Genomic DNA, 111,168 nt, shown 5'->3' on the forward strand with positions numbered 1-111,168 from the left:
GTATTTTTCCTAATCTCAGCAATATAATGAATGCGTGATGAACTGTGTGCCTCCCATTTGCCCAGAGGTGTTCTTGTATCCCCTGTGCCTTCCTGTCTTTCTCTCTCTGTTTAAATCTGATTAACTGAATAAAAACAACAGCAAATGAAAGGTTCCTTCCCAGATAATCAAAAGCCAATGTTACGTCTGAGGTCACTTGCATTGCAAGGCAGAGTGGATGCTCCTCCTGCCTAGTACCATCTAGGACTTTACTGGACTCTCAGTTTAAATCTTTTCTCCCAGATGAAGACTCCCTCTGCATCTCGAGCTGTGGATTTTGGGAAATGTGTGGCTTAAGCATGTGCACAAGCAAGCTGTAATCCCAGTGACTACTGGGAGAGGAGCGCCTCCATTCCTCTTGAGCATGCAGCAGCCACACATTCCCTATGCAGACCAGACCATGAGCCCTCTGTGGGTCACATCAGGCCTGCCCTCCCAACCAGGAATGGCTGGGGGGATGCAGATCTCTGGGGCAGCCTGGTGTGGCTGCAGCAGGGCTGTGTGCAATCCCATGTAGGCTGCCAGGGGGAATGGGCTCTCTGGGCAGTCTGGTGTGTGGTGCAGGGTGCTGGGGACCCTGCCCTGCTTCCTCTGTGCTAAGGCAGCCCCAGTGTCAGCCTCCATACTGCCACCCTCACAGCTCTATCCCCCACAGGACAGCTTCTCTGCTTCTCCTACCCACCTGGCCTCTCTTGCAGTAATTTGTAACATAGACTTGGGTGGCATCAGCAGCAGCTGTGGGCTCTGACATCTTTGTTAACAGGCAGGTATCGGGGGGATGCCGGCACAGCCATGCCAGCAGCTCCCTGGACTTGAAGGGGCCTGCTCTGGCCTGCACTGAGCACCCTTCTGGTGTGGTGCCATGGCAATGTGCACAGTAATGACAAGCAGCCCCGCAGCTTTAGGGGACTGTAGCAGTTTGCTGCTGTCACATGAGGGTGCACTGGCAAGGTGCAGCCGCTTCTGGGTAAAAGCTGCAGGGACCGAGGGCTGCAGCACTCTCTGCAGTGAGCCTGTTTCCTGGGCGCAGCTGGCCAGAGTCCCCTGGGTGACTGCACCAGTTTACTGAGGTGTCATCACCTTCACCCACATGCTGTGCCCGTTGGTTTGCTTTATTTGCTGGGGTCAGGCTCTTGGCATAGCTGCAGCATGGCATGTGGACAGGGCTGGGGGTGCAGCAGTGTCACTATATGCTACTAGGATGGAAACAAACAAATGGGAAAAATTACCCTTTTCTGTCCAGGGAGCTGCAAAACAAGCAGAATTAGTTCACCAGTAAGTTGGTTCTTTGCCCAGTACTAAACAGAGTCTGGGAGGGCTCAGTTAAGTCTGGTAGTGGCAACAGCTCTACCTGTCACCTCAGAGCACACAGCTACAGTCACCTCACCCTGGTGCTGCAGCAGAGAGGCTTATACACCACAGACCCAGACAAGGAAACTGCTGCTCCTGGCTGGGGCAAACAGCTATTGCTGCATCAGTACTGGTGTACTCTCTGACCAAAAACTAACAAACAAAAAAAAACCAACAACCCACCAGCCAAACCTCCTCAAACAGTTAAGAGAGAACATTGCATCTTTAAAAATTCCCCACAGACCTCTAAAACAATCTCTACTCTCAGAGGCACAGCCTCAGCTTAATCACTACCAGGCAACAGGGAAATATCTTAAATTATTTGATGGCAGAGGTTCACAAAACTTCCAAGTATGAACAGTCTTCCCCACCCCGGCTCAACTCTTCTGGCATGGCCCCTTAAGGACTGCTGCACAGATAACTTGTCCTGTCTGAGTTGCAGGCACGTAAAAATAAATATTTCGGGGTCAAATACTTGACCCCCCCAAAAAAGTGTATTTATTTAGCACTGCCTAAATTGACACTTATTTTTTGTAATATTTAAAAAAACAACCAAGTTTTTTTGAATGCCTTGCAAGCTTTAGAAGGTTGTGACCCTTGGTTTGACAAACACCACTTCATAGAAGGGAAGCATTTAACTCACAGGTGCCCACAGCCTCCAGACCAGCCACAGCAGGGAAGATCTGAACACGGTGATGTGCAGAGCTGGTCCATGTCACTGCACAAGTGACAGGCACAGCCCACAATGGCCAGGTCAGGCTGCAGCCAGAGACTACATGGACAAACTGAATAAACCTTCATCAGCACTTGCACCAAGCTGTTTTGCTGATACCTTTGCTTTTGCCCAAGAAGCCAGATGGTCGCAACACCTACACTAGTCCCCAACACCTATACCTACAGAGATTCCCTCTGGCCATGCAGCTCCCTCAGCTCAAACAGCCCAAATCTGCTCCAGGAGCCCTATACCCACCCACCCATGGAACACAGCTTCCCCTGTCCCTACTCTCCCAAGGGCCAGGCAAGCAGATGCAGCCTGGAGATGAAAAAAAGCCAGCCAGAAAGACATACTGTTTGAAGGAACAGTTGTTTTTTTCTTTTCTTTTTTTTTAATAAAGTGTACAAAGTCATGAAATACCTTACATGAGGCACTGTGACAGCTGTTACAGAGAGATTTGAGCTCCCCCGTGGGCTTCATGGTGAAACACCAACAAGATCTGGGTGAAAACGACAGACCCCTGGTCCTGCCCAGCCAGTGCCCATGACGGTCCTCCCCACCTTCGCACACCACGGCATCCCACAAGCGTTCAACACAAACAACGGACTCTGAGCCGAGCAACCTGTCTGAGCGGCATGCATACAAAAGGGAAGAGGAAAAACACAACCCATCCCAACCCACAACAACAATAACAGAATTTTAAGGCTATGCATAAAACAAAATGAAGCAACATCTTTAAAGCTAGGTAGCAAGTAGCATTTGTGAAACATAAGGCTTGAGGCTTATTGATTCTTCAGAACAGGTTTATTTGCTTTTCCTTCTTAAACACCAATGTACCATTTTCTTCCTTTGCTTGTACAGGGATTACTTCCTTCTCAGCATGGAGGTTTAGCTCAGGGAGGTTATATTGGAGCGGCCTCCCGGGGGCGCAACAATGCGCTTGCTGGCGGAGCGAACACCTTCATCAATCTGGGTACCTGGCAGAGGGCAAGAAAGAACAAAGGGAAGAGGGAAAGTGAAGTTGAGAGGATTTTCTTCACAGGATTCAGCCACCAGTAAGGCTGGGGTCTTCCTGAAGGGCTCCTGGCAGCCTGCAGCAACCTGCTCTGCCTCCAACTCCAGCAGGACCCTGACAGCAGTGGCCTGAACGTCTCTGTAGACACTCCTCCAAGAGCAGACCCATGTGGCAGGAGCAGGGTGCTGCAATGACTGCCATGGCTGCAGTCTGCCCCCCACCTCTTCAGCCCCCACCCACCGCAGGGGCACTACATTTTGCCAGCCCAGCCACTGCAGTGCTCACCTGACAGACTGAACCCCGACTGATGGAGGTTCCTGATGGGGGGTGTCTGCCGCGTGGGAGACCCCCTGGTTGACCCTGCAGGGGTGCCCCCCTTGGGGGTGGCGGTCAGGTCAAACACAGGTCCATCATACATGCCTCGGGGCACAGCATGCATCTCCGCCATCTGTTACAGGAGAGAAGTGAGACAGTGAGGCTGCTATGCTCCCTGTGAGTGTCCTGTGAGCCCACTGACACCACCAATGTCCTGCACAGAGCCCTGGTTTCCTGGTACAACTGAAGAGGCCACTCACACTACCAGTCCCGTGCCCCTCTGTCCTACGTGCCCAAGACCTCCATGCAGCATGGAGGTGGCTCAACCCCACTGCTCACATCCTGCACGACAGCCTCCAAAAGCATGCAGAGGCTCTGGGCGACAGGCAGCCCCTTGGCACGGGTTTATGCTGTGTGGCTGGGGAAGAAGGCCATTTTGTCCAGTCTCCTTTTTAACTCAGCATTTCCCTTCACACTCCTGCTGCAGCAGGAAAGCAACAAGGGAGCTGCTGGACAAGCATCACCCACTGCTGACCCAGCCGAGTGTCCTGCCTCCGGTGGGGGCACACTACCAGCAACAAGCCTTAGCTATCCCAACTGTATGTTCGACATACAAAGGGCAATTCAGGTTAACAGTGTAACAGCTCCGTCTGCTGACAGCCCCATCTCCTTACCTTCCTCCTGGCCTTGATGCGCTTGTAAACATAGTCAGGGAAAGGGCTGCTGGGCAGGAAGCGTCCAGTCCCCTGGGTCACGTGCAGGTTGCCATCCTCCAGCATGATCTTCCCCTGGCATATGACAACCAGCGGGGCCCCACGCAGCTCCATCCCTTCAAAGATGTTGTATTCAGCTGCCTGCAGCAACCAGGGATGATGGTCAGGAGGAACATGAGCACTGCCTGCCCTGAGGGCTGCTTAGTCCCCACACACCACTGCTGAAGTCACCCAGGCAGGGAGAAGACACCTGTAACAGCCTTCCCTGCGCCACAGGCCTCCTGTCCTTCACTAGGTCCATGAGACCAAGGATCCACCACTGCTCCCACTGTGAACCAGGACCTACAGCTTTGAAGCTGGCTGCAAGCAAGGACTGCAGCAACAGAGGAGGGCAGAACCAGGTCTGTGAACAAAGCATGCCGGCAAAGCCAGGAAAAAATTGGACCCAGAAGAGGAACCCAGATCAGGAGAAAGGCGTCTTTACACCTGCATGTGCCAGGTGCAGGGGAAAAGCAAGGCAGCTGGGTGAGAAGGGTCTTGCGAGCAGAGCCTGGGGCTCACAGGCATCCCACCCTGCTGTCAGAGCTGCATCAGCCATATGATATGACCCATTGCCCATCACTGAGCTGGGACTCAGTCCCTGAATCTACCAGCAGGACAGCACTGAGCTCCCAGAAGTGAGATCACCTGCACACAGCACTGCCCACATGGCCCCCTTGGCACCCCCACCCACAAGCAGAGAGCTTACAGACTGGTGGGTTTTTGCCGTGACGATCTTCACTGCGTCAGGATCCCAAATGACCAGGTCACTGTCTGAGCCCACAGCTATTCTCCCTTTCCGTGGGTACAGGTTGAAGATTTTTGCAGCATTAGTGCTTGTCACGGCCACAAACTGGTTTTCATCCATCTTCCCTGTGGCCTGCTCAGACACAAAGAGAACAAAGCACTCATTTGGGGAAGGGAAGAGGAAGAGCCCAGGTCTGGTATCAGACAGACCAAAAGCTAGAGGTATATTCACAGACCCTGGTCATTGACCCTGAGCTTGTGGCAGCTGCCTCTCCTGGTCTGGCTTATTTCAATTTACAGACAGGAGAAATGCCACTGGGTGCCCAGCTCTGCTGGGACAAGGACACAGGGGACCAAGGTGCCTGATGAGCCCGCCCGCTCCTCCCCAGGTGTGGCTCTTACCACTGCCTTGTCCCAGATGACAGACATCCGTTCTTCTATGCCGTTGGTCCCCTCTGGGATTGCCGTGAAGTTGTCTTTTCCAACTGCTTTCTGTGCAGTGCTGAACGTACAGTGAGCACTTCCCGAAACCTGCAGGTCACCACTGGGGTGGTGGTAACAAGAGCATCCTGAGCCATTTTGTGTTCAGACAATATCGGAGACATGAGGGACAAGGATTTCCTCAGTGCAAAGGTAGCCCGAGCTCAGCTCTCTGTTACTCTGCATCCCTGTTCCTGTGACCCTTCAGCCTGGAGACCTCCACCAACTCAGCCCTGTGGTGGCCGAGTCCCCTGGGCTACAGAGGCAAGAGAGCTTGGCCACACCATGCTGCCTGCCTGGGGCATGGACAGCATCCTGCCCACAAACACACAGCCCAGTGGAGGGAAATGTCATGGGAAACAAGGGGGGGCCTCTGTGCCAAGCCAAAAGATGCCCTTCCACACCAAACTCTTATCATTCACACCAAAACAGAAGGATAAAACATCCCAGCGTGAGTTAGAACAACTACTGGCAGTTTGTTGGGTCTGCTTGGGAGAGCAGTCCTTGTGCTATGGAGGCAGGAAGGAGCCTCTCTCCAGCCAAAGACTGTCACCGCAGCTGGCCATTTGTTGCATCCTAGCATCCAGCTCCCTCAGGAAGGACCTCGTCCTGCCCCTGCCAAGGGGCCACTGCTGCATCTGGCAGAGCAGCTGCAGGAGTGTGAGTGCACAGCTCTGAGCCAGCATGCTGCTGCCGCTCACTCTCTGCCTGCCGACCCAGCCAAGGAGCCCACCCCAGCCAGGTATCTGGGCTCTGGCCTGTGATGTTTTGTCCAGCAGGAGCTCAACAACAGCAGCTCTCAGCACCATGTGAGCTACACAAGGAGCAGCAGCCAGCAGCACCAACTGAAAAGGTGTAAGCAGGCTGGCCCACACTGTGGCATCCCTACCACGCCACTGCCACAAAAGCAAATGCCCCTGCAGCCAGATGGGAATCTGATGGCAGGGTTAGCAGAGCCAGGACTCCCAGAAACTGCTCTTGGGACTCTCAGAAAAGCCACATTGCAGGCACTGCCCAGTGCTGCTACCCAGACACCCTCTGCCTGGGAATCCATCCATCCTGAGCTGTCCAGTGACAGCAGAGGGCAGGAACAGGCAGAGCCAGCCGCCGCCAGGCAGGGCAGGGCGAGGGGCTGGAAGTCATCCAGCTGCTGTGGGGAGCCGGGGACACAAGGCTGCTGGAAGCCATCGCTGCCAGGAAAAAGGAAGCGGGTCCCAGGCCAGCGCCTGGAGCAACCATGCAAGACAGGCCACGAGTGCCAGGCTCCTGGACCTGAACCCGGGAGGGCACTGACACAGTGGCTCTGTACAGGGCCACAAATCAGTCCTAATCCACCGGTAATCTCCACCTTCCTCTGATAATTTCTGCCATATGTCTGACTGACTGCACGGACTGACGACACAACATGCTTCCTAATCTCCACCAGCTTTGTGCTGGTGGAAGAAAACAAGCCTCCCTGCCCAGCTGGAGCTTCTGCAGCTGCTTTTTCTGCCACAGCCTCAAAGGAAACAGCTTGGGAAAGGCACTGGGACAGTGTGGGACAGACCTATGTGGGCTGCAGGGACTCAGAGGTGCTTCTGCCTCTCCTTTGAAGGCTGGGGTAAAATTGTTATTGAAGTGGAAGGAAAGCACTAACAAGGCAGTTCAGGAGCTAGGCTCACTTTTCCCTGCCAGCCCCTGATACCTGCACCTATTTCATACATCCAGACTAAGCAGAAACACATGACCACCTACTGACCACAACAAAATACAGGGTGAGCTGGATGTCCAGATCCCAAACGCATGGCCACTTCTGCCAGCCACAGCATCTCCACACACACACACCTAGCAATGCCCCCACACTGTGGCACACAAACCTGGCCTATGCTAGCATGCTCTTCTGCTCTGACACCTATTCCTGACCCATCATCCCTTGCTCATCTCATCACAGATGTTTCCAGCATTACCTCAAAGGTCATTTCCATTTACAGCCCCCTCAGTGTCAGCCATCCCCAGCTAACACAGACCAGTGCCACATGCACCACTCAGCCAGCAAACACAAGCGAGCCGGGCTCGCAGCTCACATGTGGCGCATGGGTACAGCCAGCAATGAGATCTGTGTCCCTGGCTGCAGTGCGTGCCTTTCCAGTGAGAGGATGGAGGATAGCTCTGAGAGAAAGGTCACAGCAAATTGCTGAAGTGCTTCTATTGTTTGCTCTCTATTTTCAACAGATCCCTTCCCCACTCCCTGCCTTTGGGGTAAAAACAAAAAAACCATCTACCATCCCTGTCAGATGCACATGAGCTGCCCTTAAAGACCTTGTGCTCGTGCACCTTGCAGGCAGTGCTACTGCTTATCTGTACAGGTGTGGAAAAAAAGTCAGCTTTGTATTCAGCACAGTGGGTCCCCATCAGCCTGTGCCACCTGTACCCCTCAGACTTTCTCTTGCACAGCTGTAGCCCAGGCAGCTGCTTACACTGTTCCCACACTGGCTGCTCCAGCTTGGTCAATGCTGTTGTTGACACCTGTTACCTGGACCTCATTTCTTTGCCTTTTTCAGGGTGTTTAAAGCAGTTCATGACTGCCTGCTGTTTTGTTTCGTTTTCCTCATTACTGATGTTAAGACTGTGGTGCCTCCCCTGTCCCCCAGTGCTCAGGGATAAGCCACCATGGCTCCAAGGCAGAGCCATTTCATCAGGCAGGTCATTAAATACCTAGGGTGAAGTGGTTTGGGGTGGATGAACATCTAGACTACCCAAATACTCCACGGCCTCTGCCCTGTCGATTTGAGGCCAAGGCACACTGCCTCCCACTCAGTGTCACTGGTGGAGCCGCAGGTTCAGGCACAGCCAGCCCAGCCTCTGTTGCTCACCTGGCCAGGAGGGAGTTGATGTAGTCAGGGGTTGTGGGGTCTGGGCTCAGCGGGGGAGAGACCACAAACGCTGCAGCCTTGGCCCAGTTCTTGCTCCAGTAGTGTGTCCCGTCAGTCCCCAGACTGGCTGTGATGGGCTCACCAAACACCACGTTGCCTGGAAAAGGGGGCAGAGAGGACACAGTGTAGAGGACCCATGGCAGTTTGATCCCCACTGCTTGTTGTGAATTCAGGCACTGGGTCAGATGCGAGGGACCACTAGGCCTGTGGTGCATTAGAAGCCCACCCTGCATGCCATTGCTGCTGACATGACCACCATCCCAGCCCTCTGGCTCTGGCTACAGAGCCTGATGATGGTACAAGCCTAGAGGGCATGTGGCGTAGGAAGACAAGGCCTCAGAGCTGCATTCTCCAAAATAAATTCAGACCCACCAAGGACACTGGCAATGTGCCCCCGCTGCCAATGGCTGCCTTCATGCTGGGAGGCCGTGGCTGGGCTGGCAGGAAGAAATGCCCCTGAGCCTGGCAGATAGCTGCTGCCAGCCCTCGCTGTGAGTAGGGGCACAGTTCACTGAGTCCAGGTGGAACGTGACGCCTGAGTCCCTGCACTTCAGCACTGCTGCAGGGCCAGTGCTGCCAACGAGGCTGGGGCTGTACCCAGCATCTCCGACTGCGTGCATGTGGATGGGGTGAATGTCCCCACAGAGACCTTCACAGAAAGCTTGGGTCTGTCCTAACCCGTGCCCACACCGTGGTGTTGCATGACAATGCCACGGAAGGTGGCTCCAAGTGGCCTGGTGCAGCATCCCCATGGCCCTTCACAAGTTAGGGTATACCCCTGAACTTCCCCAGCAGAAGGGGAAGCTCTGGGCTGCTTGAGGCATAGGTGCAGGTCTGAGCCCAATAGCCAGGACGCAGAGACACCGAACCCAGCCACACAAGACCCCAGCAACAACAGCAAGGCTGTGCGCAGCACCAGCAGCTGCTCACCCTTTTTTCTGGCTTGCGAGATGAGGTCAGCAGCACTTTTGCTCATCACTTTCGTCACATAGAGAGGGCAGTTGGTCTGGCTGGCAATGGTGATGGCCCGGAAGACAGCTTCTGCTTCCAGCTGGAAGAGAGAACAGCGCAGCTGCAGAGGAGCACAGGCAGGTGAGGAGGGGCATGCTGTCAGGCCCTCTCACCCTGGCTCCCCAGCTGCAGACTAACTGCAGGGGAAGCGTGGAGTTGGGCCCACCATTTGTCCATTTGTTCCGTTGCATGGTTCCAGATCTGCCAACAGCTGGAGAAGCCCAGGGCCAGCCACCGCCCATGCCTGGCAGCACAGCTCAGGCTTGTGCAGGCTGACACAGGTCTGTCCCTTGGAGCACTCACTGCTGCGGCACTTGGTTTAACTGGACACCACTGCCCTGCTGGTGGCCAGGGTGCTGCGGGCTGTGCCTTGGCAGGCTGCTCCCATCAGGGTCTGGCTGTCCCGTAAGCCAGCTGCTGGCCATTCCAGACAGCTGGGCTTTGCTGGCCTGCTGCTAGAGCAGGCTGCATTTCCACAATGAGGGATATCTTTGGACTATTACATCAGCCCTTACTCAGCCAGAGCCCAGCTCCAGACGTTCTCTGAGTATTTGCTCTGCAGCTTGGCTTCAAGCTTCAGCATGATAAAGTTCAAAACAGAAGCCTTAAAAAGACAACGTACCAATCAGCCAAGCCTCAGGGGAGGCAGGGACTGTGCAGTTGCTGCCTGCAGGCCAGCAGCTGCTTAAGCCATCTCAGTGCTCCCAGCAGCAGGTTAAATGAGCCACTGCACCAGACATGCACACATGCGTACCTCACTTACTTCTGCAGGCCTGTCCATGGCACTGTCCATCAGCACAGTGAAGAGTTTTTCTCTTCTGCTTAAAGACCTTTTAGAGGATTTTTACCAGTGCACTTACAGGCTTCAATGGGTTTTAACACAAAGAGAGGAGCAAACAGAGCAATCACTGAATGCCCTTCAGAATGGGTCACAGTTTAGAGCAGCAGCACACAGCACTACCAAATGACCAGCACCACCTGGTAGAAGAGCATATCTTTAACTCCCACTGAGGTCCCTCCAGAACAGACCCTTGGAGTTGTGGGCCACCCTCCCACTGCCCTGACATCAACTGGCAAGCTTTGTTGGAGGGTAGCCGGTCACTTGCATTCCACCTAACGTTTTCCCAGGTCAAGGGTGTTCTGGAAGAGGTACACTCACAGAATCACAGAATTGTCTAGGCTGGAAGAGACCACAAGATCATCGAGTCCAACCAAAATCATTGAGTCCAACCAACACTGTTTCTTTTCAAAGGTAACGACATCTGGATTTGGCTGGACAGACTGTATCTACAGCTTTCTTGCACTGTTCCCAGTTGCCTTATGCTTTAATGGTGTTTCAAGATCAAACACTTAACAATGCTTTATCATCTTTGGACGAGAAGAACCGCAGTGCAGCCTTACGATAATAGGACAGTTCTCAAATGCTGGCAGAACCACAGCATCCCGTAATTGCAGGTTAGCTTGCCAGCTAGTGGCAACGGGTCTAAAGCCAGAAAAATAAATGTCAGTTTACACAAAGAGACTCTGATCTACTGTATTCTATATTGAGTCTTTTCTCTGTACAGGGAAATGCTTTACTGTCTCATACTTAAAAGACAGTAAGCATTGCATTACACTAGGCTGTATCTGTCATTACCAGCCATAATACAGTCAACTTCTTATACTGTTTATTTAAGCCAATTGATTTTACTTCAGCAGACCCTGAAATACAAATCCATCCCTGTTCTCCTCTACTCAGCTTTGCTGTTGTACCAAATTCTTACTGTTTTCTTCTTTTGTGTGCCATAGAAAGGTAAAAGCAGCTCTCGGCAGGGACCTATCTCAAGAAAATTTATCTAAATTTAGACTCAACTCAGATTAATAGACCAAACAGAAAAATACCTCATAAACTAAAATTAGAAATGATCTAATTAGTGTCTTGACAATGACTTGTAACCAGGATATTCCCCCTTTCTTCCCCTCCCACACCTTTCACCAATGGCTTTGTCTGTCTGATTTCAAAACTCATGTTAGACCCTAAGCAGAGATTAGGCAGAAGAAGCTGGAATCTGTCTGTGCTCAGAGACATGAACAATGACATTCCAGGGGGACTAAAGCTCACTGTTCAATTCTTTGCAGGTTTCTTACACTCTGGAATCAGCTATACAAAAGAAATGCCCCCAAACCACCCCCTGGTGCTGCCACAGTCATACAGTTTTGTTGTTTGTTTGTTTGTTTAGTTCATCTCTGGATGACTTGGAAGCCCTTGTTTCTTCTAGGAAACTCCAACAAGACTGAGATATGTTTGTCACAAAACCACGCCTTGCTCTTTCATAAACCACTGATTACCCAGACAGTATTGCCTGTACTAGTGAACATATAATATATGGGGGGGAGTAGACATACACACACACACACATTTGGCCCTGCTACACTATGCCCTGCTACGGTTTGTGAGGAAAGCTCTTCAGTGCACTGAGGCTGGTACCCTCCTGCACCTTACCTCCTCTGGTCTGCTCAGCACATGGCCCTCGGGTCCGGTTATTCCCATCTCCAACATCCTGGCCTGTTCCTAGAACATGGAAAGGACAGAGGGATGTTGCCAGGCTCTGAACCTGCCCCCCAAGAAAAGCAGACCCCTCCCAATGGCTGTGCCCTCAGGCTGACACCAACTGACATCCTGAGGATGGATGCAGGCAGGAGGCAGCTGCAGGGAGGATAGGGACGAGGAGCACTCAGAGTCATGTGGACGCTGGCTGAAACCTCTGTGACAAAACAAGCACAGCATTGAGGAAAAAGCACACAGAACTCGCCAGCTCCACAAACAGCAGCCAATACGTTTCCAGGCCCTCTTCCCACCACTCCACACTTTCCATTCTGAAATGCAAGTAGTCTGTTGAGAAAAATCATTAAAAGGCAACACAATTCCAAAATTCTCTTCCCAAGGTTACCATTTCCTCATTCTCTCCACTGACAAAGCTGCAAAAGCTCTGCAGTAACAAATTCCCCAAATAGCTGGTGATCCTTTTAAATCCTGATATTTTCTGGAGAAGTTCTGTCTATTCCAAATTTCATTTAGGGAGAAAAAGAGTGGCTGGTATCTGCTTTCAACTCATCTGTCAGCTTGTATTTCCAGCTCTGCAAGAAACTACCTGTTTAAGAAAACTTTGGCCAGTGCATTTTTTTTTTCTTTTAAATGACACAAATATTTTCACTGACCTTCAGTCTCATTGAACAAAAACATCAAAAAGTTTGGCTGTATCTGATAAGCCATAAAATAATTCGAGCTTTTATCATCTTTAGAAAAGAAGATGATAACGCTTGCTGTAACAAAAGAATAATATGCTTCTAAACATGTCCTCCTGACTCCATGGGTTATCTACCTTTCCTTTGAAATGGATTTTTACCTAATATTGCTTGTCAGAAACAAAACACAGATACACCACGAACCATTTTTTCTGTGTTGACATGCAATTCAATGTCCTGAAAGACTATGCTGGAAGGTTTTGCAACCTCTTTATTGCAGTTCCCACCAGATACTTCACAGCAGAAAACTTTGCTAAAACCTTTGATATCACTGCTGAGTTGCAACGAGATAACCTTGCAAAAGATGCCCATGCAGCTTTAGTGTCATATTGCAAATACCCCATATCAAATCAGCCTGGAAGAGACTTTCAGTCCCTGCACACCAGAAGAGTAGTTACCTGTGCAATTATATCTCCATTTTCAGCATGAACTTGAGCTATGGCACCCAGCTCTCCCAGGCAGCTGAATATCTCATACAGCTGAAACAGAAACAAGAAAAAGTGATTACAAAAAAGGCACATTATCCTGGCTTGCGCACAACCTTAAAGCTCCCTGCACTGTGCCCTTCAGCACAAAGCTGCAGCAGGGACAGGGTCAGAACAGGCTGGAGGATCTGGTGTCAGCCACACAAAGACCATGGCCATGACAGGCAGTTCCTTCAGGAAGCCACCTGCCCCCAGCTGATGCTCCCTGTAATACCCCGTACACCCCTCTGCCTGCCATCCTCAAAGCAGGAGCATGGCCAATATGCAGCACATGGTGGCTCACAGCTGCACAGCAGGGGTGCTGCCAAGGCTCACACCTCTGAAGGCAGCAGGGATAAGCAGAGAGGAGCTTGCAAGCCCCTGTAAAGCAGGGTGGACGGCATCTCACCTTAGGCCCCAGAGCTAAGATTACACAGCACTGCTGCCATCTTCACACTCAGCAGTCCAATCACACACAACCAAAGCCATAAATGAGGTCCTACCTCAGTGTTTGACATCTGGTACAAGTCCTTGTAGGCCATATAAACCATGAAGGAGTTGACTCCTAGGGGAAAAGCAGAGAAGAGAATGCTGAGGAAGGAGCCAACAGCTCCCCCTCCCCAGACACACCCCGAGCACATGAGAATAATTCAGACCTGGATGGATGGAGAGACCCCTGGCAGAAACAGGGAGCAGGCAGGAGGGTGTCTGCTTTGGTTGGCTGCCCCTGGCAGCTTATTTGCAGGATGCTGACTCCTGCTCAGGGCCACGCAAGATCCCAGCAGACGCTCAACAGCCAGAGGATCAAGGACAGCACATCCACCACCTGCCCCTTCCACCAGGACCCCTGCACCCAGCCAGCAGCAAGGAGGAAAGGGCAGCAAACCTTTCTCCTGAACCATGGTGTGCAGCTCCTGCCGGACACGTTCGCTCCAGCGAGGGATGTCCACATGCAGTGCGTAGTCGCAGCAGGCCTTCCCATCTGCCCACTCACGCCACTTCTCAAATGCCTCCACCAGGCTGGACTCGGGCTCCGGCACCACGTGGTCCACTGCAGGGGGACAGGGGAGCTGTGAACAAGGGCTTCTCCAGCTGCGTGCCCCTGACGTGCACCCCACTGCAGCTCTGCATGCTGCAGGGCATCTCCACCATCCCAGATCCGTCTCCTTGGCTCTGAGGCAGGACAGCACCTAAGAGGCCCTCATCACCTCCATGACTTCCCTAGTCTCTTCCCAGTGCATTTATTGGTTGGAAAATGCACACAGCCTTTACTTAACAGCCTCTGGCAAAAGATCAGGGGCTTTTACAGGCTTCTGCTGAGAAATCAGCTGAAAGCTGCAGGGTTTTGTCCCTCCTCACCCTCACTTCAACCCCATTAACACATGGTCTCCTGACACCCTGCAACACTAATGCACCTTTTACTGCCCACCACACCACCTCATACCCTACCACAGTGCACTTTACACAGCTGATTTTTTTTGGTCCATGGGGGAAGGTGAACTGGTGTGGGGATGGCAAAAAAAACAATCCTTTACTAGAAGGATCAACAATTGCTCCTGCACCCCATGGAACCCTGCAGTACACACAGCTGTGGCTGCTGCACAGCAGTAAAGCCTGGATCTGCAAGCACTGCACACCCTTGGCACTCTTCAGGGAAGGATCTCAGAATCCCCTTTCCTTTTTTGTTAGCACTGTTTATTTCTGAGCAGTGCACGATGCCAGGACATTGCTCTGTTCCTCTGCTCAGCGTCATCTGAGCATCACGCTGCCCTATTTTTATTTAGCTGGGGAAAAGAAGTTATGCCGTTACTCCTTTTTGAGGTTCTCAGGGGCAGCAGTGGCTGCAGACGCTGGAGCACTGCAGAACACAGGATCTGAAGCTCTGCAGAGGGTCCTGTGCACATCTCCTTTCCCAGCACCTTCAGTACCACTAATGGTCCTACAGCTTCATCTTGCTCCTCGCCCTCTAGTCTTAACCAGACATCACAGAAAAGATGAGCACACTGTCATGGATCTTTAAAACAAAGAAGACTACGAAAAGCATACAGGAAAAAAAATAACTGGGCAACTTTTCAAGAGTGCAAGAACAACCAAAAATTCTTAAGACTGAGGAGTTTCATTTGGATTGGAGTTTTATTGCAAATGCCTTCCCCAGCTCAGAACAGGAGCATGTCCAAAACGCACTGCAAAAAAGCGCTTGACTGGGGACATGGGTGAGGGCTAACAACAGCTAGTCCATGTTTGCACTGCTATCCTGATGTGTACACTCTGCCTCCCCTGAAGGCTGCACTCTCAATAAGTGAAAAAAATTTGTCCGTTCATTGCTCAGACCCTCCATGAGAGCTCAGAAGCTCTATTGTGCCACACCCTACTGTTTACTGCTAACCAGCACTCAAGCAGAAGAGAGCTGATGCTCTGAGAGGTTTCACATTTTAATACCCAAAGGCATGTTTCATCCATTGGTCAGGAAAATTCATTTTCTGGGCCCACCCTCTTTACTTCAGCCAGATGAAAAGATACCAGGGCTCTGCTCCATCCAGACCTGCACCACCACAAGTTACTGGTAGCAAAAGCTGGAGTGCACTGTTGGCTGCACTTCCTGTTCCAATTGCTTTTCCATTAGAGGTGCCAGGCAGGCAGGGAGAAATGCAGGCTAGCCTGGCAAGGAAAGCAAGCATCCTTGAGTGAGTCTCTGCGAGATCATCAGTGCTGAGATGGCTGCCCAGTCTCTGCCACTAAACCTGCAAGTTTCTGAGCTCCCAGAGGGGCTCCCATCCTCAGCCCTCCCCCCTGTTTTTACAAGTATCAGATGTGTTTATGTTCCCAGTTACCTCTTCCAGAGAATGAGAATGACATCAACTTGACACCAACTGTTGAGAATCTTTCTCCTTCCTCCAGATTTTTCCCTAAATCCTCCCTGCCAGTTGTCATCTGTACATTCTTCCTGCCCTAAAGAGGAACTTCAACATAACCCTCTTTGACTGTACCCTCCTGCATGACTTCCTAAAGTCATTTTAAAAAAATGAAAAAATCTTCAGAAGATATGGAAACCAACATCAAACAGATCGCATGCAGAGTCACAGTACTGAATGTATCAGTACTTTGCTCTCAAAAGCCCAAGCCTGCCAGGTGCTGTTTTGCACGAGACCTGCCTTCTGCACTCACTGATCATTGTAGTTCCACCAGCCAGGGCTGCTTTCGTCCCTTGGAAGAAATCATCCACTGCTGTCATCCCCTTGTAGGGCATCTGCAGGCGAGTGTGGACATCAATTCCTCCAGGGATCACCATCTTCCCATTGGCTTCTATGGTTTTGACCCCTCCAGGGACAATCAGATTGTCTCCAATCTGCCTGATGAGACCACATCAAGATGGTGAGGCACACACAAAAGAAAACCAGCCACAACACAACCGGTTGACAAGCCAGGTGGGGAGCAGCCAGGCCACCCCCTTGACCTGATAGAAACGCCCCACTCATTCCCAGGAACTGGGGGTGAAACCACCTCACTGAGCAGAGAATCCCAGGATTGTCTGGCCCACCTAAACTGAGATTTGCGCAGTCCAGGGAAGGCTGCCATCTGTCCGCCCGCTGTAGTGGTGGCTATGTTGACACCTGCTGTCCAGGGCAGGCACTGGCTCGGGGAGGCCAGAAGCACGGTTTGATGGGCATGATGCGGACCTCTGCAGTGGACACCAGCCCTGCGTCCAGTAAGCAGTACCCCTAATCTCTCCTCTCCCCTGTCCTTCCGCCCACCCTAAGTAAGGCTCAAGTCTGAGGCTTACTTACAAAGAAAGATGATTTCTCAGCATAATGCCACAGCTGCTAGGCCAGCTCAGGGCTCAGCAGGGTCTGGCAATGCTGCTCCCACTTCAAAGTCCTGTAGGTGAAGGACAGCCCCCTCCCCTGGGTACGCACTGCAGTGGGCTGCAGCGCCACAATCTGACAGCCCAGCCTGGCTGCACCAGATTCACGCTCCTCCCAAGGAGCATGGCAGGAGTCCTCCCTCCACGGGACCTTCCTACTCGCCTGCTGTCCTCCCACCCTCTGAAGGATGCTAACAATAGGGCCATGCCGCAGTGAAGGCAGCTAGACCCCAAGTACTTAGAATCATAGAATCAGAGAATATCCCTAGTTGGAAAGGGCCTGTAAGGATCAAGTCCAACTCCTGGCACCACACAGGTGTACCCAAAAATTCAGACCATATGACTAAGTGTGCAGTCCAAACACTTCATAAACTCTGACAGGCTTGGTGCCACAACTGCATCCCCAGGGAGCCTGTTCCAGTGCATGACCACCCTCTCGGTGAAGAACCTCTTCCTGATGTCCAGCCTGAACCTCCCCTGTTGCAGCTTGAAAAAACTTCCTCTGAAAACAGCAAACCTAAAAGGCTCCAGCATAATCTTCTCATAGCTTAAAGCACCCTTATTGATAGTTCTCTGGAGGGCAATCAACATCCTCCTCTCTGGACACACCAGCTCTCCTGCAGGACAGGTCACCTGAATCTCCCTTTACTCAGCCTCTGCCCCCTCAATCCCTTTATCTGCCCATATGTAGCACTTCAAATCTCTTCTTTCAGAAATCCTATTTTCATCAAGCCTTCTTCAGTCTTCCCTGATAAATCAATATAGAAGACAAGTTGGTTTGCTTGCAATTCCTGAAAATCTCAGGTAGGTAGTACATGGGCTGCAGCACAGTGGTGTCCTCAGTAGTGCTAACGAATGGGATCTTGGGTAGGGTCACTCATGCTAATACTGTTGAAACAAGGCAAAACAGGAGTCAAAGACAAATGTTTCTCCTGGTTCAGTTAGGTACAGCTTTGTTGTACAATGGACACTATGTCTCAAAGCCACCAGCCCAGCTGCAATTCAGTATAAACCTGCCAAGCATCATATATGTGCCCATACACACTGTGGAGAGCTGAGCCTCTAATCAAAGTGAACTGTAAAGTTTCACCAGCCAGCAAGCAGGGTGCAGACCACATCCATGAAAAAACAACAACCATCCAACCTGAAGCTAATTTAAGGGGAGATGGAAATAATATGCTATGGAAGTCCCATACTTACTTTATGAGACCATCTTCCATATAAATGTCAGCATAGAACGACTGGTCATCGTTAACTATTCTCCCTCCTTTAATGAGGAGACGATCACTCTGTGAAGGGAAAAATACAGCAGTAGTCAGTAGCAGGTGATGCATGCGTTTCTCAGCGTTGGTACAGTGCCTTTCTTGGGTGCTCTTCTACTGCATCACACAGCTCACCCCAACAGCAGAAACTGCAGAAAGTTCACATCTGCACCGACACTTGAAAATACAGGACAAGCACAAGGACTGAAAAAAATCAAACTCATGGGGCTGTTTCTGAGGGGAATAGGTGCTGCCAGGAACACCGCTGAGGTGGAATGAGTATAAAGGAGAGGCACTGGGGACATAGCAAATGTGCTTCCACAGAATATACAGGAAAAAGTCAAGAGCCTCTTGCACCAGGTCATTACACAAATAGTTCCAGAGGAAGCACAAGTCACATATCAGTATTTAGACGAAGTTTGTTACCGAGAGCTTTCCTACATCCTTAAATATGATCCAAATACTGTGCAAAATACATTTCACTGAAGATGATAATTTATGTCTCTCTCATCTGTTAACACCTTGCAAAGATCACTGGCAGAACAGGCAGCCCTGAAGATGATGCATTTGTTGTTGGACCTGTCCCTTCCCTGCAATGCTCATGGTGGTCCTTCCAAGGTGTTTCACAATGTCACAGGAGGCAATGAACTCTATTCCCATCTCATCACTTACCATCTCTTCTCTTCTCCTTTCTATTGACATAAATGGCCAGAAACCTCCAAAGGAGCACAGACAGGGAGTAGAAGAGCACCCAGAACAGAACTGCTCTTGTGCCCCTTCCTGCATTTGTTTTTGGGCCTGGACAACCCAGCACACACTATGGGGAGAGAACAGACACTGTCACATGGGAAACAGATCCCAACCTGAGGAATCTGAGGTCCATCTTCTGCCTTCACCTGCACCAGTCTTAACACGAGCTGCATGTGGTACAAAGGCAAACAACCTGATCTCACACATGGCTACCATGCATTCAGATGACATGAGCTGGTTTTGCTGTTCCAGAGGATATGCAGGCTCCATTAACTGTTTAATACACCTCCAACCGCCCTCTGCCTTTCAAGCTCCCCCCCCACATTCCCCTCAGCTCCCTCCAGCACCTGTAGCCCAGGTTTCAGAGAGTGAGTAGGTCCCGTCCTTCCCATGGTGCCAGCCTGGACTGCAGCTGCTGGCAACCCTTCGCAGGGCTCCCATGCAGGCGCATCCTGGGGGGTTCCCACACAGTTAATTCCTCTAGAGGGAGCTGGGCTTGCTGCTCTTCATCTCCTGCCCCAAGGCGATTTCTGGAAATATCACCGGGCCGTGGTCATGTGCAGCCAGAGAATTCCCTCACACCCTTGCGTCTCACATCAGCCAAAGCTCCAGGCCCACGTGCCTTATACAGCAACTCATTCATACAGGTCAAGACAAAGAAACTGTGTGGGGAAGGGAGCACATGGCACAATGCACTTGCCTGGCTGCAGCTTGGTGCTGGGCAGGGCAGCAGGCTCAGTCACCCCATCAGCACTGACAGCCTGCAGTGTCCCGAGGTCCCCTTCCAGCACAGCTGAAGGCACAACAGGACCCATATCCACCAGGTATGGTGGCACCAGGCTGGAGCTGTGCCCCATTCTCTCCTGCCCACAGTCCTTCCCCAGCAGCAGACCAGGCTCTGCTCCCCTCTCTCCTGAACGCAGCTGGCACACAGGTCCAGCAGAGGTTTGCATGGAGCTGGTTGCAGACCTCCCAGCACAGCTTCCAGCAGCCACGCGCAACAAATCACTGCTGGCACAGGCAGACACTACCTTGATTTGTGACACTGGGATCGTGGGCACACTTTGCTTGCATCTTCCACCCTTGGGTCCAGTAGAGGTAGCAGCCCAGCTGGGCATGCTGGCCTGGGAGTGCCATGTCTTGGAGCCAGCTCTCAGCCTGCTGCCCCTCTCCCCAGCAGCACACCTCAGATGATGCCCAGGTTTGGGGCTCAGGGCTCTGGACCCAAACAATGCTGCTCACGAACCACTGATTCTCCTCCTCCCTGGCACAGGGCACTTTTGTATCTGTATAAATGTCATCTAAGTAACAGTACTGTCGTTTTAAGTTCAGAAAACCCAAAAGGAGTGAAATGGGACAACAGCCACTCCTTATAGCCTGTCAGTCACAGTGGAAAACAGCTAAGCTGTGGCTTCTAGGGATGCAAATGATCAATATTTAAGTAACACTATAAAAAAATGCAGATAGCAATAGTCAAGCAACAGTATCAGGCATAAGCTACAGAAGAATCAAGGCTATCATGAGAAACAAAGGGAGGAAAATTCTCATTTTATATTCCAGTCAACTGTATGTAAAGTTTCTCCCATACGTCCAGTTCCCTATGCCCTGGCAGATCATACTTGGCTTCACCTAGCCTGCTCAAGGAGACAATAAAAGATTCAACCTGTCCAGATCCAATAACACAAGTAGACCATGGTATGTCTTGCCTACCCCCTTCGCACCTTCCAACTTGCCTTTCTGAGGGCCCTGGAGTTCAATTTCACTAGAGCCAAGAGCGCCAGCAAACACTGATGCTGACCACTTCTCCCTGCACATAGACCAGAGAAAGCAAAGGGACACAAGCACTAATGGTGTGAGGAGTAGGAGACTGAAATACTTGACAATTGCTGAATAAAGTGTTAATATGAAGTCAGAAAATATGCCTTCATTCAAATACAAATGGTCACTTTGTGGCAGACATGAAGGGCTGCTCAGTGCTAATTCGGTTAGTACACAAATAAAACTGCTAGGCTCATTACGGCTGGAGCACGAACAAGGCCTTCATTCAGGGGACTGGGCTCTGTCTCAGTGCCCACCCCACGCCTGGCTACCAGACCATCCCCGTGAGAACAGGAGAGACATGGGCTGCACCAGCGCCCACCCATTAACCATGAGGAAAAAATACAACACAGTGAAAAAAGGAAAATCCCAATGACAACCCATCTACAGGCTCGGGCATCATTCAGGGGTACACCCAGATGTGAAGAGGCGGGGGGAGTGGAAAGGAAGAGGATGAAACAGTTAAGAGGAAACAAGGCTGACTTAACAGACAGGCTTCTGCAGCACGCGTATCCAGAGCAGCCTCAGATCACAATTAGCACACTGTTCCCCTGCCAGAGCTCGCCTGTGCTTCTCCACACCCACCGTGTCCCCTGCCAGCCTGTGTCAGGCTGTGCCACCAGCCATTGTTAGCAGACGCGAAGCTCTGCCTGTGCAGGGAGCAGGCAGGCGCCACGGCAGCTCCTCTCCTCCAGGCCTGGCAGCGGCATGGAGCCACGCGTACCCCCACGGCCCCCGCCCAGCCCCTGGCTGCAGATGGCAAGGGGAAGCCCGATTCCTTGCCAGGGCCACACGCCGGGGTGGCGCCATGGCTGCAAGTGGTTCCTGAGCGCAGCTGCAGGCAGCTCTGCCCAGCTGCTGGCACAAGGCTGCTGCTTGTCTACCTGGCCTATGCCACTGCACGTCTCAGCCAGTCTCTGGGCAGCTGGCGGCAGCCCTCGGGTCACAGGAGCAGTGCCTGTCACGAGCCTCCACTCCTGCAGGCACAGGCACCTCCCTACAGCTCAGCCTGGAAGCATCCTTCCAGCACAGCATTGCATGGCTCAGTGGGATCACCTCTGGTACCCAACACCTCTGCTGGTCAGCCCTTTGTGCTGGACACTCTGTCCCTTCACCTGTTGGCATTTGGAATCAGTGCTAAGAAGCTTACAAAACCATTACCCATTCCCTCTTGCCCACACTCTGCTCCTTATGCTCTTAAGCATCACCTGGTCATCTGAGATCCCAAAGTATCAGGGGTCTCTTAGCATCTCTTCTTGGTGTGAGGTTGCAGCAGGAAAGGGAGGCAGCTGCTTCCAGCAGGATGCTGGATCCAGCCAAGAATAGTGTTTACCTTGTTGACAAAGCACAGGGGTGTAATTAGGGTAACACAGAAGCAGGTGTGTGGCTTTACTGCTCTTTCCCTTGAAAAAGAATAGACACTAATTGCTGTGGTGTGTCACCAGCGGCTGGATGTCTCCTTATTAAGGGACCACACCAGAGTGTGGAAAAGCCCCAGGCTGGAATAGCAAGGCCAGCAGAACTGCTAACTGCACATGTTCTTCCCCATGACGTGGGCTGGTAACGAATACCACAGCAATGGCTGGCAGTTTACCAAACTCTGCCCAGTAAGTAAGGCTTTTCTCCCCACTTGCACCTGACACAAGATGCTAGCCATCCCTGTACAGACCTCACTGTTTCCAGAAGCATCACAGAGATGCCATCTGTGGGCTGTGACAGGGTAGCTGAAAGGGACAGGCATGGCCCACACCATGAGAAGATATGGGAACTCCAGTCTACCTGGGATGGAAAAGATTTTTGTGACCAAAGCACAAAGACCAGGACATTTTATTTCAACCAGCAGCTCCCTTAATAGCTATTTTGTGAAAGCAGGGCATTTACTCATTTTGGTTTTCCACTTCTCTTTCTGCGGGAATGTTCACATCTTGTGACCAGCAGGAAAGGAGAGAAAGAGAGGAAGTATCTTGATTATATCTTGTAAAGCAAAACAAAACAATTTATTTTATTATTTTTTTTTTAAAAGGAGCTAATAAAGAATCTCTCAACAGACACACAAAGTTCAGGGTGACTTCTCTCCTGAGCTGGGTATCCCAGCACCAGTACACTTCTGGAAAGTAACATCACATTTAGTGGTCTCTGATGCACTGTGCACTGCCAAAGGCCCAGTGAAGAGCAACACCCTACCACGCTGATGAAGCAGTCACTTGTAAAAACAAAAAGATTCAATAACCCTCCCCTCCCACCTCCTCATGTTTGCTCCACACCACAACCAACAGATTTGCCCATATTTCCAAATCTTTCTTCATGGCTACAGTCTTGTCTGTCATTCTGCCACATGTTACTTTTGACCAGGCTTTTCCAGTTCTGTTTGGGAATAATTCCACACTAATTTGCCCCACAAAAACACATGCACCCTTCACTTGAGCTTCTGGCTTCTGCACTAAAATGGCTCTCCTAGAAAAGATCAGAAATTGCAAACAGATCCACCGGGCAAACTCTTGTTTTCTACAGATCACTGTCAGAAACTATCTGCTAATTCTGACGGCAATGCTGTTGAGTATGAGAGGAAATAAGAGGGGAGTGTTTGTGCATCACCAGAATTATGCTAGACAGTTCAAACAATAGCTGTCAGGAAGTAAAACCATTCAGATTTCCAATGCCTTCACAAAAGCCAAACCTGTGTGTTTGTGGGGCGAGAGATATGGTGAAAGCACTACTACTCCCTTCACTTGCAGGCTCAGCCACTGCCTCAGTGCTATCAGATTTGAGACTGATGGGTGAGTTACCTGCTAGCATTCCTCTGTGTACCTTCATACTCCTGACCTCTCAACTGTGATGCTTTGAAGGTCTTTGAGATATCTTCTATCCTAATGGCACAATGCAGTGTCCAAAATTTCTCTTCTAACAAGCACAGCTTAGCTGACTGTCATCCCCAAAGGTTGCTGTGTGTCTTGACAGGCAAGAATAGACTCTGGGGTGGAAATCTCAGGAGGAGGAACAAACAATCGACACAATGCCCAGGGGAGGGATAACCTGCAGAAGGAGACTGCAGAGGCTTACTTCAAGGGAAGCCAACATAGCTGAGATTTTCTTTCTGCCGTACTATTAAATGAGAGAAGACCACCCAAACACAGACTCCACTTCATTGCTTCCCCTGGATCTCAAAGCATGTGTTCAGGAATATATGGCTATTTGACCAGAATTTTAGAATTTCCACCACCCCAACCAGAACATGATGATGCTGCAAAGCAGGGCAAGCAAGTCCTGGGGGGCCCTCGCCAAGCTGCAGAAGTCACAGGAGAGAACCACCTGTGGTGTCAGCTCCAAAAATGCCACTCACCAGCAACATTTTAAGTGTCAGTAGGCTGAGGGAAGGATTTAACAGGAAAAGAAAAAAAAAAAAAAAGGCAACTTGTGAGACTTTGTTACCACTGAGGTGAGAAAGTCCCTGATGGTGTCCAGAGGAGCAGGAACAAGTCCCCCATATCTGTAAATTGTATCACAAAGGTCCTTGCTGAAAAAGCCCCAGAGAATGGGGGAAATCCCACCTCCAGCAATAATGTTCTTGTAACTGGTCTAGGGATACTGAAAAGCCAAGATTTGTAAAGAGGTAATATTGCTTATTAAAGCAATTGGGTTGAGAATCTGGGTTGACAAAAGAATTTCTTTTTATAGTGGTTAATGACCTTTGTGCTTCTTTGGGAGTAATTTGTTCACATCTGTACATTAAAAAGCACGATGAAGCTTGACTGCTTTGTCTTTTCTTTTTCTTCAAGAGGCCAAAGCTGTCCTCAGGAGGAAAAACAAGAGCCATATGAAGTCAGCAGAAAGCCATCAAAAAGATGAAAGACCTGATTGCTTTCCCAGAAAAAAAAATAAATCCCCATGCAGCCTCCTCCAGGGAGGGCCAGGATGAAAGCAGATGCACCCCACGAAGGAAGGTGCGAGCTGGATCAGAGCATGAAAACCCTAGAGAGATCGGCACAGAGAGGCACCCGTGGGACCCCCGTGCAGCTGGCCTCCCTGCAGCTTCAAAGAAAACATGTCAGCCAGCCTTTCTTCTCGCTGAGGTGGCACGAACGGGCTGTGATCGCGGTAGGTGTGGTCCCCTGCACTACTGCGCCAGCAATGGGGACCGCTGCACCTGATGCAGCAAGAAAGAGATCATCTCGGATCCAGCGCAGCGCCTCCGCATCCAGAGCGCACCTCGCAGAGCACGGATAAAGAGCACAGCAGACGGGCTGCAACCCCGCCCCGGCGGCTTTCTGCTCGCCGCCCGCCCCACCTGCGCTCCCGCTGCGCGCTGCTGGGGACAATGGGAACCCGCGCGGGACCCCGGCCCCGGCCCCGGCCCCGGCCCCGGCCCCCTCCCGGCGGGCCCCGGCCGCGCTGCCCACGGGGAGCGCCCGCCCGCAGCGCCCGCACCCCCGGCCGACGCCTCCGCGGCCGCTGCCCCCCCCGGGAGGGAGCCCCGCGGAACGCGACGGGGCCGCGAGCCCGGGCCGGGCGCCGCTCCCAGCCGCTGTCACGGCTCGGCGAGAGGCGGCCCCGGGGCGGCCGTCGGGCTGGACCCGCGGGCGCTGCGCGGGGAGCGCCGGGCGCCCCCGCCGCCGGCACCGGGCGCGGCTCCGCCGAGCGCGGACACCTGCGCGGGCGGCGGCTCTTTGTCTGCGCGCCGCCGCTCCGGCCCGCAGCGCCGGGCACCGGCCCGGCCCCGCACCGCTCCCGCCGCCCGCGCCCCCGGCCCCGGCCCCGGCCGCACAAAGGGGAGCCGGGCACCGGCGGCGCCGCCGCGCCCGGCCCGCGGGCACGCACCGTGATGCGCGGGATGTTCTTCTTGCCCTGGTACGACATGGCGCTGCCCGGCCCGCCGCCGCCTGCGCTGCCCTCCGCCCGGCTCCGCACAAAGGCGAGCCCGCGCCGCGCCCGCCGTGCCCGCCGCCACCGGGGACCGGAGCCCGCCCCGCCCCGCCCCGCCCCGCCCGCCCCGCGCCGCCCCGCCCGCCGCCGCCAGGGGGCGCCCCGGGCCCGGCCCCGCTCGCCCGCCGCGGCTCAGTGGCTCCGGGCAGCGCCCGCCGCCCCCCGTCCCCCGCCGCCCGGGGCAGCTCCGGGGCACGGCCGCCGAGGACGAGCAGCGCGGCCGCCCTGAGTGGGGCCGGCTCCGTGCCTGGGTCGAGCCTGGACAGCAGCCGAGGGCGCTGGCCACCAACGGCGCTGCCCACGAGCTAAAAATTGTCAAGGTGATAATAGTAAATTAAAGAGGTTTGTAAAAGAGCAGGTTATTTGGTAGTGTCAGCGTGCATCTGGATCACCTTGGAGTTTCCTTCAAAAGCACAAGTATTGGAAACAAAAATACAACGCAGTGCACACCTGACTCTGACAACCTCGTGCCCCATGTAAACACTACCAGTGTCGGCAGCACAAATGGCCTCTGTGTTTCCTCAAATGTGATCTTGCTGAAGCTCTCAGAAAGTTTGAATGGATGCACACGTCTGCTAAGTCCAAAAAACTTTCACCGCCTTCAGGTGAGTCAGCAGCTTTCAATAATTTACTTATCACTGCCAGGAGAACCGAGGCATCTGCAAAATTGCATGGGCTGCATGGCCCAGCTGGCCCACTGCCTCCTGCATCCCGCCCCACAGCTGGAGCAGCCCAGCAGTCAGCGGGAAGCAGTCTGCAGGTGGCAGAAAGGGCATGGGGGAGCAGGACTGGACTGGTGGCTCTTTGACCAAGGAGGGGGTGGGTAGGAGACACAGTACCAGACTGCAGTGCTCCTGCCACAACGCTGTGATGCACCCAGAATTGGTCCTGGACTTTGGGGAGATTGGACCAGCTAGGCCTGGCATGTGAGAAAGGTGCTTGACCCTCATTGCCAAACCTCCTGAAACTTCACTCACCTATTTTCTAGAAAGTTTAAGGGTATCCCCATGCTCTGTAGTACCATGTTATTTGGTGTGGTGTCAGTAACAAAAAAAGCAGCAGTTAATTAGATAAATGACTACGCAGATATATGCTACTGACTTGAGTTTTCAGTTTCAGGAGCTGAACTTGCATCAGCCCCCTGAATGCTGGCCAGACATGGTGATTTCAGAGCCTTCCTCTGAAGAGATGTGCTTTCCTCCTCGTTGCTGTGTGATACTTGCATAAATATATAGCGTGTTTTACACTGCTGGGGGCCCAAAACTTTCAACACTGAAAAAGATTTCTTTTTCATAGGGCCTCTTCAAGGTGCACTCAGCAAGGTGTTACTCACATGCTTCAAAACATCCTCAATAACAGGCAGAGCCGTTTGGAAAGTTATTTCAAAATGGCAATACTCTTACAGCTCATACCCTCCTGAGAAAAACCTGCAGAGATAACACACAGTTAGATGTTAATGTATGGCCACAGTGGGTGATAGGAGCATGGCAATGAACACCAGTAGTGTGAGCAGAAGAACAGGAATGTGCTGCTGCAAGGACTTTGTCTTTGAAATGGAACCAACTCTGACCATGGCCTATCAATGCTCAGCTGTTGACTCAAGACATGTCTGTAAAGACCAGGATGCTGCTGACCCAGCTCTAGTGCAAAGGATGAAAGTAGGTCCCACCAGTCTTACATTGATGTGATCAATGGTGCTTTTACAGACAGACACAACTGAGGTACAGTGAATATAACCAGTGGTGGAATAAATCAGGGCTCAAGTGTCATAATGTTAAGCAGATGTGTCAGGGTGGCTCATCCCCGTGCAGTCTCCTTTCTCCTGTATGTATTCTTTGCATAAAATCATCCCCTACTCCCTCCTAACAGTCAAGTTTTCAGAGTCTGATCTACCTTGGGGCACAGTGAATCCAAGAGATGGGAACGCATCTGATGAGCTCTCTCTAGGTGGAACCTCTGGCAGGATGTGTTGTCTCAAGAGGCTGGTCAGGCACTCCTATTCCAGCACACCGGGAACTTCCACCACACACAACCCTTTTTCTTGTGTGTGAGTGTGTGTGTCTGTCTGTCTGTGTGTCTGCGTAGTCCTGGAGGAAGGGGGTGGCTGACCCAGACCTGTGGCTCTCTCCACACTCTGTCCTCTCCCCATCTCTGGAGTCACCCTTACTCCTGTGGGGGTGTCCGGCTCCATGCAATGAGTGCTCACAGGATGACCATACTATCGGTGCTGTTGGCTGCAGCTCTCCCATTCTCTGACGTTCAACTTGAAAGTCAGAGTGAGAAGAAACTGGGAAGAAAGCCCACTGGCTCTGTTACTGAAAAGTACTTACAGCCATACTGGCTTTCCCACCATCTACACGATCTCCCAGAGGCAACATGGAGCTCTGCAGCCTTTCAAACTTCCACTCAGGAGCAGACACGAATGGGAAGGAATCTGAGGCTCAGCTGTTCATGCTGGACACACATGAGGTCTGCCAAGAGGCAGCAGGAGACTGCTTCCATGTTGTACAAGGCAGGTGGGGGGCCGTGACACAAGTTTTTCCACAGTGGAACAACTCTGCTTAGTTTTATCCTGGCTAGGATATACATTGGGGCTTTGGCAGTGGAAACAAGGAGAAAAAATAACAGATGTATGGCCTGAAACAAACTAAATTTCCAGGTCAGGACTTGATGTTTTCAAGGAACTGTCATGTTAAAAGCACTGGGTATTACTGCCATTCCACCCCAGCTGGATTACCATGGTTTCAATCACATGTCCAAACTGACATTAGGTAAAGCAATTGTTCAAGTCAGAATTTATCTGCAGTCTTATTAAGGATTAGCAGAAGCCAGAGTAATTTCAGGACTGTTCTTTTCTTTCTCCTTTGGACTGAGGCTACCAGTGATGCCATCCACAAAACCCTCATGAACCAGCTCCAGAGCCTGGCAGACATGTTGCTTCACAGAACATACTTGAGGCTCCAGAAAAGCTGAAGTCCCTGAAAGGGGCTGCCCTTGAACATCAAGAGCCCATAGCAACTCCAGTGTGCCCACGGCAAACACCGAGACAACATCCCTCTTAAAACAGCAGTTCCCAGCCTGTGGACAACCAGAGGTCTGTGGACTACCCTACGCTCTTCACAGGCAGCAATTAAGAACAGGCCTAATGCTACTTAGTTTAGCCAATTTGACAGGACTCCTAACTTGCACCCAAGCTGAACTGAAACAGGGCCAGAGACAGAGGGAAGGTAGGTGACCCTGACGCAGCCTTCACTGAGGGCTTTTGCTCCAAGTTGCAGCTGAGAGGCCCGGCAGTCTGCAGGCTTGGTGAGTGACCAGATGCCTCGCTTCCCCCAAGTACACTCGGACAGCTGGTGCTCAGAGGCACAGCAAGACTGAGCTCCAGAGCGCACGCCCTGCCCTGCCTGCTCTGAGGCTGCCGCAGGCAGGCAGGGGACTCCAGGCTGCTGCTCCCAGGGACAGAGCTCATTCCCACCAACAGTGAGCAACTTCCCCACAGACCAGTTAAATGAACACCTACCGAACCACATTTCAGCTGGAAAAACCAGCCAGGCTTAAGATAAATAGTCAAAAAAAAAAAAAAAAAAAAAAAAGAGAGAGAGAGAAGAGAAAGGGAAATAAGTGAATAATAATTTTAAAAGTACTTTGAATTTCTGTTCTATTTCTATTCTATTCTAGATGGTGACAAAACTACATTTCAAATAATGACAGTAGGACCTAACTGCTGCCTTCAAAAGTGACAAACCTCTGGAAACAGTCACTTTATGACTAACTCCCTGAGAAAAATGAGCACTAAATCCTTCAGGTGCCCAGCCACCCCGCGAGCAAGTCTGCCTTCTTCAGCCCCCAGCTCTGACACTCACTCAAACAGGACACTGCTGCTTTCACAAATGTCCCCGAGGATTCTCACAGCCCCAACAGGGCTGCAAGGCCTCTGAGAGCTGAACAAAGGCCCAAACTGCAAGAGACAGACCCATCCCTGCATCACAGCAACAGAGCCATGCACCCCTGAGCAGGCAGGCATGCAGAGGAGACATCAAGGCAAGGGTGAGCTAGTTCTTCTCTTTGCCAGAAACAAATGAAGTTGAAATCAAACATGTCAAATGGAATATGCTAATATGTGTACATGAGTGACTGCTGCTTTAAGGCCAATTAATTCAGTTACAGCCTAATCCTGCAGAACACTGAACTGGGTGGCTCAGCAAGTGCTCTTCCTCTCCTGGGGAGATCAGTGAGCCATGCAAGGGAGAGGCTGGGCAAGGGCTGGCAGCCCAGAGGATAGCTCAAAGGCTGTGGGATGGGGACGCTGTCCTCATCACTCTGCCCAGTGCCACCACCAGCATTAGCAGCACCTTGCCTGCTCCAGTTCCCCCTTTAGAAACATAGCAGCAATGCACAGAGCATAGCAGAGCAGTGTGTACACCTTGGTTTTACGACAGACTATGAACATTAATGTATTAGCATTAACACAACCACAGCCTCCCAGGACTTGGCAGCCAAAGCTGCTCCCCTGGTCCCTTCCCACACCTCTGCACAGGATGAGCCACCAGGGCCCGGAGAGGAGGAGGCAGCTCTCAAACTCATCTCAGAAATGACACAAGGGAAAAAGGGAGGGGACAGAAACCTAAGAGCAAGAAAGTGGCACTGGATTTGCCAGACACAATCAAATGCAGCAGCAAAAACTGAATTTGTAAATGATCCTGGAGGATACAAGTGCTTGAAACTTGAAAGTGTGTTCCTGATTAAAGCAACAATAGGATGAAGAATAAGAAACGGCAGAGCATACAGCCACACCTGCAGGAAAAAATGTGGGGTGCCCAGATACAGGTTTGATTCCTAGCCAGAAAAATTGCTTTTCTCCTTGCATGGTCTCGTATCCCTGGCAAGGATGCCCGGAGCCAGTCCGCTTAGGCCTGGCGAGGGTGCTCCTTCCACAGGATGTCACCAGAGAGCAGGGCCAGCCCCTTGGGGACCCCCCAGCCCCGGCACTGCAGCCTCTGACCCATGCCTGGTGCAATGCAGCTGGGACGGTCCTGGCTTCACCTGCACTGCTCCATGCCCTCTGACAGCTCCATCCCCACAGCTGCAGACATGGGACACAGCTTATTTGACACTGAGCATGGACAGGATCTGTCCAGCAATGCTACAGTGGCCAGGCTCCTGTCGGGCCCCGGACAGGTGACACCAAAGCTCATCTCTGGCCAAATGCTAATGCTGAGCCTGGAGGGATATCGCCCCACTGCACGCTTTGCTCTCTCCACAGGGCGAACTCTGGCTACACAAGAGCATCTGGATTTCCACTGAAATGACTCAACTCCCTCTGAGTACAGAGGAGCCAGACCAAGCCCGTGACACAGAGGCACAGAGGTGATGTCTTCCCCTTCACATGCAGTGCAAGGAACAGAAAGAAGGTCTGGGGGTTCTGCTCAGCCTCACCCCTGTTCTCCCCTCAGCTGAATGGAAACACCCGTTGCTGGATCCAAACCCACTTGCTCTAAAATGGTATTCAGCTGGTCCCAGCAGATCGATGAGAACAGTGCTGCTGGCTCCAACCCACCACCAGGAGCCAGCCCAGCAGAGCCAGCCAAGGCACTGCAATATTTTCCAGCTCCTCAGCCTTGTCTCCAGGAAGTTGCCTGCATGTTTGGTTTTTGTTTCTTCCTCCTGTTTCCTCTGGCCATCATGGAAACTACTCCCCTGCAGAAAAATCAACTTTCTCCACCTCTTTGCAGAGGTAACAATGGAGGGGGTCTACATAGGGAAACCTTGATCCTGAGGTTAAGCATCAGAGCAAATGCAGCTCTAGCTGGTCTCTACTATGGTTTTCCTCGGGATTAGGGCGGACTGTCAGTGACCAGCTTTGCGCTCACTCAGACCACTTCTGCAGAGAAGGCCACACAGAGGAAATAACTTTTCTGGGTCTCACAGTGTTCGTTTCCATCACAAATGGGGCTTATTTCCTGCCCCAGTCCTGGAAGTGTTCGAGACAAGGTTGAAGGGACTTTGTGTAACCTGATCTAGCATGGTAGTTGGAATTAGATTATCTTTAAGGTCTCTTCCAACCCAAATCATTCTATGATTCTATTTTGTGCTTCTGTAATTCCAAAACCTCCTTGTTTTCATGCCACTTGCAATGGCCAGTCTGCCAAATGGAAGCCAGGAATGAAAGGGCAGGCATGAGCTGTGCAGGACAGGGAGGAGCTCATGTCTGGAGAGGCCATGATAAACACCCGTGGGCCCTGGACCTCAATAGCTTCAACGCGGGCCTGGGTGGCCCAGCAGCCTTGGGCAGCCTGCATCCCACTCCTATGCTGAGCTGGATTATTACAGAACCACAAAAACGGCAAACCCATTAAAAAAGTATGAAAGAAAATCAGCCGGTGCCACCAGCACATACAACATAATCAAACACAGCTCCTGCTTGGTTTCTTTCTGATATGACACCCATTAGTGTTTAAGCCTTGCTATGAAGATTGCCACTAGTGGTGGCCAGAGTGGTACAAGAACGCACTTGGGGCTCCCTCAGCACTTCAGTCCCTGAGGTTGCATCCCCCCAGCTTGGCTGCTCACAGGCAAGACAACCCAACATCGGTTACAGAATCTACCATCTCCCATACAAACAACCAAGGCAGGAGGTCACACACTGTTGGGCTTTCTGCATTCAGTGGAAAAGGCATGGACTGACTGTCCCAGGATGATCTGGTGAAAAACCAAAAGGCTCAGTGTCTGCAAACTCACACAGAGTACCACCTCTTGCAGGAATCTCTCATCCACGCTCAGGTTCAGGATGACAACTGGAGGTCTTGGTATCTGGGGAGATGAACTAATAATATTTGCCTACAGGATATTTTCTTCAGACTTAATGGTTCAATAAATTCTGTCAAATTAGGCATTAGCTGGTACCATTCCAGTGGCTTTCTCATGATTCCTAAACCAACCTGAAGGACTGTGTTCCTCTGATTTGTTTTTCATTTTTTCTTTCACCACGTAAGAGTGGCACCAACTCCTTGGGCAAAGCACTTAAGATTTAATACTCCAATAACCTGCAAAACTACTAACTTTGCTTTGATATCCAACATCTGCAAATCCCAAGAACTACTGCAGGTTTCCACAGGCCGCATTTCTTCTCCATCCCCTTCCTCATGTTCTGCAAGCTGTGACTCCTGAGCAGGTTTCCTTGTCCCCAGCTCATGCAGCTAGGACACCTCCCGAGCAGAACTCACCCCTGGCCCGGTCCTGCCCAGCCAACACTGCCCGCACCCCCCTCACATTGCATGGGACAGGGCTGCCAGGGCACATGGGAGACAACACCATGCACCTACATTTTGCAGTCCCGTACTCTGGAACTCTCACCTTACCAAACACCCTTCTTCCCAGATTGTTCTGACCTGCTGGAAGTACTGACTTCTTAGACAAATAGAAAAGGAAAAGCTAATTCAGGATGGAGCCAAGGAATCTGCTATGGTCAAACCACAACACTTCAATTTAAACCCACTGATGCTTGTGTTTGACACTTACAACTGCATGGATACAACATGCTTGAAGGGATTTCCAACACAGCAAAAAAAACTTCAAATGAGAAAGCAGTGAGTTTTGCTTTGTGAATCTCAAAATGTTTAGCTACATTTCATAATTTTTTCATTGTTTTACTTTTTTTCTAAAATGTGCATTGCAAAAACAATTGCATGCAACTTTGCAATGACAACCATAAATACCCATGTGGCTCATCCAGAATTTGTTTGGCTCCCAAAATCTGGTTACTGATGAAATGCTACCAGCTGGGATGCTCACACTGTGTGACCACCCCCTGGCACTGCTACAGTGAGGTGCTGTGTGAGGAAGCCACACGCTTCTTCCAGCTTCTACTTGGAGCCCCAGACCTGCAGACGTCCTGCAGAAGGCTGCAGGAAGACATGTTTTAGAAGGACTTGTGATAGGGCCCCCAGCCACATGGGGCAGAGGCAAAGCATCATTGTCCCCTCCCCTGTAGTTGAGCAGATTCTTGTGTCACCATCACCCAAGAAGGGGCTCAGGATCTGTCACAAGCACAAATATGTGGGAATCAGCCCTTCGTTTCTGCATCTCACCCTACAGCTAGCAGCTGGGCAGGGACACAGACCCTTGTACTATGCTGGGCTGGCACCATCCAGAAGCACTTCACTGGAAAGATGCAAAGTTACTGAATCACCGATGTCACCTCCTGCTGCAGGTGTTTTTCCTGTGGCATCCCCACCAGAGCAATAAGCGGGCCCACTGCTGGTCTGTGGTCAGTGGAGGAACAATCTCAGCTACTCTGGAGGCTATGCATGAGAACAGACTTTTCCTCGTGCAGGATCAGGAAATGTTGCATGTGCACATCTTGCTATGGTTTCTGTCGACCTTGGAGACCATATATGCAGTATTAAAAGAAGCATCATCTCTCTTATCTACTGGAATGAGCCATCGCTAGAACATGTTGCCTACTGTGACATTCATGGCCTGCATGGTGATTCCCCATTGCCTCCATAAAATGTGACAGAGCTAGGACCTATTACTGGTTGTCAAATGTGGGGGCAATAATACTGGCTCTGCATTTTAAACATTATTTTGTGCTATCAGTTTGCAAAGGTAAAGAGCATGCTAAACTGTATCACTGATATAGAAATAAACTCCTTTCCCAGCACATAATGCCTTCTACACCGATAGGCCAGGATCCCTCTATATCCATGCAAAGCTCTGACCACATACAGGACAGCTTAACAAACTTTGTAGTTTTGTGTAAGTGCAGGCAAGCACCTGTATCCTGTCATTAACAGCCAAAGAAATGACCAGTTATTGTTCTGCAGGCAACAGCTTTCTTAAAAAAATATATATATACAAGATTTTTTTTTTTCAATAAAAATGAGCTTATTTAGCATAAAACCCCAGGAATTACAATATAAGTTTTACTCTTGTATTTGCATTGTTTGAACTAGTCCAGTGCCTGGGTTTGTTCCTATATTCTACAGAAATACCAGAAATAACAAAAACCTTTCCTCAGCTCTCTGTTGAAGGGGGTGGCATGGAAGCTATGAATCAATGCCATCAAAGTGCTTTATGATCACTTGCATAAATGCAAGATTTTAAATGGTGCTAAAAGGACGTGCACAACTGCAATTTCTAGATCACACTAAGTTCACTAGTAAGGAAAAGACTGCTGTTGGCTTGGAGTTTCTGCCATAAATTACTGGTAATGGAAACAAAAAGCTGAATGCTGAAGTCATAGCAAATTTTACGAGTGTCAGAAAAAGAAAAAATAAGAGAGAACAGAGTTAGCTCAAGCTTCCTTCTCCATTTGAGGCAGAGCCCTCTGTCATCCCAAGGTTTAGCACAAACAATCTGAGTGGTGTCACACAACTGGATGGAACGGGGCCTGCATGGTGCTGGCCACCTGCGGGAAGAAGCCAATAGCTGGTGGGAGGGTCCCCAGGGCCCACTCAGCGCGTGGCGCCTCGCCCCACTGCCTTCAGCTACAGCCCAGCCCAATCCCTCGCAGCCTGGCTGACAGCGCAGCCTCAGCCCGCACTGAAGCTGCAATCCCCTGTTTGTGGGACCACGGCCAGTTGCCGTGGAAATGACTACTTCACTGCAGAACCACGCAGCAGGATGGGACAAGAAGTCTGGGGTAAGCATAACAAGCCAAGCACTCCTTGCCTGTGTTACTGAACAGAAGGATGGAAGAGCAGGGATCTCGTACAGCTGAGCCCCGAGGAGGTCCATTAAGGAGGCTACCACAGGATTCTGCTTTACTGTCTTCCTAGGCACCAAGCACAGAGGAGACCCTGTGCCTGTAAAGCTCGCTCCTCTACTCCTCAAAGCCACACTGCTTCTGCAGATGCCCAGCGGAGCACAGAGGAGCCCTGCAGGCTGTATTTACACATTACCAGCCCCCTGTGAATGCCCCCACCACAGGAATTCAGAGGGTGCTGCCTGTGAGCCACACAAAACTCTCTCTGACTTCACTATAGTAAAATATGTGATGTAATCTGCAAGTCCAGAAAGCTGTGCAGGCATAAGCAGCCCCCACAGCCACAGCCCCGACCCCAGCTGCCTCTGACTCTCTGGCCTGAAAGAGCGGTCACTGGGTAATGACCCCCAAATCAACTGGCAAAGCTCAGACTCCCACTGATGAAGCAAAGGCAAGGCACCTAACTGCTCTTAAACATACACCGTGCAGTAGCGCAGCAATATTACTTCACTGTGCCTGAATCCACAGCTCTGTTTTTGACCTTCCAATACACTTTGCAATAAAGTGAAGTGAGGCTGAAACATCTAGCTGGCCCTGTATTATGCTGACAGGTTGTATGACGTTACATATTATCACACGGCAGTTATACATTGCAGTTATCTTCCTGCAGAGATAGTGGTGCTTTAATTATAATTAATGCCATTAAAAAAGAAGTGGCGTGTTGGTATGTTATATTTCCAAGAATTTGTTCATTGAAAAACTAGGATATAAAACTCTATCTGCTGCTTTCTGCAGAGGCAAGTCCTTTATTCTCAGCTTTCCTAGTAAATAGTTACTTGGCCAAGGGTAGGTCACTTAACCTTTCTCTCTGTTTCTTAATCTGTCAAATTATTCAAAGAAGTTTGATTTCAATTTGTCTTGACAAAGGAGCTTTTGTGTGCTCTGAATCTGCAAAAAGCTCAATGCAAGCAAACTCTTTGTGGTTGTACAGACACATTAACCTGCCATAGTGTGGCTCAGTATGCAAGATGGGTGTTTCCCATCAGGACTGTTGTACTCTGGGACACTCTTGAACTTGAAAGTTGTAGTAAAAAGTCATATGATTCCTTCTGGTCATGTAGTCACGAGCATTTATATGTGAAGCTTCCCACCTTCTCAGGCACTAAGTGCAGATTAAAAGGGTTTGATTGCTGATGCTTATCAGGCAAAAGGCCTCAGAGGAAGAAATCTAGGAGTAGAAAACATTGGGAAGAGAGGAGTTGTTGAGGGAAAACCTCAGCTACAAAACTCTGGAGACAAGGGTCTAGACAAGACCTTAAAAGGGAACAACACTTCCAAGTTATTGGTACAGCTAATACAGAGAAGCTCTGAGCAAAGCCTGCAGACAGGCTGTCACAAGTTTCCTTTTCTTTTCCAACAAACAGCAGCTTAACGTTACTTCAGTGTTCAATTCTGCAGCTGCTATTTGAACCATACAGACAAGGTCAGTGCTGACAGGAATAGTGTTAATTTTCTTCCCATTTCAGTAAAATGGACTGTAAAAGGAGCAAAGCTCAACAGCAGGGACCAAATATTGTGCCAATAAGAAACCAAAAAGCAGAGAGTAAAGAAATGTGCAAGGAAGAAACCTCAAAGCAACCAATTGCCTAGCTAGAAGCTCTTACAGCAGCCAGCAGACCTTGAGGACCGCCTGATGTATTTCCCAAAAGCCATAACAGGCCAAGTCATTGCACTTCACTGCTTCTGCTCCCACCAGGCTCCAGCTGGTGGGTTTAGTCCTTAAGATCATAAGTGTTTGCATTTTGTCAAAATTTGTACCCTGGATACAAGCTGAGGTTTCCGCAGAACCCTGAGATCACCGCATCATTTCTTCAGGCTAAGCTGCAAGGTTGCTATTTAGTTTAGTGATTTTTGCTTCCATTTTTTAAAATGGGCTTTATTTATTTGCCCTGTTCACCCTTGAAAAACATTGCCCTTATGCTTACTATTTACTGAAAAGTTTAGCCTCAGATTTACTCACTGACCCACAGGCCAGCAAGTGCCTTATAGGTAAATGAGTAACAGACTCTCCGAAATCCCAACTGAAGCATTTCTTCAGCGTTATTAATTTAATGATCTTCCTGCCAAACTCACATGGGTGCGTATGGGATCAGCACAAAAAAAAGCAAGCAATCTCAATCTCTGGCTGAAGAATATATGCTGCTGAGCTAGGAGAGTATTTATTTATTACTTTGAGATTGGTATGAGTTTAGGAACTTTGTGCCTGATGCACACCACCTTCGCTGGTGTCAGTTGCAGACCAACATGATGTCCCCAGCCTCAGATACGGTACTTCTGATTTGTGTCAATGAAGATCAGGATCTGGCAGGGGTTACTCCAAAGAGTAACAAGTCCAAAATCCCGTCTTTGGGGGAGGAAGGGGAAGATGTCCTTCAATTCAGGTTTATGAAGAGCAAACATAGTAAAAAGAGTCAGCTATTCTAATGCTTAGCTTTACCATTCTTGGTAATGGGGTGTGGATCTTTTGATTCTATTTCCAAAAATCGCTGACATGGCACATCGCAGGCAGGAGCTCTGCGAACTGGAAGATGACAGCAAAGCCTTCTTTTTCCTTCTTTCCCTCCTTTAAGGAAGTGCAGGAGGACAGTGTGGAGCCTCCTGGTTAACCAGAACTAGCAGGGGAAAAAAAAAAAAAAAAAAAAAAACACATCCTGAGCTGCAGCTGCAGCCCGCGCTGCCTGCAGCTCCTCCAAGCAACAGACTTCGCTGCAAGTTTCTGTTCGTCACGACGGCGCCCAGCGGCTGCCCCCTCCTCCTGCTCCGCCCGGAGCCGCCGAGCCCCGCGGGCCCGCGTCTCCCGCGCTGGGCTCCGGAGCCACCGGGCGCAGCCCCGCGCAGGAGAGCGGCGGCAGCTCCGCGCCCCGCTCCGCCGCCGAGCCCAGCCCCGCCGCCCCGGGACGAGCTCCGCCGGCGCCGCCCCGCGCCCCCGCCGCGGCCGGCCGGGCCCGGCCCTCACCTTGTCGTCGTCGGGGCACAGGTTCTGGAGCCGCTCCTTGTCCGAGGCGGCGCGGACCTCGTCGGGGTCGGGGTCGGGGCCGGGGTCGGCGCCGGGGCCGGGGCCGGCGCCGGGGCCGGGGTCGGGGCCGGGGCTGGCGGCGGGCGGCGGGGCGCGGCGCTGCCCGACGCGCAGCGCGCCGAAGTCCAGGGTCTTGCTCTCGAAGGCGCCCTCGACGCTGCAGAAGAGCCCGCCGCGCTTCTGCCGGGGCGCCGCCGCCGCGCCCGGCCGCGCCAGGTACACCGGCAGCTCCTCGCCGCCGCGCCGCCCGCCCGCCGCCATGCCCGCCCGCCGCGCCGCCGGGAAGGGGCCGGGGCCGGGGCCGGGGCCGCTGGGCGGGGGCTCCTCGGCGGGGCGGCCCCGCGCGGCGCGGAGAGGGGCGCGGGGCGGGGAGCGGGGCGGCCCGAGGGGCAGGCGCTGGGGGCGGCTCGGCGGGCCCGCTCACCGGCGGCTCCCTTCCTTTCGCGCTCCGCTGCTCGGAGCGGCGCCGGCCGCGGGGAGCGGCGCGGAGCGGGGCCGTCGGGAGCCGCGGGAGCGGCGCTGGTGGCCCCGGCACGGCTCCGCCTGGAGGGGGCTCGCCGGGAGCCGGGCGCTGAGCGGGCGGCGGTGGCGCGGCAGGTGACAGCGGGGCACGTGCGGCCGCGGACCCTGAGCGGCTCGTCCCGACCCCCGCTTCTGGCCGCTGCCCCGGGACGGGTCCGGGCGCTCAAGCGCAGCGGTGGTGCGGCAGCCACCCCCCGGGGCTGCAGCGCTGAGATATGCCCGGCCGCACCTCCAGCCTCTGCGCAGGGACAGAGCTGGGACTCACATCTGGGCAGGCACAGAACCATCGCGCTGCTGGTTCTGCTAGCACGGTTCGCTGGGGCTTGCTCTCAGCAAATTGGCATGTGCAGAAGTGCACCCGCAGCAGAATCGGCACGCTCAGGAGGTTTTGGCTTTACAGATAATTGGGAGCTGCCTGCAACCTGGCTTTCATACGCACAAGGCAGTGTGTCATTCCACTCGGGGCCACAGCCACAGCACAGGCACATTGTCAGTCACGTTACAGATACACGCAAGAAATATGAAATGCACAAACTGACAGAGGATGTAACTGTTCACACATGTGCATGCATGCTGTCATGCGAACATAATCAGCATGTAAGCTGCGTGTTAGCTAATTTAAGCTTTGAGAACTCCATTATAACTTAATTTCAAAGGTATAGGAGGCCTGAAAGACAGGAGCCAGGGCTGAGTCTTAAATATGCTAATCGGTGTTTAACAGAGTAGCAGCCTGTGAAATCCATCACACAGCAGCAAAACTAGAGTTTTGACTTTAAATTCCTTTTCCAAGTACTTATTTCTTTACACAGAACATTTGTCCATTGTACCTGGGCTCAACATCCTGCCAAGTAATTTCTCACACCCCATGTTTGTGTTATGAGATGGTGTCGATTATGTTTTTTTTTTTTCCAGCCTTTTTTTATGAAAGCAAAGCAGTGCCATTGTCTCTGCCAGTCCTCCAAGGACTGGTGGTTCTCACTTCTGGAAAAATTTCCAGGGAGCCTGACCTATCATGGAAAACAATGACCCTGTGATTATGTCTGGAGAGGGAGTTTGTGGGCACTGTCTGACAGAGGCTTAAAGTTATGTGGGAGGAAATGGTTTGGGATTGTTTCCTTCCTTTTGCACTCTGTGAAGCAGTCTGCTTTTGTTACTGGATATGTACCAATGTAATTGACTCTGTCCCTTTTTTCTCCACCTAAGTGGAACAATCTACAACACCTCAAATTTTTGACTAATTATTCAGGTCTGAAGGGTTAGGAGAAAAGAGGATGCACTAAATATAAACACTAATATAAACAGTGTGTCAGTAACCTTGGCTGAGTTACTTTATCAGAATTGTATGTCTTCCACAGCAGACTACTGGTCAGTATCTACTCTTAATCACCCTGAAGTAACATCAGAGAGGGTTAAACTTCATTGTTCTTGTGATATTATAGAACTTTAACATGCAACAGCTCCAGGTTTGCAACTCAATGAAATTTACCCTCAGGACTTTGATCCTGGCCAGAGCCCTGTGCTCACCCACCAAGGCCAGAGAAAAGCTCCATGCTGCTACCACGTCCAGGTGCAGCAGCGGTGCTTGGCAGCTAAGGAAGGAAGCTTCCCTTCAGATAACCAGAATGAGTTTGCTTCATAGTTTCCTCTACTATAGAATAGGCTCTCTGGGCAAACACTCTCTCAGACACTTACCAGGGAGATAGCCAGTGCTGCACACAAAATAGCTGCCCACCAGTTCTCTTCCTAAGTGAGGAATGAATGAATTTGTCCTCTTCCTGCTGCAAGCTGGGTCCTCTGAGCATAAGGTGATAACTGTTAGCCAATTTCTGCCTCATCAAGGCAGAATTCAAGACATCTTCTTCCAGAGCCTGCGGAGAGCACACTTCAGGCACCAAGCAGACCCCTGTCCTCTCATTGCCAAGTAACAGATCCTGAGGAATAACCCTTTTACAGCACAAAACATGTGTTCCTCAGCCACAGGCTGCCTGATTGCTTTGTGCACTGACCCTGAGGAAGGTATTGTGAACCCCTTGTTTTGGCTGGGGCCTCTCCATATGGTTATGTAGCTTTATGGGGAATTAAAATTCCTTGGAACAGGGCCTGGCCTTTGTCTGGTTCTACAAATGTGCAAAAGTTTCAGCATTGTACTTTAATAGCAGTATTTATTTAAATCCTGGTCCTTGTGTTTATCTTTCCTAGTGCTTTGCTGCATAAATGGTGCATTGAAGTTATTTGCACTGGTGAAGAAGTATGGGGGCTGTTCTTAGAAGTGGAGGCTTTAAAATCTGACCTTTAATGGAAATTACTGACTGTAAAAGAGGCAATTCTTGGGTTTAATTTTCTGTCTATGGCACTTTTTTAGATCAAATTGCCATTCACTTTTAAGTGAATTTTTAGATTCTTTGTTGTCAGGTGTTTTAAGGCCTTTTGTTCAAGATTACTATGAAAACTGAGGTTTGGGTTCAGTATGTGTTCAGTGCAATAGCCTTGCATATGAGCCCATTAGAATGCATTATTTATATTTCTGTATTTGTATGTTTTCAGATCAGATTTGAGGCTTAATTATACAATGACAAAACATCTGTTCCCTGTAATTAAGCATGATTTCTTTTCTTTAAATCACATGTTTATACGCTGACAAAAATGTTTTTCATTCAAGCAGTCATGAGTGGTGTGTCTTCAAATCCTGCTGGGAAATCTGATCTCCTCTTGTCTGTGCAAAGTGGATGGGAGATACAGATCAGGGAGGTGATTCCACGACAAGGCTGCCTTCCCGGACTGAGCCCGAGGAGGATGGAGATGGCAGGCATTTGAACTCACGTGCATGGGGACCTACTAGAACTGATGCATCAGCCCCACAGAGTATCTCCCTGGCTTAATGACTGCATTCATTTCTTGACCACAGAACGAGTACCTGTCCCTCATGTTAGCAGTCCGACTGAGCCTGTCAGATAGGCATTGCTGGTCATACCTCAGAAGAAAACAAATAGGTTAGTATTCTGATTTAGCAAACAGAGTTTATTTTAAGGGAAATTACATCTTGTGATGTCAAGTTTCTAATTTATGTCCGACTAGACTGTGTCTTTCTATCTGAGTAAGAGCTGTTTTTATTAAGCAGCACTCAGAAATGGAAATCAGTCGTGTCACAGGGTGAACTGTACTAGTTATGAATGGGGGACTGGTAGAGCCTTCTTAGAAATGTTCTTTAGGCAAATCCCTTTCTGCAAAAGGATTAGATAATGTAATGGGACATAATCACCCTGTCTGGGGTGGGCATTTTCTCATTCTGTACACTCAGAACCTTTGTTGGTTTCCTTTGTTGCTCCTCTCATCTGCTGCCAGAGCACCAGCTGGGTTTCCTGTTAGTATCTGTGCCGGGGAATCATGGGCTCCAGTGATGACTGCCCAATCTGCTGAGCAACCAGCAAGAGGCACAGCATGCGATGCAACTTTCACAGGCATTTTCCCAATGAGGCTGGCCACTTAGTGAGTGTCATCTTTTAAATGTTTGGAGAGGAATTTAAATTGCCCACTGAATCAGTGAGCAAACAGCCAAGGTATTAACAGAGAAGCCATATTAGGTCATCTTGCCTACCACTGCCAAGACACAGTTACTCTTTGCTGAGTATTTTCTGGTGATTTTGCTGATTCATCGTCAGTTTGTCAGGCTGGCAGGCAGTTTCTTAATCGGATAAACTCTGCACCCTCTGTTGGCAAACTTCTGTGTTGGTTCCAGTTTCCCAGACGCACTACAGAACATGATTCTGTCTATAGTAAAAACAGAAAGAAACTTAAAAGAAGTGAGGAATATCCCAACTTGTGGCTTCTTGCTCATGTAACATTGCCTGTGCCACTGGGAACTGCTCAATACCCCCAGGGGGTTAAGATCGCGCACCTTGTTTCTCACTACCAAGGTGAAGATCATTGGCCTTGCTTTTGATTTAGACTGCTATTGAAGCAGAATTGCAGTGCTAAATACCACAGCTAGATTTTATCAAGCAGTGGATAATTTCAGGATCATGGCAAATATCTGGAGTTCTTTATCAGGTCATTCTTACAGGCATCTATTAATGCTGAAGGCCTCTCTTTTGCATAACCATGCAAAATAGTGATACTTTCCACTGATATGGAAAGCCATTAGCAGATGTGTGTAAGAGAAGCAACAGGCTTGCTGTGCAGATGTGCACGGGCAGCCTCAATGTTGCTGATCTGTTCCTTGGGCATCTGAGCACCAGAGAGGGTCCAGATATGCTCACAGGAGACGAGCTGACTTTGCACTAATTAGATGACTTCTAGTACTTTCTAGCATTGTATGTCAGCAGCCCTTCCACCAGCCCAGGACATAAGCATCTTAACTGTATAAATACTGCAGGAAACAGGCTGTGGCTGAAAGAACCCCCAGTCTGCTTGGATTTCAGTCCATCCATAAAGTCCATCTGCCATCAACTTTGGAGGAAAAACATACTCAGTAAACTGGAGTGACTAATGCCTTGCAGGCATTAAAAGAACTGTGCTTGCTGTGGGCTCAACTACTTGTTAATTTTCACTAATACAGATGAAAAATAACTAGGCTGGGAAAGGGTTGTTATCTAATGATGTGGAAAGCTAAACTGTGCTGACTTGTTTTCATGGGCCTTATTGTGCCAAGAGAGTTGAGCCTGCTGCTGGCTGTCTAGTAGCAGTCCTGGCTCAGTGTTAGCCGTAGGTGAGGCATTAGCAATAGCTGAGCCAAGCTTTACTGGCTAAGGAGAACAAGAGTTGGATCTAGCACTGCTTTCAGCCTCTGCTCTTTCCCCGATGAGTCAAGAATTTACTGGAATAAACGGTAACTGGAAACGTGACTAACCAGTGATGTAGAGCACTTGCAGAAGGCAGTCTTACCAGGTAGCTTGTTCCAGTGTGACCAACAGGCAGGATTCAGTCCTCTGAGGTGCAGAATGAGGGTGCTGGCAAGCCTTTACCCTCCTGCATGGCCAGAGGCATTCATGCTGCTGGGTAGATGGGGACATGTCAGGCAGCCTGGCTTGGCCGTGCAAGGACCCTTGCGGCAACAGGAACGTCACTGTCACATACTCTCCGTGGGAGGTGGCAAGGTAGACTGGGTGCTGAAAGCTCAGGATTGGGGTGTCAGGCTCACAAGATTCATCTGAACCCTGAGGCAAAACCCCTGTCTGCTCAGATAGCAATCCATTTGGTTTCTGGGATTTTCAGCACCGCTGTAGCCTTACAGGGTGAACTTGCTTGCGTTGCTTGTTGTATCACCTCAGACATCACAGTGGGCTCACAAACCCATAGCCTCACATGGGAGGCATTGAAACTGCTTGTGGTGCAACATATGGATAACCATTTCTATGGACAGATCACTGTTGCTGTTTTCTGAGAGGCTGGAAATTCCACTTCTGCCTCCAGCTCTCCCACACAGATGCTCGTCTCCTGTCGGGGCTCTAGCATGTTTGGAAGGGTTGATAACAGCTGCTTTTGTATCTTTCTGTATTCCCTTCATAGTCTCTGCTCACCACCACTTGGGTTATAAGCCTCTTTTTCCCTCAGTGGTGCAAAATGTGTGATAAATGAAAAACGAGATTCAGGTCCTGCAAATTAGCTGCAGAGGTACTGAGGTGACACATGCTGAGCAAGGACAAAACTACAAAGGTCAGAATGCTGCTAGTCCAGAGAAAGTCTGAAATTATTACTGTTTCTTTCCAAACCACACCAGGGAACCATGTACTAACCAGTAAAGGTTTGTCTTCCATCTGCTTGCAAGCAGAAGCAGGGAGAGTAATCATAACAGAAATTTATCCTTGTTGGCCTGAGAATGAACCTAAGTCCTGGCTGAAGTCTCAGTTGAAGGAAGACACTGCAGGAGAGGGGTGTCCCAATGAAAAAAAAAAAAAAGTTTTGTAGATTTTATTTAAACTAAAACAGTGTCTCTGGAAATTTTATGCATGAAGTGAAAAAGAGCCCAAATGCAAAGATCCATGTTAGGTACTTACACCCCAGACATGTCACCTTCTAATCAGCTGAATGTGCTTTAAAGCTTTCTAAAGCACGTGTTTTTTTCAGGTAAGCAGACAGCTCTGTGGATGAACAATAATCTACAGTTGCTTTCAGTTTTAATATACTTACGTGTTTCTAACCAGGTCAGTAACAGCCAAAATACGTCGTGAAAATAATTTGCATTCATTTAATTAGCACATTTCATCTGACAGTTGCAGAGTTCTAGGAGTCCAATAAGAGCCTCCAGCACAGACAGCAATCAGTGACAGCAATGCAGAAAAACCTTGTGGGAATCTTCTTCTCCTGGGCACACAGCTCTTGCACACCTGCTGCTCCCCACCCTTGGCATGCAGCTCACAGGGACACTGCAGTGGGACATGTGGGCTGTCCACGCACTGTTTGATTCGTGTGTTTGGTAACCCATGTAACAGACAGCACTGCTGAACTTGGCGTTCACCTCTCATGATAACCAACAAGAGGAGCTGTTCGTTGTAAGACAGTTGTTGGGCACTGTGTGAGCAAGTGTGCTGATCATCTCCTCTGCCTCTGCCCTTTACCACTTGGTTGGCAGGGCAATAGAACCCTAATTCTAAAGTGCTTTGCATCCAGTGAAACTGCACTTTTCACTGCAACTTCACATAAGACTCTGCTTATACCCATAAAGGGATATGGGAAAGATAAATACTAGGGACTCTAAGCAGGTTTTGTTTCTAAGATGTGATTAGACAATCACATACTGTTCTGTGGTTTGGTTTTCCACTCCAGTGTATTACATGCTTGCACTGTTTAGACAGCAAAGAAGCAAAGATATGATGGGATTATGGTTCTGAGGCCTCCTGCTGCAGAGGGGTAATGGCTTGCAACAGAGCACTCATGCCTTCATTATGCATCTGGTAGGCACAGTCAGGTCAGAGTAGCATGACAGAAGTGTCTGAGATAGCTGTCTTTGTTCACAGGCACTTTGCCAGTGGTCTGAGTTGTCTAATAGACATGCTGTCTGCCTTGCAGAGGTAGCTGTTCTTGCAATCTGCCACATGCAGCAAAGAAGTGCCAGGTCTAATCTGATCCGTCTGTGGCTCCATTCCTCTCACACTGCTTTTGCATAAAGGGTTGCTGACAAGACCCACATGAGGCACTTGTCTGTTGTCTTTGTGGTGGAGTCAAGATGAAAGGGGATACTGACATTTCTCTTTGGGACTGACTTACAAAGGTCATTTGTGCTAAAATTTACCCATCCACATTTTACTTCCATTTCTACTTAGTACTGCTTCCTGTCAAAAGTATCCAGAATTATGATAGTTTCATCTTGCTGTGTTCATCTTAGCTAGAAGAGTTGGTTTTATCAAATTCTTATCTTAACACACCTGGTGTAAAGCTGGATTAACTGGAACATACATCATTGGAGATACGTTTGTGCAGAAATCAGACTCAGGCTTGCTACGGTTTATAACAGAGCTTAAAAAAAAATTGCTTTTTTTTTTTGTCATAATGTTGGCAAACAAAAGATGTCTAACTCCATTAGTCAGGCATATCAACCAGGTCTCTGAGATGCCCTAAGAAGAGATGGGCAAGAAATTAACAGTCTCAAAGCACTTTAAGAACCTTCTTGAAGCTGATACTATACCATCATCTGCTGGGAAAAAAAAAAAAAAAAAAAAAAAAAGGCAAGTTCCACTGCATATGAAGAACAAAGATAGTATGGCAGTAAAGAAAAGAGTCTCAGCAGCTTCAGCACCAGCAAGCCACACCTCCATCTTATGTAGTTACATTAGTAATTGTGTTCAGTCTGTATTCACTGTCCCCCATAATTTCCCTTTGAAATTATTGCCACATTATCTGACAACCATTAAGGACTAGTGGGCTATTCCTTCAATAGAGATAGTGAAATAGATAAAAACAGTTAATGTCCAACTATGTTGCTTGCTAATTATGTCCAAGAGAAAAAAAGCAAGCAGAGCTTATGGCAGAAAAAGTTCTGTATTACTAAAATCCATCATCAGGACACATCTTGCCCTTCACTTCTTTACACATGGTCTTGGAATGAGTTGTTCCCTGAACTCACTTTCAGCTACTCACGTGAAACCTAAGACTCTGTCAGAATGCCAGAACCCAAACTCAGCTGCATTGAATGTACCTAGAAAAAGTCATCTGAGAAAGGCAGACTTAGTCAAAAGTAAATCCTGCCACATTCAGGTCAATGTCAGGCCCACGATGCACTCAGGGGGTGGGGAAGAAGAACAGACTGTGCCAGTTTCAGACCACCCCTGGTAGATTCCTGTTTCCCAGGGAAATCCTTGTATCTGAATAGGTGATCCTTCCATCTGAACTGTGACGTGCAAAGCTGCTAAGGGTCTAGTCCACTGGTCTGTAAAAAAGGTCTCTGCAGTTAACCTCAAAACAAGCAGGATGTGCATGTAGGGTTATGCTCCCAGGTTCAAGCACTAAGGTTTTTTAGCAACTTTTGCTTTAGGGGCCAAAAAGGAGACAATATACTATTCCCCAATATGCTATAACTTTTGCTGTTTTCTACTTAATATATTGTTCTTTTCTTTCTCTGTGATGACAATAGGCACTTAAGTATCAAATTGCCCCTGGATGGCTGCACATCTAGGATTAAATTTGGGACCCCATGTCAGAAGCTGGAAGTGGAAGCCCCAGGTATTTCATCCTCATTTCAGGATGCTGTTATGTCTCTGGGTCTGGTTTGGCATTGCTTTCCTCTGCAGAAAGAAGTGCAAAGTGTAGGCAGCAGAGGAAGATAGTCCATTCCAGCCTTTGCCAGTGTTTAACTGCCAGCTGAAAGGGTGAGGCAATAAAAATCTTGCTACCTAATCTCTTAACAATTTTGGAAGAATAGGTTGGATGGGGTGGGGTATTATGTGGGCTCACAGGATCACCATGTATCACATACACTAAATCAACATCAATTTTTTGTCTTTATATTACATGTTCACACCCTCCTTTGTTCAGTGTGAAGATTTTCCTAGTTTCCTGCTTGGTTCTTTCATCTCATCTGCTTTTACTTCTAAACCAATGGCTTGTGAGTATCATACCAAAGTCATATTGCAGTGAAAGGAATCAGAAAGACTTACCACACCACAGGCTCATTCCTGCTTAATAGTAACTTGTGCACCACAGCATACCATTGTGCTGAGTGTCATCACCAGAATATTACTAAATACGAAAAATAAAGAGCAAAGAGAGAGATGAATAGATAAAGATACAGATGCTTTCTTGCTGGGAGAAAGAAAGAGAGGTTGGAACACAGGGTCCAAATTGCAGCGTTTTGATGTGGGCCCTTACAAAAGTATGGGCAAGATATGAATGCCAAGTGGTTGTGCACTTTCAGAACAGAGTGAGGTGTCTTGGAATGGAAAATTGTAAAAGGTGACATTTCCCTAGAAAAGCATATGAATGTTGTATCTGTTCATGATAAACCTTGAACTTCTGAGTTTGAAATCAATCTGCACCCCAGATGTGCTAATGCCTTAACTGCAGCATAGCTTTCCTGCATCCCACAAAACACAAAATATTTTAGGAATTTCATACCTGTTACTGCCAAATGTACCATTCTTCTGAGTCTGTAAACCAAGAAGCTAAAGTCCTTTTCATTTTCCCTATATCTTCCCATTACTACAGATTGCTCTAAGTGGAAAGTGTGGGTAAGAACATGGCAAGTTACTTTTGCAGGGTCGTCTTTCTGCTTCACTGTGTTTTTCTTTTACCTTTCCACTATTTCTGATGTGTATGTTCTGACATGGAAGTGAGGATGTGAGCTTGTCAAGCAAATATGTGCAGATACTCACACAGCTTATGAACAATGTCCATGGTGTGTTCTTACAGGTTTAGATTAAGTGACTGTCAGTATTAAAATATGCAAATTCTTCATTCAATGCCTAAGCTAACTGATAAGAACCTAAGTAACAGATACCATGATGAACTCTGGAAGTTTCTGAGTGCTCTGTTGAGAACGTAAAAATAGAGGCTTTTCTTTCTTGCCAGGCTGGAATGCTCAAATTCTTTTCACAGCCCATATCAGTTAAGCTATTGGAACTGTACTGACTGGTTTACCTGGAGCTTAAGAATAAACTTTGACAAACTAGTCAATTTCAAAGTTCTCTGTTTCATATACAAAGGAATCCAAACCATTGTGGCTTGTTGTCTTTTTGTTTTAATACTTGGTATATATTGTCATTCCTAAGAGCTTGTTCAAAATGTCCCGGAAGGTTCTTATCTCCTTCATTAAATCCACATTCTCTGAAGTTACAGGAAAAACATTATACAGATACTTTCAAACTATGTCTAAAAACAACACTGTTGTTTAAGTGTGTGTTGGTTCTGGATGAAGAGATGTAGGAGAGTGCTTTCTGAACAGCAATTCTGGAACTTGGAATAGGTCAGGAGTACATGAACTCCACCTCAAATAGCTACCCACTGCTTTTCTCTGGCTTGTCCTATAAACATGTAATATGTATGTTTCAGCCCTGCTTAGGAATGTGTGATTTTTCTGTACTTCCTTTGTTTAAAACTACAGTTTGTTTACTTACACTTGCACAGTAATTGTTTCTAGCTCAGCAGCATTTTTCTTTGAGGCTTGCAAAGCACTTTCCATGATGATGAGGAATGGTCCAGAAAGGTCCATATTTCCCCTGCTAGCAAGAGGGCCCCTATGGCAGAAACAGAAGATGTGGATTGCCAGGGATATTGTAGGAGTCATCAAGGTATACCACAGCTGAGAACAGTTGCTGGGAATGTGGCAAAGAAGGCCATATAACATGAGAATGAAGAGAGAGAGATAATTACAAGATACTAGGGTTCTCATCCTGAAAACACATTACACATTTTAGACTGAGGATTAATGCTCTTTATGTAGTTAAGAATGTTTCCATGCTTTTAAGTTAAAGATAGTATCACAGCTTGCAAATTCAGGACCCAAGATGACTGCAGCCAGTGCTACCTGTCTGAATGTTGGATTTGGCTGGGTTTCATTCATAAAAATCTTTTTTTAGGTACGTAATGAAAATGGACTGATTTTCCTGTGTGCTGAGTATTTCCAAATCTGCCAACTTCCCTTCTCCTTTTGCAGTGTATGCTCGCCATTAATCTTGAAAAAAAAAAATCTAGTTGTATTTTATTCATGCCTGGACATAAGTTCAGATCTCTAACTTGGAAGCTGCTGTTGAAAAATGTTGTCTATTGCCAGCTAATTTTCTGGAAGGGCAGCGAATTCCCCACTGAGAGGGAAAGGCCCTACTTTCAGAATTCCCTTATCTGTCTCCAGGAAGTGAAGCTCATTATGTTTCCTCCAGACCTTGAAAAGCAGATTAATAATCTTGTTTTATAATGTATGCTTTCAGTCAGGTTAACATTACTGAACTTCTAGGATAGTTGAAAACATACAAAGAATGTACAAGCAAGAGACTTTAAATTCCAGAAGCTTACTCATTCAAATCTTTCAATGCACATAACCTAATTAGAGTTATTATAAGAATATAGGAATTAATGAGTCACTACTTTATGATTATCGCTGAATTTATACTCCAGTTTGTTCATACAGGAAATAGTCTGCAAAAGACCTGAGCCTCTAAAGCATCTGGGAGTTAGCAACCACTAAGGAGCAGACATGTAGCTCAGCCAAAGAGACACTAACACGTGAGCACAGTTTCAGTAGAGCCTGAATAAAGATTGCAGCAATAAAGCACACCAAGAGTTTCTGCTGCCTTTTTAGCGATGGAGAGAAGCATCTTCCCCTCCAAGAAGTGATGACAGAAGGCCTCAGCCAGTTCTGTGTTTGGGAGTAGATGCTGGATATTTTAATTGAAACATTTCAGAGCTGCACTGGTTCATGCAAAGCACTGCAAGTTCTCCACATAAGAGGACTTTCTCTGGAACAGATGTCTTTTGTGGGTGGGTACCAGTCTGCTCATGTGCAGTTTGAAGGCATTCTGGAGCACTTAGATCACCACTGTGTGGCTGGCTGACTGCAGGAAGGAGACTGGTGTCTAACAGTGGTCATGAACTCCCTCCCTCTATTGCTGGATGACCCAAGTGTCATCTGTATAGCAAACCATAGCTAATGTACTTAGAGGGGCAAAATCAGAGAGCAGAGAGAGCTTTATGTGTCCTTGACATAAAGCATGGTCTGTCCCATTCAATGGTGAGACTGCTCACATTAATCGATGTTTTTGTCTCTTCTGAATAGAGAGGGCTTTTCTTTAGCTACTTCTAATACTATGTCACACTTCTTTACGATACATATTGAGATACATATTTAGAAAATTGCTAGGAAACCAATTCCAGTCACAATTTTAGTGACTTTTTCAGTTTGCAAACTAATGTCAGATTTCCAGCATTTCAGTCAACATCTTACAATTTCTAAAGCTGAGAATGGGAGAGTTTTGCCTCTCACAGTTTTTGCAGTCAGTCTTCACATTTCTGCTGTATTTTTCATCAAAAAGTGTGAGGGTTTTGTTTGTTTGTTTGTTTTTAAATCAGATCAGCTCAAGATTTCTTTCGCATTCATGGTTGTATTTCAAAATGGGTACAGGAGGTGAGCATATTTTTCCTGTACCATTATTGGTATTAATTTGTAAAATCACAGATTTCCTATCACATTTTTTGCACTCAAATACAAAACTGATACTGATAGACACAGGCCCCTCCAACCTGGGCCTTCATTCCTGGCTTCACCACTGTCAGGGTCAGGCAGGATTACGTCACCTTTTTGCTTTCTGCCTGCTTTCTCTGGACTCCTAAGCTAGGCTGCTTTCTGTTATATCCCTGCAAATCAGGGGTAACAACACTCATTTAAGCCGTTACTTCTGGTTTAAGCAAAATTGAAATACCATCTTGATAATAATTTGTTCTGCATGCTTCCTGAAAACCAATAACATCAAAATATTCAGTTGACATTAGATGTTCAGGGCCTGAGGGGAGGTTGATCACCAGGTAATATTATTGTCCTGGGAAATACTCCAGCGTCTGCCTGTTGGTAAGCACTCATGCTGGTACAGTTACGTTCTGCTTGAGTTTATGCTGAAGGTTTCCCTCACTCTCCCCACTCTTTGCCACCACTTGCCACCTCCCCCCAAAATTCACCCTGGCCATCACCAGGGGGGCAGCGCCTCAGGCTGTGCTTGTGGCTCTGCTCTCCTGACCAGAGTGGCAAGCACTGGGACATGCTGCCACTCAGGGTTAGCATGCTGTTTGTGGCAGTTGCTGTGGCAATGGTGAAATGCTAAACAGGATGGTGTGAAGAGTCAGCTGTGTCTCTGGACTTAATAATATGATTTCATGTAAGACATCAAACAAGAATGCAGTAACTCAGCAAATCTGCTTTATGCGTCTAAAGGAAACCAGATGAAGCTAAGCCTTTTTTAAAATACCCAGATTCCTTCCGCAAGTCACCTTGTTTCATAAATATTCATTCTCCCCGAGTCCTCTGAGGATCAGAATCTAATAATTGTGCATATTTGCGTGATTTTTTAGTTTAGGCTTGGCATGAGAGCTCTGGATGTCTTTTATTCACAGAGCAAAAACCACCTTATGAGCAGAATGAGATTCACTTACAAAGTCTCAGCTTTTAACCCAGCCTGCCACAATAATTCCTTGGTAGCTTCAGCATGCAATAATCTTCACGCATTTATTTGGTGGTATAGGGCCATGTCCACCTTGAATAGTGTACTCTTGTAGATCTCATGATTGCTGGCTTTCACTTCAGCAGGTTACTGGACCTCAAATTCCCATTTCATATAGCCAAGCAAATGCTGAAATATATTTATATTAAAACTTAAATATGCATCTTAGTTCACCGTGTTCTTTTGTATTTACTTTCCTTCAGCAGAGAGGAGGATATCATTTATTAATTCATTAATATTAAGATGTGTATTAATACAGTGATTATAAACCTGAATCACCCCAGACTTTTGCCTAAACATTTCCTGATTTTAGAATTGATAATTATGTGAATTTTCATTTGTGAACTGTAAAGTATGACAAAACAGTCACATAGTTTGAAATTTGAACTTTCTTTTGGCTTTCTCTTTCTTTTCTTTTTAGGAAAGGATTATTTGGTGAAGATGCTCATGGACTTATTGAACAATACAGATAGATGTTCACCTGTACAAAACCCACCTATATGAAACACAGCAGTGTTTTTCAGTTGAACTGATATTTATAAATCATTCTGCTATCTGTAGTGAGGGGACAATGTGTACCTCCTTACAGTGGACAGATGATAACTCCCTGTATTATCAGTCAGGATGAGATCTGCATTAATGTAAGCAACAAAATTACAATTTCATAATTCCTCTAGTCATAGCATGTTTTAAATCTAAACCAAATGTTAGACTATTCATAGTTTTCCTAATAAACCAAAAGTGAATTCTACTTGTGAAAACCATCTCTTCCCTATTTTGAAAATGGTTCATTTTCTTTCCAATTCAGAGTTATTTTGGCTCTAAAACAACAATTATTATTCTAATTGTTGTTAATATTATTGTTTTTAAATGCATTATTGCATTCAAGCAACAACCAGACATCATAATTCACTTTGGGGTTTCTGCCCACTGACAGTGTAAGTCTACTAGAGAGAGGCCAGTCCACACTCCAAAAAGTTTCCATTTTGATGGCCATACCCAATGGAAACCTTTCAGTCCAGGTGTAGCTGAACTAACCCCAGAACAGCTATTGCTAAAATAGCTCTGCCCTATAGAAAGCAGAAAGCAGAAAGGCAGTAGAGAATACAGACTGGAGTACAGCAGGCACATCCACACAGCACTGGCATATCCTGCTTGGCTTTCCAAGCCCATTTTTAGTTTGGGGTACATTATGCTATTGTGTGGGCATTTCTTTTGGCACTAAAACTGAGACTTGGGCAAAATTAATTCTCCTGAGCTCCAATCTAGAAAACTTAATACCTACACTGCCTAGTTCTGCAGCCTTATGCACTGCACAGATGCTTTCTGTATAATAAAGATATAAAACTGTCAGAGTGTCCAAAGGAGCACAACTAAAATGGTGAAGGGGCTAGAGGGGAGACGTACGAGGAATGGCTGAAGTCATTTGGATTGTTCAGCCTGGAGAAGAGGAGGTTGAGGGGAGGCCTCATCATGGTCTACGAATCCCTCACAAGGGGGAGTGGAGAGGCAGGCGCTGATCTCTTCTCTCTCATAACCAGCGGTAGGACCTGGGAGAACGGCTTGAAGCTGTGACAGGAGATTCAAGCTGGATAACACGAAAAGGCTTTTCACCAACAGGGTTGTTGGGCACTGGAACAGGCTCCCCACCCCAGGGAAATAGTCACAGCACCAAGCCTGACAGAGTTCAAGAAGCGTTTGGACAATGCTCTCTGACACATGGTCTGATTTTTATTTTTTATTTTTGGTGTTCCTTTGGGGACCCAGGACTTGGACTCGATGATTCTTCTGGTTCCCTTCCTAGTCAGATACTCTATGATTCCATGATTCTTTCCGTCACTGAATTTTAAATCCCCCAGAGCAGTCTTTGCTGTGCCTCGCCTTGCCAGGGCAGAGCTCAGATGAGCCTACTCCCCACAGAGCTTCCACATGCTGGAAGCTACTGCCAGTGCTGTTACAGATGAGGTTTTCTGGGCTTATTCCAGCAGGGGACCTGGCACTGACCCATTGGCATGGCACAGCAGGTGCCACGAGAGCTGGGCTGCCATGCTGGGAGGGCCATCCATGAAGGAGGGGCAGGAATTCCCAAAGGTATTCAAGTGTGGTGTCCACGGCCAGCTGGAAGCTGGCCTGGCAGTCATTTTTTGTGAGCTGGGGAGCTGGTAACCTCCGAGATGCACTACAGGTAGGGTTTAGCTGTCCAGGAACCTGGGAACATGGGGTTTGCTGCAGATGGCTGATAGGTGGCACATGGCCTAGTGTGCACAGGAGTGATTAGCTTCCCACCAGTCTAGAGCCAGTATGGATAATTAAGTCAGGCTTATTGCTAAAGTCAGCATTTTTGACTGGAGGCACTGAAAGCCTAATTTGATGACAGCAACTCACCAGATCCCAGTTTTTTGTTATTAATCTCTGCAATTGCTTTGCTTTTACTTCTGTGGGTAGCAAATGTCCCCAAGGCATGAGTATAGACAGTATACTGGAGTATAAAGTTGAAGAGCTTGAATTTCTTGCTTCTGCTAGGCTCTGTTAGGGCTTGAATATAGATGAGGGCCCATGTTTGACTGGTGTTTTTCCTGTGTCTGATGCAATTGAGGAATTCGGGACCAATAGCATTAGGATGCAGTACAGGCTAGGGCTGGTGTTCAGTTTAGTGACGACTATGGAGCTGTTAATTTCTGAACTTTACTAGGTGGATTGTTGTGTTATCCTACAGAAGTAAGCAAATGAGTTTTCATGAATGGATATGAAGGGAAGCAGGGTGAATGACTGCATCTCAGTTATGACTCTGAACTTAAAGCACTGATCATTCTAGATAGGCACTCTAGTTTTGTCTATACTGAAGCTGTTTTCTGTTCTTGCTATTATTGTGTGGTTACATTTGGAAATAATAGCTTGGCCTACAGTTGTTCTTAGGGCTAGGGATCTGGAGTAAAAGATTTGATGACAGTTTATTGATGGCTCTTGCTTGGCCCATGACAATGACAGTGGGGTCTCTGCTTGGTTGCAGATTGCTTTGTTTTTTGTGTCTCAGGGTTCAATTATTTCAGTTAAGTGCAGTGTTAATCTTTGGGTTCGGTATTGAGTAATCTGTAGATCTTGTTTTATGTTTTGTTGTATGACTGACTGGGAAAGAATTAAGAACAATGTGTAACGGAATAACAAGCTTTCGTCTGCTCCAAAGCCAAGAGTCAGTAAGGTAGGACCACATTGGGATCAGTATCACGATTAAATTAAAGTTTAAGGTTGGAGATGCTGAAGAATTCATTTTGTTATTGGTTCTTACAGGCTCCCCTGCTCGTGTCTAGAAATGTATGAATGACATGCGCTTAATTCTCAAGGAAGTGCCTGTCACTGAAGAGCCTGGCTGAGTAGAGCTGTGGGCCATGTCTTTGATCATGCATACAGATTTTTCTGGACCTTTCCAAGCACTAGTATCATTGTTTTCAAAATCTGCAGTGGACCAGAACTCCATGCAGCATTCAGAGACACAAATGTGCAAGAGGTTGATTCAGTAGTACAGTGACAATATCTGATCCTCTATTCCCTCCCTAATTATCCCTAACAATGTATTCTGTCGCTGAGCACTGATTTGCAAGATCCCTCTGTCAGCTGGTAGTACTGGACAGAAATGGTAAGTGTCAGTCTATAATTAGGGAGTCTGTAATCCATAGATTAGTAGCTCCGTACTCTAAAGTCTCCATCTGTTGTGCACACTGAAATCATTATAAGTCTAGTCTCGGTCCTGCTCCAGGCTTCTAAAATAGTTTTTGCAGGATTTTCTTTGTTGTGCAAAGCAGCCTGTTTGTGGATGTCACTTGGTGGCCAGGCAGTGTGGCAGACATTGCACAATGGTCTCTTGTCAGTGGCACAGGCTGTGGGATGCTCCTCTATCCAAGCAAAACCAGGGCTTTGGAGTGTATTTTTCTGCTGTGCTCAGAGACTCAGCCCCCCTTGACACATAGCAGATGGCATACTGCCAGCTCTTAGGGCTTTTATTATATTTAGACAGTCTCCCAAACAATGGAAAACTACTGCCATCCAAAAGGGCTGCCAAGATGACACATAAACCTTTCAACATGCAGACGGTCGTATGTCCTCTTAGACAAGCCATGAGTACTGGCCATGGCTGCCCCTGACAGATGCACAATCTGTAACACAGCTCAGTTCTTTACTCACCAAAGCCTGTTTGATGACAGAAGCCTTGATAAAATTAAGGTGCTTCAAGGGTAGCTTAAACAGCTACAGCCTGATTCAGGCTGCCATCTTACTAGGGTATTTTCTACCGTGGACTGGAACCGGTTGAAGTACTGTCACATACCAGGGACAGACTAACACAAAGCTTACCATCTCCTGACAATAGTAGGCATAGTCTGGGACTCCCTTTCATTATTGCATCCTTGCTATTGTCTTGTAGCTGATGGTTACTTGCAGCTAGCTGTCCCAGAGAAGCATCCAGACAGTTCTGGACCCTCAACATCGTGTCAGATTTCTTGCTATTATCATAAAAAATGGTACCTTGGATGGCCATGCTTTCATGAATGCATTGGAGATGGCAAAATCAGACATGATAACAAATGTTGACACCTAGCCCTTCCATTCTGAGCTGTATTAGGTGGGTACTGGTTTTGTTGCCCTGTATCTTCATTTCTTCAGCAAAGTACTCCCGATTTACATCGGCAGAAGTCCAGACTCAGGGCTGACATGGTAGCTTTCATATACCCCTATTGATCTGGGTCCAATAAACAGCACACTGACTGAAATATATTCCTAATTTTATCACAGATGATTAAAGGAGTACATTTTTAACATTCTACTCTGTATACCCATTCTACCTGGGTGGTAGCACAGCAATAAGCTCACTGTGCTTATCTGACAGAGGTAAGTACTGTACTGACACAGGAGCTGCACTCTACTCCCTTATCTGGGGAGGATCTGCGGTCTTTCGTAGGAGGCCACACCAGTTCTGTAATATAACAGCAAGAGATTGCTGACAACCATCTAGGGGGGAATATGTTTTGCAGAAGTTCTGCAGCATCCATGGCCAGCTAGCACACTGCTGGTGTTTTAAATGAAAAAGTCCAGTGCAGCAAAGCAGCATTTCTAAGGTGGCATTGTGTGACCCTTGTGTGGAATCTGTGAAAACTTTGGAGTACAGAACTACTTTTCTAGCCCTCTTACACCACACTTGTGCCATGAATGAGTTTCAGCTGTGAGCTCAAGGGGCCAGCTGAAAGGCTCACGCATGATTTCATCCTCTTTATAGCTCGTATGAGTTCCGCAACCACAGTTCACCGATTTCCTCTAGCAGTGAAAAATCATAAACCTTACCACCCAAATCATAACCCTTACAATGGCTGAAATATAATGGAAGTCAATTTAGTTTTCTACTCTCTGGTTCTGAACCCAAAGATGGATGCTTCTCATTAGCCTTGTAGCTAATGGCAGCAAACAGCTCTGTAAATATTTTGAGTGTTTTATTTTTCTGGCCAGACTAGTAGTTTTGTGTAATAATCCACAAAGCGAGAACAGAAGTTTGAATTTCAGTCATTCTCCTTTCTCCTGGCAGAGCTGGCTCATATTTCAAAAGCTTTGCTTAGCCAGCTGGATGTCTTTGATTCTCCCAGTGCTTATGAAGAAGTCCATAACAGCAACTTCATTCTTTTTCATATATGGGAGTCACATTGTGATCAATATGACCTTTTAAAGTTCATTTCAAGCTGAGAAATTGCATAGATTTGTCTAGGAGCGTATTTCTAAAGAGGAGGCTTTTAAAGAGCATGACCTAGAACGTTAAATACATTTATTTAGTGTCTGAGTAGGACAGTGGAAAGTATTACTGGCACCTGAGGAAGTTGAAGTCAGGCAAAAAGATAACGTTTTCCATCGTTTCGGTTACTTACTTGTTTTAACTTCGCTTAGCTACTACGAAGTCTTCTTCCGACGCGGTTTGCCCGTGTTTTTCGGCAGCTTGCCTTCCACACCTATTCCCGCCCGTTGCTCTGACTTCAGCGGCCGAGCTTCCCGCGGGCGGTCGCGTCTCCACCGAGCCTCGCGCCGCGCCCCCGGCTCGCAGCGCTCCGCGCCCCCGGCGCCGGCAGAGGGGCCCCGGCAGGGCCGGCGGCGCCGTCGGAGCTCCCGTGGCGGCAGCGCCCCCTGGCGGGCGGCGGGGAGAGGTGCCCGGACACGGGGCTCGTGAAGGTCGTCGAGTATCGGCACCTCAGAGCACTGGGAGACTGAATACAGCGTGCAAGAGAGATTCTGACATCGTTATTCTTTTTTTTTTTTTTTCCCCCGAACTGTGGCAACAGTCTGATAAGGCTGCACCCCATGCAGATTCCTTCCTTAGCTCCAGCAAACAGGCAGGAGCTTTTTTTTTTTTTTTTTCTCCTCTGGCTACACAGGCCTAGTAAAAAGCCAGTAAATTCAAACCTGCACACATGCTGGGAAAGCTAACTGTCCACCTCTTATCAACTAATTACTTCAAGATGTCCACTGAAGCTTTTTAATTGATTTATGTTCCCAAGTGTGATACGTTACAGCCCAGTCTTTCTCGCCGTGAGCTGCAAGCACATCAGTGGAGCGAGTAGGCAAGGAAGTGTCTCCTGCATCTTGGTTACCCAGCTTTAACATGACATTTCTGAACAGATTCCAGACAGACACCGAATAGCTCTGTGAATGTAAAGTGAGATTTTTTTAAAAAAAATGCTGCAGTTTTATTTTTTTTTATACAAACTAAAACACCAGAGGTCATCGAATCCTATATTAAATACATAAATTAAAAAATAACCATTCATAAAACTTTACATACAATAAGGATTCTCTTCTACACGTTAATACATATAGTACAGATACATGTCCAGTGTTTATCAAAGGGTCATTCTGACAAGTCATTTACAGTTTTGTTCTGGAGTAAACACCAAAGAAATTGGGAATTAAAAGTATATATAAAAACACACAGGTGCTGATGTGAGTGAGGGCAGAAAAACAAAACAAAACAAAAACTTTGAATCTCCAGCAACTTTGTGGCTGTTTACTGAAACTTACCCTAGTGAGAGCAAGAGCCTGGCCTATCCAGTCCTCATGCAGTGCCATGGAACTGAAAGCTTTGGAGGTCCAGCAGATATTCCCCTCTGAGATGACAGCAGGGAGATGGAAAATAGAGCACGTATACAAAAAGAAGGTCTCCATGGTCCTCTAGGCATGTCAATGAGAGGGTGGAGCTGTAAGCCAGGCTGATAATACTGCAAGAAGCTCTATTCCCTTCTGCAGACCCAAATGCCTAAATTCATCTCGCCTAACTAGGCCTTTGTCTGAAGTACTTACATTGAAAGTATAGTCTTCAAACTCTCTTGATTTGGTCAGTGGAGAAAAAGCGGCAAGTCAGATTTTGTTTGATTTGCACGATGTACGTGCCTCATCTAATGTTTTGACAGAATGGCTAGCCTGGAGTGCTGGTAGTCCTGCTACAGCCTAGGACAGATAAATGGGAGGAATCCAGGGCTATGTTTCCTCAAAGATTGAAATAAATTGATCTGTTTTTGCTAGCTGATTTGTAGGAGGGGAAGTTGGCTGTGAAGTTTGAGGAAGAATTCTTAATAGCATGCCTCAAAGAATATCAGGAACAACAAAAGCCCTGGAGAAACAGCTTCAGGACAGAGAAGGAAGGAAGGAAGGAAGGAAGGAAGGAAGGAAGGAAGGAAGGAAGGAAGGAAGGAAGGAAGGAAGGAAGGAAGGAAGGAAGGAAGGGAGGGAGGGAGGGAGGGAGGGAGGGAGGGAGGGAGGGAGGGAGGGAAAGACTAGTTGCCCATGAGATGTAAAACTAAACCATGAGGAGTGTTACCAGTTGTGGCAGCTAAACAAGTCTAGATTCAATTCCCCATACCTAGAATGGAAGTAAACTTTCATAAGCTATAGCAATGATTTACTATATACAGTAGAGAATAGATATATATATATATGCATATATATAGTATACTATACATATACATAAATATGCATACAAACAAACTCATTTTGATCTAGCTGAGAGTAGAAAGTTTGTATTTTACCAGCCAGTGTGTTTTAGGCATGGCTTATGTTAAGCTTCAAGAGGAGTAAAGCAGCTGTTGTTCAGCTTTCTGGAGGAACTCTAGCATTAAAAGTTTGCAGACAATTTACAAGTCACACCATGGTAATCATCTGCCATCTCTCACCTCACCCCAAGCCCTTGGAAATGCACATGCAATAAGGAAGAGTAAGGGAGGGGAAATCAGGCAAGACAAATGAGAGTAAAGTGTGTACAGCACAGTTGAGAAGACCTGAATGATACAGTCTGCCACAAAATCAGTCCAGTATGTTCTGAAACTAGATATTTATATCTGTGCTGTGGTTCTGCCCTGTGACTGCCCGAAACAAACATTCTAGTACTCTTTTTTTTTTTTTTTTTTTAACCAAAGCAGAGAAGGAGGTTATTGCAACATCACAGAAAATAGATGCTGCTCATACTTCTGTAAGATGCGCTCAGCACTTTAATTGCTGGCCATAATACCTACAGAAAACAGTTTCTAGCCTGCATTTACTTGTGACTTGCCACATACCACTGCTGCCAAGTGGTATGAAGTGAATTTGTGCTGCAGCAAGGGAAAAAACAGTGCAAGGGGGAAGAGGGAATAACAACCAGGGAGGAAAAAAAAAACTTTTTGTAGCTAACGAGATGTTGTAAAGTGATCCCAATATGTCAGGTGTGGAAGGAGCATGACTCCAAAGCTTCAGGACTGAATTGGTAGCAGCACCCTTGGAAAGCAAAGGTGATAGGTTTGGGCCAATATTACCCATAGATTCCTCTGCAGGGGGGCAAAGAGATTGAACCACAGAGCATGCAACATACTAGCATTCATTTAACATATTTGCCTACAAGTCTGTTTGTTTGTTCTACCAAAAAAAAAACAACCAAACAAACAAAAAAAAACCATACAACTGGTGCAGAATTCAGTAAACTCCTTGACTAAAACAGACTGGTTCCAGAAGCTGTGGTCATTTTTAATTTAAATTAATTTTAAGGAGGACGAATTTTCTAATAGCTTCCAACCTTCAACAGAGGGCTCAACACAATCTTCAGGCATGAAAGAAGTGAGCATATTTAAAGTCTCTGTGGAGAAACTGAGCCCAGCATTGCAATCCGTCTGAGTGTATGGACATTAATAATTAAAAGCTATTCTGGATGAAAAACATCTGTAAGGGGCAGGCATCCCCTATACTAGATGAACTTCATCCCTGCTGTGGCTAAGGAATGGCTTTTGCCCTGCTGACTTATTTCACTACTTTTTGCCTCAGCTGTTTCATCTGCAAAAAAATAAGCAAAAAGAAGCAACACCCTCTGTAAAGCACTTTTAAAGCTTCTGGTGTGCGGAGTCTGTAGAGTCTGTGCTTAAGAAGTCTGAACATGTGAGCCCTGTTTTGAAGGTTTAAGTAATGCACAGGCTGTCTTCTACTTTGAAAAATGGAAATCCATTTTTCTTAGCTAAAATTAAGACTCCATTGTGGAAGACACAGCTCAAATAAGGAGCCTTGCCACAGGAACCTGAAGTCTATACAGGAAGGACTCCATTTCCAGGTAAATGAAAACAGAAGCACAGAGAAGGGCATTGTCATGCCTAGATCATACAGCACAAAAAAGAGAAAAGGGAAGATGGATGCAACTTTTTTTCCAACAGACAGGAACTTGGCAATGTTTGTTGCAGGTGTCAACACTCCTCAGGGTTTGTTTTTTACTGACTACAGGGGCATGCAGCTGTGATGGCACTCCTTTCCTCAGGGAGCCACCAGGACTGGGTTCCAGCCTTTGTCATGGGAGAGGTAAGTAATGCTCTGAAATGGAAACAACTACTACTAGTTACTCTGAATTGTGGAAAAATCTAAATAAGCCAGTAATAATTCTCATGTTTAATAAGGGTGCTTTCACATTTCCCTGGTTTTTGGTTTATGCGTCACTGGTCAGGAAGTCAGCTAACAAAATCAGTTTGACAAGCCAAACCAAAACATTTATAAGGGTTTTGCATGTTCAGTAGGATCCAAGCTGAGACAAAACATTTGGAAGATGATGCTTTGTGGGTTATACCACATGAATACTGGGGATGTTTTCTTCCCCTTTTCCCTCAAACACATTTTTTTCTTTCTAAGCAGCCACTCTGTAGGTCCAATCCAGTGATCCTCAGTATGTTATTCCAATCGTGAAACTAAGTATGGGCATTATTATCTCACTGTCAGTCTTTAAAGAGTATAAAAAGTATCTGACAATGGGCAGGCTGTTCTTCATGCAGGGAGTGTGAAGAGATAAGGCTACAGTTCTGTCAGAAGTCTTCCTTATACTACACACCCTCATTTCCCATCCTTTGCCATGTAGAATGGTGCTTTGTTATGATCTCAAACAGAAAACGTGGTGCCCTGTCCTACCTGTCATGCAATAAACTAGAACGTATTTTCCCTTTTTTTGCCCCCACACTGCAGCTGTCATTGTTCCTGAGGCTAAAACCAAAGGGAAAGAGTCCCTGTAGTGAGAAAGCCAGACAGTTCAAACCGAATGCTTTATTGTCAGTATCTCTCCACAGCTCTCAAGTGTTTCTCCTGCTCTGTCTTCTTACTTTTGATTTGTTCATGGGATGACAGTGTCACATTTAAATGATTGCCCTGCATAGCAGGGATATATTTTTCTGTTGTAACTTTGGTTCCATGCCCAAGACACACTCTGACTTGATCAGCTGAAAGTGGAGCCTTGCAGATTCCCTTTAAGTTTTTTCCTAAGTGATGTAGGTTCACAGTTCATTTTTCTTCCCCTTTTGTAATTTCAACATATAGGATTTCATTAGATGCAGCATATATCATAGCTTTAGACAGAAACTGTCAAGTAACAAATCTTGAGTGATGGCTTTAAAATATAAGGTGGTTGCAGTCTTGGCTACAGGTTGTTCTTTTGTATATTTGTTTTTAAATTGGTGTAAACAATGTTCTCTTCATCGGGGGGTTGGAAGCATTTGCCTTTCTAAGGACTTATCTGTGTGGTCAGGTGCTCTAAAAATAAAACAAAAAGAAGAACATCTGTATCAGATAAGTGATAATTTCCTCTACCTACCTATCCAGATGACAAAATAGAGTCAGAAAGTTGAAAAGATCTGTTCTTACAATTATCAGCTAACTGGGCAGACTGTTTCTGTTTCCATGCAAGACATTTGTGAAAATTACTCATATTTTGACAATGAATTAATCAGTAACACCAGCCAGGCCTGTCCATTTAACCTTAAAAGGTAAAGGTCTCTGGTCCATAGAAGTTCCCACAAGTATCTTCAGATGAAGTTATGCACCAGCCCATACAAAACTGTGAGTTTCAATATCTCCTGTACTACAGCTGCCTAAATTTCACCAGACATGACAGCAGGTGATATGCTTTGCTTGTGGTTTCAAGGCAACCCCAGAATTTTGGCTAATTCAGCAATAAGGCAAACACAGACTGCTCCTAATCCAAGGAAGCCTTTCATATATATGGAAAAGAATTCTGGGTTTCAGATCTGAAACATGGGGCAAAATGGCATAGTTTTTCTTTGCTTTCTCAGCATTAAAATCCACATGGTAAAATTCACTGAGTGTGAAATCCATGCAGACTAGACTTCATTATTTGGTCACAAATAAGTGAACGTACATATTCACAAGCATAGAAAACTATGCCTATAGTAAACTCCCATGTAAGAAGGAACTACAAAGTTTTGGTCTTGATGCTAAATATTGCTGCATATGGTTTAATTCACACACATTGCATTCTAGCCTTGTTTCAGATGCTTCTCCTTCCTAATCTGAAAAGTACAGCAGTGAGTGCTGTGCTAATCCTGCGAGAGAAAGAAATCAGAAAGAATCATCTGCAATTGTATCATAGTTTGCTCTTGGAGTTAAAAGGTTGTTAAAGGATAAACTGCAGAAAGACACTAACAAAATCAAAGATTTTTCATCATCAGATAGTTCCCTAGGCACATTTCAAGGATGCGCTGTGTTTTGTTGTTGTTTTATCACAGATCTGTATGAATTCTCCTATAAGGTTAACAAAGCCAACTTGCATCCATTGGAAGGAAAGCAATTTAGCAAAGATCCCCCTGATGATATGCATCTCAGTAGTTCTAAGAACCAGGAATGTTGATGGCATACTCCCTCTGTCATGCTCACCCTTGATGTGTTACTTCAAATGTCAGTCACCTGGGTAGGCAGGTGGTTTGTAAAGTGAACAGGAAACACAAACCAATAGTAGTTATTGTATGTTCCCATGTATTCCAGCCTCAGAAAATATGTCTGTGATAAAATTCCTGTCAATCTTGCCAACACAATTCCAAAGTTGATTCTGTTTGGAGATTTCACCTCAGGTATTAAGAGGTAAGGATACCATGGAGGGAAATGGGGTGGGTGAAAACTGGGATCAGGCAGGGGATGAGCTTACTGTTGCATTTGCTTTGAGGAATTGCTACAAGACTTGATGATTTGCACTTACAGAATAACTTGCCTTGGTAAAACATTCATCAGATATCATGCCTGCTGTGAAGCTGGGCCTGCTGCAGCTGTCTTTATGGTTCAGGAGAGCTCACAGCAGTGCAGAACCCCTGGAAAGCACTGAGTTTATATCTCTACCCCACCCCTGCACCCTTAAGATTTTTCCATTTCTACAGTCTATGTCCCATTCTCGACAACACTACATCTGCACAACTGTCGTGGCTACTTGCTGTGCTCTTCAGTTCACAGTAATCCATCTTCTTGTTCCCTGCCTGACACTCTTCGTCCAAAATGCAAAAGCAGTACGTGAAAACGGCAAAAGAATTGTTCATGTGCTGTGTGGAGCTATGTGGAGGACTGAGGACTGGCACAACACACCAGCAGACTCTCCAGGGCTGTAAACCACACTTCACTTCTTCTTGATGTTTCTCTTCCTCTCTATCCAAAGTATAGACATGAGTCTTCTAAAATAGACCCTCATGTGCTCCTGGGGCCAGCCTCTATGGAGCAACAGTAAATCCAGTGAGTGAAACTCTTCTTAGTGCTGTAATTAGAGCAGACTTCCTAGGCTCCAGAGGGACTTACACCCACTAAACCTTAGGTGTTGTTTAAAATGAGCAGGAAACTTAGTGAAGGAGATGTGTGTGGGAGACATGATGAAGTCTGGACTCAGTGACTCCTAAGGGAGGTATACAAACCCCAGCAATGAAATTGGCACAAAAGTAGTTAGCTTTCTCTTGATTATTAGTCCTACTCAATTAATGGACCAATGAGGAGTCAACACAGTGCATCAAATTAGCAGAGTTTGTGCTAGATATGACCCAGCAGACCCATGCAGGTAGAAGAATGGCTGCAGGTGATAATAACAATCTGCTAGAATTTTAGAAGGATAGAAGAGTTCTGATCTCAAACACCTCATTAGTTTTTCTAACCTGCCTGAAAATGTGGAGGCTTTATTATGTTTTTTGATGTTCCTGAGTTTTCTCCTTTCTCCTGTGGTTCTCCCCTTCTTGCTTTGAGAAGAGGGAAGGAATGGATCCTCTGCAATAAAGAATTCAGTCTGTCTTTGAATACATGGCAGAACTCATTAGGAGGCTATTAAAACAGCAGCCTGAAAGTCACCATGAAATCCATGTACACAGATTCAATCTGAAGGCTTTTTATTTTTTTTCCTTAGCATGCAGACATTGAGATGTTGCACAACACTTTAGCTATTTTCACAGGCTGCAAGAAAAAGACTTAATCACTACTACTGGAATCCATATGTCAAAACTGTAGGGATTTTTCTATTTTGGAAAATGCGTATTTCAAAAGATACTGGTATATATTTGCAATTCCCGAAAAGCCAAGTAATTCATCCATGTTATGGTTCTCCTTCCCTTCTCTTCTGCTCTGGCATACCAAAACCATGCGTAAAGTCATATGAGGGGTGCACTAGTTTTTTTATGCTGTGAGTAGGGATTTCCTATTGTAAGTTCAATTACAAGTGGATTCAATTTTTCAAGTGAATCATCTTTTCTAATGAAAAATGTCATATCTATGAACCAAAATCATTTTAATGCATTTTTATGGATCTTTTTGTAACTTGTGTTTACCACCAACTTTTTGTCTTAAACTTCTGAAAAAAAATACTTTCAAAATTAAAAACAATAAAAAAAAAATCAGGAAGACAATGTTTCCTGATGAGTCTATGAAAAGTGTAAATTGCACTTCCCAGGATGCATGTTCTAATGTGAAGACTTTACTGGGTGCTCTATCTTAAAAGAGATGGGACTAGGAAAAGCTGTTCAGTAGTTTAATATGATGAATGTATTTTCAATCAAGGGACTTGATTGAAACTGAGCAAGGGACATCTTATGAGGCACATTTGCAAAGAACTGGAGGTCAAGATTTTTTTGATTTCTTATTTTTCTTCCACCATAGCTGATAATAGCATTGACAAAATTAGGATGTATGAACTTCTTACTAACACTGTAGCTGTACCAGCAGGGGCAAATAATCCTTAGAAAACCAATTCCATACCTATACAGGTGGAAAATATAGGTGAAAATTGTATACAGAAAATTCAGAACCTCTTACTGCACCTGTTTTTCTTGTATGAGTCACAAGAACTTCATTACAGTTATGATAGAAACTGAATGAAAGACAACACTATAAGCAAATGGGAAGAACTCAGAGAGACAGTCTTTTGCAGACGTCAGTATTGGTTTCCATGAGTTTTCAAGGTGCAGTTTAAATCCAAGTGTCCTTTTTTTTTTTTTAATCTCCCTATAGGTTGGCTGCTAGCTCTGCACTTATGATTCTACAACACAGCAAAAGACACAGTCATATGAAATTATTTGCTATTACTATGTACTTTGAAAATGTTAGCTTCTTAAAACTAGCCTATACATAATTTGGCTGTTTCAGAAGACTCTCAGATTTTTTTTCCCCACTATGAATGAGCAAGAAACACTGCAGTCAAATTAACTCAAAATATCTTGCAGACTCTGTTCTGTGTCATGGTTCCCAGAAAGCCTGCTGCAGGGACATTGGTGAGAATGCAGTCATAATTTACTCTTTTAATGTTCAGTGGATTAAGGCAGTATGTTTCAAATAGCAGCAACTCTTTAATGATATTGGCCATTATTTACAAGAGCCATGATCACTGAGCTAGCCACCTTCCTCTGATTCTTTCCTATGGTTCATTCCACATTCAGCCTAACCTCCATGTATGTTGCTGGCTCAGCACATTAAAACATTCGTTTTAAGGTCTGACCATCCGAGGAAGCAATGGATTCCAGTTTATGTGACTAATTCTGTGAGTTTTCTCTGCAACAGCATAAAACTGCAAAAGGAAGTCTTGATCTAGCTGAAAGAAAGCATAAAGTAGGGGGCTTTTCATGAGGGGGAGCAGAACCCGGATCCATGCTGCTTAGTTCAGTATCTTGTGCTGTAGCTAGAAATAAAGGCTAAGCTAGTGAAAATGGTGGAAGAGAATGGCAGAACATCTTCCACACAAAACTGTGTTCTCAGTTTGCCTCAAGTGCAGGTCAGAAGAATTTAATAAGTAACAGCTCAAGCCAGAGGCAAGAGTGACAGAGAGAAACTTTATGGTATTGGTCTGTCCCCACATCAGAAGATCTGTCACTACATGTCTTTAATATAACATTATTGAGCATTTAATATAACATTAGCCAGGCTATGTTCTATTTTAGTTATCTTGGATCAGAAGAAAGGTCCTTTTATCCCAGCGTCCTGGTTCTGAATGTGGTTAGGCCAGAAGGAAAAATACGAAGGCTGTGCACATTGCAGTTACCTGATTTATCTCCTCATCTTCGCATTGCTTTTTGAACTCTGAACTTTCTGCTGCTAAGCATGCTTTGGCAGAGGCTTCTTTACATTCTATTTTACATTCTATTTCATTACCTAACAATTTTTGTTTATTTTAAATTTATAACATGGTAATTGCCATACTGGTGGAGAATAATAGCAATCTATCCATCCATTCTATGACACTGACAAATTTTCCTTACCACCTTTTAACAGTGTCTCTCTGAATCAGAAAAAAATCCTTCTCTCCCTCCGTCTCCTTCTTTCTCTCTTTCAGCAGCTGATCATTCTTCCTTACTCTTCTTTATACCTCTCCTAGTTTTGGGCACTGAGCTATATTCTGAGTGGGAGCAGTCAGCTCAGAACTTGTTTAACAGGGCTTGTTTTAGGGCTGTATCACTTTTCAAACATTAATACTGAATTTCACGTGCAATTCTCTCGACTATTTGATATTGTGAAACTCTTGTTGGCTTTTATTTTCACAATTATGAATGGCAGAATATCATCTGCAAGCTTTTACAATTCACTTAAAAGTATATTGGACAGTGCTGGTCTGACTGGAACACCCTGTGTCAGCTCAGCAGTGTAACCACTCTCTGTTGTGAACTATTATTGACAAGAGCCTGCTGAATTCCATGACTCCAGACACATACAGGAACATGCAAAGATCTGATCCTCAGCTCTGCAAGAAGTGCTAGCTTTGAGGAAATAAATGAAGTAGTCTTACCTTTCCAAGAGGCACATTGACATCAAGGCCAAAGAATAAAGGCAAGAGAGAAGAACAAGAATAGAAATAGAAACTGCAGAAGAAAAAGAAGATTGCATAAAAACAAAAGGTCATGGCATTGTAAGCATCAGGATTCATTCTTTTTGCACTCTGAAGGACAAATAAAATAATTATTCATTCAGAAGACATTGTATTTCCTGGTTACTTCTCTGAGTGCCACACTATCTCCCAGGCTTAGAAAACAGATCCCGTTAATTTTGGTGATGAATTAGAATTGGCACCATATTGAAAGCCTGAGATATAGCTTTCACTGTAAACCACCATGGGTTGATGTTAGTCACAGAGCTGGATATCAAAAATAGCATGGGTAGTATTTTAAAGTGGGTTAAAAACAATGCCTGCTATCCATACTGTAAATAGCCTGGGAAATATATATGCCTAATGCTAAGCCCTAACTATTATATGTTGAATAATTAATTTTTGGACGGACCCTTTTAATCATGAATACAACAGCTTCTGGAAAGCAAATTTCTGTGAATCAAGAACTCTTTTGAAAATTGACACTGAGAAGTCTCATACTCAAGGTCTCCATATGACCGTGGCATAAATTTTGCTTTGTTTTTAATCTTCATCACAGATTATGATCTATTTCCAAGTTATATATAATAGAAAGACACTGAGTCTTTGTGTCACAAAAATATTGGCAGAAAAGTGGAAAGAATTATGTCTACCAAGTTTTACATTAAGCACAGTTGTTTCACTTTAGGAATGTATGTACAGAAAGGTCTCATTGGCACTACTGCCATTGTACCGATATAATCATTATTACAGTTAATGCATGTACATTGATATTCACTAATATGACTATATTGGCAAAGCTGCCACTGGATATGTATCTTATATCAGTCTAGCATTTCTAGAAAATACATTGTTGGTAGCATTGTGCTGTGCCCATGCTGTGATCTTTGTTCAGCAATCCTATCTTAGCTATCTAAAACTAGGAAAACTTAATAAGACAGAGCAGCTTTAACACCGCCCTCCCCCCACTCTCTCCCCTCCCCCCAAAAAAGCAGAACAGCTCTGCATATATTTATAAACATGTATTATAAAGAATATGCATATATATTTCTATAGTTCTTTGACAGGTCAGTTTAGGGGCAAGATTCTAGTACTGTTTTCATATTGTATAATCAATTGCAACCTTCAATAAATGGGATGACATCAGAACCTGGGTTCCCTAGTCCTGCCAGCTAAGGACAATCTTCAGATCTTCACTCAGTTTCCTTCATTCCTTCCTGCTTCCTACCATCACCCTGCCTTTAGTGGATGTATTGTCTATATACCAAGACAGACAAATAAAGGCTTCATCATTTGGTTCAGTGTCATTAACCATAATTAAAAGTGTTCAGCATTTATTTCCTAAAATGAAACAGAGGTTGTTGTGGAGGAGACTCTTAAGATTAAAGTTTGGGTATACTGAAAGACACGAATTGAAAAGATGGGATAGTAGAAAAATGCTAACATGTCTATCTTATTAAGCTAAACAAAAAGGTCATGTAGTTCAAAAGAATTATATCATTACTTTCAAAAAAAGTGGATCAGCCTGCTTCAGAAGCAAAACAGAACCAACCTTTTCCTCCAGATCCTTAATTTGTCTCTTTTGGATGTCAGTTTTATCTTCTAAATCTCGGATCCTCTGGAAATTAAAAAAGAAAGAAATCTAGACTAAATTCTCAATAAATTTGCTTGCCTGAAAAGCGACTAAACGTTCAAAGTGCTAACAGCCTACTAATTAACAAAACCACTTCTCTGGCAGGGATAAACCTGTGCAGTATCATGACTACATCGACTAGCCTTGCCTAACCATAACTTTACCTCACGCACGACTACTCAAAATGTACTGTTGTGTGTATTTCACTGCATCCTCAAATGCTGGAAATTAGTATCAATGGTGGATCAAGTGTTGATTTCTTATCAATCTTGTGGTAAATAGATGGAAAGCATAAGATCACAATTATACTCCTTAGAATTATATCACAATTCATTAAAATTTCTCACAGATTGATGTATTGAAAGAGGACTAAAGTATTATTATTAGAAATGATAAATGTTTATAGTAACATGAAAACACTAATTCTGTGGTGAACCAGTTATGCATAAATAGTAGCCAAAGTGCATTTCTAGCAAAACTGGGTACTCTTACAAAAACTGTGTAATGTGACTTAAACTTCTGGCACCTTGAGAAGAAAAACCGCTGGGCATATGCTTTCTCTCTCATTCCCTTAAACATTAGAGTAAGTTTTGTTCATTTTGCAGCTGTCACATTAATCTTTGAATGTAAATATCGTATTCTATCTCATCAGCAAAACATTACAACTGCCCACTTTGGGAGGGACAGACCAGAAGTGGCTGGAAAAACAGATAGTTCTCCTACGTAACAATAGCCAGACACATTCATACCGTTCCTCTTGAACCAAGTCCAGCAACTAGTGGTGACCACTTTAATCAAAGAGATAGGTTCATGTGGACAGAATTCTGGATAAAAACTGTTTGGTTTGGAATTTTAAGGTTAGTCAAAATATGACTAACCAATGCTTCACAAGCTAATATCAAGCGTTTGTGTGTACAGTAAAGACTCAAAGTATAAAACAACCCAAGAAATACCAGGCACACTCATGACCAAGAGCTTGCCTAAATTTGACCTCAGCTTACATTCTTACTCAGCAAAGCTGAGTAGATCTGCATGTGCTTCGGTCTATTTTCTTACCTGATGAGCCTGTTGGAGCAGCTCCATTCTCTCTTGAAGAATCTGGCAATCATATTCTCTGCTTTTCCTCAGCATCTGACGTCTTAACTTTTCTACTGCTGTCCTCAGCTCTTCCTGCTGTTTTTCAGTGAGAAGTTCCCCAAACTTTATTACCGTTTCTTGCTGCAAAGCATTGTATAAGGTGGCTTCAAGCTCCTGGATCCTCTGGTCGATGCAATACCAAAAGCCAGTTAGAGATGGAACATTGTTTAAAACACAATGGGGACTGGGGAGGTTGTGGCAGATTCAGGCACCTGCATGGTGGTCCCTGTGCTCAGGTGTGCAAAAATGTGACAAACAGAACTCATAAAGTGGTTCACTGTTTAGACAAATAAAAAAAAGTTTTTATTTTTATGGTAATTCAACTTTAGTTTTTATTGAAATCTCTCGCTGACTTTTTTTAAGCAGTTACAGAGGTGATCAGGAGTTGGATAGAACTTTCATACCTATTTTATATTTGTAATTTAAAAAGATGATTATTTCACCAATTCTAAAATTTTGACCCACTGTACTAAAAAAAAAAAAAAAAAAAGAGAGAAAAAAAATGAAGGTCAGTGTCAAATTACTTTGCTCTTAATTGTGCTAATCAATGAGCATTCCCATTAACTGACAAACCAATTGTGCTGAACTTGCAAGGCCAGTTATCAGACCTATGTATCAGAATTTGACACAGTGGTTTTACATCAGGAAATTGTGCTCTTTGTGGCATATCCTCTACTTGCTATGATATGCTTAAAATGGGCCATCTAAGACTCCAGATCTGAGTTCCAGTTGGTTTCACTGACTCCAGCTGGACAAGCTGACACTAATGAGCAACAACTGCGTATAAATGACAAAAGAGTAAAAGAGTTTCAGACTTCAGGAGATCTACCTTTTCCTGATTTGCAAAACCTAGGTGCCATTTTGAAGTTGTGCACATTGCATGGTAGTTTGTTAGGAGAATGGGAAAGCAAATAATAATTAAAAAAAAAAAAAAGATACTAAGAAGAAAGCAAAAACCTCTTCTCGTGATCCAACTGAAGCCCATGTCCTGTCACAGTGCTGGCTAATATGTACTGTAGCATTTCCTTTGTACATACCATGTATGCTTGGTCAAGAGCTTGCTTCCTGTAGTCTAGTTCTTCTTCCAAATAACCTTTTATTTTGCAAAATTGCTCCTACAAAGAAGGATTTAGACAGAAACGTGACTCAGTTACCAAAATGCTGTGGGAAGGTTTATTGAATCAGCTACAGACATCTGACTTGAGCAGGACTAGGAGACTGGTCTTAATTGACACTCTGCAAAGTTATTATCTATCTGACTCAGCCAGAAAAGGAAGAAGGGAAAATAGCTGTGTTTAGTTTTGTATGATGATACATCTGATCTACATGAAACAAAATCCATCATCTCTTGTTGATTTCAGTAATATTGCTTGGCATTTCAGTAGTATTTAAGGTTTTCTGTGTGATTTTTCTAAAGATAACACCTCTGGCATCCCAGACAACTCCTTCTGTGGCTTCTTTTTTTGGGAGGAAGTGCAATAAACTAAACGGGAACTAAACAGGCATTTTCATGTCCATGTTATTTGGGGAAAGATGCTGTGCTTTAACTTCTCGGCATACTTAAAGCTTAATTTACTTGAGTATAGACATACCACAGGAACAAAAGGTAAAATGCTACAGCTGTCCAACTCATGTTGTTAGGCTTGTTCATCTCTTAAGTTACTTCCATTAAATAGAATAAGAATAAAGTCCTAGCTTTACTGATGCCATAGGAAGTTCAGCTATGAAGCTTTTAGCTTCAGGATGATACGGGCTTAAAATGTAATGAAAGAAGGCAGTATGAAAATTAATTAATTTCTCACTTACAGGTATTGAATAAAATGTCCTACAACTACTAACATTTATAGTGTCAATCTTAGTAGGCAAAGAGTGTGATTATTTTCATATCTGAAAATCACTGAGCAGCCTTTGAGCCCTCAGTACTTTAGTAAAGTCATCCTCATGGAAAGAGAGAAAGTTCTCAAACCTTAACTATTTCCATTTCTGTGTTATCTGCTGTTGCATATGGAACAGTCTAGTAACATTTTTATGGTTTCAGCAATTATCGGAGAAAGCCTACATACCTAATTTGCCAAAAGACCAGGTTTTTAATTATTTTTTTGGCACACCAAGTAAATGTGACATGCTCCTAAAATGTCTACTAAGGAAAGTTTGCCTACCATATCACTTTCCAGTTCCATCATCTTCTGGTGCAGAGCAGCTTCAGCTCCCTCAATCTGCTGGATCCACTGTAGGGAAGACAATAAAAGCTGTAAACTGCTGTGTTTTCTAGGCACAGAGGCAGTGGCAATGGGACATCTACAGCATCTTATTAGTCTATTTATAGTAACCTATTGCTAGTTCTGGGCCTGTCTTAATAGGTTCTCCAGTGACAAGTACAGTGACATGATGGCTACAAGTGAAACTTCATAAGGAGGAATTATGAGGATCACCATTACAGGATCACTGGAAGATGGAAAAGTACACTTTCCAGGATAGGGAACCCCATTTCATCCCATGAATGAGGACCCATGGGTCTCTAGGATCTGGAAACAGCTTAGTTAAGTAGATGGCAATTCCCTTTGGAGAGGGAGAATTGATGAGTAGAATCCTTGGATGCTGTCACATTAACACAATTGTGTGCTGTATTTGAACCATAGAAAGCAATTTTAACCAATGCCTATTTTCTTTTTCAATTTCCCATACAAGGAACCTAGACACATAATTTCAGTGGAAATTTTGCATACAGTTTCTTTCAGAGTAGAAATCTCTGTCTATGATTAATTATGGCTTAAATGTCTGATTTTGTATTTTCTAATTCACTTTAGAATTGCGTGTTTCATTTCTCATTCTTTTTGCTTTTCCAACTGTCCTGACTACATAGCTTGTGCCAGGTAGGTTTGACATTTTTGCTGTTTAGCAAGGTGTTTGGGACTGTGATTACATTAAGGTATTTCTATCCTTGCAAAATCTCTAGTTGATAAACAATAGTATTTACATACAGATAGCAGAGTTTACTTTGTCTGTGGAAATGCTCACTACACTAGAAAGTCTGATAATATTGATATAACAGAGCCAAAAAATGTACAGCATTAGATGAGGGATTAGATAACACTGAGAAAAGCAAGCACACATTTTACCTTTTCTGCCAAGGACAAAACAGTGGAAGCCTGAATTATGGCCACTTGTTCTTCATTTCTTAAATTCTGTGAAGAGACGGAAGAAAAAAAATAGCAGCAGTTTCCTGCATGAATACAGATTATCCAGACTGCACGCTAGGTCTACAGTTTTTTTAGGGGAACCACATATTACTGATTATACGATTCCCAAAAAAATATTCAGGAGCTGCTAATGTAATTAAAAAAAAAAAAAAAGACCACTGCTTTTGTCTTTTTACATGATATGGACTGACTGTATGTTTTCATACCATTGCATCTTATATGATACGTAAACTGAAGTTAGACCGATTTGTTTCTCTTTTTGCTAGTTTTGCAAAGCTGAATCTCCATTGTTTTTGAAATAAATAAATAAATAAATAAAGCTAATTTACACCAGTATATGTGTAGACAATAATGATGTTTCTTTTTCTATTTCTTATACACTTTCTTAAAATGTATCTGATAGCCAGAGATATGGGATATTTTCTTTTACATAGAGGACTAAAGTGGGCAGCAATGCCCACTTTGAAAGCCACAGGGCATTTGGTATTTCTTGTCTGTTTATGAAATTGCTTGCAGAGGAATCCTAGTCCTGATGAAGATGTGGTGGGCTCATACTGCCAAGCTAATTCACATGATTCACTGAATGACTGGAGTACAGCCAGAAGCAGTTCCAAATATCAGTGGCCATTGGACATGAGCTCTTCCCAGTCTGCTAAACTACATGTTAAAGTTGCTACTTCATTACTAGTTCTCTGATTACTGAAATCTCACAAATGCTCAACTTAAGGAGATAGACACTCTCTAAATGAAGACTTCCGGTATTACATAATTTTAACAAATATCTTAGAAAATAGACATCATAGTTACAGATTTAACTTTCCCTATTGTACAAAATGTATTTTGTAGAGGGAAAATACCTCCCACTTTAACTTACCCCATTATCACCTAGGATATCTAACTGCTTTATGAGGTCTGGTATGCTGACATCCTGCAAAGAGAAAATAAGATAAAGGCTTTGCATACACATTGTATCATGGCTGCAATATTTGTCCCTCCTGTGAACAACAGCAAGACATAACATTTTGTAGTATCCCATAGAAATGCATCACACACTGATTTTAATCGCCTTTGAGCCAGGTTTTATCATTATGATGAAACTTACAAGTCCAATTCAATTGCATCAGTCATCATACACTTTTATATTAGACCGAGTTTAAATGCTTAAAATATAGTGGAGTTATTAGCAGCGATTAATGTAATGGATTACATGGGGAGCATCAACCACTCCTGTAGTAAGTCCTGCCTTATAAAACTGACATACCTTAACCCCTTCCTTCATGCAGTAGATCTGTAGAGCACTCACACCATCTGAAAATGGGTGAATCTGGAGATTAAATGGTGGAGATCGTCTCTCTCTTTCCTGAAAATTAATTCAGAAGACACCAGAGAACATGTTAGAATGAATGAGATGTGTAGAGAACTCAATAAATGCAATATCTACTGTTTATATCATGCTTCACAAACTTAAGCTCTTCATATTAACAGAAAAAGAAAGAAACATTACATCACTACTTAACTACTGCTGGTAAAACTGAATGGAAAGACTCCAGGCCAAAGACACTGTGCCAAGTGGTATAGGGGTTTTAAAATCCAGTGAATTGTTTTACAGCAAATTAATTTCATGAATTATATATATTTGCAAGTTGTCTGTGGAAAAGGGGTATTTGACTTAAGACTACTAGGATACTCAGATTACATGCTTGCTCATCCTGGTATGTCATATGTTCTATTATCCGTGGAAAGGAATAAATTCAAGAAAATTAATAATTAGCTAGTTTCATACCTTAATTACCTAAAACTTATAATTTTTTTCCAGTATTAAAGGACCAAAGACAAAAATAAAACATTGAAAATGTTATTTCTTATCCCTTTCAGGTATTCAGGCAAGTACAAAAAGTGAAAGTCAAATTTTGCTTTCAAATATGTTTTTGGTTTACAAACATTTAATTCAATTGCTCAGTCTACCTTCATTAAAAACAGAACAAAAACAAAACAAAAACACAAACAAAACAATAACCTGGGTACTCACTCTTAGGAGAGATTTTAGCTGTGAACTATGGTGCAACTCTGAGTAAAGTACAGGAGGATGGAATTTAAACCTTGTTTACCTGGGTCATTTAGATTTAATTAATTTCTGTTTATTTTAATATAATCTGTCCAGCACTATACATTTGTACTCCAGAGCAGATATAAGAACAGAGCATGTTGACAACAGAACGCTCCAAATTATTAGAAAAACATGGTAACGTAGCATAGTCATGCTGAAGTTAATCAGCTAAACTTACCTTACTTTACTAGGCACCTAGCTCAGACAGAAGTGAACCATTTAAGTATAGAGATTACTGTTTCCAGCATATTAGAGCTGACATACCTCCACAGCCCACAATTAAACATGCTCTGCCCAATTTGTTACTCTATTATATCACTACAGCGCTGGTGTAAACACCTAATTCAAGTTGGTGTTCAGTGCAAGTGCCCTGGTTCTGTCTACTTTAAGGAGCTCATTTGTCACCTCCAGTTCAAGGTTGCGGAACTCCAGCAGTTCGTTCTGGTCCCGAGCATCCTGCAGTTCCTGTTGCAGACGGCTGTTTTCTGCTTCCAGTTTCTCTATCTAAAAGAAATATGTAAATTCATGATCTGTGTGACTGTTACAAGAAATGTTGAATATTTGGTGAGTAACAGTTCAGATAGCATAGACAGCTCAAGATCCGAGCTCTGGAGAGGATTCATTACTTGCCATGTTACTTCAACGAGTCTTTAGTTTACATGTGAACTTCTGCTCATCAGCTTGCTAAACATTGTAAAGTGCTTAGATTGAAGGTTTTCCTAAAGCAATCCGATCCTAGTGAAGATCAGTGGGAATGTTAACACAACAGAAATATCAAGTTAGCTATTAGATTGTTCTACATTAACTATTAAATGCACTGATCTCATAGTAAAGTGCTAGGATAGTTTTTTTGGGAAGGGCTGTGAAGACTATACTTGAAGGACTCTGCAAACAAGTTGGATAAACATCTGTCAGGAGTGGCACAGAAATAGCTGGTCCTGCTTTAGAGGAAATATTGGGCTGGATCAGATTCCCAGTGTGTGGCACATGAAGCACAGTTGGCATGCAGGGACAGTTGTCTCTGTGGGGCAGTTACTTGTGCAGTCATCCTATCCCACATGAGCACACCTGTGAACTGCACAGCAAGCATCTCCACATGAATAGTGCTGTCAATTAGCAGACATGAATACCATGCATTGGCCAATTGGATACAACTTCCTTGCTGGCAACAACACAACCTCTGGCTCCTCAGCCTGCTCTCTTCTGCAAGTCTCCAGCCAGTGCCAGGACCTATACTTTGCAACGAGGTTCTCTGAGTACGGCCCAGACAAGGATGGTTAGGGAGTGTGTTAAGACTGAAGTCAAATGAGCCCCCATAGATCAGTTTGTATGGAGAAGCATGGCACAGGGATGGAGACTTATTAGGCATGTTTATGGAAGGGGAGAAACACAGCTAGGAAGCCTCATCTGGGGGGGTGAAGGAAGAGAGAGAAGCTGTTGCTGGGAGTTAATGATCTCTTGCTGATGGCAGATGTACATACAGTCACTGCTGTAACTGTTTGTGATTCAAGCAATGCCGAGGTCCTTCATGGCCTTATATTCCATGATTAAATATATATACACACACATGCACACATATATATCTATACATGTGTGTATATGCACACATACACCAATTGAAATATTAGTTCAAGTTGCACTGGACCTAGGGATGATACAAGCCCTTTATAATATACAGAACATACAGAAAATAAGGGTATGAAAGGGTTCTGGTGTTACAGGGTGACTGCATTTCTGCTGCTGTTTCACACCCAGAAGCTGAGTTCAAAATGTCCCACCAGGGCTGCAACAGAAGACTCTTCAGTGCAATGTTGCAGGAACACAATGCTGGAGCAGAGCTGTAATGCTAAGCAGAGCTTCCAGCTCTCAGGTTGAGAGCATCAGCAACAGTGCCTAAGCAGGTAGAGAGGTTGTGTCTATCCATATGTCATCTTGTCCATACATCTTATCCATATTCAAGTATGCTGTTCTATTCATATACTATACTTATAAACACCAGACTGCATATCCAAAAGCTGTATTGCAGCATCCAGGTTACCTTTCAGAGTGAACACACAGAACTTGGGAACATACCTTGTCTAAAAGCTCTTGGTTCCTCTTAATAAAAAGCTGTTTGTCTTCCACCCAGTGAGAGTCCTGTTGGATGAAGCAGTACTGTTCAGAATAATCAAACTGTATTATGTCAGGCATGTTTACTGAAAATTGGAGCCACAATATTCAGGATTAAAAATCTTACATGAACAGACTGCAAATTACAAAATAACAGCATATTAGTCTACCAAGCCTTAGAAAAATTTCTGAACCTGCTAGACCTGCCTGCTTATTAAACAGGGACATTGTATCTTAGGGAAGTTTAAGCTGAAACTGTACTAGGCATATTCTAAGCAGAGGAGTTAAAAGAATATATGCAAGAAGTGCTTACCTGCCCTTTCTGTGCTAAAGTTTTCTCCAGATCTTCTATTTTGGCTTTATATCTCTGTACTTCAGCTTGGAGCTGCTCTTGAGCCTGTTGAAGTCAGGTATAGCATTAAACAACAACAAAACCGGCAACGAGGCTGATATTAAAGGAAACCAAACACAAGAAGAATCATGGTCTATGCTGTTACTTCCACTGAATGAGTAACCATTACAAAGATTCTGGCTTACCAATACTTTCTGCCACCTCACATATTACCATATAGATGACACAGGGGGACAAAGCAGCAGATCATCTCCCTCTCCCCACCCAAGCTTGTTAGTAACATGTATTAGAGTGGCAAAACCCAAGATCAGGTATTCAGTGTGACAGACTCTGCTCAAAGACCCTGGTATGGGACAGTCCTTAAATTGAAGAAAAGTGCTTAGCAGATGAGACTGGCAAAGGACTGTAGAAAAAAGCAATCAGAAATGCCTGAGAATTCTTCAAGAACTGACTTAGAGTGGTAAACAACCTGGTAATATCTCACATCTGACATTGCTTTGAGCAAGAGGTTGGTCTGGAGACCATCTGAGGCCCCCTCTAGCCTGAACAATTTTAGGATTTTATTAGATGGACAACATTTTTAGCCTTGGAAGGTTTACTTTAATCTGCATCACATTCAAATTTGAATGTAATTTGGATGTATTTTTTAGAAACATTCAGGTGAGTATTCCTAAGGTTGGTACAATCTATGCCTTTGTGCAAAACCACAAGCTTCTATCTACGTTTGCAAATCCAACACCTTCATACCTGGGCAAAACATGAGAAAATTCTTGTGATTCTGTGCCAAACTGCACAATTGTATGCTTTGGTATGCCTTCCTAAATGCAGGGGTTTGGGGCTCAGCTGGAGGACAGCCCCTTGTAAACTGAGTTATTGTGTCCATCGGTAATCATCATTCCATTAAAATAAATGTAGCCAATGAGGGAAACGGACATTTCTGTTGTATGCCACTCCATTTCTTTGTATGCCACTTTGAGATATCTGTATGTTCTGAAAGCAAGGAAATGCTTCTACCCTCAAACAAATGCTGACCTTGGCTTCTCTTTCAGCATCTATGATGCCTCCTGTTTGTTCCTGCAGTAGTGCATAAGCTCTCTGCAAGGCCTGATACTCCTTTGTCAGCTGTCGAAACCGTAGCTCTGATTCTTCTGCGGCTAAACTCTGAGGGAGAAGAAAGGACATGTCTAAGCACCAGACAGCAGTGCACTGCCAAAGCAAAGAATGCAAGTGTGACTTGTTAAACACAATAGTTGGTTTATGGATCTTGATTCAAAACAGCTTTTTGGTAAGCTTGCTGTAATAAGAAGTAATAAAAATATAGACTTTATAGACCATTTGTATGTCTTTAAGCTAAAAGAGATATAACAAGTTCATTTTCTTGAGGCAGAAAAGAAACTCTTCTCAGATCACAATGAAGTCATAGCTGTAGACTCTATGGATTAGAGCTTTAAAGAACCTCTCAGCATTTCAGGATATCAGTAACTGAAATTGAGGCCAAACTATGACGAACTTGTCTTTCAATATTCAGGAATAAAACCCTGGAGAGCCTGGCCACTTCCTTTGAAAGTCAAAATCTCATGAACAGCTGTCCTTACCTATGGAAATAGTCAGATCTTACCTCATCCAGATCATCATCTGGGGTTGCTGGTGTTCTGTCTGTTCTATATGAGGCCACAGAGGATGTTTCAGAGTCCATGGAATCATCATCATACCCAAAAACTGTATCCACTACATGTCTCTAAAGAAGGAAAAACATGTGATTTCTGAATCTCCCTGAAAATGGGCTGTGAGCATTTCTGACTGGGGGAAAGATTAATTCCAAACCGCATTGATAGCTATTTAAAAAAGGAAAGAAATGACAAAAGTTATGTACAACCCCTGCAACTACCCCCTCCAAACAAAAACAAAGCGAATCATACTGCATATTAGGTCTTGTGCTGGTGGAGAATATGAGTTTGCTGATTAATTCTTCTAGACTGAGGATCTGGCTCAGTCTAAAACTTGGAAAACATAATGGTAGCAGCAACATACTAAGGAGAAGTCTCTGCCCCACACAGTGTCAGGAGAATCATTTGTTAATCTCAAAGCTGTTCAGAAGGCATCTGTCAACATGCAGAATAATGTGCAAAGACGAGACAATGCCAGAAAAGGAAATGTCTAAGGTGTGAAATAGGGAACCTTCTTCTTCTTTCACAGACACCGATGATATTCTGAATATTTCAGTGCTTCTCTCACTGATAGTGCTGTTCAAGAAAATGAGTAAATGTTATGCTAACACAAAACAATTTAATGTGACTTTTATCTCACATATTTTTCTAGTCATATAGTAACTGACACATGTTGTAAGAGACTGCTCACACAATACAGATTTTTTTGTATGTCTGATGCCTCATTGTCTCCAGTCTTGGTAACTGAATTCACCAAATCAAATGAAAACTGAGTCATGACCTATGAAAGTATAGGTGCGTGACCTGCAGGGCTGGGTTTTAGGGCACAGAGATGAGCATTTTAAAACTTGCTTTATAGGTAACTCTGCTGAAAGCTGATCAATGAGCATTTTAGATGCATTTCTGCTTTGCAATATTTTCCTTTTTTGCTGACAAGTTACAACCTTCTAAACCTGGAATTAGAATCCTCTCCCCACCTCCCCACCCCCCCAAAAAATAAAGCACAATAAACTTTTTCATACATTATCTTTTTTCTTATTTATTATTTTTTTTACAAGTGAAGACAATAGACATATCCTTCCACATTTAAATTTTTGGCTTAGAAATAAAGTTAACAGACAAAAATACTTTTTAGTCCTTGCCTCACAGTTCTTTCTGCTGCATATTGCCTCAAAACCCATATAGAAACAATGTGACGACACATCTAGGATATACTGGTCTGAATTTCTGTCTTGTATGCAGGGAAGTGTTGCATTACTTTCACAGAACATGGCCGACCACCTAAGGAACATTCTTGAGGACAAAAAGCAACCAAACTGTGTGTCATACACTGTACCTCCACTCTCTGGATATGGGACATGGCTGTTGCAGAGTAATTCCTCATATCCAGCTGATAAAAAATTACTTGAACCACTGCTGACTACTCAGCTCTATAATTGTCCTAAACTATACCAGCTTTGGACTTAGAATCATGAAGGTTGGAAAAGACCTCCAAGATCATCTGGTCCAACCATTCCCCTACCATTAATATCATCCACTAACACACATCCCTAAGCACCACATCCAAGCTTTCCTTAAACACCCCCAGGAATGGTGACTCCACCACCTTCCCGGGCAACCCATTCCAATGCCTAACTAATGCCTAACTGACTTGATCCAATACTGAACAACATAAAGGGTATCCAAACAATACTGAAAAACATAAGGGGTAGCCTGTAGAACTGAGCAGAAGAGAACAACACACGGTTTTTCTGACAGACTTCCACTTGAAAAATTAGATGGATAAGGATTTTGCATTAGTGAGAATTGCAGGATTGGCCTAGATGGACTACAAAAAATAGCAAAAGATAGATGGGAAGGTCTCTGGAAACATAAATACATCTCAGCATAGTAGGCCTTAAGATCAATATTTATAGAAAATAGAAGGAAGATTATTACTATTTCAGAGAGAAGGGAAAAGACACATTTTGTTGTGAATAAAATAGCTATGCACCCTTAATTGAATTTCAAATGGACCCGAAAAGCTATCCCAGGCTAACAGGTGTTTATAAGACCAATCATTAAAGCAGCTTGTTATAATCCACAGAACTCTCTTTAATCAGATTGCTAAAATGTGTTTTCGTACAAAGCCTACTGGCATTTTTATAAACAGAAAACATTTTTCCTCTTACCTTAATTGGCTTTGAACTCCTTTTATTCCTTCTGCGACGAATGAGTTTTTCCCTGTCCTGGAAAATAAGATTAAAAAGTTACTGGACTTAAAATTTGTATCTTGCTCTCCTTTGGTTTGCAGTCCTAGAATGCCAAATCTACAGACAAAACAAAACACTGGGCTTCCTCTGACTGTGTTTATACTTTCAAACAGGAATCTGATTCCAGGTGGAAGGAAGGATTCATATTCTAATCTGTGTCCGTGCGTCAGCAGAAAAACATTTGAAGAAGGGACGAGGGGATAGCAGAACAGAAACCCCACTGTTGTGCAGCTGCTTTGACAGGCTGTCAAACAACAGGCGCTGATTGATTTCCTGTTAAAATCACTGGGAGGCCTGTTGCAGGGGACTGTTCTGGGCTTTATATGGGAGGCAAACTGTTTGACTGCAGAGGTGATGCTGCCTCAGAGTCATTAAAAGATAACTAGTGTTGGTTTCAACACTCCTAGCAATGACATCTTAGGAGAAGCAACAGCCTGCTTTGGAGTCTTTCTCTCCTTCCCCTCAACATCATAATACAAAGCCAGATAAAAAAGAATTGTATTAAAGGATATGACAAAAGAACTAATCATAAAATCATAGAATATCTGAGTTGCAAGGGACCCAAAAGTAGTCATTGAGTCTAACTCCTGGGTTCTCAAAGGACCACCACCAATTCCCTCCCCCCCCTCCGCAAAAATAAAAAATAAAAAGATGAGAAACTAACGAGCACCAACTGGCAGCATGCTCTTTTCTAGAACATGAAGGATATTGCATTGTGTGCCCACATATCAAGATTTTAATAATAGCCTAGTTACAATGGAAAGACAGCTTGTCACAGCCCTGCCTTATGAACATATCTGTAATTTGGTGAGCTCCACTGTTCTTAGTCTGTGTTCATTTCCAGAGCTCAGTTCACACACACAGGTTACACCTTTTCGTTGTAAGGCTGATGACCCATTAGAAAGCTAGTTAATACACCACACCCACACTCACCAACATCTAAAAATCTTCAGGTGTTAAAAGTAAGGAAGAAATGAACTCTCAGACCTCTATAATAAAAAAATACTAACAGTGGCGAACTCTATACAGGAGCTGTTGCTAATTTCCTCGTGCTCTGGACATACCCTTGTTAATTCATCAATTATGTTCTGTTGTTCTATGACCTGAAGCTTTAAAAATTCAGTTTCTTGTTCCTCATTAGCCTGATCAAGGTCATTGAGAGATTTTAATTTCTTTAGAGGAGGATGTGATGTCATTTTTTCTCTCTGTGGTATGAAGAAGAAAGACACAGATAAAATAAGATGTAGCAATTAAAAGAAAAACACAACCTTTCAGCTAAAAATTAGGCATTGTTCTTCATTTAAGATGTAAAGCCATTTAAGTATGCTTCAACTACATAATTCCTATAACTTAACATTTTGTAATTCATAATTTCAGCTATATATTTTTTATAACCCACAAGCTCTCCTTAATAATAAAGCAGCACTGCAAGGCCAAGTCCTTCAAGCAGAACAATAAAGATTTCTCTCTCTACTTAGAGGCAATATAGCCTCTACAGCAGCCTTTAAAGGTCATGTACCATAACTTTCTGCACCATGCATCTAGATGTCCACCATGTGGCAAATATATTTGTATCTCCCGTGTGCCTAGTGGATATGCCATGAGGTCCCATGACCCCATGCACTTGCATATACCCCTCATATGACCATATACAGTGAGGAATCGGACATTTTAGACTTGTGAAAGACATGTATCCAGTCAGAACAAGAGGAGAGGTAAATAATGGGGTATCAGAACTATTTTAACTAGAATTCTGTATCCTGCCTGTTTCAGAGCATATGTGGGAGAGATGTCTACAGCCTGTGAGAATCAATCTAGCCACCTACAATTTGCTAGCTTCCATAATTTGGGCATCTACACTATCAAGAGCAGATGTCAGGGAGCTAAATTAGAACATAGGTGCTGTGTGCGCCCATATGCACCAAGGGTGCTGCCCACTGATGCCTAATGCATGCAGACACTCAAGTCCTTTCTGCTTGCTGAGGGGCCATGATCTGTGATCTACTACAGCTGTGGAAGAAGAATTCTGACTTGTGATGTCTGCAGTAAGTTTATCTGACTTCTGGGCATGAGTGAATGGTAGAGTCTTAAAGTGGATTAACCTTGTAACTCTGAAGCCTTTCTTCTATAAGACAAGAAAGTGAATCTGATACTCTCATCCTAATCAGCAGGAGAGTTGCATCCACTGTAGAATGGTCAGCCTGCTCAAGATGAGGATGATGGCTATTGTGAGCCAAAGACAAGAAACACAAACACTTAGCAGCTTGCCAGTTTGCATCTGGCAACCCAAGATTTCCACCTTTTTTTCTTTTTCTTTTTTATATTAACACCAAGGCAACATCGATGCATGTGCAGGAATCATATTCTAACTGACACTAAGGATGATTCCATTTGAAGGAACTACAGACATAACCGCTTTATTCCCACTTCATATAGCCCTGATATATGAAATACATAACCCTAGCCATCACAACACCATTTTTCCTCTCCCATATACATGTACAATGCATGTGTTTTATGGGAATATTATATTTGCTCAGGGGCAGACCAGAACTTCACTTTGCCATCATCAGCTCTACAATGTTCTTTGTACAGAACATGGACATTCTAAGCATTCTAAAAAGGAAATCAGGCTGGCTGAAAACATAGTTCTTAACAGCTTCCTTTTTGATTGTGCTGTGGTTTGGTTGCACTTGTGGGTTATAAAAAAATGCAAAAATGCAAAATGGCAGAGTAGAATATGACTCACTGATACACCTTAGTATTAAAGATAGTATTAAAGACTGATTTTATGAATTCACTTAAAAATATTACACATGTATGCATAACCCACAATGTTATGTAAGTCTATTATGTACAAACCTAAATATTGATATATTTTATCAATAGCATTACACAGACACACTTTGTACATGCATGTACTGTGCAGACATACACACCAAAACAGACATGTGTAATGCAGTAATGTTCATTTTGCTCTTCAATACTGACCATTTCTATGTTTTCTTTAGTAACTGCTTTGAGTTTATCTTCCATGCGCTGCAAAGATTGCATCAGTTCATCATTTCTCTTCGTGAGGCACTTGTTCTTTTCCAGGAGAGGTTTACATTGTTTTTCAGCTTCTCGGACACGCTTCAACTGAATTGATAATAGCAATTAATAATTGTAAGCAATCCAAATAAAATATTTTTTTTTCTCTTTCATTTGTTAGAAATATTTTTGTTAATCTTCCCTGTTGGACTACTGTCCCAATAAAATGCCAAACAAAATGATCAAATGGAACTGGCAAAGCAATCCTAGTAATGCTTACAGCTTCTATAAACTTACTTTATCTATAAATCTCAAAGCATAATTCTGCACATCTATTTCTGAAAGATGGCTTTACCTACGTGAAAACTCATACATAGGAACGAAGCCATCCTACAAACCACCAGGCAACTGCAAAGCTGCTACAAAAGCCCTGAACAAAGCCAAAACCTCTTTTTAATCTTCAGGAAACCCATTGATTTTCTTTGAAAGACAGAGTTGCATAGGTACCTACTCAGTCTGGATCACAGCAACAACATATATGTAAACCTGTTTCTTAATGTAACACAGTAAAATACTTGTGCACATGCACAATGAATGTTGCTTTAATCAACAAATCATGTATCATTTAAACAACAAATCCCAATGGATTAAAAGTTATTTTAGGGCATATTTGTAGGTTCCAGTATTGGCACAGCTAGAGTTTTAACCAAATTCTTTTTCTTTGCAAAACTAGTTCCATCTGGTAAAACTGAGTGTTAATACATGACATTTATTTTTTTTAGGGAGGACAAAGAAAATTATGTGTGGCTGTGGAAAGACATCCTCTTTGTGCCTAGATGATCTACCTAATGAAGGCACTGTGCCAGCTCTGAGTTACTGTTCATAACTGGGAGGTTCCTGCCCCTTACATTTCTGCTGGGGAAAGGACTAGGAGAATTTATTGTAACTATTAAGGACTGTTAACCACATTTGTTTACATCATCACATCATTTTACTAGGGTATTCAGACTAATCCATTAAATTTTGCCCAAAGTGGGCTAACAAGCACCTGAAGATCCCTTCTGCTAACAGGAAAAGGAGGAGCTGCCATAAGCGGTCTTCAATCAGCACAATTGTTGGCAAAACAACTGTCTGTCCTACCCTAAGTACAAAGTTAGCTGTTGCTGGTCTAAATGTATCTTAAGGTGCATGGTATTTCTAGCAGTACCGGATCACATTTAACAAAATGTATTCATTGTTGTCACATTGTGCAAGATACAAATTTGAAGCCTTTTTTAAGGATTTTTTTCTTGTGGAAAAACAGACTAAGTATTTAATGACATGCAACAGCTAGTCAAGCTGACTCATCAGACTACAAACTACTCAGTATTGCAGAAATTTGGAGTTCGAGAGCTGCTTTTCGTAACTGAAGAGAGGCATGTGAACACATTTGTAATGTTACTACAAACTTTGTATTATTTTGCAAATATTAAACTAATTAACATTGAGGATATCCAAGCCAGCCACACTGATATGAAAGGAGTGCATTAAGACTCCTAGCTCAGGAATTATAAAAAATACTATGAGTTGAATGTCAACACCCTTTTCCAGAAGCAGAAACATGCAGTAGTCAAAAAGCCTGGGTGCTGACCTCAACACACAGATATCACTGCCTAACAGTAAATCAGATAAAGGGATCAATTCACTGTTGTCTGTTCTCCCTAGATCTGATTCTTAGCTGTTCTCATATACCGGACTACAGACGTTACTTGATTTACAAGATAAGTCTCATCATGCACTGTTGCATGCCCCAAAACACCTGAAAAGGTCAAGGAAGGAACACAATCAATCATACAGAAAGATATGACACTCTTTGCCTCAGCTTCTGTTGTGATTTTTGTCCCTGTATAACTTCACTGAAATTATTGTTTAATTCTAGAGTAAAAAAACATCCTCAGTCTCCTTAGTGACAAGCCTGATGGATCAAAAAGGCATATTTATCACTGAATGTCATGCTTGGAGACTCCTCTCTTTGCCTTCCTTATGGCTCCTGGCCCCCTCTGTCTGATAGTGCAAAGCTCACACACCAATTCATTTCGTTCATCAACGAGCAACGTGTTCCTGTCTTCCAGCTTCCGAATTGTGGCATTCAACTCTGCTATCCTCTTCTGGTTTCTGCGCAAGTCCTGTTTATTGGTAACAACATAATACCGTTACTAATTCTTTCCAAAATACATTTCGGAAAATAATCTCCCAAAACCACATACTAGTCAATTTAAGCTGTCATCATCATCAAGTGATTTTTTTTTTTAATGATACTTACTATTATGGCAAAAATGTGTTGTTTGTTGTTGTTTGCTCGTTTGTTTGTAAGAAATCATCTAGTTTGGGGAAAATTTTAAGATTGAGAATTTCCAGTTGTTAACAAAATTAAAAGAAAAAACAAAAAACAAAAACCACAAAACTGATGTTCATATGCTTTCTGATAGGGGAAAAAAGCAAAAAGCTAAAAGCTTCTAGCTTTTCTTGCCTTCTCCTACACATTCTTCTACTTGCTGAGCCATGAAAAAGTAAGGACATCCCTTTCACTGTCAGTTGCCTTTACCTTCTTATTCTTTCTTTGCATATGTGTAAATATGTGTATATACATATTTTTTTGTGTAAATGCCATGTTTAGTCACTCAACTAAGGAAGTTGCATGCCTTGTAAATGAAAGCAACAGCTACATGTGTAGAGGGCAAGACAGAGAAAGAGGAGGAAACTCCTGAGCTTCCTAGAAACTCCTGAGCTTCCTAGATTCCCCCCCGCCTTCTCCCTACCTGTCTTCCCAATTTTATGTTTGTTTTTGGGGATGCAGACTACCCAGATAGTTATGATTCTTTCAGAATAGCACTTACTATTTAAGATGTCTTATTTTTGTAAATACAGCAAATGAAGAAACAGAATTACAAAGCTTTGTCCAACTGGCCTTTTCTTAGAAGAAGCTACAGTTATAACTTCTCTGTAGTGAATAAGAGTGGGAATGTTTTCCCAGGGACCAAGAATTTTTTTTAAGCAAAAGAAACCAGCTACGTTTCTGTTTTGCAGCATCCAGTAAAACCTGCGTACAGGGCTGCTGCAATGCTCTGAACCATCTCCAGCCCTTCCTGGTATCTCTCTCTTGGGACTGCTCATGTTACACTCTGCCTCCTTCACCAAGAAGAGCTGTTCATCCAGAGCTTCCTTCTGTAGCTGCAGCTTCTGCACATAGCCTGTCTGTGTCTCCAGTTCTTTCTCCAAGGAAAATATGATCCTGTCTTTAGCCTTGATCTCGTCCATCTGATGAGAAAAACAGAGCAACAATGTTAGTGCATAAATGCAAAAGCATTTCATCCTTGTCCAATCTAGGACTATATGATTTACTTAACACCAGCACTCACCACTTAAATCTGCTACATCATATCACACAAGCTTGAAAACAATACTCTTTGAAGTTTTGGACACAACTGTATGCTATCATATACAGTAAAAGATTCGGCAGCCTTTCACAGAGTGAAGCCTTGGAACCAAGCATGACGAAATATGCAAAATGTCTCAGCTCTTGTAACGGCAACAGACACAGGGTAATAAGATACAAAGCTTCAAAAACCGGATGAACAGTTCAGGCTTTCACCTTGCATCTTGGTCAGTTAATTATAATACTGAAAACTAAGTCTATACCCCAACAAAACCAAAATAGTTTAGAATAGCTCCTGCTTAAATAAATTCAGCTACAACAGCTGAGATGGTAGAGGGTACAGACGGTTTCTTACAAATTCTGTGCAAACCCCCTATTTCTTACAGCTGATTGACAATGTTCTTAATCTGAGTGCAAATGATGACTGGGAAAAAAAATTTAAATTAAAGCTTCTATTAAGATCAGCACATTTATTATTATTTGTTTGTTTTGCGTTTTAAACCTATTAAACTGACTTTACCTCAACCCATGATTTTTCTAACTTTTTACCATCCAATTATCTTCCTCCTCCCATTGTAGGGGAGGAGGATGAAGGGAGGTAAGTGGTGGCAGCAGAGTGCTTAGCCACCTACCAGGGTTCAACTACAATGCTTTAAGCTCAAAAATACCACTCTTCACACTGTTTAAATCACCATTTATTTTACTTAACTGTCAAATCTTGAATTTCAGTTTTCAAGCTACACTTTCCAATGTCGTAAGCAGGCTCAGCTCACGTATGATAGGGAAACACGGACACTTGCACCATTGCCAATTTTGGGTCTCATTTTGCTCATTCTCTCCAATAATTACTGAAGGCTATACGAATATCAAAGCAAAAGATCTCTCTTATTCTGCCATGCTCTGTGTTTAAGGTGTTTAAGATACCATCATAATGGTTAAAGAAACTAATAAGCTGTCAGTGCAAATGCAAACATCTTCTTTTTCTAATACTTTGCATGGCAGATGTATTAGCATTTCAGCAAATCAATTCCTTATGGACTGGACCAATCACTCTTACTCTATGGAGTTATTTGCCCTCCTAGTGGTCACTCTAGTGGATTCACCGTGATCTATCTGATGCTGAGATATGATAATGCAACATTTTTATTACTTTTGCAAACCGAGGTGCTTTGCAGAGTTCTGTGATTAACAAAAACCTGAGAGGTACAGGAAGCAAACTCATGACAGCATAAAACAACACATGAAATGTTTTGGTGCAAGGAGGGGCTACTAACCAAGCGGCGAATATCCCTCTCACTCTCCCATTTGATCTTAGAAATGGCTTCCTGGTGGGACTGATGCTCACTCCGAAGATCACCCGCCTTGATCTTGTCAGCTTGGATCATATTGTTAAGGGCCTCATCTACTTGCTTTTTTGCAGACTTCAGTTCAGTAATTTCCTGCAGAAGCTTAAGGCGCTCAGAGTCAAACTGTTTTCTGGCCTCTTCACGTGCCTCAATAGTCAACGCTGTCCTTACTTTATCACTGCTCCCATCCCGCAGCGCACACAATGCTGACTTGAGGCGCTGGATTTCACTGTCTCGGACTTTTACCATCCGTGTCATCTCCTGCTCGTGCTGTTTAATGAGGTTCTCCCTCACAGCCTGCAGCTCCTTCATTTTTTCCTCATGAAGTTTGGCTTTTAGCTCCGTGATCTGCACAGTCTGCTTGCGCTGCTCCACTTCACGGATACGTTTAGTTTCTTGAGTCTTCTCTCTTTCTAGTTTAGCAACCTAAGTTGAGACAAAATGAAAGTCACCTGCTACCAAGATGCTGTTATCAAAACAAGCCCACCCAGGCACACAGCCTTATCAAATTGAAGAAGACCCTGCTGCAGACCCTAGATGCTCCTCCATCCTCCTACCACAAAACACAGGCCAATTTTAGCCTGTATTTAGCCCCTTGCTCCTCCATGATGATAATTCCTTTGATATCTGGAGCACTCAGTCTCATCTGGTCACAGGAACAGATGAGATGGACCTACGGACAGACCTCCTGAGAGATATTGAAGCACAAACTATTTCATTATTTTGTTCATGTTCTGCTCAAGTCCTTTCCATTGTTACTCTGAAGCACATTTAAATATATTTCAGATAACATATTTTTTTCCAGTTTTGAAGGCTTTACTACATTTGTTGCTCTCATTATTTAGACCCTTCCATAGCTGCAATGCTAAAAAAAACAAACAAACAAAAAAACAAACAGCAAGAATTAGAATATACTGGAAAGCACTACAGAATCTCCCTTGGCTATCAGTTTTCTTATTGGCCTCCTATGGCTCCTTAAGAGAATAACCAAGTCTTGCCTACGCGCAACATATGAATGACAGAGCTTGTAGGGAATACGCAAAAGAAGTATTTTTGCTTTCCAAGTCTGTCATTTACCATATGAAAGAAAATTATGCAGAATGAGTTTGAAAGAATTATGGTATCCGCTTCCTTATCTTCACTGCTTGTAAAAGACATATTGAAGATTGCCTTAATCTCACTCTTGTTCATGTAACTTTAGCATTTACCGTACAAGGGTTTATTGCACAAAAGACGCACTCTGCGTATAAAACACAGATGCACTGTGAGTGCTACTAGAAGCATCCCTAAATGATGAGGGAGCAGCACTTTGGAGAGCAAAATTGGCACTGTTTTGCAAGGCCGTATGAGGATCACCTGTGGGAAAACTGATGCTGCCTGCAAGGATTTTAGCAGAAGGTGTGTGGGTTTTATGCAGAATAGGTGTAAAATAACAGCTAGTATTTTATCCTTGGATAACAACTGGCCCATTTACTTTTTTACAGGCTACAAAGGCTGAAATAGTGTAACAAGATCATAGTGTCTTTCAAGGGCTGCCCTAGTACAGATGATGCAGGAAATGAGTCAAGACATCAGCAGATGATGTAGGGAAGAGCTGAGGCTGCAGCCCACAGCCCTGAGGTGGTACCAAAGACTTCTAAAGTTTATGTGAGGAACCTCAAACCTTCACAGGTATGTATAGACAGGGCCATGGCTATACCCTCTACACGTGATACTCAGCTGGCTTTTGACTAACTTTGGATATCAGACTGATATGCTGACAGACCATTGGTACCTGAACAAGCTTGAAATAATATATACATACCTTAATGTACAAAATACAGTTCAGCTGCACTGCAGATAGATTACAAGGATCCACATGGAATTTCATGCTATACATTTAAGAACTACTTCATTCAACTTTGAAATAAAGACATATCTTGCTGAAATATATTCAAAAATTCACTTATTCAAAAACAGCAACAGTACACAATTTCTAGATGCTGGAAATTTAAAAAAATATAATAATATAGTTAGAGACAATCTGAGTGGATAGTATGAAAAACACTAATTGGAATATGTCCAAAGATGTTACAAAAAGTATACCGTTCCATTTGAGGGCCAAAGTCTTATTAAACTTGTACCTTGGTATTTCACTGAGGTCTTTTCCACTGAAGAAGCAGCGCATCATACCACTGTTCTAGAGAAGAGTTGCATCTGTTGATTTCTGTGATGCTGTTTGTTTTCATGTGTTTCTTTCCTTCAGTGCAGACACTTTTATTTAAAACCAAACCCTCACTCACCTTAGATTTCTCCTGGTGCAGCTCAATTTGAATGTCTGTTAGCTTGGTCCTGAGTTCCTCATTGGCAGCTTGTAGGGCAAGAATCAGTGCCTCAGGCTTTTCGCCCTTGCTACGTCCTTTTTTTGACATGATTTCTTATCAGTGAGAGTCCATGTGTTTACTTCTTTCAAATGTGAACTGCCATCTTTTTCTGTTCCTTTCAGTACCAGTTACTTTAACGCCTACTGGGTGGCAATCCTTAAGGTTCTGTCCTCAACAGCTGTGCAAGCTCTGTGAGAAATAAAACATACTATTATTTATCAGTGGACACTGCAACATGACAGCTCACATGGTTATGGAACACAAGATAGCTCACTTCTCCAAACACTGCAATCTTTGTCTGAAAACCTGCAAGGGAGATTCCAGCACAACCAGGCTTCTTTATGCAAGTCTGACATAGTGGTGGAAATTTCATACATGCCCTTTTCTTCTTCTCATAAAGGGGCACCATGCGAAGAAGATACACGTTTGTTTACCATAAGGATTAATGATGTTGAGACTACAGGATTGGAGAGGACAGGTCATTTAACCCAAGCCTTACAGTCCGGGATAACCACAAAGCAGGCATTTTAGTCTGAAGAATCTATCTACAATCTCTTCCTGTTATCCTTCCCAACCCTTGAACTCTCCCAAGATCCTGTGCCAAACTGACTTTCATACAACATTCCTACAGTCTACTACAAGAAGAGAGAAGCGCTGAAGTCCTCATTAGCATTCTGGGTCTCTGTAGAAGCAGAAAACTAATGATATGCAAAAGCCTGTATCAGACCAGAATTTGTCACCTTTGCCATTTTTAAGGGAATGCAAAAAAACTAACCAACAGTTCCTGTCAACTAAATTTTTGGGAAAATTCTGTCCTAAGTCAAAATGATATGGTAAGCATAAATCCAGGCACATCAGCAAGATATGCAGATAGGAAAGCTAAGATGGGTTGTTTGTGGCGTTTTGTTTTTGTTTTTGTTTTTCCCATATCACTGGAATATGAGTGTCCCTCTGTCCTGCATGTCCCATGTACTTTTTTTTTTTTTTTTTTTTTTTTAATATTTTTCGTATTAGTTATTAGCACAGACTGACAGCCTTGGATAAAGAGATATTCTGTCTACCCACAAAATAAATGTGGACTTGTACTTGATGAAGGGCAGTTTTTCACTGTAGGAGGGAAATATATTTTTCATCAGCAAGGTGTCTGTTTTCATTGACAGCCTCATTTGCAAGGCCAGACATATTCCTTTAGGCAATATTGATTTCTGTGTGGATGAGTAAATTCATAAGCACATGGAATAGGTATGATTAAGAGTTCATTATTAGTGTGATTTATCTCATGCCTCTGAAGGGGGAGTGGAAAGTATGGCTTAACCCAGCAGACAGCTAAGCACCACACAGCCATTCTTTCATCCTCCCCCTCGGTGGGATGGGGGAGAGAATCAAAAAAAAAGTAAAAGGTTGTGGACTGAGATAAAGACAGCTTAATAGGACAGAAAATTAATAATAATAATAATAATAATAATAATAATAATAATAATAATAATAATAATAATAATAATGTGTGCAAAACAAGTGATGCACAATGCAATTGCTCACCACCTGCTGACCAATGCCCAGCCCCTCCCTGAGCAGCGGTCCCCCCAGCCTGGCCAGCCATCCCATATTAATTGTTCAGCATGATGTCATATAGCATGTAATATCCCTTTGGCCAGTTTAGGTCAGCTGTCCTGGGTCTGTCTTCTCCCTGCTCTTTGTGCATCACCAGCCTCCTCACTGGCAGGGCAGTATGAGAAACTGAAAAGTCCTTGGCTTAGTGTAAGCACTACTCTGCAAAAATTAAAACATCAGCACGTTATCAACATTATTTTCATTCTAAATCCAAAACACAACACCATACCAGCTACTAGGAGGAAAATGAACTCTATCCTAGCCAAAGCCAGGGCAAAAAGGAAAGATATTGCCATCTTAAAATGACCTCCTCAGCATCCAGCATAATTAAAAGGGATATAGTTACTCTTTGGGAACTGTATCTTTTCAAACCTACCAAGGCTACCTACCCGTTGAGATGGAAGGGCATAGTGAGTTTCTTCATATTGGATCATATTGCTTTTAATGCACAAAGCTTGATATTTATGCCAAATCGTTAGTATTATTAGTATTTCCAAATATCTGCTTTACCAAAGCTTGCATGCAGACCCTTGCAGACTACAATGAGGTAATAACCTTTCTTATAAATCCCTGGGATACCATGTCCCCCACAGGGTGCTAATTATATTAATGAAGAACACTGTCCCAGCAGTCTGCTGTGGAAATCTAGGCAAGTGAGGAGGCTCATTTCACCTGCTACCATGTCCTTACTACACTGAGTACTTGCAATTCCAAAATAGTGAAGGAAGCCAGGCAGATGTACTGATTTTCAGCAGCACACATGATCAAACCCTAGATTTTAAGACCGAGAAGAAACAGCCTCAGTCTTTAGGTAAACAAACTCCTTTGACTTTAGTGGAATGAACCCTTTGGTACATAGATCTCCCTATGAAGTACACAGTGCATAGTGCTGATATCATAAGGCATATCTGTCAAGGAAATTAAAAACATCATAACCATCATAACATTCCCAGATTGTGAGAATAATGTTACCCTATTAACTGTTTCAAATTCTGGTGGCATATTTGGCCATGCAGCTATTTAGAGATTGCAAGAAGCATCTGTCAGATGTCTATAGGCAAAAAGACCATCAGAATTGCTTATGATGAATGGCTGCCAAGTACAATAGCAGCAGGAGCATCTCCTATCAGCTTTGCCCTCTTCAGCACTTGCTAGTAGAATGCATAGGAATTATTGGAGCCCTCAGAGCCATTAAAATACCTAGTTAATCAAGATTGCTTAAAATAAAATAAAATAAAATAAAATAAAATAAAATAAAATAAAATAAAATAAAATAAAATAAAATAAAATAAAATAAAATAAAATAAAATAAAATAAAATAAAATAAAATAAAATAAAATAAAATAAAATAAAATAAAATAAAATAAAATAAAGGGGGCAGATTTCAATCCAAGATAACAGGATTAAGTCCATTCCTAAAGCATACTAAATTCAGACTGGAACCCACCATGAGAGATTCCATTTTGCTCCTTTCCCTAGAAAATCCATCTACTAAATTCTTGAGTAAAAGTACCGCAAATTTTCTTTGAGATGTACCTTCAATGAAAGTCTAAATGAATTCCCTAAAGAATGTGCCACACTGTTTATGTGAAGAAGCAACACATTGCTACAGGCTGTGAAGAATTTATCAGCAAGAAATCATGGCTATACTTGAATACTTGAACTTACTTAAATTTGCTCCTGTATGGAAAAAGTACGTTGTTTGAATCTCGTTGTTGTTGTTTTTGAGATCAACTCAGGCTTAGCTGCATGATATAAGCACATAGTAGAAGTGTATTCATATTCACACTCCCGGAGGTTCAAAGCAAGTGCACAGATAACACTGTACTTTGTCCCATAACAGAACATGCCTTAAAAAGTCACAGAATCACAGAATTGTCTAGGTTGGAAGAGACCTCAAGATCATCGAGTCCAACCTCTGACCTAACACTAACAAGTCCTCCACTAAACCATATCGCTAAGTTCAATATCTAAATGTCTTTTAAAGACATTTAAAGATGGTGACTCCACCACTTCCCTGGGCAGCCCATTCCAATGCCTCACAACCCTCTCAGTGAAGAAGTTCTTCCTAATATCCAACCTAAAACACCCCTGGCGCAACTTTAGCCCGTTCCCCCTTGTCTGTCACCAGGCACATGGGAGAATAGACCAACCCCCACCTTGCTACAGCCTCCTTTAATGTACTTATAAAGAGCGATTTTCCAGGCTGAACAAACCCAGCTCCCTCAGCCGCTCCTCATAAGACTTGTTCTCCAGTAAATGCTTCAAGGAAAGCACTCTGTAATCTTTAACATTATATTTAAAAAGACAAGTGCAACTTGATGAGCAATTGCACTGAAAGCTTCTTACCTAGTCTCTTTAATCTTCTGTTTTCATCCCTTCCTACAAATTTCACTTATTGCTATTACTTTTCTTTTTTCTTCCATGCTTTCCTTTTTTAATTTCCTCCCCTCCCCCCCCCCCTTTTTTTTTTTAATTTCCCTTTGTCCAGTTTTTTTTTTTTTGGTTGGTTGGTTGGTTGGTTTTGTGGTTGTTCCTTTCCTTTCCTTTCCTTTCCTTTCCTTTCCTTTCCTTTCCTTTCCTTTCCTTTCCTTTCCTTTCCTTTCCTTTCCTTTCCTTTCCTTTCCTTTCCTTTCCTTTCCTTTCCTTTCCTTTCCTTTCCTTTCCTTTCCTTTCCTTTCCTTTCCTTTTCCATTGCATTCTAGGCTAACTTTCTGTGTGGGTTTGGCCATATGCTAGCAAAAGTAGAGAGGAAAAATTCCTACTCCTGATCGCAGAAAACATGGGACTCTGAAGCTGTTCTGAGCATAAGAGCAGTGTTTCTGATCCAGTACTTCATCTCAAAGTGATTGTTACATTCTAATATTTGTGGTATTAATAGTCTGAACAAGTGTGCTTGTCTTAGAGTTCATATTAACTGTTCGATTAACTATCACTGAAAGGAATGAACTTCATTGGGTTCTGAGTATTTGAAGATGGGAAGAGGAGAAAATTCTTCCAAGCCAAAAAAACTACTTTTTGAAATCTGTCTCCAGTTACAGCTTGCTGGTAGATTTTCCACCTCTAGTTCATATTTCTTTCTCCTGCAAGTAGTTGTAAGTGAAAGGGTGTGCAAACAAATGTAAAATAATTATAGGGTGACTTTTTCTGTACTGTTTCCTTGTTATGTGTTATGTGTAGTTAATGTTATGGAAAAAAATGCTGATATTGCGCATGTTGGTTTGAAAACTTTGCTCAGAACTCAACACACACAAAAGTTCAGATAAATTTTCCAGATTCAAACAGTATCATTTCTGTATCCGTACCAAAGGCAAAATAAATAAGGTTATGAAAAGCAGGTCAGGTCTTAAAATCAAACTTCTGAATAGCAAATATATTACATTCAAAGCAGTAATCAATTACTGTTTTTCATACAGTAAATGTAGTACAAAATAAGTTTGTACAATGCTCTCAGACATATGGTTTGGTTTTGGTCCTGTATGGAGCCAGGACTCAATGATCCTTGTGGGTCCCTTCCAACTTGGGAAATTCTGTGATTCTGTGATTATTCCTTTATCTGAAGTGGTGAGGAAACTGCTCTGGATTTTGCTCCTAATGACAACCTATGGCAAATCCAAACTGTCTTTAACTTCTAAATTGGTGAAGCCAACCAGAACAGATTAGTAGGGGCAGAATATATCTGGTAACAGGCTTCCTGCCTGAGTTGTCCCTGAAGTTGCCTTGGCAGTCAGTTCAGATATGCTTTCTTGTTAAAGTACATCACACCCCTTATCTAAAAGGATATAGAATAAAACAGTCCCATTAAAAATACCTGAAATTTGGGGTGTGGTGGAGTTCAGCAGCCTGAAGGAATGCCTTCTCATTGTATTCTTCATGGCTAGAATATCATGCAAACTAGACTCAGACACATTTCACTGGATATCCTTATTAGCATGACCACCAAGTGGGCTTAGAACCAAACAGCAACACTGAGCAAGTCGTATATCTGACATGGTCCAGAGGTGAATCCAGGGGAAGTACTCTGTGTTTGCAGACCGTTACAGTTATATGGAAGATTTTTTTCTAAAAAAAAAAATAATAATAATAAAATAAAATAAAATAAAATAAAATAAAATAAAATAAAATAAAATAAAATAAAATAAAATAAAATAAAATAAAATAAAATAAAATAAAATAAAATAAAATAAAATAAAATAAAATAAAATAAAATAAGTATAAAGCCTTCACTTCTGTCTTCCTGTGTTAAAATGCAAAAAATCACTACTGTCATACTGAAAATTAATTTGACAGGTTGGGGTCAGGCTATTTCAAAACAATCTGTCTTTAGGTAAGGCTTTGTCATGACAGCTGAAGTTCCAAAATTGGCTCCTTTCTCTGTTTGGGCTTCTGCTGAATGAGACCCATTGCACAAAATACCTTTCTAGTCTCACTGGAATAATAGCGTAAGTGCAGGAGAAACAGCACACTCTTTGTGGGGGATGTCCAGCCAAGTATGAAGAGGCACGAGTGCACACTAATCAAACAGCCGTAGGCATATACGCTCCAGTTTGCACATATGACAAGCAAGCCTGTATTTATATCATGGAAACTGCTTTGGGCCTCATCAGGAAAAGAGCTGAGGCCATCATTCTCTTACAGTGTTTTAACAGTTCCCTTCTTTACTCTCCCCATTTGGAACAGGAATCTTAACCACTTTATCTTGTTTTGCTGTAATAAAGATTAGAGGAATCTAGCCAGACCATTTTTGTCTTCTGAACCATGACTTTACTTTTTGCACGAATTACATACAAGACTAAGACATCTAAGACTGCAGCAGTGAGCTCCATGTGAAACACAGGAGTTCTTACTCAAAGATCAAAGAGCACAGTTTTTTATGGCTATCTTTAGCAAACTGATACAAATGCAAGCATGATGAGTGTTTTTTTAGAAAAGCAATAACATGACAATTTCCACAGAATTTAGAAAATCAATTAAAATCCTTTAAAACATATTCTAAAGTATAACCCTTCCTTTCAGCAAAGCAAGGTGTCTCATGTGCCAGATTTGGTGTACTCCTGAATAAGAGTGTTGGCCTGTTTGGGTTTGCATACAAAACCCTTAAATCTCAACACAGGAATAACCTTGACTCTGAGTGAACCAAAACACATGCTGTGTCTCCCCGAGAAACAAGTACATGTATATATACATTCCCTCAAAGTGGCAGAGACCAGAGTGCAAGCATTTGGCAAAGGTAAAACTGAAACCAAGCATATGCTCACAATATCCTTTTGCACAGAGAAATCGTCTAATCCTGATGACTCTTTGATCATCTAGACTTCGAACACACAATAGAAATTACCTCCCTGTCCCCCCTCCCCCCACCAAAAAAAAACCACCACCACCACCACCAACAACAAAAAACACTAAGAATGTCTACTCCTGCCTATTTTGTGCCCAAACACTCAGTGGAATTTGGGACTAAGTACCTTTAAAATATATAGACATACCCTGCACTCCTGGGTTTCTGCTTTTAACATCTCAAAGTTCAGAACTAGAAACCTTGAGCTCTGTTCCTTGTAGTAACTAAGACAGCAGCAGCAGATTAGTATCGCACCCCCTTGTTTAGCTTCTTCTGTTTTCCAGTCCACATCTGATGCATCTGCAGCTGATGTCTCACCAATTATAACTCACATATTGGATGCTCAAGTGACAAAGACACATTGCATTTGAGGATCTAGTCCCATCTATCCATAATTCTAGAAAGTTGCTAAGGCTACTGGGTTTCCAAATAAATTGTGCTTAGCTACATAAAGTAGTTTTCACAAAGGAGGGATACTGACCATTAAATCGAAGGCACAGGCAATGCAAGATGTTATTCACAAGTGTTTACTTTTAAGGAGTAATATCTTACAGTCTGCCACAGGATGAGAAATTCCACCAACACTTTAGAAGGATAAGAACCTGGCATACAAATGGTGCAGGGAATGGCAAGATTATTCTGTAATGTAACCATTACGGTTTTGGTTCTTCTAACTTTGGTTCTACTAACATATAGAACACTAAGATTTGGTTGTTAACTGTATGAAATAAATTTCATGACATTAGATAAACATCATAATCATCACTTTCATGTGACAGCATTATTATTATTCCCACTTGTGGGTGTTAGCAGAGAAAATGATTGATGTTTGGGGCAAACGTCAATACATCTCTTTGGATATGGGCAAAGAACTGAAAGATGAAAACTGCGAAGAAGGGTTAGGGCAGACTCCTCAACAGTGGTGAAGCTTTGCAGGAACAATCAGTGCTCTGATACTAGATTCCAGACAAGCTTTCCTGCATTATTGTCAGGATGCACATTATTTTGCATTTTCTAGTGGGATTCGAATAAATCCAAAATTAAGTCTTTGCTTTGTCTTATTTACCAATTTTCATCTATGCTTTACATTGGTTCAGAATAAAATTCAAGTGTGAATTATTGCATTCCATGCAGTGTATGCTATGTCACATAATGGAATAAATGATTAATGGAAACTGCGATTAAAAGCATGATCTGTATTATCTTAGTATGAAATCATAATACAGCATCCCAAGATCAAAGAAAAAACTTAGCTCAGGCTTCCTACAAATATTTGCATGCCTTTATACAATTCTGTTCTATATTTTTTTTATAGACAGAACATGACAAATTTCATGTGCTAGCAGCTTAAATGTGTTTTTTTCTACCAAATAGTGATAAATAGCTCTTCAGAACAAATCCTAACCACTTTGGCTTTTGACTATACAGAAATCATAGTGTGATAGATATTTTTTTTTATCAATACCACAATAATTGTCACGAATATTGAAATGTCTTCAGAACTATACTCAAAATATCCCTCAGATTCAGGCTCCACACAAGGAATACAGGATGAATCTGGTGCTGCTAGGCTGCTAAAATTGCCATTGGCTATTGCTCTAAAACATGAACCAAAAATCCCTATCCAACTTGCTGGCAGCACCATGGAAACATTCAAAAGGGGGCAGAAGCATTATTGTTATCCGCAGCAAAGCTGAGCAGATTTATTAAACCAATATTGTATTATTCGGTGGGTAAAATACCATCTGTCTCTTTTTTAAACAATTGTTTTCCTAGAAGTTACCATGAAGCATACTACCAGTAAATATATGAAATCCTTCCTTATCCTGAAAGGAAATAAAAATTTCCCAGACTCAACAGAGGGAAATATACATGGACATGGATCAGACACACTATTGAAGAATAACAGAATTATCAAATTATCAGGAAAATTACGCACTCCATTAACTTGCCCAGGTCATTGGAAGATAGGGTCTAAAAAAACATTTCAGTGTTTCTGTACTTTTAGTGTTGCTCTAGGCCCATTCTTGGTTTACTGAAAAGACATTTTGTAAAGGTATTTTATACAAGTAAAATTGCACTCCAGAGACAACACATGGAGCCTGAAAGAGAAATATTGCAAATCACGAAACTTACAGTATGAGGCCTTCCTTCCTTTGATTTTGATTTCAATAAGCCAGCAAAACCATCTTTTATTTAATCAAAATGCATATAAACAAGAAAAGAACAAACAGTGAGGGAAGTGTTCGTGTCCCATTCGTGTCTTGTAGAAACACTTCCTTTTTTTTCCATGGTCATAGCCCTCATTATCTATTGTCTTACAAACATCAAAGGAGGATATTTTGTTTTCACTATTAAGAATTGTGAGATATTTAGGTATTTTTTCTATTAAAAGCACCAGATAACTTGTGAGAGTTTTTGTCATTTTTAGCTCAACTCTTGCTACAGCCGATGAAGGTAGATTTAGATAAGGTGTCAGACTGCATAAGAAAACTCAGTGTTCTGGCCTCCTGTGTTCACTTCTAACATTTAACAATGTGGACCTCTGTGGTATATTTTTTTTCTTTTCTGAATACCTTGCTTCTGACCAGATCACTACATTCTTGCAGCTCAATATATCTTCAAAACATGTATTTTCTACTTCCACTATATCACTGTCAATGTCCTGCAGAACCTGATGTACACAGTTCTCTAATTTCCCATGTCCTGTATCCCACTTAGCCTTTCATTACATTGCCTGGGAAAATAATCTGAATGTTCCCATTACCATGGGTTATACTCCAAGCTATGCAAAACCTAAGCCAACTGGAAGTACACCTTGTCTCTTCAGATCAGCTTTTCAGAAGAAATGTGAATATCTATGTGAACATCCTGTTAGCCATTCCTATTCATCTTTAACAGTCAAAATGCCTTTAAAAAGAATAATAATAATAATAATAATAATAAAAAGTGGAAGCAATATTCACTAGAAACACTCAGATTATTCACTTATGAAAATATTGTTACCACAGCTGGTCTTTTTCATTTCTGATTTGTTGTAAATCATACTCTTCTATTGTATGTTGCAAGATACGACTCCCTCAAGACCTCTACAGTCTATGAGCTTTTTAACAGTGGCCCTTAATAGGCAGGTAACATTAGAAATCTTCTTTTCCATCAATGTCATTAATCAGCTGAGGTACAAGGAACTGTTATTTGCTTCCTCCCAACAAAACAAATTAAAGAACACCATACCATGATTCATCATGCATACTGTAGCTCTATTCATAATGAGAGGAACAGAACTCAACAAATATAAAATAAAATAAAAGTCAGGAAAAAGCAAAACTCGCATCACATGTAGAATTACTCTTTACAGCTTATTAATCAGAAGCTGCTCGTGAAATTTACATGAAGATTTTTAGCTGAACTGTGATGCTTTAAATATGGAAGCATCAGCTAATGTTGGTCAGGGCATTCTCCACCTATGTAAGCAGGAGATGGGTGGGATTCTCAGCTGGCAAAAGTGTAAGCATGAAACAGCACCCATTAAACCCAAATGAGATACTGGTTCATACATGACATGACAAAGTAGAAAAAACAAAAAGGTCTCATTTATAAGACATTCAGGATACTGTCTTGAGCACCCAGATTTCCATTAAGGCTGCATCTGAAACCAGAAAAAATATTTATGGCAATTTCATAGAGATTTTAATAGGCATTAAGCTACTGTATAACATTTCAAATCAACTTCCAAGGACAATGCTTACATCTTTACTGACTTCACCTAACACAGGTTAACAGGCAGATCACTGACACTGACTGCATATTCCAAGAAAAAGGCAACATGTAGGTCATTCTGTGACCTAAAAAGTACACGAAGCAGTACAAAAGGGATCTGCTAACACAGAATCTTGCAACCACAGGCCAAATACCACTCAGTTAGTAACACTTACCACTGAATCTGCATGGATGCTTATTTGCTATTAGTTGTGAGTCTAAAACACTTGGCATTCTCTCATCTTACAGGTTAATTCTTAAAAACATTGCCAATTTAATTAAAGTAACCATTCATGTAGTTACACGCAACCAAATAGTAACTAACACAATTGTCCTTTCAGATGTAGATTATTAAATGTTCTTCAAGTGCAAAAGTGCCCAAACATTCTTCATTTTTCTGAAAGTGACTATAACTGACTATAATTTCCAGTCATGGACAGAAAATGGAAAAGGGACGTTACTAAGTGTCATATGAAATTAGAGCAGATACTCTTAGATGATTCTCCAAAAATGACTGCATCTCATTTTGTTCCTCACCAATACACATTGGCAGAAAATAGCAGCTCAGAGAACCTTGAATATTAAGTACAAATAAACACTGGGTAAAAAAAAAAAAAAAAAAAAAAAAAAAAAAAAAGTTTTACCTATGAATAATAGAACTTCAGAAACAAAAATAGCATTTGGGTTCATGAAAATATAATTAAAAAGTAATTGCATATTGTGTATTAATACAATTTTTTTTTTTAATTCTTCACTGCAATATTTGTAAACCAATCCTACAACAAATACATGCAAAACAATACAGTATTGATTATAATTAATTTCTATCTATCACTTGCAATCTAAGGATTTTGCATGCACTATAGAAATGAATAATGAAAAATATTTCTGCATCAATTTTAAAAGAAAATCAACTTAGTGAATTTCAGTAAACTAGTGCACATGGAGGAAAAAGAAGCCCAGAAGCTCTGACTCTACCATTTCTCTCGACTTCATTTGATCACTCATAATTGATTACTCTAAGCTAACTTGGGAATTCAATGCAATTTTAAGTTGGACATTTGGATGGCTTTTATTTACAGCCCATGCAATGTAAGGCTTAACAATTCTTTCCCCCTAGCTGCTTAAAAAAAATTTATAATAAATGTTTTCAACAAAATACAACAAATAGTTTAACAAATGAAGTACAAGTGTCAACCAGTAACTGGAAGATAATACCTTCCTGGTGCTGATAGGAGGAATTCATAATGTGAAAATGAGAGAAAACTTGCAATTTAGCATCAGCAGTTATCAATTAATTTAAATCAGTCATTTCGTTATTTTTGATAAAATATATTCAATCTGAGGTCATGTTGAAAATGATGATGCAAATTATAACATTACAGAAGACCTGGCTTACCATAGCAGCTGTTCTATCTAAACCATTTCCTCAGGTACCTTAGATTGCTTTATTGTTAATCACAGGGATATTTTATCTAGTTAGAAATGATATGATACATGATATGATATGATATGATATGATATGATATGATATGATATGATATGATATGATATGATATGATATGATATGATATGAATGTGGTCCACCCAGTCTTCATTTGTATTCATTATTTGTTGGCATCTGTTAAACAGTTAACTGAGGGGTTTCTTATTATGCAGCCATGTACTAAAATAGTTTCTGCATTTGCCTCTTTCTCATTTAACTATGTTATGTAGATTGTCACACCAATTAGTTCACTTTGCTTTTATTCCGACAATAGCTGATTCAGACTATTTAACATAAGAACAGGCTGTGATGTCCAAATATGATCTTCCAAATAAACAAAACAGGCCCTAAAGTTTCCAGGATGTGTGATGGTTTCTCAACTAACCGCCAGTGATCCAAATTCATGGCAAACAAATCATACAACAGGAATTTTAGGGATCTGAACTGAAAGCCTGCATTCGTGAAAGTGCTTGCATGTTGTTATTTTTCCTTTAAAGTTCATTGGATATTTCAGAATCCAATCTGCAGGCTGTGATCAACACAGGTTTTCTGTTGTGTACAAAGACATTGCCAAATACACTCATTTCAACTTCACAGCATTCAGTGTGGATAGACCACAGAGTTTTCTCATGACATGCTGATGAATTTTCTATTTAGAGCCCCACCTCCTGGAGCAAAGAAATTAAATCGGGAAAAGTTTTTTAGTCCTCATATTTTAGAGAAGAAATTCAAATAGACCTTAAAGATACAGAAACTAGAAGTACTGCATAAATGACATTTTAATGCCCTCATGGATGCTGAATGTTGAAAGGTGATGACACAGAGTTACACTTCAGCTTTGCACAGGTGTAGATGATGACTAAAGAGAAGGCATCAGAGAATCCATCTCTGAGGATGGGAGGACAAGATTGTTGTGATCTGGTATAGACCAGTGATACAGATGTACATGAGAACGTTGAAAAAGCTACTTCCTGGGAATTAAAGTGAGCTATTAGTTTAGAAACACACATTGCAAACATGCCATTGCCAATTCAGCTAAAATAACCTTTTTACTTGAATTTAAGCATTTGTTTTGTAATCTTGTAACTCAAATATTGCATTGCCATGCACAAAGATGACAGAGAAACCTGTCTGAACCCCAAAAATACGACAAACTCAAAAGTGACCCAAAATTCAGGTATCTAGTAAGGACTATTTGCTTTGTCACAATTTCATGAAGAAAACAGAAAGCACAAACACTAACCACAGTGCACACTGACCATGACTCAGTAGTGAAAGACTAGTTGTAAACACGTTCAGTCCCATAGCTCAGTTAAAAAAAAAAAAAAAAAAAGGGGAAAAAAAAAGTTATAATTTACAACTACTTGGATTTCAACCACTCAAGCTACACTTGAGCTATATCGTATGAGAGTACAATCCAACACCATACTTTTACAGTTAGAAGGCTGCTTTTATACAGTTTTGAAACCACGGTAGCAACTGTCTCTTGAATGGATGAATAGAAATCAAAATTGAAAATTATTCATTTTGCCAGTTATGTTTCACGTCATTTTTCTTGAATACCCTGAGGTCACTCATCCTTTGTAATGGCAGAGAAGTTATGCTGCATCTTTCCAGCAACATTAAAGCCTCGAAAATAAATGGTTTAGCATATCCCACCATACATTTATGAATGACAACTGCCACTTGTCTGCTCTACACACAACCATGTTTTAGCTGTACCTTATGTTCAATTCCTAATAAGTAGCGCAAAGAAGTTCTTAATCAAAAGATCTAGCTGGAAATGGCCAACGGAAGCAGAGGAATCATCACAAACCACTGAAAGGTGACAGGAAGAAGGTTATCAGAAGGGAGACTGAGACAGTTCATTAGTATTTGCAATATCACACAGACTAAAGTTAAGCTCTGGATGGACACTGTAAAAATACCTGGCTCAAATTCATCTCCAAGGTCAGGACCATGTTTCTGTACCTGAGGCACTAACAGATTTTCAGTCCAAGATCAGCAAGTCAGAAATGATGTAGCATCCATCAGTGGCAGCCTGCTCCTTCAGCTCTGCTGATGACCAGGCAACCCCAGCAGTATACTGGATTGCCCCAGTGCTGAAAAGCAGCAAAGCCCAAGAGCAGAGCAACAGCTCCTGGCAGCCACCTCTACCAGGCAACTCCAATGGAAATCCTAACAGAAACTTCCCAGCCTTTCCTCGCCCCGGGCCTCCTTCTCAGGATTTTGTTCACTGTGTAAGTAAGGGTGGAACTGGCTGCAGCCCCCTTAACTTCATCACATCTCTTTGGTCCATGGTGTCTTTTGATTGCTACAAATCTATTTATAGAGCACCCATACCCTACTTCCTCTTCAACAATTAATAGCTAACTACTCTCAGACTTCACCAATACCACAACCATTCCCAGAAAACCTGTTAGAATCACCACAGATTTACCTCACTCAAGCACTAATTTAAATCTGGTCAAGTGCCAGCAAAGCTTGCATTTACAGCACAAAAGATCCAGATTTGAAATTCATATTGTGGAGCAGCAGGCCAGATCAATAGAAACAAAACCTGAGACAGAGCAGAAGCAATAAACCTAACATCATTTCCTGAAATGGACAAATGCTCTGCTTACTAAACTGGGCATAGTAAGTCTAGTAAGACTAGGCATAGTATATGCACAAGTGAAGAATTTGACCCAGCAAACGAGAGACATAGAGAATGAGATTGCAGCATGTCACCTCAGCGTAATGCATAGGGCAGTATCACAACGCAAAGGTTGTAACAATGCATCCCATTATATTTTTCCTTACAAAAGGTCAAATTAATCTTTTAAAACATATACCTCTCTATGTTTCTAGCCTATAAGATACTCAGCACCTTATATATATATATACATTTATACATATTCACAGAAAAAAAAAATAGAAACAGGCTACAAATGACTATTCAATGCCACAAAAAAAAAAAAAAAAAAAAAAAAAAAAAAAAGCAGCCCAAATGCAAGACCTAGATTTGTCTTAAGTAGCCATAATGAAGTGAAGGACAGCATCCAGTAATTTAAGAATAAATTGCACATCAGCCCAAGTGGCATGTTTCATCGGTTAATGACTGGAAAAAAAAGACGTGTTGCACATACAAAGAGATGCAGCTTGTGGGGTCTCTGTATGCAAAGGAGCATGTATTCATACACACATCCACAAATACACCAACCCTGAGAGTCCAAGACGTGTACAGGTGCCTTTCTGAAAAGGCTTGCTCAGAAAGAAGCCTTATGCAATACCGTTTATACAAACAAATGGAATAGTTAAAGATGCATCGCGAGTAAAAATAAACCAGGGGAGTGCCTTTACAGCTGCTCTGCGCTCAGCTGCGCTTACTGCCCACCCGCAGATGCCATCTCACTGAGGCCCAGCCCAGGCTCTGCTGGCTGTGACTCTCCGCGCATCAAATTCAGCCCTGGAAAAATTCCTTCCGCTGCAAGCAGAATCACGCCCAGCACGCCGCGCTATGCAGTGAGGAAGGCAAGACAATGACCAACCTGGCACACAATGGTGCAGGACGGGAGAGCGGCAGAGGTGGATCTCGGCACGGCTGCCGGCGGCATCCCGCCACACCTCTCCCTCTGCCTGCTCTCCACCATCTCCATCTCTGCCTCCTCTCCTCTGCATCGTCTCCGCCTGCCTCCTCCCCATCACCTCGGCCTCCGTCTCACCGCCATCGCACCGCACCGCACCGCGCCGCCCCGGCCCGGCCCCGCTCCGCCGCCCTCGCCCCGGCCCCCGCAGCCGGCCGAAGTCATTGTTCCGGCGGCGGGGGAGCGGGCAGCCCCTGCGCGGGGCCCGGCGCCCCTCCGGGAGGCCGCCGCTGCTCACCGTGCCGCGGCCCGGGGAGGATGCTGAGCGGCGAGGCACGGGCGCGGCGCATCCATCTTCCCGCTGCCGCGGCGGCTCCAGCGCCCAGCCCCGGCCGCTGCCGGCCTCCTGCGCGCCGACGCTGAGGGCGGGCGCCCGCCCCGCCGCCTCCCCGCGGCGGAGGCCTGCGCTGCCGGGCCGGGGTCTGCGGCAGGCACCGCCCCGCCGCCGCCGCCGCCGCAGCGCCGCGCGCCCGCCGCCATGGCAACGCCGCGGCAGAAGGGGCGCGGGGCCGCGGGCCCCGGCGAGCGCCGGCGGAGGAGCCGCGGGAGCGGCCCCGAGGGGAGGAAGCGGCGGAGCGGCGGGAAGGGGCTGCGGCGGCGCCCGCCGCGGCCGAGCGGCCCCGCGCCGGCAGCAGGGCGCGGGCCGGGGGCTCCCTGGCGGAGCGGGCCCCGCAGCCGGCTGCTTGGGCCGCGCGGGGCCTCTCACAACCGGCCCGGCGGGGCAGCGTCCGCGCCGCGCCGCGGGCTCGGCGGGGGCGGGCGGCCGCGCTCGGAGCCCCCCGCTGCAGCCTCCCCCCGCGGAACGGCGCCGCGGGCTGGGAAGCCGCCCAACGGCAGGCACCGGCAGCCTGCCCGCGGGGGGGTGCGGCGGGCGGGCACGAACCTCGGCGGTACCGCGTTCCGGCCCAGGCTGACATAACGGGAACTGTCCGCACGCCCGAATAAGCCGCCCGCTCTCCTGCTTCTGTGTGCGGTCCAAGCCTCGGTGAGGCAGTCGTGAGAGCAACGGGCGCGGAAGCACATCCTCCTCGGTTTCTTCAGGTGCTTCCTCGTCTCCATCCTTCCGGATACTGACAGGGGTATCCCTGAAAGAGGTCGGTAGGCTACTGCTAGTAAACGCATCAAGAATTCCAGTCGTTATCCTCTTGGCGCTTTACACAGAAGACAAACGTGGCTGCTAAGCCTGGTCAGATAAAGCATCAGCTTTTCTGCAAAAACAGGCTTTTCTTTTTGTGGGCCAACTGAAGACAAACACGCTTGGATTGGTCTGTTTGTTTTTGCTAAGCACACCAACGCGCAGGAAACAAAGATGTTTGAAAACTAGAAGATGGCTTAGTTGGCTACTGGATTTGCAGATTATCTCCACTCTATGAAGCAGCTTCCTGGTGAATCAGTGACAAAATAAGAAAAAAAATAGTGACAAAGACACTGAACTTTGAGTCATCCACCCTTAGTACCCAATTCCATCAGAGCTCCTA

General features: G+C 44.2%; 2 protein-coding genes across 3 annotated transcripts; both read right to left on the reverse strand.

Moving 5' to 3' along the window:
• Positions 1 to 2,467: 2,467 nt before the first annotated feature.
• On the reverse strand, positions 2,468 to 38,784 carry DPYSL3 (dihydropyrimidinase like 3). Of its 2 annotated transcripts, none has more exons than XM_082771896.1 (14): positions 38,420 to 38,784; positions 18,148 to 18,236; positions 16,251 to 16,435; positions 13,972 to 14,136; positions 13,589 to 13,650; positions 13,020 to 13,100; positions 11,819 to 11,887; positions 9,256 to 9,376; positions 8,266 to 8,422; positions 5,336 to 5,477; positions 4,896 to 5,066; positions 4,109 to 4,288; positions 3,405 to 3,567; positions 2,468 to 3,081 (listed from the first exon to the last, which is right to left on the reverse strand). In XM_082771896.1, exons 1-14 carry the CDS (start codon positions 38,738 to 38,740, stop codon positions 2,993 to 2,995), a joined length of 1,995 nt encoding a protein of 664 aa, XP_082628022.1. In that variant the 5' UTR covers positions 38,741 to 38,784; the 3' UTR covers positions 2,468 to 2,992. The 2 variants fall into 2 exon arrangements, with proteins under 2 accessions (XP_082628022.1, XP_082628023.1); XM_082771897.1 differs by lacking the exon at positions 38,420 to 38,784 and adding an exon at positions 25,593 to 25,711.
• A 23,795-nt stretch (positions 38,785 to 62,579) lies between these two features.
• Positions 62,580 to 110,021, reverse strand: JAKMIP2 (janus kinase and microtubule interacting protein 2). The gene is made up of 22 exons (XM_082771962.1): positions 109,929 to 110,021; positions 93,790 to 94,059; positions 91,436 to 91,933; positions 89,834 to 90,043; positions 88,813 to 88,911; positions 86,708 to 86,854; positions 84,781 to 84,921; positions 83,636 to 83,692; positions 81,416 to 81,535; positions 80,830 to 80,958; positions 79,759 to 79,842; positions 79,410 to 79,472; positions 77,742 to 77,840; positions 76,491 to 76,589; positions 76,104 to 76,157; positions 75,149 to 75,214; positions 74,189 to 74,257; positions 73,067 to 73,144; positions 71,949 to 72,152; positions 70,812 to 70,877; positions 69,182 to 69,254; positions 62,580 to 63,684 (listed from the first exon to the last, which is right to left on the reverse strand). The coding sequence occupies exons 2-21, from the start codon at positions 93,916 to 93,918 to the stop codon at positions 69,204 to 69,206; spliced, it is 2,463 nt and encodes an 820-aa protein (XP_082628088.1). The 5' UTR covers positions 93,919 to 94,059; positions 109,929 to 110,021; the 3' UTR covers positions 62,580 to 63,684; positions 69,182 to 69,203.
• Between the last annotated feature and the right edge of the window lie 1,147 nt (positions 110,022 to 111,168).

The sequence above is a fragment of the Aythya marila genome, assembly GCF_965140915.1.
Source record: "Aythya marila genome assembly, chromosome: 14".
Taxonomy (NCBI): Eukaryota; Metazoa; Chordata; class Aves; order Anseriformes; family Anatidae; genus Aythya; species Aythya marila.

Excerpts from the sequence above, each read along its gene's own strand:
- DPYSL3 (XM_082771896.1), bottom strand. The coding sequence starts at position 38,740 with ATGGCGGCGGGCGGGCGGCGCGGCGGCGAGGAGCTGCCGGTGTACCTG. Across the intron at positions 16,436-18,147 it reads ATGGAAGATGGTCTCATAAA|GCAGATTGGAGACAATCTGA; the intron begins GTAAGTATGGGA and ends TGGTCTCATCAG. Across the intron at positions 14,137-16,250 it reads TGGTGGAACTACAATGATCA|TGGACCACGTGGTGCCGGAG; the intron begins GTGAGTGCAGAA and ends GTCCCCCTGCAG.
- JAKMIP2 (XM_082771962.1), bottom strand. The coding sequence starts at position 93,918 with ATGTCAAAAAAAGGACGTAGCAAGGGCGAAAAGCCTGAGGCACTGATT. Across the intron at positions 79,843-80,829 it reads ATGCTGAAAGAGAAGCCAAG|GCTCAAGAGCAGCTCCAAGC; the intron begins GTCAGCATTTGT and ends TGACTTCAACAG. Across the intron at positions 70,878-71,948 it reads TGCTCCAACAGGCTCATCAG|AGGATCCGAGATTTAGAAGA; the intron begins GTAAGAAAATAG and ends TTTAATTTCCAG.